General features: G+C 31.4%; 11 protein-coding genes across 13 annotated transcripts; 7 read left to right on the top strand and 4 right to left on the bottom strand.

Moving 5' to 3' along the window:
- Positions 1–32,404: 32,404 nt before the first annotated feature.
- Positions 32,405–37,534, top strand: LOC137823256 (vacuolar protein sorting-associated protein 24 homolog 1). Its single transcript, XM_068628387.1, has 6 exons — positions 32,405–32,768; positions 32,856–32,932; positions 34,410–34,512; positions 36,785–36,906; positions 37,022–37,213; positions 37,305–37,534. Exons 1-6 carry the CDS (start codon positions 32,657–32,659, stop codon positions 37,383–37,385), a joined length of 687 nt encoding a protein of 228 aa, XP_068484488.1. The 5' UTR covers positions 32,405–32,656; the 3' UTR covers positions 37,386–37,534.
- A 3,838-nt stretch (positions 37,535–41,372) lies between these two features.
- On the top strand, positions 41,373–43,796 carry LOC137824133 (serine carboxypeptidase-like). The gene is made up of 9 exons (XM_068629598.1): positions 41,373–41,694; positions 41,797–41,965; positions 42,069–42,188; positions 42,278–42,421; positions 42,546–42,696; positions 42,792–42,880; positions 42,967–43,228; positions 43,310–43,443; positions 43,534–43,796. Exons 1-9 carry the CDS (start codon positions 41,381–41,383, stop codon positions 43,639–43,641), a joined length of 1,491 nt encoding a protein of 496 aa, XP_068485699.1. The 5' UTR covers positions 41,373–41,380; the 3' UTR covers positions 43,642–43,796.
- Positions 43,797–51,905: 8,109 nt separating this feature from the next.
- On the top strand, positions 51,906–54,835 carry LOC137821112 (serine carboxypeptidase-like). Its single transcript, XM_068625548.1, has 9 exons — positions 51,906–52,271; positions 52,890–53,058; positions 53,155–53,274; positions 53,387–53,530; positions 53,640–53,790; positions 53,873–53,961; positions 54,034–54,295; positions 54,395–54,528; positions 54,611–54,835. The coding sequence occupies exons 1-9, from the start codon at positions 52,009–52,011 to the stop codon at positions 54,743–54,745; spliced, it is 1,467 nt and encodes a 488-aa protein (XP_068481649.1). The 5' UTR covers positions 51,906–52,008; the 3' UTR covers positions 54,746–54,835.
- A 1,244-nt stretch (positions 54,836–56,079) lies between these two features.
- On the bottom strand, positions 56,080–59,555 carry LOC137810613 (uncharacterized). The gene is made up of 6 exons (XM_068611986.1): positions 59,288–59,555; positions 57,509–57,884; positions 57,302–57,428; positions 56,951–57,229; positions 56,767–56,871; positions 56,080–56,696 (listed from the first exon to the last, which is right to left on the bottom strand). The coding sequence occupies exons 4-6, from the start codon at positions 57,146–57,148 to the stop codon at positions 56,214–56,216; spliced, it is 786 nt and encodes a 261-aa protein (XP_068468087.1). The 5' UTR covers positions 57,149–57,229; positions 57,302–57,428; positions 57,509–57,884; positions 59,288–59,555; the 3' UTR covers positions 56,080–56,213.
- A 6,197-nt stretch (positions 59,556–65,752) lies between these two features.
- Positions 65,753–68,603, top strand: LOC137823588 (serine carboxypeptidase-like). Its single transcript, XM_068628793.1, has 9 exons — positions 65,753–66,072; positions 66,609–66,777; positions 66,883–67,002; positions 67,115–67,258; positions 67,367–67,517; positions 67,600–67,688; positions 67,762–68,023; positions 68,122–68,255; positions 68,409–68,603. The coding sequence occupies exons 1-9, from the start codon at positions 65,753–65,755 to the stop codon at positions 68,601–68,603; spliced, it is 1,584 nt and encodes a 527-aa protein (XP_068484894.1).
- A 3,731-nt stretch (positions 68,604–72,334) lies between these two features.
- On the top strand, positions 72,335–76,644 carry LOC137820511 (uncharacterized). Its single transcript, XM_068624639.1, has 10 exons — positions 72,335–72,620; positions 72,866–72,965; positions 73,708–73,774; positions 74,326–74,391; positions 74,899–74,992; positions 75,139–75,249; positions 75,422–75,522; positions 75,842–75,916; positions 76,005–76,097; positions 76,229–76,644. Exons 2-10 carry the CDS (start codon positions 72,952–72,954, stop codon positions 76,520–76,522), a joined length of 915 nt encoding a protein of 304 aa, XP_068480740.1. The 5' UTR covers positions 72,335–72,620; positions 72,866–72,951; the 3' UTR covers positions 76,523–76,644.
- A 15,781-nt stretch (positions 76,645–92,425) lies between these two features.
- Positions 92,426–94,739, top strand: LOC137830954 (transcription factor RAX2-like). The gene is made up of 3 exons (XM_068638389.1): positions 92,426–92,975; positions 93,102–93,231; positions 93,787–94,739. The coding sequence occupies exons 1-3, from the start codon at positions 92,840–92,842 to the stop codon at positions 94,454–94,456; spliced, it is 936 nt and encodes a 311-aa protein (XP_068494490.1). The 5' UTR covers positions 92,426–92,839; the 3' UTR covers positions 94,457–94,739.
- An 11,875-nt stretch (positions 94,740–106,614) lies between these two features.
- Positions 106,615–112,521, bottom strand: LOC137820096 (lactoylglutathione lyase). Of its 3 annotated transcripts, none has more exons than XM_068623915.1 (9): positions 112,385–112,521; positions 112,021–112,140; positions 111,861–111,922; positions 110,997–111,057; positions 110,700–110,779; positions 110,560–110,630; positions 108,688–108,777; positions 107,046–107,166; positions 106,615–106,841 (listed from the first exon to the last, which is right to left on the bottom strand). In XM_068623915.1, the coding sequence occupies exons 2-8, from the start codon at positions 112,111–112,113 to the stop codon at positions 107,066–107,068; spliced, it is 558 nt and encodes a 185-aa protein (XP_068480016.1). In that variant the 5' UTR covers positions 112,114–112,140; positions 112,385–112,521; the 3' UTR covers positions 106,615–106,841; positions 107,046–107,065. The 3 variants fall into 3 exon arrangements, with proteins under 3 accessions (XP_068480016.1, XP_068480026.1, XP_068480008.1); XM_068623925.1 differs by having other exon boundaries at positions 112,391–112,511; XM_068623907.1 differs by having other exon boundaries at positions 112,217–112,451.
- A 3,143-nt stretch (positions 112,522–115,664) lies between these two features.
- LOC137819554 (4-coumarate--CoA ligase-like 7) lies at positions 115,665–119,235 on the top strand. Its single transcript, XM_068623444.1, has 6 exons — positions 115,665–116,469; positions 116,750–117,472; positions 117,831–117,976; positions 118,226–118,293; positions 118,377–118,479; positions 118,835–119,235. Exons 1-6 carry the CDS (start codon positions 115,977–115,979, stop codon positions 118,946–118,948), a joined length of 1,647 nt encoding a protein of 548 aa, XP_068479545.1. The 5' UTR covers positions 115,665–115,976; the 3' UTR covers positions 118,949–119,235.
- Positions 119,236–129,996: 10,761 nt separating this feature from the next.
- LOC137823542 (uncharacterized) lies at positions 129,997–130,794 on the bottom strand. Its single transcript, XM_068628733.1, has one exon. It carries the CDS (start codon positions 130,792–130,794, stop codon positions 129,997–129,999), a length of 798 nt encoding a protein of 265 aa, XP_068484834.1.
- Positions 130,795–130,929: 135 nt separating this feature from the next.
- LOC137823524 (uncharacterized) lies at positions 130,930–131,727 on the bottom strand. Its single transcript, XM_068628714.1, has one exon. It carries the CDS (start codon positions 131,725–131,727, stop codon positions 130,930–130,932), a length of 798 nt encoding a protein of 265 aa, XP_068484815.1.
- Positions 131,728–144,179: the final 12,452 nt, after the last annotated feature.

Genomic DNA, 144,179 nt, shown 5'->3' with positions numbered 1-144,179 from the left:
CACCAGTCGAGAGGAGAAGCCAAGAGTTCCCATCAAGGAGAGAAATCAAGTACCCAGCCCAAGATAGTATCCAGCCCAAGATAGTATTCAACCCAAGATTGAAGGATTAGTCTTGTTACCCTATTTTGAGTGTTCTTGGTCCCTTCTGTAAGAACATTTTGGCGCCCACCGTGGGGCTGAGGGTCAATTGAGAAGGGTTAAAGACAAGATGAGTCAAGGAGGAGAACAAGGTGGAGATCGGGAAGACAATGTTAACATGCCAATGGCAATGTTGGTCCAATTACAAAAAGAATTCGAGATGTTAAAAAAGAATAATGAAGAAGAATTGAGTATGTTGAGAGCCGAAAACGCACACATGAGGAGAAAGTTACAAGAGGAAACGGTTTTGAATTCATCTTTCGAAACTGTTCAACCTGGGATACAAGTGAATGAAAGGCTATATCACAACGAAAGTTCCCAAACCAGAAGAAGATGGCTTGAAAACTCTAGGGTTTGTGCAGGGACATCTTCTAGAAAACATCCGTTTTATGATGTTATAATCGATACTCCGTTGCCTGACAATTGGAAGAACTTGACCATTGACAAATATGATGGGAGTACGAACCCTGATGAGCATATTGCAATATATACTACTCAAATCAGCTTGTATACATGGAATGATGCTGTTATGTGCAGAGTATTTCCTACAACTCTGAAAGGGGCAGCATTGAGCTGGTTTACACGCCTCCCACCTTTGAGTATAGATTGTTTTGACATGTTGATAGAAAAGTTCGGCGCTCAATTTGCAACTGGTCGTCCTCATCATTTAACGTCAATCGCCTTAGTGAACATAAGACAAAAGAAAGGAGAGTCCTTAAGAATGTTCATGGAACGTTTTGGAAAGGTTGCTTTGGGAATCTGAAATCTTAGCCCAGAGGTTACCATGCATCATATGATAACGGCATTAAAACCGGGACCGTTTGTCGATAGTCTTTGCAAGAAACCTGCGATCAATTTGGATGAACTAAGGCAACGAGCATCAAAATTTATGCAAATGGAAGAATTAAGGGAGTTTAGAAACCAAGTAAGGGTTGATGGAGGTGAGAAGAGGGTGATAGAAAGAGAACACCCACCTGTTGCAAGAAGAGCCCGAGAAGAGTTCAGAAGTTGAAAGTTCCAGCAATACACGCCTCTAAATACAAACAGAGCAAGAATTTTACAGGAAGCCATGGCAGCTGAAATAATGCCATCACCAAGAAAAGCAAGAACACCAGAAAGGGCAGACCGCACCAAACATTGTGAATATCATAAAAATCATGGTCATCATACAGAAGAATGTATTGGGTTGAAAGACAGAATAAAAGAGTTGATTCATGCCGGGCAGTTAAAACGTTTTGTTCAAAGGGGAAACACAAGAGCATGGTTGAGTTCTGAGAGAGATGTGAGAGGGCGAGAGCTGGGTGAAAGAAGGGTTGAAAGGTTTGAAAGAAGAGAAAATAAACGAGTGGAAAAAAGAGATGAAAGAAGGGTTGGAAGGCCAGACGAAAGAGGAGATAGAATCTATCAAAACACCCAGTCAGTAAGACGAAGCAGAGAGCGAAGTTTGGGAAGGCCGGTTAGGGGGTTTATAAATACGATCTCAGGAGGTTTTTCTGGGAAGGAATCCTCATTTGCACGAAAGCAACATTGGAGAAATATCAGGGCTGTTAATCATGTTTTTAAAAGAAGAACTTTACCACCAATGCTTTTCACAGACGAAGACTTTCAAGAAATTGATCCAGATCATGATGATCCTATGGTGATCACGGTTGAAATAGCCGAATATGCTGTCATGAAGACCCTGGTTGATCAAGGGAGTTCGGTTGATATCTTGTTCTGGGATACGTTTAAAAGGTTGCATTTGAGAGAAGAAGACATAGTGCCTTTCCGAGAGCAAATCATTGGCTTTTCAGGCGAAAGAGTTAACACAAAGGGATATGTTGATTTGGTAACAACATTTGGAAGAGGTAGCAAAATTAGAAAAATTAAAATCCGATATCTGGTGGTGGATGCATCCACTTCATACAATGTGTTGCTAGGACGATCTTCCTTAAATAAGTTAAGAGCAATCGTGTCAACACCGCATTTGGCCATGAAATTCCCAACAGAAAAAGGAGAGATAGCGACAGTTTATGTCAACCAAAGAGATACTCGAGAGTGTTATGCAGCAGGTCTAAAAATGAATTTGAAGATGGATAGAGATGCTGAAAAGATAGTAGCCATGGTGGACTTGGATCCCAGATTGAATGAGGAAAGGCTGGAGCCGAAAGAAGAAACAACAGCAGTAGTGTTAGGCCAAGACGACAGACAGTGCACTTATATAAGTGGAAGTATGCCTGATGAATTGCTTAGCAAACTTATCACACTGTTGCGTAGCAATAAGGATTTATTTGCCTGACAGCCGTCTGATATTCCTGGAATTGATCCAGAGGTAATGTGTCACAAATTATCTGTTTGCTGGGAAGCAAAGCTAGTATCTCAAAAACGAAGAAAGTTAGGAGAAGAACGACGATAGGCAGCAATTGAAGAAACTAAAAAATTAATACAAGCTGGTTTTATCCGAGAAGCTAAGTATACTACGTGGTTGTCTAATGTGGTACTCGTCAAAAAACCAAATGGATAATGGAGAATGTGTACAGATTACACCGATTTGAACAAAGCTGAACAAAAGACACATATCCATTGCCTAACATAGACCGACTAGTTGATGGGGCATCTGGCCAAGAGATGATGAGTTTCCTTGATGCTTATTCGGGGTATAATCAAATACAGATGTATGCACCTGATATCCCGAAAACAGCTTTCACCACTAATGTTGCAAATTATTGTTATAAAGTCATGCCTTTCGGCTTGAAGAATGCTGGAGCAACATACCAAAGATTGATGGACAAAGTGTTTAAAGAACAGATTGGAAAAAACCTAGAAGTGTACGTTGATGACATGGTCGTTAAATCAAGTGAGATACAGAAACACCTGGAAGATCTTGAAGAAGTGTTTGCTCAAATAAGAAAATACAATATTCGTCTTAATCCAGAAAAATGCGTTTTCGGCGTCAGAGGAGGAAAATTTTTGGGATTCATGTTGACAAACAGAGGAATCGAAGCCAATCCTGATAAATGTGAGGCAATCATGCAGATGGGAAGACCGAAAAACCTAAAAGAAGTGCAAAGGCTAGTAGGAAAGCTGAATTCATTATCAAGATTTCTGCCAATATTGGCTGAGAAAACCAAACCGATTATAAACTTGTTGAAAAAATCTGAAAACTTTGTGTGGAGTGAACAATGTGAGCAAGCTTATCTCAAATAAAGAGCATGGTGGCTGAACCTCCAATCTTAGTAAAACCTGTACCCAATCAACCCATCATAGTCTACTTAGCCACTTCAAATGAAGCAATAGGAGCCGCTTTAATCCAAGAAAACCCAGAGCAGAAACCGATATATTTTGTGAGTAGAACCCTACAAAATGCCGAAACCAGATATCCCAAAGTTGAGAGAATTGCCCTAACATTAGTGTATGCTGCAAGACGCCTTCGACCATACTTTCAGAATCATCAGATAATAGTGAGGACAGATTTTCCAATATCTAAAATTTTAAAAAAACCAGAACTTGCAGGTCGAATGGTGACATGGTCAATGGAGCTTTCGGAATATGGAATCAAATACGAACCAAGAGGATCTATCAAAGCCCAATCTCTTGCAGATTTTATCATTCAGATGCCAACATCAGCACAACAGGACCAGTGGACTTTGTATGTAGATGGCGCGTCAAGCAAAAGAGGAAGCAGAGCAGGAATAGTACTTGAAGGACCAGATAATTTCCAAGTAGAGATGGCGCTAAGATTCGAGTTCAAAACATCCAACAACCAGGCCGAATATGAAGCTCTTGTTGTAGGATTGTTATTAGCCAGAGACATGGGAGTGGAAAATGTCATTTGCAAAACTGATTCACAACTATCGGTGGGACAAGTGCACGGGGAGTATCAGGTAAAAGACCCTTTGTTAATGAAATATTATCATAAAGTCTTAAATATTATGCAATGTTTTAACAAGGCCGAGATGAAATATATTCCAAGAGAATTGAATATGAAAGCAGATTCATTGTCTAAGTTAGCAAGCCAACAAAGGCAAGTGCAACACAATTCCGTCATACAACAAACCCTCAGTCATTCGACAATTAGTCTGGACGAATGCTTCAATATTATAACATCCAAAGATGACTGGATAAAAACATACATCGAAATCATAAAGACCCAGGAGAAAGGTGTTGAGCCGGATGCCAAAACAACAAAGAAAGTCGCTAGTTTCATTCTAATCGGTGATGAGCTATATAAAAGGGGATATTCCATGCCCCTGTTAAAATGTTTGACCAAAGAACAAGCAGAATATGTGGTCAAAGAACTTCATGAAGGAATTTGTGGACTGCATTGCGGAGCTCGAACAATGGCAACAAAGGTTTGCAGAGCTGGTTATTATTGGCCAACAATCCGAGAGGATTGTGAAGTTTATGTCAAAACATGTAGAAAATGCCAAGAGTTTGGGAGCTTAAATCATATCCCAGCGCAGGAGTTGCAAGAAATTATATCTCCATGGCCATTTTCAAAATGGGGAATTGATATACTTGGCCCATTCCCACTTGGACGAGGGCAAAGAAAATTCATGATAGTAGCTGTAGACTACTTTACAAAATGGATAGAAGCAGAGGCATTGACAAAGATAACGGCACAACAAGTCCAAACGTTTGTATGGAAAAATATAATATGTCGATTCGAAATCCCACATACTATTGTAAGTGACAATGGCCGACAATTCATTGACAAAAAACTTATGGAATTTTATGCAGATTTGGGAATCAAGCCCACAACCACTTCGGTTGAACATCCGCAAACGAATGGACAAGCCGAAGCCGCAAACAAGGTTATTCTTGGACAATTAAAAAAGAGGTTGGGGACTGCTAAAGGATTATGGGCAAAGAAACTACCGGAGATCTTATGGGCATATCGTTGCACACCGCAAACATCAACTGGAGAAACACCGTTCAATCTCACTTACGGAACAGATGCAATGTTACCAGTAGAAGTTAATGAACCCACATTAAGAAGACAAATGGAAGACTGGAATATCAACAATGAGTGTTTGAGAACCGATCTTGATCTTATTGAAGAACTTAGAGAAAAAGCAAAAATAAAGGAGACTGCAGTCAAACAAAGAGCAATGAAGAGATTTAATGTAAAAGTAAAATTTAGGGCTTTTAAAGAAGGTGATCTGGTATGGAGAATGCGAACTGATGCTCGAAAGGATCCACGACATGGAAAATTGGCATCCAATTGGGAAGGTCCTTTTAGGGTGCTAGAAAACTTACAAAATGGAGCTTATAGATTAGAAACTTTGGAAGAGAAAGTGATACCGAGAACCTGGAATGTAAGTCATCTAAAATTTTATTTTAGTTAAAATAGATGTAAATTACTTATCATATAATGAAGAGGAATTCTCAAGAAACAATCTGTTTTGTTATCTTCCATTATGTACATATTCATTCTTCGTTTCTCGGCCTTGAATGCTTTCACTTCAGGTGAAATCCCACCCGAGAATAGATTTACATAACTTCTTTGGGCTTGGATGCTTTCATTTCAGGTGAAATCCCACCCGAAAATAGATTTACACAATTTCTTTGGGTTTGGATGCTTTCATTTCAGGTGAAATCCCACCCGAGAGTCGATTTACATAACTTTTTTGGGCTTGGATGCTTTCACTTCAGGTGAAATCCCTCCCGAACAAACATAAATATACTTCTCACTTTTGAAAGCCTTCAAATCAGATGAAAACCGAAAGATCAGAGTTAGCTTTCGTTTTTTGAAATCCCTGCCATCAGAATCTTCCTTTAAAACTGTCAATCTTAAAACGTTTTATCGCAAACGAAAACCGAAAGATCAGAGCTAAAAGGTACATGATCTTTACACCTTCAAAAAAAAAAAAAAACGCCAGGTCTAAAGCAGTAACTTTACAATTCGAAAAACCGAAAGCTACTCATCCAAAATACATTGCTAAACCGACAATTGCATATTCTAATCAATCATGTATCAATTATGAATCAACCTTAATAAATTAAAGGTTTCTGATTAATAACTTTATACTTCACAATTTAAAAGATAAAAAAAATGCTTGAGCGGTAAAACCGAAAGCAAATAATCCAAATGCAATAATCACGGAGTAATATACTTTTTTAAATCCCAATCGAAAGAACCCGGTAACAATTTTATTAACAAATGACTTGTTTTAAATTTCAAATAAATAACCCAAGGGGTCAATATTGGGTTAAACACTGAAAGGCCTTTAATGTTAAATGATTATAATGCGAAATATCACGCTTAAAAAACCGAAAGGTCCAAGTTACAACATAGTCAATATCTTCATGCTCTAATAGAATGTCATGTTTAAACTAATGATCATTAAAACCGAAAGGTGAGTTCAAACAATTCTAACATTTTTAACGCTTTCAACATAAAGAAAACCGAAAACTAACAAGTCTCACAACGATTATAACTGAGAGAAAATTTTAACCAGACAACATAATATAAAGGATAAAATTACGATGATAACCACAAAAGCTTAAGCATTTATATTAACAAAGTTCCCAAAAAGGAATTACATCACGAATGCAAATATCCAACAAACCCAGCATTCCAAAACAATTGTACTTCTCAGCAAGTAACCGAGAGGTAACCGACAAACTATAAAACTTAAAACCCTATACCTAATTTTCGATATTAATATCTTTAGCATCATTATCCGGAATCTCATTAGCAGGAACTAGCTCACCATTATAAAAGTCCTTCTTAACATCAAAATTACCTTCATCAATAGGAATCTTATAAAAGTATTTTGCTTGTTGAAGAGCCTTCTCAAAGCCAAGTTTGTGTTGTTCAAATATAAAACTTTCGGCTTCAAAAACATTGGTCCTGAGCTGATTAATCTCCTCATCCATAAGTTTGATGGTGTTCTTGTCGGATTCATTCGCAGAAGATAGCGTCGATACCTTCTCGGTCAAAAGTTGATTCTCCTTGAACAATTGAGCATTCTCTGCGCTAGATTTCAGGTTTTCGTTCTTCAAATCAGAAATTTCTTTTCCAAGACCTTCATTCTCGATTTCTTGTTCCTTTTTCTGTTTTGTCATCTTCTCTAACTCTAAAGATAAAGAGTTCATCCTTTCTTTATACTCAGCAAGATCATTCTTCAACTTTTCAAATCCAGATAACGACACGCAGTTCCCATTCTTCTCTTTCATCATTTTTCCAATCAAAAGATTTCTACTTGATAATTCAATAACAGAATCCGCTAATGAAGCAGCATCCATATTCTTCAGCATATTGTAAGATGATTCACTAAAAGATGTTTGAACAAACTTTCCATACTTATTCGTCGCACTAAAAATCATCTCAGGAAGAGGTTCACATGAAACATTTTCACTATGGCGATGGCGCCGAGAAGACGAATGTGACCTCTGGCTACTCCTATCTCGTTTCTTTGATTTCTTCGAAGGACCAGCAACATCGACATTACTTGTCGGTTCCACCACGTCAACATTAGCAACAGGTTCCACGGTTTCTACTTCCACAACAGGATTTACCACATTCTCACGTCGGGGAGTTACATCACCCACTTTGTTCAGCAATTTCGAAAAGTAAGATCGAGCTTTCGGATTAGTGCTTGCCATCAGAGCTGAAAATCAATAAAAAATTTAGCAAAGTTAAAAAACTCATCCTAAAAAGCAAGAAAATGCGGAACAACTGTTGGGTCTATTATTGTCTAAGTTCAAGAGGGGAGGGGTGAATTGAGCTTATAAAATTTTCGCAAGAACACACAATTTTTCAGTATTCCAGAGGCAAAAAGAACAGATTGTTTTTACATGAAACAAATTGATTCTTCAGAGCAGTCTTGGCACAATTTGAATTTTGTTCAATGTAAAATTGTGTTCAACAAAGAATTATAACAGAACCAGATCAGCTTAATATTGTGAGGATGAAAGATACAACTATGCTTAGAAATCAATCAAAAGTTACACAACACAAGATTTCAAGAAGTATGATCCTTTCTCAGGTTTTAATGAATGATCAGTTTGTTCACAATTCACTTAAACCATTATATGCAGCAACCTTGTTTATGATCAGAAAACTTCAACAAATCAGGAAGAACAGTTTTCACTTAACCCAGAATTAACAGATTCAATTTAAAAAGAACAGATTTAGTTCTTGACAGAATTAAGCAAAAACCAGAAAAGAGTGCAGGGATGAGAATACAAGATACACACGTTTTTATACTGGTTCACTCATACAGAGCTACATCCAGTCACACCTTACCCCAAGGTGGAATTCACTAAAAACAGTACCAATCACTTACAAAACCAGCAGTTCTTGAACACTACAAGAACAACACACACAATGCTGAAAAACCCTATTTCAGCACACCTTGCACTCCAAGAAACCCTATCAAGGAGTGACTAACACTTACACCTTTACAAAACAGAATAAAGGAAAGATTACACCTGAAAAGAAGATGCAAGAACTCAAAACCAGTAGTTTAATTTGCTGCAGAACTGCACCAGCACCTTCACCAAGATTCAAGGTTTCCTAGAACAAGCACACTTGAAAATCTCTTTGGAAAACCTTTCAAAAACTCTTTCAATCCTTCTTCTCACATGGAAATTGTTTGATCTTTGTCAAAAGCGTAATTCCTCAGCACTTATTCATGTGAGAAAGACTTTTCTTTATATAGAAAACAGTTTCTAACCTCTTTTCAAAAAACAGTTGAAAAGCAGTTAAGAAAACAACAGATTCATTTTTGAACTTAACAGATTTATTTTGTGAAAACTGCCAACTCAGCTTAACAGAAATAACTGTCTGAGTGGTACCTTTGGTGCCCTAACTAACTTGTAAAAAACCTTTCAGCAGACCAAAGAATAAACCTGTTCTTTCACAGTAAAACAGATTAAAGTATCACACACAGGCCAGCTCAGCTTAACTGAAATAACGAACTGAGCTTTCCCTTGGTGCCTTAACAGAAATTTTAGAAAAGCCTTTTAACAGAGAAGAAATAAACAGATTCTTTCTCCATAAAACAGATTTATTTGTGTACTGTTTTAAAACTGTTAAAAACATTTTAAAAAGCTTTTCAAAAAACCATTTAACCACATCATGTGCTTGATCTAGACTTAGTTAGGCATCTAGGATAGGTTACACAGCAAAAGGCAATCATACACATTTACAAGCCTAAATACAAATGAATCTAAAAACCTATTACAATCTTCAAAGCACTCAAGCCATTTTCTTCATCAAACACACATCAAGTCTTGGTAGGGAAGAAGCTTCCTCCAGCTTCAACAACAACCACGTACCAGTAAGATCTTCTCGAGGATGTGATGAAGTATACAACTGTAGCAAAGCACGAGTGGGAACTTGGTACGAGAAACGACTAAAAACTTCAATAACATGACGATCGGCCACACCCATCGAATGAAAGGATATTGAGTTAAACTTCACAGGATCTTTCGTCCAATACAGAGGAAATTTTGGAGAATTTCCATTAAAGAAGTATTCTCTTCCTATTGGCTCTATTAGAATTTTGAAAAAACTTCCTTTAAAATCCTTATATGACGACGTAAAAGGCTTAAGAAAACACACATTGGATTTGCTAATAAGGGATAGCCACCCCGGCCGTTTACCAGGCCGAGAACTATAATAGTATAGAAACACAGAGGGACTAGGAGAAAGTGACAACAATTTACAAAAAATACTGAATGCTTGCATCGCAGCCCAACCATTAGGATGAAGCTGAGTAGGAGCAACATTAAGAAAATTAAGAACGCCCATTTGAAAATTGTTCAAAGGCAATCGAATATGAAGATCTCTGAAAAAGCAAGCATAAAAATAAAAAAATTCATAGCTATCACCTTCTCGGCCATGACACACATTATCAACATCACCAACACGCCGAAATGAAATGATATCATTTTCAATATCAGAATAATAAATTTGAGAACGGGAAAGAAAACTCCGAAGTTCGTTAGCAGAACGATACTTCGAGAAATACTCTCGGACTTTAGGATTAACCCATTGATAACCAGGACGAAGGTTTTTCTGGGGCACGATAAATTCAAATTCTTGAAGAATATCAACAGCAGGAGCTCCACTTGAATCATTCATACAAGATAGAGTGGCAGATGAAGATTTTGACTCAGGAGGAACTTCTTCTCGAACCACTCGGCCATTTGATTCACCACCCGCGCTTGAAAATTCATCAGTAGCAGAAGAACTTGAAAGAGACATTACCTTCGCAAGAATTGAACGAAGATTGACAATATGCTTCCTTCTCAACAGCAGCAAAGCACACACAATCATAAAAAACCCAATGGCAAACCTATTTATAGCCCAGAGAAAACCCTAGAATTTCAAACGTTATAAACAATGTGGCACCATTCAAAAATATGTCATCTAACGGTCAAAATGGCAAGTTCCTGTCAAGTCATGTAAACTGAGCAAAATAAAGCGCAGAAATCAAAGCGTTCCATATGAAATCAAATCAAATGTCAAAATTATTATATTATATTAAGACACAAATATTTGTTTAAACTTAAAATAAAATATTTCTGTCTCGGGGGCTAGTGTACTGGTAGGCTAAAACCGAGAGGTTTAGGCCGAGAACAACATTAAGTAAACAAGGGGATAAGGTTAAAACCGAGAGGTTTAAACCGAGAGTGAAAAAGATGTACATTAAAGAATAAAATAAAATATAAGTACTACTATAAAAATGAAACCCAATTAAGTTTAAAACCTACAGGAGGGGTGTGTAAATAATAAAAAGGTGTAAAGAGAAAGTCCAACAGAAAAGGAGAAAAGCCCATTAAGGAAACCCTATAAATAGAAGTCCAGAGTAAGAAAAAGGTAAGAGTGATTTTATCTGATGAATATTAAACCTTTTCTGACTTTGGCATCAGAGCGACTTGCAGGTACCCCTCACCTGTTGTGAGGAGAAGCCGAGAGGACCAGCCGAGAGGAGAAGCCGAGAGCACCAGCCGATAGGAGAAGCCGAAAGCACCAGCCGAGAGGAGAAGCCAAGAGTTCCCATCAAGGAGAGAAATCAAGTACCCAGCCCAAGATAGTATCCAGCCCAAGATAGTATTCAGCCCAAGATTGAAGGATTAGTCTTGTTACCCTATTTCGAGTGTTCTTGGTCCCTGCTGTAAGAACAATACTAATTTTTACTTGTTAGAAACACAAGTATTGAAATAGATAGGTGAAACTAATCCGAAAATCTTGTAGAATATGTTAAGTGACACGCATATAAATCGGCCCAAATTAAACTGTGCAATTATTTTCATCAAAATAATAAATATTAAAAATAGAAGGATTTTTTTTATAAAAAATATAAAGTCTAAATTATGTGCAAATTACAAATTTTTTTTATTATCAAATCTAGAATTTCTTATCAAATCTACTTTTTTCCCTAATGTTTTTGTGAGAAAAGAAATAAGCCCTTCATTGTGATTAACTAATGATATGGCTTTTATGGTTTACTATCTAATACTATTATAAGTTAGAAAATGAAATAAATAATTTTAAAGATAAAAAATAATTAGTTATTATATTAATTAAATTAAATATTATTTTATAAATTAAAAAATTATTAATATCTAAATTAACTTTTAAATTAATATTTAATTAGTTACCAAAGTTTTAATTATTAACTATATTTGATAGTTAAAATTTTAGTAACTAATTAAATACCAATTTTAAAACTAATCTATAAATTTTATTAATAAACAAATTTTAATAATTTTTTTAATTTTTAAAATAATATTTAATTTATTTAATTCAAATTACTTTTGATATCATTATATTCTATTTAATAATTTGATTAGTAGATGAAAAAAACACATATTAGGCAAGGGTAAAACTTTTCCTTTTAACTCAAACTAACCCATCAAGATTATGATTCACATTGAAGTCTTGTGGGCTAGGAATATTTAGTCGTATAATTATCACATAATGTGAATATCTTCATCAATAATAACATGAGTATTAAGGTTTCTAATGCAATATAATTATAACTCTGCTGAAGTTGAGGTGTTATGAGCCAAAAAAGAATAACAATTATTGCATAAATGAATTAAATAGTTGTAGGGCCTTTTGATTATCATAATGTCATGGTCCCATGCTATATTATTCATATTTTAAACCATGGAGATCATCTACAAACTATTATTGCTAATAAAATACAACACAACTTGAATATATGATCATTGTGGAATTTTGGACTTTTCATAATTTGGATTCTTAAATTATCACACCTAATCTTTTTTTTAGATTTGTGAGGACAATTATAGAATGCATGAAGCCTAATGGAACATTGATTAGTTAATATAGTAATAAACAGTGCATTGCTAATTGCTAATTGCTAATATATAGCATTCATTAAAAGCTTAGCCATATTTTCAACTAAGAGTGATCAAATTCCAAACGTTTTGTGTCATGTAGAAATTCGTGTCGTTTGTTATAGACAATTGATAACACCCCTTTGTCTCATACACATTGCCGACAGATTGATTGTGCCATTGCACCCAATGCATTGGCTTATATGACCTTTTTTTTTATCCCTCTCTTATCCAAATCTCAACTTTAAGTTTCAAGAGTTTTCTCTTGTTTCCATTAGCTACTCTTATAATAAATCAGTGGAGTTCTTTATAGTGCTAGTCCAACTTTGTCCAATTTTTTTTATAAAAGTAGTGGCATGCAAGAAGAATCTATCAAGCTTAAGAGTTTGACATGTATATATATCAAAGAAAGGACAAGAATGTACAATCCATGGAATCAATGATTAATTTATATCCTTCACTTTGGAAATGCTCATACTATTTTTAAATTATTATTTGTCGAAGATCTCACATTAATTAAAGATAAAAATATGTTATAGTATATAGCAAGGTGGAAACCTTATTTTATAAGTTGATCGATTTTGTAAAGTTGAATTAGACTTTAAGTCTAATTCCTAATATGAAATAAAGTCACTTAGGATTTATCCTAACGAGAATTTGATAATCTTATCATGTTATCCGCTATCACACCCTCCATAAATATATAGTCACATCTCATATCAACTAGAGATAAAAATATTTCATAATATTTAAGTGGTGAAAACTTATAAACATGTTTTTATAAAATAAAAGTCCACGTAATATTATCAATTAATTTAAGTAATTTTGGTATACATCTGATTCATCATAGTAATATATGATCAATGTAAATTACCACTGTTTAATGTCAAAAGATAGTTCATTATATAGGAAAGAAGAAAAAATAAAACAAAGGATGAAACTAGTTTCATATGATGGTGAATTTTAGATTGTAAAAATACATTACAAGAAAATCATTAAATAGAAACTAATTTTAGAGACAAAAAATAATTAGTTATTATATTGACTAAATTAGAGACTATTTTAAAGACTAAAAAAAAATTGGTTTCTAAATTAGTTTCTATTATTGTTAAATAATTTATAAATTAGTATCTAATTAGCTACCAGAGTTTTTGCTACCAAATTTAAAATCTATATAATTAGTGGTTAAAATCTTTGTAGCTAATTAGATACCAATAGAAATTAATTTAGAAACCAAAAGTTATTTTAGTCTTTAAAATAATCTCTAATTTATTATTTTTTTTATAAAATTGATTTTTATTGAATGATTTTTATTTTTATTTTTTATAGTTGCAGATGAAGAAAAGTATGAGAAATCCTCTTATTTAGGGTGAATATTAGATATATGTTTAGAATGATTAGAAACTACTATTTGCTTTAAGCTTTTAAAAATGACTTTTATTTTACTTTTTAGTTTTGGAATAACTCAATGTTAAACATTTTCTTATCATATTAAGGTTATTTAAGTATACGTTTTTTCTGGTAATGATTGTAACAATGATAATGATTATGTTTGTAATAATAATTCTGATAACAATAGCAATAATAGTGGTATATATGATATTGAAAAAACTATAATATAATGATAATATACTTTTTAAGTCTAGAGATTAAAATTGCAATTTTTTATTTTGATAATAAATATAAAAGTATTTTAAAGATGAATTATAATTTATTTCAACTTAAGTTTAGTCAAATACCACGTGTTTAAAAAATTATTTAAAAAAAAAAACTTAAAATTCTCACCCACTCATGTTTTATTTCTCCTTCATTACTTTGGACCAAGTACCTTGATATATAATGCAAGTTGAAATTTGAGAATTGAGTGTCAGTGTAATTAATTAGTCTTATCACGTTGACCAAAATTTATTTCATTTTCAAAATTATTTAAACCTTTTGTTTTGTTTAAATAATTTTCACATCAAGGTGGCATGTGAGCAATAAATAAGAGTTAAAAGGTGAAAAATATTTATGTTGACTTTCCTTTTTCTACAAGCAAGTAAGTAGTATGATTATTAGGGCTACCTTTCCTTTCAGGGCAAATTCTTCTTACCAATTGTGATATCCATGATTTTTTTTTTAAAATTATTTTTCATTCTGGATTTTAAAATCCATATTCAAAAATACATTTTCGAAAAGTAAATTTGAAATAGATTATTATGTTCTCAAAATAAAATTCTGGAATAACATTTAAAAACCAAAATTTTAATTGGAAAATCAAATTTGGAATGCAAAAAATATTTTCACCAAAAAAGTCCTAGAAAAACAAATCTTAAAATGCATTTCTGAAAAGAATTTTCAGAATTCAGAATATGTTTTTGAAATCCAAATAAAAAATTGTTCCAAAAATATTTTTAATATATACCCCCTTTTATTTAATTTAAGAGTATTTTTACCCAATTTTAGGAAAAAAAAATGAAAATGTCCTTAAAAAATAAGTACATATAAAAATACATTTCAGATTCTCTATTTTATTAGAAAAGAAATTTTGATTTTTTTTCTGAATTTTTATTTTCATAACACAATAATCTCTTCTTGATCTATTTTTTCAGAATGTATTATTTTTAATTCTAAATTTTCATATCCAGAATAAAAGACATTTTCAGAATTTGTAAATTTTATTGAGTACAGGTTAAAAAATGTTGGGTGTAGAAAGTCTTTGCCTTGAAATAGATGTACAGGCCATGCACATCCCAGGCCCAAACAAAAGGTTCAAGCAAGGGCAATTTCTCCCTCCACCATATCAATTTCAGCATGCACCCAATCAGCTTTAGAAAATGACAAAAATACTCCTCTTAAATGACGAAAATAACCTTACACAAAAATGGAAAAATTATTTTTGAAATTTTTATCTAAAATATTTTGGATTTCAATTTTCGGAACATATATTTTTGAATTCTGAAATTTTTTATCCAGAATGTATTTTTAGTTTTGTGTTCAGAATTTTTTTTCCAGCATGTATTTTTTTATTTCTCAATTATAATTATTATTTTGGATTTTTCAATTTGGAATAAGGGTAGTTTTGGAAATTTAAAAAATTGATATGGTGGAGGTTAAAATTGATATGGTGCAGGAAGAATTTGCCTCAAGCAAGATAGCTTGACAGACCCAAATAAAAAGTTAAAGCAAGACAGTCTAATAAGCCCAAAAGAAATAATCCAATAAAGCCCCAACATATTATATTTAAGTTAAGTTTCTAATGAGGCTAATTCTTCGACCTTAAATAAAAGGAAAATGCGGATAAAAAACTTAAATAAAAGAATGAGAATGTGGATTAAAAAAAAATCCTAAACCCTTTTTCCAGAATATATTTCAGGATATGTATTTCTGGAACACATTTTTTAATTTTAATTTTTTTTAAAATGTAATTTCAAATTTTATATTTCAGATATTTTTTCAAAATGTATTTTTTTGTATTTCAATTTTTTTTTCTTCCAATATTGTATTTTTTGAATTTTAGATTTTCAAATCCGAAATAAAAGATAATTTTGAAAGATAATATGATGTAAATTCATTAAAATTGTGTAAATCCAAATTGATAGGGTGGAAGAAAAATTGGATTCTGCACCCCCATAAAAGGTACACCTCATACGGGTGGTGAAAAGAGAAAAACATCCCGTTTCACGTTTATAAAATGTATTATAATTATTTTCTTATATTTTAGAATACAAAATTTATATTTTAAATTATGTAATTAAAATATATTTTTTATTTTTTATTCTATATTATATAATCGGTATGGAAACTGAGTGTACAATCCTGAATTATTTTTAGATTACACAATCCAAACTGAATATAAATCTCCTAAACAAAAAAATTAAATTTGTAAATTTTAAAACTTATGGAGATGGATGTTGAAACTATAGAGTGTAGAATGCGTTATGTACTTAATATGTAGACGATAATTATAATTTAATAATATTATCTATATGTTAATTACTATACCATTTATGTAATTGCGAAATAATAAAAAAAAACAAGTTAGAAGGCTTCATTTACTTGTAGCTGTAACTAGGAGTTTGTTAAAAATAATTAAAAATTGATTAAAAGTGATTTTTTTAATTTTTAAATTTAGAATATAGGTAAAAAAATAAAACAAAACTGTTTATTATATTTTATATATATATATATATATATATATATATATATATTATTTTGGAAAGTTCTTAAAAAGCTTTTCAGTAAGTTAAGGGGAATAATATATAAAAATTACTTTTAACTTTTACTTTTAAATAATGAGATTTTAAGTGTATTAGAACAATATTTGTCAAAGTATTAAAAATATATATTATAGTTTTTAATTGTGAAATTATGCACTTTATTTATAAATAAATTAAAAATAGAATAGAAATATAACAACAATTATATAAAATAAATTTACTACATATATCTCTATTTAACAACTTTAATTATATGATGTTTAATAATTTTTACATCTAATATTTTTCTAGTAAAAATAATATACAAACCAAATCTTAAAATATTATTTTGATTCAAATTTAATTTAAACTAAATTAAATTACATTTAATTTCATATTTGATTCTTATCACTTTGTCTTAAAAAGCTAATTCACAGTTGATAAGTTTTAGTTCAATATGAGGCGTACAGATTTATTATATATTATTGTGCTGAGTTTTTTTTGTTCTATTTACTCTTAGTTTATGTTATTGGATAACATTAGTTAATGTTGAATAAGTTTAATTTATTTAATTGAGTTAACTCAAGTTCACTTTTAGACATTGTTTGCTTATAGGATAACTTCCTAAGGAGGATTGGGGAGTAAGAGGAAGTGATGATATTATTTATGTTGAGTAGCGAACAAATGCTATTTTTTAGTCTTTTATCTTAGGAAGAGACTATAGATGATGTTCTATTCAGATACTTTAAATAATTATCTTTAAAACAAGATACTCTCAGTGTATGCCTGTATGCATGAGGGATTGGAGACACTAAGGCTCTGTTTGGATTGAAGAGGAGATTTGTGAGGATGGAGGGAGTGGATTTGTGAGGATTGGAGAGGATGTGTGAGGATATGTGAGGTTGTTTGGATTGAGGGATGATAGAGTGGATTTGTGAGGATGGTTTATTGTAAGTTTACAAAATTATCCTTCTTATTAAAAAATATTTAAATAATGAATTATGATTTTTTGTGTGTAGGTTTGAATTAATTAAATATTTTTAATATATAATATTCATAATTATTTATATTTTTAATAAAAATTTAAAAAATATAATATAAAATATTTTGGTGTTAAATTGAAATAAATTAAATACATTAAAATTTATGAAAATAATATTCATTTGTTATTTTATATAACTATATATATATTGTTGATATTATAATTTTATTTTATTATTTATAATTATATGTTGTTATTAATAGTATAATTAAATATTTTTAAAATTATAAATAATAAATAAATTTATGTAATATTTAATTTTATATATTAAAATAAAATACATGTACAAGGGTATTTTGGTAAAATGCAACAATCCTATTAAATCCTCACACATCTCTTCATTTTGTGAAGAATGAAAAAATCCCTCCACCCTCTCCCCCATCCTCTCTCCCACTCTCAAAACCATGGAAACAAACACAAAAAACATCTCCTCCCTCCTCCCCCCTCCCTCCTCTCACTTGGAAGCAAACCCACCCTAAGGGTGTGTTTGGATTAGAGGGTCTGAGGGAGTGGAAAGTTGAGGGTGAGTGGGAGTGGAAGTGTGAAAAAAGTTGAGGTTGTTTGGATTGGGGTATGTTAGAGTGAATGTGTGAGGAAAGTTTATTGAAAATTGTGAGTAATGTGATAGTTGTAAGAATATTATAAATTATTTTGAATAGTAAAGTTTGTGAGATTACAATTTTACTCTTGTATATAAAAAAGAATAAATAATGATTAATCCTATTTCATATTTTAGTTAATTATAATTTAAAATTAAAATATAATTATATTATTTAACATTTTATTAATTAAGAATTATTTTTATTTAAGTTAATTTATTTACATAATTTTAATATTATAAATGATTTTATAAATTATGTTATGTTATATATATACAAATATATATAAAATTAATTTTAATAATAATTTTCATTATTATGAATAGCAAAATGAATATATTTTAAAAAGAAAATAGAAATTTCGAATATAACATGAATATTAAGTAGGTGTCAAAATATATAATATAAAGTCATTACATGAAGAACATAATAATGTTAATTAGAAAAAGAAAAGACATTCCCAGTAATAACATTTGAATCCTTCTTGTGGAGACCTTCAAACGGTTTTCTAGAAGACATATCTTATTCCGTTGTATGATAATAATTTCATCTTTTTCATCGGCAACGTCTTCAATGCACCATTTGAAAAAATTACAGCCTAGAACCATGCCACTTCTAATCTGTTTTGAAGAAAACAATAAAATTGAACAATGAATAAGTTTAAAATAACATTCTTAAGTTTGTTTGAAACCTAATTGAATAAATTTTACCTTGTAGTTGGGACAACCCCAAAATTTTTTCCCAGCATTTTTTTGTGTTGTCGCTATTTTCAAAACAACAAATTGTTCACAATGACAAATAGGATCAACAAAGGCACTTGTGGTCCCAGTAGCATGGGTAAAAGTACCACGTTTTTGCACACTACAACCAGTACAACTAGATGACGACGTGTTGTGATACGCAGACATTAATGACACTTAACCAATGCTGTCGAAGTAATAAGATGGTAAAAAAGTTGCATTAAAAACAATATGATTATGTAAATAAGTAGCATGAAAAGTAGCATAAAACCTTAACAATAACAATGTCAACGTCAAAAATAACAAACACAATTCATCAATGTTCAACATGAAACTTAGAAATAAAAATAACAATGACAATAACATAATAATAACACACTCAATGGCCTTGATGACGTCGAATGTCAGCCAGAGTAACCTCCATTCTGTCCAATCGGGTATTCATCCTTTCCATGCCGGACAAAATCTGATTTAACAATTCCCTTTGAGTGGGGTTTTCCTCCTCAGGTTGACCACCTTCATCATCTTGTGGTGGCAATTCATCCTCTTCATCATCTTCTTCGTTTGCATGTTGTGGTCTACCAAGTTGCCATATGCCATTGACCTGGAATATATTTAATTTTGTCATACTTTTTTTGCCAAAGTAATGATTCCAGCCTAGTATTGTTGCTTGTTCATTGGACAAGTCAAAGCCATACACCTGCAAGATCCTCGTTATCAAATTTGCATATGGGAGAGACATCTTGTTATCCCGGCATTTGATGATCTGTTGCATTATGTAATGAGGCCAATTAATGCGTACATTATTCTTGATTAACCACATCATGAAAATATCTTCATTCAGCAGTTGTGCATAATTGTTTCCTCGAGGGCACAAGATATGCACCCATGTGTAATGCAACAGTCGGTCATTCATGTTCAGACTACCGACATTTTTCAGATTTTGACCTTCAACATCTTCACGAATCATGGTGGATAGTGCTAGTGCTCGATCAAAATTCACTTCCTCAGGGGTCGTCCCGGGGGTTAACTTAAGACCGTCATACTGTAGATGAGCAATGGTCATCCAATCCACTTCTTTGATGTGTATCATTTTGCCGCAAATCTCAACGGCAAGGTGACCAGCAGGTGTGAATTTTGCATTTGTATAAAAAACCCTTACCAAATCCTCATAATACGGAAGATTAATTCCGAGGAAAGGTTGTAAACCTTGCCAATTCAGAAGATTTTGGAATTCAAATCCTGGACCAGCAAAAAATGGAGTATGCATCACTTTTGGTGGTAATACTGCTCTTGCGTGAAAGTTCTTTTCAAAAACCACCATTTGACGCCTGGTACTGAAGTATCTTGAATAATCAAGAATTTCTGGAATCCTCGTTGGTGGAGGAGGAACGTCAACATCTTTTGCTGGAGATTTACCCTTACGGGTTCTGTTACGTTTGTGGGATGATGATGTCATCTATAATGCAATTACTACAATAAATAACTAAACAAAAGTTAACATAATATCATAAAGCAATAATATAACAATGACAAAAACCAAAATATTACATTGCAAATGAAAGTAGGAGTTCACAAAACAAAATATTAGATGTCCAATAACTAACACAGACAGTCAAATATTACATGCCCAATAACTAAGAAAGAGAGTCAAATATTACATGTCCAGCTACTAACAAAGACAGTCAAATATTAGATTAATAATAATTAAAGGTAACCCCACGCAGAGATATGAAATCAATGCCTAGTCATAAAGCCAAACAATTTTGTCATTCGACGCTCATATGGCATCCCAAATAGTTGCTTAACTCTTCCGGGATGGTCACATAAAAACTCATAGCATTGATCCATGAGTTGTTCATCTTGAATGTTTAGCTCCACGAGCATTGCCCAAATATCAGACTCTGAGTACTGGTATGAGGCATGGCGTCGATGGTGGTGTACATGCTCAGCATATAGGTCGTTTCTTCGTCTAATTTCGGCAGCTATATCTTGAGCTGCCGTTGCCTGTGCACGAGCAATATTAACCAACTGAGAGGCATTTTCTTTTCCATCCTTCATTGATGACACGCATTGTTGAAGATTAGTATTCAACATTGCAAATTGTTCATCAATGTCGTACATAGTGGGGCCTTTTCTCTTTGATCCTCGGGATGAGGATGTGCCCGCAGAGCCAGCAGACGGCATAGAAGGAGTGTTTGATGGTGTGTCTGAAGGAGTGTCACCAGATTGGAATTCAGCAGTTGGTGATCGTGGGACGTAGTCATCTGCCTCCTCAAAGTTCGGTGGTTTGGGGATATAATCCATATTATTCTCCCCAAGGTTGACATTGAAATTGGTCATGTCAGGAGGTGAATTCATGTCACGGGCTGTCCTCACCCGACTTCCCGTGGCTCTATCATTAGACCACAACTCCTCCATGAGGTCATAATGGCGAATGGGAGTGAAACGCCATTTTGCCGCAGATGGTTTGGCCTACATACATCTCACATATTAGTATATCATTTGACATGTGAAGTTAAATGTTCATCTTACGTAAAAAAGTACTTATCATTGTACCTTAATCAGCTCACTCCAAACTTCGTCCTCGCTTCAAAAAGTTTAGTGGTCTGGTTCCATGCGAAACCACTCAATCCACCAAACAAATCATGGATTTCCCTCCACCTGTCCTTCAGGCTTTTCTGCCGGTTCTTCACATTATTTTTCTTAAGACCCGATAAACCAGCCTCATTTAAAGCCATAACTATGTTAGTGTATCCTTGAGTGGTCCAGCTACCATCAATTCTACACCCTTTTCGTACCTCGTCAATCACTGCATTGAGCAAAATTAGGTCCATCTCCGCTGTCCACTTGGTGAACTCTCGATAAGAACCTGATGAATTTGAAGCCACATTTTTTCCGCGATCCATCTAATTAACTTAAATAAAGTTAGGATGACAAACATTGAAAAATGGTAGAAAATAAATTATTTCATTAAATTAATTGTTTACATAATCTTGCCACATTTCGTTTGCTATAGCATCCCTAATATCACACCCTATCCTGTAATCATGTTCACGAGCATGGGTGGTGCTTGGTTGGACATTTTGTTCTAACAATTCATTATCTACTTCTTCAAGCAGAGACTGATCATTGTCGATCCCGCGTCGAAAGTTATGTAGAATACAACAAGCTAAAACAATTTTTGTCATAGTATCCACATCATAATGTGGCTCAGTCCCACTGGCTATAATTGGAAAACGTTTTTTAAGCACCCCAAAGGTTCTCTCAATTACGTTCCTAAGTGATGAATGTCGATGATTAAACAACTCTTTTGCATTTTGTGGCCCTCTTCGCGAATATTCTTTCAAATGGTATCTCACCCCGCGATAAGGTGTTATTATATTTCGTTTTAACATAAAACCTGCATCACCAAGATAGTATTTTCCTACAAAGATTGTGGAAAACTAGGTTAGTATATATTACTACAACCTTTTAATTTTTCTGCACACTCAATCCCCTATAACTAACCTTCTGGAATAACCAAAGGATCGCCTCGTACCAAAGCATCTTTCAATATCCTTGAATCGGAGGCAGTTCCTTCCCAACCGGCTAAGACATATGTGAACTTCATGTCAAAGTCACAGGCTGCAAATATGTTTTGGGTTGGCCAATCTTTTCTCCCTCGAAAACGAGGCGCATCAGCACGTGCAACCTTAGCACGTACATGACTCCCATCTATGGCCCCTAAACAATCCTAATGTAAACAAAAATTCATAACTTTAATTAACCACAAACTAAAGAAGACATTACACATAATTTGAAGTAATGTTTTTATCAACAAACCTTAAAGTAGGGGAAAAATCGACTGTTGTTAAGGATGTGTGGTTCTACAACCGTTCCATTTGGTTGAATTAAAAATTCCCCCTCCAACCTTAAAATGGCACTCAAAACATTATGAAAGTGACGGGAAACTGTTTCTCCAGACCGATGGAAAAAGAATGACACACTTCGATTCTTCACATTATGCCCAATAATGTGCAGAAATTTCGCTACTTGTTCTTCCACGGTTGATCGATATGCATCTTTAACAAGTCCAGTTCCCCGTATTCGTTCACATAATTTAATGAAAGCTTCCGGTCCCATGCGAATAATGTGACGAGATTGTTCAGTGTGAACCAAGTACTCCATCAATTCTTGTCTGCGACGCTCTTTTTGTGGTTGGGACTCACTGATACAGTTGCTTGTAGTAGGCATTGTGCGTAACAATTTCAATCCAAAAGCAATCATACAAAGAATCATGACTGATGCACCTTCATTATTTTTTTTTATTTGTTCTTCGATTTGTGAAATTAAGTTCATGTTCGCCGCAACAAGATCATCATAAATTGCAACTGTTTCCTCAAAGTGTACCATCTCTGCCTCGTCATAATTTCTTTCCGAATTCATACCGAACGCGGTTACCGTATCGGTGTAAAAGTACACCAATACAGTTACCCTAAAACGTACTTTTAATTAATTTTAATAAAAAAATTAATCAAAATTACTATATCATTCAATAACATAATTTAATCAAACAACAAATAAATATAAACAAATAAAATAAAATAAAAACCTAAAATTTCTATTTCTACTTCTAAAAATATTCATTTTAAATACATAAATTTGTATCTTTGTAATAATTTATGTACAATCTAAAATAATATTAACTACATATTATTAATTTTTATTTGGATTCTGTAAACTGATTTTTCTTTGTAATAATTTATTATCAATCTAAAATAAACTTTTTCTGACTTTTTAAATTAGTATAACATTTTTTTTAACATTTAATTCTAACATCAATAATTTATGTGAAATACAAATTAAAAAAAATTAACTCAAAATGAAACTTTAAACTTTTACTGTTTTTTTAATTAATACAACATTTTTATAATGTTTTCTATTATAACATTAATAAATTATGTTTAATCTACAAAAATAAAAACCCTATCAAAATATTTTTAAAATTTTAATTCCATTCTGTCAAAAAAATAATAATTTAAATCTGTTTCATAAACAATTCATTTTAAAATAAATAATTATTTTCTACATTTATAATTAAAATATCAATTAAAAATAGCACTTCTAAAATATCAATTACTTTTTAAAAAACCTACAAATTAAAAATTTCTATTTCCACTTGTAAAAATATTCATTTTAAATACATTTATTTTTATCTTTCTAATAATTTATGTACAATCTAAAATAATATTAACTACATATTATTAATTTTTATTTGGATTCTGCAAATTTATTTTTCTTTGTAATAATTTATTATCAATCTAAAATAAACTTTTTCTGACTTTTTAAATTAGTATAACATTTTTTTTTAACATTTAATTCTAACACCAATAATTTATGTGAAATACAAATTAAAAAAAAAAACTCAAAAAAATATATTTCTACTTTAAAATTTTACTGTTATTTTTAATTAATACAACATTTTTATAATGTTTTTTATTATAACATTAATAAATTATGTTTAATCTACAAAACTGAAAACCCTATCAAAATATTTTTAAAATTTTGAATTCCATTCTGTCAAAATAAATTTTTTTAAATCTGTTTCATAAACATTTCATTTTAAAATAAATAATTACTTTCTACATTTATAATTAAAATATCAATTAAAAATAGCACTTCTAAAATATCAATTACTTTTTAAGAAACCTACAAATTACACATTTCACATTATTCCACTTGTAAAAATATTCATTTTAAATACATTTATTTTTTTCTTATAACAATTAAATCTTATAACAAAAATTACAAAAACATTTTTTTTAATCTTTTCAACTAATAACATTAATAATTTATGTCCAATTAAAAAAAAATTAACCATACAGAATACAAATATTCATTTAAAAAAATTATCTATTCTCTTATAAACAATTAAATTAAATGTTAAAAAAAATTAACTTTGTATATTTATTATTATACAATATTTCAGTTTTCTTATACAATATTTATTAACTTTGTATATTTATTATTATACAATATCTATTCTCTTAGAAACAATTAAATTAAATGTTAAAAAAAATTAACATTGTATATTTATTATTATACAATATTTCAGTTTTCTTATACAATATTTATTAACTTTGTATATTTATTATTATACAATATCTATTCTCTTATAAACAATATTTATCTAAATTTTTCACTTTTCTTTAATCACAACAACATTTTTTTATTTGATTTAATTATAACATTAATAATTTATGTTTAATATAATAAAAAACATAAAATTTACAAATTTCTGTTTCCATTCTCTAAATAATTCATTTCATAGAAATAAAAAAATTTCTTAAATGTTAAAAAATTAATAACTATCTACGAAAATTAAAACAATAAATCAACTGAAACAATTAATTTAATTAACTAAACTCCTTAACATATTTAATTAACTATCTAGTAACTACTTAACATAATTAACTAAACTAAACTTTAAAAAAATTATATTACAACAACAGCTTTAACATAATAAACTAAAATAAATTCTAAACAAATTATATTACAAAACCATAATCATAAATATAAAACACAAATTAAATAAAATAATTTTACATAAAAAAAAATTAAAACCTGAAGATAAGCACTCAACAACAGCAACAACAACAATAGGATGCCTTATAGGAAGATCAACACACCTGAAAATAACAGAAAACAAATAAATTAACAAACATTTCTATTTCAAAAATTCAAGAACATAATCGATTATGGCATCACTTACACAGAGAGGATAATCGATTATCAACGCACAATCGATTATGTTAGTAGGCAAAAAACAAGCATAATCGATTATCACCCCTTTCACACACTTCAGATAATCGATTATGCTGCTAGGCTAAAAACAAGCATAATCGATTATCCCAACACATAATCGATTATGAGCCATTTTACACACTATACATAATCGATTATGCCTGGAAAATTTTGCAGATTACACTATAATCGATTATTTTGCCTGTGATATTTAAGCCATAATCGATTAACCATTGAATGAAACATATAAACTCACCTCAGATGAACCCAGAGATGAACCAAATGAAGGCACAGATGAACCCATAGATGAACACACCACTTTCAGATGAATAACCTCTACGTTAATGAAGCCCCTAACACACACTATGACTTACGAATCTCTCCAACTACACACTCTATGCTTCGCTCTCTTTGCTTAGGCTTCGCTTATCTGTGAATTGTGAATGGAGGAAGCAACGTTTATAAAGAAACCAGGAATCTCACACACCTACCTCTCACCCACTTCATTGATGAGGTTTCAAACTTTCACATGGTCAATAGATTCCTGAACCAAGTCAGGAATCTCATGCTTTTCATTTGGCATGCATGCAGAGGCACTGTGCTTCTTGAATCCAGCAAAAAAGTAAGGGCAAGATTGGAAATTCGTGGTGATGATTTGGCACTTGCACTGCACAGTGAAACTTTCTCTTCATCTTTCAGAAGAAACACCATTCACTCAACTTTCTCTTTCGCTGCACCCTCACCCGCAACAAACCATGGAACCAAACGGGGTGGTGTTGTGACTTCCGTCGTCGACAACAGTACCACCCCTGGATCCAAACGTAGCCTAAGCGTCTGTTTGGATTAGAGGGTGTGAGGGAGTGGAAAGTTGATGGTGAGTGGGAGTGGAAATATGAAGAAAGTGTGAAGAAAGTTGAGGTTATTTGGATTGGGGTATGTTAGAGAGGATGTGTGAGGAAAGTTTATTGAAAATTGTGAGTGATGTGATAGTTGTAAGAATATTATAAATTATTTTGATAGTAAAGTTTGTGAGATTACAATTTTACCCTTGTATATAAAAAAAAGAATAAATAATGATTAATCATATTTCATATTTTAGTTAATTATAATTTAAAATTAAAGTATAATTATATTATTTAACATTTTATTAATTAAGAATTATTTTTTATTTAAGTTAATTTATCTACATAATTTTAATATTATAAATGATTTTATAAATTATGTTATGTTATATATATATACAAATATATATAAAATTAATTTTAATAATAATTTTCATTATTATGAATAGCAAAATGAATATATTTTAAAAATAAAATATAAATTTAGAATATAACATGAATATTAAGTAGGTGTCAAAATATATAATATAAAGTCTACATGAAGAACATAATAATGTTAATTAGAAGAAAAAAAAAGCATTCCCAGTAATAACATTTGAATCCTTCTTGTGGAGACCTTCAACCGGTTTTCTAGAAAACCTATCTTATTCCGTTGTATGATAATGATTTCATCTTTTTCATCGGCAACGTCTTCAATGCACCATTTGAAAAAATTACAGCCTAGAACCATGCCACTTCTAATCTGTTTTGAAGAAAACAATAAAATTGAACAATGAATAAGTTTAAAATAACATTCTTAAGTTTGTTTGAAACCTAATTGAATAAATTTTACCTTGTAGTTGGGACAACCCCAAAAAAATTTCCAGCATTTTTTTGTGTTGTCGCTATTCTCAAAACAGCAAATTGTCCACAATCACAAATAGGATCAATGAAGGCATTTGTGCTCCCAGTAGCATGGGTAAAAGTACTACGTTTTTGCACCCTACAACCAGTACAACTAGATGACGACGTGTTATGATATGCAGACATTAATGACACTTAACCAATGCTGTCGAAGTAATAAGATGGTAAAAAAGTTGCATTAAAAACAATATGATTATGTAAATGAGTAGCATGAAAAGTAGCATAAAACCTGCATCACCAAGATAGTATTTTCCTACAAAGATTGTGGAAAGTTGGGTTAGTATATACTACTACAACCTTTTAATTCTTCTGCACACCCAATCCCCTATAACTAACCTTCTGGAATAACCAAAGGATCGCCTCGTCCCAAAGCATCTTTCAATATCCTTGAATCGGAGGCAGTTCCTTCCCAACCGGCTAACACATATGTGAACTTCATGTCAAAGTCACAGGCTGCAAATATGTTTTGGGTTGGCCAATCTTTTCTCCCTCGAAAACGAGGCGCATCAGCACGTGCAACCTTAGCACGCACATGACTCTCATCTATGGCCCCTAAACAATCCTAATGTAAACAAAAATTCATAACTTTAATTAAACACAAACTAAAGAAGACATTACACATAATTTCAAGTAATGTTATTATCAACAAACCTTAAAGTAGGGGAAAAATCGAATGTTGTTAAGGATGTATGGTTCTACAACCGTTCCATTTGGTTGAATTAAGAATTCCCCCTCCAACCTTAAAATTGCACTCAAAACATTATGAAAGTGACGGGAAACTGTTTCTCCAGACCGATGGAAAAAGAATGACACACTTCGATTTTTCACATTATGCCCAATAATGTGCAGAAATTTCGCTATTTGTTCTTCCACGGTTGATCGATATGCATCTTTAACAAGTTCAGTTCCCCGTATTCGTTCACATAATTTAATGAAAGCTTTCGATCCCATGCAAATAATGTGACGAGATTGTTCAGTGTGGACCAAGTACTCCATCAATTCTTGTTTGCGACACTCTTTTTGTGGTTGAGACTCACTGATACAGTTGCTTGTAGTAGGCACCGTGCGTAACAATTTCAATCCAAAAGCAATCATACAAAGAATCATGACTGATGCACCTTCATTATTTTTTTTTATTTGTTCTTCGATTTGTGAAATTAAATTCATGTTCGCCGCAACAAGATCGTCATAAATTGCAATTGTTTCCTCAAAGTGTACCATCTCTGCCTCGTCATAATTTCTTTCCGAATTCATACCGAATGCGGTTACCGTATCGGTGTAAAAGTACACCAATACAGTTACCCTGTACTTTTAATTAATTTTAATAAAAAAATTCATAAAAAGTACTATATCATTCAATAACATAATTTAATCAAACAACAAATACATATAAACAAACCAAATAATTTATGTACAATCTCAAAAAATATTAACTAAACATCAACAAATTTTAATTGTATTCTGTAAAAATATTATTTACAAATAAAATATTATTTCTTATAAACAATTTAATTTTGAAACACTAATAACTATCTAAAATTATTATTAAAAAATCATATTTCTTATGTAAAGTTTTTCTGACTTTTTAAATTACTATAACATTTTTTTATAACATTTAATTCTAACACCAATAATTAATGTGAAATACAAATTAAAAATAATAAAGTCAAAATCATATTTCTACTCAAAACTTAGACTATTTTTTTTTAATTACTACAACATTTTTATAATGTTTTTAATTATAACATTAATAAATTATGTTAAAAACCCTATAAACATATTTTTAAAATTTTGAATTCCATTCTGTCTAAATTAAATTTTGTAAATCTTTTTTATAAACAATTCATTTTTAAATAAATAATTACTTTGTACATTTATTATTAAAATATCAATTAAAAATACAACTTCTAAGCAAGAACAACACAATAGGATGACTGATAGGATGAAGAACACCAGTGCCTGAAAACCACATAAAACAAAATAAGAAACACAGAATTTCAAAAAATTTAGAACATAATCGATTATCCGTTCAGTTATATACATAGGATAATCGATTATCCATGGATAATCGATTAAGTTAGTAGGCAAAAATCAAGCATAATCGATTATGGCAATAAATAATCGATTATGACCCTTTTTCCACACTTCAGATAATCGATTATGGCTTGAAATTTTTACAGATAATCGATTACTAACTTTGCTTAATCGATTATCTTCACCATAATCAATTATCTGACCAGTTCTAATTCAGCCATAATCGATTATGCACCATTCGAAGACACGCTCTCACCTCAGACGAACCCACAGATGAACCCAGATGAATCACAGAGATGAACCCAGGACGTGAGATGAACAAGCTATACGTAACTCAACCCCTAACACAAACTATGATGGCTTACGAATCTCTCTAACCACACTACACTACACTCTCTGATGGCTCGCTTTCTTTGCTTTTCTGTGAATGGAGGAACCACCTTCATGCTTCGTGTTATATAGCCAGCTTCATTCCACACCCACCTACCTCATCCACTGCATTCACTGACCTTTCACAGTTTCACACACGGTCAAACGATTCCTGAGCCAAGTCAGGAATCTCATGGTTTCATGTGGCATGCATGCAGGACCACTGTTCTTCTTGATTCCAGCACTAAAGCAAGGGCAACATTGTAAGTTCGTGTGGATGACTTGGCACTCCCACTCTACAGTGCAACTTTCTCTTCATCTTTGAGGAGAAGCAGAATTCACTCAACTTTCACTTTCCTTCCACCCTCACTCGCAACAATGCATGGATCCAAACGGGGTGGTGTTGTGACTTCCGTTGTCGACAACAGTACCACCCCTGGATCCAAACGGGGCCTAAGAAAAAGGAAGAGGAGAATCGATTCTCACTCATATATCTTTTAGGGCTTGTTTGCTTTTGGGGGTGGCACTGTAGGCGCAGACGGATGTTGGGTGCCACCCCCGTTTGGATCTGTAGATGGGTGAGGGTGAGGGTGAGTGGAAAGGATAGTGGTTTTTGGTTCATCTGTGATATGAGGAGATAGGAGGGTGAGAAGGGTGGAAAGCCACGTAGGATTCCTTCATTTACCATGCTACCCCTTATTCATGTTACACACAGTAACTCTTTCTGCCACGATGAACCATTATATAAGTGCCTTCGAAGACCACCATATCTACACCACTTCGAAGACCACCATATCTACACCACTTCAAAGACCACCATATCTACACCACATATACATCTGGCTAGCCTTGACAGAGAAAGAGTTGCATTGATATAGTGCTTGGAGAGGGTCTTCAGTGAGAATAGAGGTAAGAGAGTGAGTTTGGTGGTTCATGTGTGCCCTGGGTTACGTTTTTTTTTTATTTCAGTTTGAACCTAATCGATTATTTCAGCTTCATGTTTTCTCACATAATCGGTTATTTGGAAATTTTTGGCAACCATAATCAATTATGGGTCATGTGTTATTTTGACCATAATCGATTATGAAACTAACATAATCGATTATGTTAGTTTTTGCACTATAAGCATAATCGATTATGTCTGTGGATAATCGATTATGTGGCTTTTTGAAGGGAACTGATAATCGATTATGTTCATAGTTTTCATATTTATGTTTAAATTTTCTTTGGAATTGAATTTGTTTAAATTATTTGAAAGTAATTATTGATGTTAATTACTTTGTAATTTAAATCTGAATATTTAGGAGAAATTTATTAATTATATTAGTAAATTAATTATTGTGATAAATTGTTTGTGTAATTCTGTATTGGAAGGAAAAATTATATTGAAATATGAATATTTATTTTATTACAGATGAATTGAAATTATAGATATGAATACGTATTTTAAAAATAGTAATAATAATAATGTTTAGTGTTTCTTTTGTTAGGTTATACATAATTTATAATCTTATAATTAAAAAATTATAAAAAAGGTTGTAGTAATTAAAAACATAGTCAAAGTTTATAGAAGAAAATGATAAAATTATACTTATATTTAAAATTATATTTAATTATTTCTTTGAATTTTACATTTTTTTATTTTATTTATAAATAAAACTTTAAATTATTTTAATAATTATTGTAGATAGTTATTAGTGTTTAAAAATTAAATTGTTTATAAGAAATAGTTTTTTATTTGTAAATAATATTTTTAGGGTTTAGGGTTAGTTAATATTTTTTTAGATTGGACATAAATTCATATTTCATTTCTATATTCTATTTTTTAATTCATTTTAATTTTATATTATTTTTTAAGTTATAATTAAAACTTACAATTATTTTAATTATAAAAATTATGTACAAAAGTAATAATATTTTTTTTTTTAACACATGGAAAAAAAATATACTTTATTATTATATATAATGTAATAGAAATTAAATAATATAATACTAATTATTTTAATTAACTTAAATATCTTTTAAACTAATTAATATTTCATTTTTCTATTTATTTATATACAAGGATAAATTTGTAATATTACAATTTAAACTATTCAAAATATATTAAAATACTCTCACAACTATCACATCATTCACACTTTTGAATAAATTTTCTTCACACATTCACTCTAACCTCTTCCAATCCAAACACTATCAACTTTCTTCACACTTTCTTCACACTTTCACTCACTCACATCCTCAACTTTCCCCTCACCTACAACCTCTAATCCAAACACACCCTTAAGAAAAAATCAATTCTTTATAAAGAGATAAATATTTTTTTTTAAGAAAATGATGTTTTGATAATTATGAGAATGGCATATAATTTTTGATGTGATGTATTTAAATATAAATATATAATAAATTTACAATTAAATAATGTAAAAAAATATTAAAATATTAATATTAGAATTTGTAAAGTGATTGTATAAAAATTCTGGTTTTTAATATATCATTAACTTCTAAAATTGTTAGAACAACAGATTTTGTGGAAGAGGTGTGAGTGTGGAAAAAGGTAGAATAATCTTCACAGAATAATCAAAGAACCGATTGCTTCAATAGGATCGAATCTTCACAGAATTTTTCAAAAGAAGAGATCTTGAAGTAATTGTCTTTGTGAGCAAACTCTAATTCCTTCCGGTCCTTGAAAAATCAATTTTCGATTTTGGGATCAGTGGGAATGGAGAAGGTGATGAACATTCTAAAGCCGAAGCCAAATCCGCAGCAACTATTGAGGGATTGGCAGCGTAGGCTTCGTCAGGAATGTCGCAACATTGAGCGCCAAATTCGCGGTATTCCTTTCTCTATTTCAAACCCTAACCAATTCCTTTTTATAATTTTTTGGTTTTCTTGATTTTGTGTTTATGGGTTTCTATTAGATATACAGAGAGAAGAAAAAAATGTGCAGAAGGCGATCAGAGAAGCCGCAAAGAGGAATGACATGGGCTCTGCAAAGGTTTGTTCTTTCGTGTTCTTTTGTTTCATTTTGTTTCTGTGATTTACTATTGTCAGTGCCAGTGAGCTTTTTTATTTTTTTGGGTTGTCTCATGCAATAATTTGCCTAAGTTTGAGGGATTGAGGAATGTATGTATCACCTCTTAAATTTGTTTGTTTAGTACGAAAGCTGTGAGCAGAGTTGGTTCTAAATGGAAGGAAGAATATTTGATGTTGTCTTCCCGAGTAGTGCATGAAATACATTTTGGTCCCCTTTGTTGAATGTGGGTGTGGAAGATATTAATTTATTTTTTACTACATTTTTAGGGCAAGTCCCTAATGCTTAACGTGATGATAAGGGGGATAGTGATTACGCCTAGAAGTATGTATGTGGCCAACCATGCTTTATTAAATTTTTTGCAATTTAGAAACAAGGCAATCTCAACAACTAGATTTAGCAAAAGTTGTGGTTGTGGTCGTTACTTCAAAGAAAACCTACCTCAAAGTGGTTATAAAAAATATAGGGGTTATGTGAATACATAATTGATGATGACCAGTGTAGTGTAGTGTATAGCTGAAGTGCGTTGACAAACTATCATATAAAGTCATTTTTAATCTTAGTCTGTATAGATTGTTAACAAAGATCAATAATAGCAGATGATGAGATGACTGCACAATTGGGTCTCTGAAGTCTTTTAGCTTTTAGGACTTTAGAGTGTAACATCCAAGTTCCTAGATTGGGTATTAACCTATAGCAAAGAGTTTATTGACGCACATATGGCATAGTTACTTTTATTTTGAAGAAAATAAAAGAAACAAATCAGCTAGGCAAGTTCTTGTCCACATTATCATCTACAAGTAAATGCGTCTGCCATGTATTTCGCTGCAATGTTTCCATGATTTGAGGTGAAGGAGCAAAATGATTTTCAATCCTTCCCCTGCATGGAAACGTATTCCAGTTATGATATGACTTGTCTCTCTAATATGAACATGCTATATCTAATTTTAAATAAAGCTAATTTTATTGTTCAACTAACTCAGATATTGATTTTTTTATTACATAATTCAGATTGTAATTTGTAGGCAATGAGTTGCAGAAATATATTTTTGAAATGAACCATTTTCTTGTGTGCCGTTGGATGCGTGTAGAAAGGAGGCAGGAAACTGGATGGGAGAAAAACTTGGGATGGACTGTTAATGCATTGCATATTTGTGTTGAATTGAATCTAATCAATTGTTGGTTGGCCAATTGGATTATGCTAGCATTGGAGGAAGAACTAACAGTTATGTAGCTTTTTGTATGGATTGTGTCCGTTGGTGGGCTCGTTAGGATCCTTCACAATATTCAATAAACTAATAATCAAGTATTTTTGGTTTGCATTTGTTTACGGCCTTCTATGCATTAATATGTTTTGTCTGTTGTGATTTCAAGGTTCAAAGGATATGGTCAGTATTTTGAGAAAAAAATCTCCTTATTGTGATATTTGTGTAATTTGCAGGCACTTGCCAAGGAACTTGTGAGATCTAGGAAAACTGTTAACCGTCTTTATGAAAATAAAGCACAAATGAATTCTATATCGATGCACCTTGGAGAGAGTGTTGGTAGGTTTCTCCGTGTTTTATTAGCCTTAACTGACAAGGACTGTCTAAGTTAGTTACTTATGTTTGATACCAGATTTTTGATAAATGATCCTTAACTGAAGAACTTAAATTTTCTTTAATCTCTTGTAATTGAATGGTGTTGATAAATTTGTCAACATAGTTGATTTTGTTGATGATTGTTTTTTTAGTTGAGGAAATGATCCCTGACTATTTGTTGCTTGTCTTTAGTTTTTTGGGGTAGAGAGGAGAGAGGTACCAGGTTGTTAATCCGGCGTGCAACATGCAGATGGTTTTAGCTGCATGGCTGGCATAATCACAATTTTGATCGTGGGAGAAATTCCTACTCATTAATTGTATGATTCTACAGTTTAGTTTCTGGCCTAAACGATCCCAATCCAACTCCAATGATTTTACATGATTTGTGATTTGCTTTTGTAATCTTACCAAGTTTGCAGAAACTGACCTGTTTTCATTACTTTATAAGTTTGGCTAGCCTCTTATCTTTTTTTCTGCTCTTCTGTGCATTACACATTCTGGGTCTTCTCCTTCTTGATTAAACTTCTTGGGGCCTGTTCACTTCTCTGTTGGTCATGACCCAACTTCAGTTTGGTACCTTGGGTTGACTTATTTATTTTTTGGTGAACGCGTCTTCAGACATTTATACCTTAATATAACTTTTCATTTTAGGTAGGATCTTATGATCTGTGTTATGTTTCCATGATATATGATTTTTCACCCCCTTGTTCCCTTAGGTTGGATCTCAACTTTTTACTGTCCTTTGGTGGCATTACATGATGTCCCCTGCAATTGCCATCCACATGAAAAATATGTTTTTGTATGACAAGTCAGCAACAATGCCCAATCTTGGGCATAGAATTGTTGGAATCAGACTATCCTACCATGCGTGCTCAGAAAAGCCTATTTTCTGTTGAAAAAGAAAAAGACCCATTTCGACTTGTATGACTGTTTGTGACTACTTGTTCTGTTATTCTACCCCTGCTCTCTATTTTGAGTCTTTTGACCTGTCTGTCTTTTTTGCTTTCCAGTGCTGCAGTTGTTACCAAGTTTGCCTGTTATATTATTAATTCCAACTTTTCCGTTGTCTAATTGGTTTGTAGTTAGATTTCAGCTGAGGATATTTTTGGTAGAATACAAATGACATGGAAATTGAGAGGGAGGTAAAGCAGATAGAGTGTGTTTTTAAAATTGAGGTTGTCTGGTACAGATGAAATAGGAAGGAAAGAAATTAAACGCATGCAAGCCCCACATTACAAAATTGCGCTCAGAAAAGAAGAAATGTATAAAATTGTGAGAAAAAACATCTGTGCTATAAATTGATCCTTAATATCATGACTCCTTGACCATGATAATCAATTTGATGTGTGGTTCCCCACGAAGTTGACCCTTGAAAGTTGAACACGAGTCTGGATTCTTTCTCAGTTAGCACTTATGGTATGTTTGGTAGAGAGAGAAGAGATAGAGGGAGAGGAAATAGTTGGAAAAGAAAAGAAGAGAAGAGAAATAAGTGAGAAATAAAGTGGAAATAAAGGCTGTTTGTTTGAAGGGAAATGGAGAGAAAATAGAGTAGCAATTAAATTTTTTAAAACTGTTTAGTTTAAAAAATAGTTTTATTATTTATTTTCAATGTCTTATTATATTATAATTTATTTTATTATTGATTTATTATTTATTATATTTACACTTGTGAGGGGGAGGTTAAACATAAAACTATACGTGTGAGGGGTGAAGGTTTTAATTAAAAAACTGCGGGAGAAGATTTTCAGTGTGGGATATTCGATTATCATCTTTGGATGATTGATTATGACGCATGTGTGTATATATTATTAACACAAAATGTGTTATATAATTGATTATGTTCCACTACAAAGTGTATTTCCATACATTTTTTTCTACAAAGTGTATTTCCACATATTTCTCTGCGCACAACCGGGAGGACATTTATTTTGTTTGGTCTGTCTGGTTTATTTTCAAATATCTATTCTGTCAAACCGCCGCCATTCTCTCATTTTCACTCTCTTCTTTCTTCTCTCCCTCCATTTCATCATCTTTAAAAAACAAACACTTCCATTTCTTATCTTTCTCTTCCCTGTTTCTCTTAATCCAAACACTTCTATTTTTATTCTGTTTCTTGCCTATTTTCGTTTACTGTATTTCTCTTCTCTATATTTCCATCAACTCTAGTCATCATGACGGGTTTGTGTTATTAGAATTTTGTTCTTTGGAAATTCATGATTTTTGGTTGCTTATGCAGCAATTGCTCGTACCGTGGGACATCTATCAAAAAGTGCTGAGGTTATGAAGCTTGTCAATAATCTCATGAAAGCTCCAGAAATGGCTGTGACAATGCAAGAGTTCAGCAAAGAAATGACAAAGGTATACCTGCAAAATCCTTTTAGTGGTGTGGAAGAATATCATTTTCAATCATGTCTTCCCTCCCTTGTTAGAGAAGATATGCATTGGTATTTATGAGTAATGTTGTCTATTTCAGGCAGGAGTTATCGAGGAGATGGTAAATGATGCTGTGGACTCAGCACTAGATTCCGAGGATATAGAAGATGAGATAGAAGAAGAAGTGGATAAAGTGTTGACTGCAATAGCTGGCGAGACAGCTGCACAACTTCCTGAAGCTGTGAGGAGAGAAAGGGTGAAACAACCTGGTCAAAGTGTTGGAGCCTCAGAGGTATGTTCACTTATAGTTATTTTTCATTATAAACATGGCTCTTTCTTGCCTCACACATAACACCAATTATGGAATTCATTATTATTTGCAGGAAGAGGCTATAGCAGAGGGTGTTGATGATGAGGAAGAAATGGAAGAAATAAGGGCCCGACTTGCTAAAGTTAGATCATAAACAAGTATTCTAATATCGTACCCTCTACCTTGTACTCTGGTGTGATGTAAGCGAGATTGAGATGTTGACAGGTTAATATCTTAATTGCTGAAAAGACATTTGATAATATCAATGGGAAATATAGTATTGTGAAAGAGGTTCATATGTAATTACACGAAGTTCTCAAAAGTGTCTCAAGCTATGGTGTTTTTTTTTCTTTGACAAGATAATATCAACTTCATGCATGGTTTAGGATTTATTGCATTAACATATTTTGAGAAAGTAAGACATTAATGTGGCAAGTGAACTTGTTAGAAAGTGACAATGTTGTGAATGAATGTTAGATGGAGAAGAATGTGGTGTCTACTTGTTAATTTAAACCCTATTCTTGGTATTTTCAATTTTCCCACTTACTCCCTTTTGTTGGCATATTGATTGTGAATTTGATAAGTTTGGGAGATTCTTGATCCCAAAGTTTCACTCTTAAAAGAAATACACACATTACTACTATCAGCAAATTGAAAGAGCAGAAGATGAAAATCACCTTGCACTCCTTCAAGTTGATATTCTCTTGATTTAACTTTGTTTCCTATTCTTTTGATCTTCTTCTTCTGTCTAATCTTCAAGTCTATTGAATTTGCCATGATCACACAAGATATATCAATGAAAATAAAAGACTGAAAAAAGATATCCACGAGATTCCAATAATGAGACTGAATTAAACAACAAACAACAAATAGGCATATATAACAGAAAGAAATTACACGATGGACAAAATACAAAAAAAGAGAGTATGTTTTACCAAATAAAATAATAGTAGTTAAATTATAATTTGGATTGCTTTCAATCTCGATATGATATTTCGTTCTTTTATTTTTATCTCATATTTTTGAAAATTTACAATTTTGATTTTGACCCTTAATTTTATATAAGTTTTATTGTTGTTCAAGAGTTTTCGGGACCTTAAACAAATTTACGAATGCGGCAATTTTGACTAAAAAAACAATTTATTAAAATCATTACAATTTTATTTAAAATTTAATCTTTTAGCTTTTGTTTATGCAAAATTATCTATAACATGGTTGTAATTAATTTTATTCAATACTTCCTTTTCAATAGACGATAAGTTCAATCCCTTTAGTCTTCATTGGAATATTGTGATCTTAAAAGTAAGTTTTACTAATTTTAATTTTCAGAAATCTTTTTAAAAGCTTATTCTTTTATATAATTCTGAAGGTTAACTATGAAGATATTTATAATTATGAAAATAAATTAAATCTATCAATATTCAATAAATTATTATGTTTTAAATATTTTCCAAATTAAGTATTTTTCTTTTAAATTATACTATTTATTGAATTTAATTTTTTAACCCTAAAAAACATCAAAAATATCTTAATATGTTTTAAATTGTTCAAATCTACTCTGGAGTGGTAATTGCTTTATTATCGAACATATATAAAAAGTATCAATTTTAAACAATTTTTGTGGAGGTTTTACAACTTTATTCTGAACATTTTCACCAATTTTTTTTCCTATAATTAACATATTTTTTCACGGAATTTAGGCTTTATATCCATTTCTTTGAAAAAAAATTATTATATTTTCAATTAGACTATTTTAATTAAACCTATTTCCTAAATATAATTTTGTTAATTTTTTTTAAGTATACTAGTACGAAAATAATTTAGTTAATCAAAATATAAAAAAATAAACAGACTTTATTTTTAAGATTGGATCAAAATTAAGATTTTATAAATCATAAAACTCCAAAAACAATATGGAGACTAAAATCATAGATAAAAACAAATTAAAGAAAGGTCAAAATTATAATTTGGCCTAAAATTGAAAAGGTATATATATAAAAAATTGTTAGTCACTCAAAATAAGATTTTAGTCCTTTAAATTTATTTTTTAAGGATTAAAAATACTTTTGAAAGAATGTTTTAGAGTCTAAAAAATTGTGTTTAGGGATTAAAAAATATCTTTTTAAAAATTTGAGAAACTAAAATATAATAAAGTCAATATATAAATAAATAAATAAGAAGGAAGCACACATGTTATAATAAAACAATTATGTATATTAATAGGTGAGTACTATAACATTTATCCATTACAAATAATGTTTGCGGGTATCCTTAGAATAATATGAGAAGAATTGTAATCCTTGTATAAAAATAATAATTAAACATCATTGCAATATAGCAATTTTAATAACTTTTTTATTTCAACTAATTAAACAACATATACACAAACATTTGTCAAGTTCAATAATATGATATATATACAGCAATTTAATTATTATTATTATTATTGAAAACTAAGAGAAAACAATATATGCATATAATTTTAAATTATCATATAAAATAATACTAATACTACCACTAATAATAATAATAATAATAATAATAATAATAATAATAATAATACAAAAAAACATTGATAGCTAGATATAAGATGGAGTCATTGAGAAATATTGGACACGGAGATAAAATGAATTTACTTGCCATTCTTTTTTCATTTGGGCTAAATTATATTTTTTAGTTCCATGTATTATTTTTTTAATTTTATTTCTTATATTTTAAAAAGTTATAATTTTGCATTTTTTATTTATTGATTTTTAATGGTAAAATATGTGAATATAGCTAGCGCAAAAAGACACCATAATATGAGTTAAATTGTATATTTTGAAAAAAAGAAGTATACTTAAAAACTTACAAATAGTTTAAAAGATTAATTCTTTTACAAATAGTGGAACGAGAGAGAGGTAAAATATTTTTCGGGTTGTTTTCAACCACCACTGTTAAGATTTTAGAAACTTCTAAATTTCATGAAAAGGTTAAATCTTACGAACAACCATTTTTTATGATTATTTTTTCCAAACATCTAAATATTATTTTTACTTATTTTTTTAAGTATTTTCTACACAATACTGTATATATTTCAGGGTTTGTAAAGTAAAACGAAAATTGTAAACAGATAGACAAACCAAAGTTAACTTTAAAAGCTGAAATTTCTTAACTAAAAAACTCAAAAAAAGGTAATACATTTTTTAGCAGATAACTATCTATATCATTTTAAGTTGCATGATAAAAATGTCAAAAAGATATGTAAAAAAATGAAATATGATTCAAAAATACCAATTACATGTTTATTTTATAACTGACACTTAAATGATGAATATAATTTTAAGTAAAATATTACTTTCACAACAGAGCGAAAAAAACAATTATATGATGTGACAATTTTAAAATTATTTATTTTTTTTATAAATATTATATTTAAATAATTATTTTGTCAGTTGTAATTTAATACATTCTAAACATATCAACACCCTTAATTTTAAGTTGTATCATAATTTTTTTTTAAAAAGTCAATCTAAATAAAATTTTGGTATTTATATGTCTATATGTAAACAAAGTTAATATTTGTTCGAATAATGGTTATATTATATGTACTCCTCAAGGGATTAATGATAAAATTATGCCCAAAAAGCTTTAAAACATGAATTTTGTTAAAAATTTAAAACATTATATTAGGAAATATATTTATTAATTAAATACTTAGTAAAAATTAAATAATATATATTTAGAAATTTAATTGAATAATTAATTAATTGAATAATTATCATTTAATTATTAATATTTGTTAACTATTAAAGTATTTATTAACTAAATAATTACAAGTTGGTATTTACAACCTTTAAATTACCTATTTAATCATTATAGTTTAAAAAATTATCTGTAGCCAGCTTATGAATATAGGGGCAAGTGGATGGAATATTGTTTTTTTTATAAAAGAAAAAAAAATCTCCAAAAGAAGTAAATAATAAAGTTTGTTGCATGATTTTTTTATGAGTAATAATAATACATTGTCACTCTCATTTTTCACTTAAATATTTTATTATAGAAAACCATTTTCAAATAAAAAGTCTCAATTTTTTTTCCCTTTTTTGCATAGGTGAGTGCTATAAATTCACAGCCATTGGCACGCATTTTCCAGAAACGTTAAACAACATGGCATCATCACTATCCTTCTCCAAACTTTCTCTGTTGCTTTTGTTCGCATCATTTTCTTTCTCCTATGCAACTTCTCGCTTCTCTCATCACCCTGCATACCCAACACAAACATCAAAAGCAGAAAAACTCATAAGAAGCCTCAACCTATTCCCAAAGGAACCCTTCAACAGCATTGAAGGTGACCATGAAGGTTTTGTCCCTGGTAAGATCGTGGAGAAGAAGTTCTCGTTTCTTGGTGATTCTGGGCCATCTGTTGAAGACCTTGGTCACCATGCAGGCTACTATTCACTTCCTCATTCCAAAGCTGCAAGGTAAATACAAAATGTATATGCTTGTGGATATATAATTTTCGTTAGATGCAATATCTAACTTATCATTAACTGCAAAATGTTTTTTTTTTGTGTGGCATGCAGGATGTTCTACTTTTTATTTGAATCACGAAGCAGTAAGGATGATCCTGTTGTCGTATGGTTGACTGGAGGACCAGGGTGTGGAAGTGAATTAGCTTTGTTTTATGAAAATGGTCCTTTTCATATTACCAATAACTTGTCTCTTACATGGAATCAATACGGCTGGGATCAGGTCACTTTATTCAACTTTCATGTTTCGTTTATTGAAAGTGTTATGAAGTTACACCATTTTTTTTTCTGGTTTTATCAACAAGTTGTGTTTTCTGATTTTGCAGGCATCAAATATTATATTTGTTGACCAACCTACAGGTACAGGTTTTAGTTACTCTTCTGATATCAATGACCTTCGCTCAGATGAAACCGGTGTTAGCATTGATTTATATGACTTCTTGCAGGTAACAATGATAAAGTCCCTTCTTTCATTCCATTAATCCGAATATACATAATAGCTGTGTATACTGAATTAATTTTACTATAATGTCAGGAGTTTTTCAAGTCTCATCCTGAGTTGGTTAAGAATGACTTTTATATCACTGGAGAATCATACGCTGGACACTATATTCCTGCAATTGCATCACGGATCAACCAACAAAATAAAATGAAACATGGAATCCATATAAACCTCAAGGTCTTACACTATTTCTAGTTTAATAATTTATATTACATATGATGTATATGATTGAGCAAGGATAATAAATAATTATTACTTTGTCTTGGTTTTGCTTCTATTGATTTGTTTGATATAATGACAGGGTATTGCTATTGGTAATGGGTATACATATCCTGCAATTCAATACCTAGCATACCCACAATTTGCGTTAGAAAACGGACTAATTACCAAGAAAGAGGCAGATGATATCAGCAAGTTAATCCCACACTGTGAAGAAGCTGCTAAAATCTGCGGTAGCGAGTTCTTTTCCATTCATCACTCACTGAACATCTTTTCTACTGATGTATATTGTTTCACTGTGTGATGTTGTTTGCGTTTTTATTTTCAGAATCTCATGGTGGAGTAACTTGTGAGAATGCATATGATAGTTGTGAAGAAATCTTCGATAGAATATTGACCATTGATGCTGATATTAATGTAAGTTATATATCCTGAAAGAACAGTAGCTGTTTGAGAAAAATGATGTAGTTTGCTTAATGCATTCGGCTGTGTGGGAATTGCAGTACTATGACATTAGAAAGAAATGCGTGGGAGCTTTGTGTTATGACTTCAGCAACGTGGAGAAGTTGTTAAACCAGGAGAACGTGAAGAGTGCTTTAGGTGTGGGGAAGGGCTTGAAGTTTGTTTCATGCAGTACAGCAGTGTATGATGTTTTGCGGCAAGACGCCATAAAAAATCTGGCAGTGGGGATTCCTGGTCTTCTCGAGGATGGGATCAAAGTGCTTGTGTATGCTGGGGAAAAGGATCTCATATGCAATTGGATTGGTGAGCCTACTTGATTCATTTGAAGCAAAATTGCTTTTACTTCTATAGAGTTCTTGATGTGATGTGGTTCTCATTTGGCAGGGAATTTAATGTGGGTTCATGCCATGAATTGGCCAGGCCAAAAGGCTTTTGCGGCATCTCCAACAGTGAAATTTGTAGTTGATGGAGCAGAAGCAGGGTCTCTAAACAGCTTCGGACCTCTCTCTTTCCTCAAGGTTTGTGTGTGTTGTTGAGGGTTGTGTTCTTGAGTGTGACATGATATTTTCATTTTGGTTACAACTTTATTTATGTGATGCTACGAATAGGTACATGACGCTGGGCACCTGGTACCTATGGATCAACCAAAAGTTGCACTACAGATGTTGAAAAGTTGGATGGGAGGGAAACTGATAAACGCACCAGCAGATGATTAGTGTCCCTCAGAATTCATATAACCAAAACCCAGCATCCTTATACATGGATAGTCATCAAAATTATTTGTATTTAGATGACTTGGTGAATAAATTGGAGGGTGAAATTCTGGATATTCTACTGTTTATGCAATGATCACTCTTTTGGAATTTTGGTACTTTGAATATTCTTTTTAATATTTCAGAAGATGTTTAGTGTAATATTATTATTATGCAATTTAAGTTATAATTTGGATTCCGGGTACTATCCTTACATGTTTGTCTTTGGTCTTCATATGTAAGTTTAATTTCCCTATCGTTCTCCCTTAATTCACGGGTTTATATTTTCTCCCCATTATACACCTCCCTCGTCTTCCAAACGTACGAGAAGATATTTCTTATATAAGAAGAGTTTTTCCATTTAAAACAAAGTGATGATGGCCAATCAACTTCCTTTTCTTTTCTGATTAAAACAAACTTTAATCAATACACTAACATCCCAAAAAATATACTTATTAAGTTTTAAGTTCTATAAGTTTTTATATAAAGTTTTATAAGTTTTTATATAAAGTTTTATAAGTTTTTATATAAACTCAGAGTTCTCAAAACATTCCTAATGCATGATTAATACTTGTAGAAATATAAATATTTACAATTCATAGCTTAAAATAAAACTCTAAAACCTTCTAGGCTCTCTGCACCTGTATGATCATTTGCTCGTGTACATAGTATAATCATCACAGTACAAACACAATAAGAAAAGTAAGGGTAAGCTAGGGAAAATATAATTTTATAATATACATAATTCAATTAAAAGAGCAAACCAAATTACATGGAACAATTTCTCAATCATAATCGTTGGATTTCATTTCAATCCATAATACTTTTCATTTCAATTACACTGACTACACATGATTCCACCGTCTCCCGGAAGACTCATTGAGTATGCCCCTACCAGAGACTAACATCTAATCCATACATCAAAGAACATGATAAGTTCAAAGATCCAATACCGAGTGTCTACATCGGGACCTAGTGTGTATGAACTCCCTCATCAGCTTCTCACCACCTGATATCTTAGTCTATATGACTTAGATCATCAGTGAACCTAGATGATCTCTGTTAAACATAGACTTTTCATACTTAATGTACCATCAAATAATAACTCGTACATATCCCAAATGTATGACATCAATTTCATACAATTTTCATCATTCATATATAATACATATCATTCAATCACCTAACATTTAAAAATTCATAATATTCAAGAACCTTTCCAACATCAAAAACAATATTTAACTTCCAAACTATCAAGATCTATTTTTTATACTTGTCCACACAACATAAAATAATTTTTTTTTACCAAATAGCATCACTGCAAGAGAAATTGAAATTTGAGACCACGTCCCCTCCACATTCAGATCTTCTAGTACCTCAAACAGGGAAACCACTCCAAAATTTAGGAACCTAGAGCAAGTTATCCAAACATTACTAAATTTTAGTATGAACTTAATTAAGTTGAGAGAAACACTTTTCTCAACTGGCTTATAAGATTGATGACTAAATCATAGAGAAAACACAGAGGATAAGAGATCTTTAGAGTAAATATGAACTTACTCTGTTTGAAATCTGATCGGGTATAAATGTACCATGACTCCTCAGCTACAACATGATGTGATCATATTTTGGAGTAGATGAGGTATGGGAAAATGAAGAGAGAAGGGAGAGAAGAGAAGTTGGGAGAGAGAAAGAGATAAGCACCGTATGTCTGGCGGTTCGGTGTTACAATTATTATTATTACTAATATTTGTAATATTATAATAATAATAATACTGAATTTACTTACGGATATAGATTCGTAGGTAAAATTTGTGAATGTAAAATTTATCTATGGATAGAGATTCGTGAGTAATAATTTATTGATAATGCTGAATTTGCTTACGAATTCAGATTTGAGAATAATAATCGTAGGTAATGTTGAATTTACCTACGAATTTAGGTCCATGGATAATAATCTGTTGGTGATTATATTTTTTGTAGTGTTACTTTTTAAGATCTAGATATACCAACGATGAAAAAACGACATATGTGATGATATCAAACTTTTTCTATTACATATGAAACTATTATAACATAGCATGTACTCTTAACATTTAAACACCTTTCCCCTTTTTCCAACCACATAAAGGGAAGATCTCTTATATACACAAACTCCCATTTAAAAATTCCAACCTCTTCATACGAAACACAAAAGCTGAAAAAACGAAAGATACAATAAAACATCTTGATGAAGGACTATCCAGACATATCCCACCACCAAAGTTCAGGCTAAGAGAAGAGACACAATAGAAGATATTATTTTTCTTTAGGCTTGTAACAATTGTATTTAATAGTTTTTCATTTTAGCCTTTATATTTTAGTTTAAAGAAGAAATATATTTTTTGGGTCTTGTGTTATGGAATAATTAGTCTAGGAGTTTGGATCTTAAATTTTACAACTTAAGGGTAAGTTAAATGTCCACATGGCCTCTTCTCAAGCCTCCACATGACGCCATTTTAAGTGCTCCAAGTAGGCGCCCTTCTTTTTTTCAAGATGTCTCTTCAAGTTTTGTTGTGTCACTTGTCTTCTCCTCATAGGTGTCTCCTACATGACTTTTCAAAGTTCCTTGTGTCATTTGTCATCTTCCGATTGAAGAGTTTCTTGAAGCAAAGATTGTCACATGTCACTCAAAGAATTGAGATGATTTTAATAAGCTAATGTCACATGTCACTTTATATGAATGGAGAGAATTTAAGAGTCTAATAGTCATATTTAAAATGTTAAAGCACTATAAACAAATGTGTTTGCTTTCTAATAAATCAACTTGATTTATGAGTAAAAAAACTCTGCATAAATTAGAATTTTTTATTTTATGGTATATAATTTCAAAATTGTCTTTTAATTAGGTTTTAAATTGTCATTTTAATTAAAATGTTAATTACTTTGACTATTAAAATCATGGTTTTAAGATTGATATATATATATATATATATATTCATAATGGAATATATATTCTTTAAAAAAATACAGTAAACAATGTGTTCTTATTTTAATTTTTTATTTATTTTAAAAATTCATAAATAACCCCATACCTTTAGTCTGGAGGATTTTTTGAGATACAATCAACCCCAAATTTAATGGGAAGGTAAATCCAGATGAAGCGTACCAGTGGGTGATAGACATAGAAAGAATCTTTGAAGCTACTCAATGCCCTGAAGAGAGAAAGTTATCCTATGTCATTTATGTACTAATTGAAGAAGCTAAATTCCGGTGGATAAACATGAAGCAAATGATTGAAGACAGAGGAGAAGATGCCACTTGGGAGAACTTCAAAGTAAGATTCCTAGAGGAGTATTTTTCTAATGGTGTCAGATATGCAAAAGAAATTGAATTCATGCAGCTGGAACAAAGAAATCTTTCAGTCACCGAATATGCTACTAGGTTCAAACACCTAGCAAGATTCTACACCCAGACCATGACTGAGACTTAGAGATGTAGAAAATTTGAGTTTGGATTGAAGTAAGAGCTTAAAGAAGTGATGATTCCTATGTCCATTAGAGATTTCCTTGCTCTAGTGGAGAAAGCAAAAGTAGTGGAGAGTTTGAAAAGTACTAGCAGACTTCCTAAGCCTCAAGTGAGAGGACCTTCTAAAAGCATGCCTAAATATGAAGATAGAAAGAAACCTTATTTGAGACCTCAATCTTATAGTAGTGGAAGACCTAGTTCTCAATCACCACCTAGTTTCAAATGTTATGATGTGGTGGGCCACATGTTGTTAGATTTTGCCCTCATCTAGTGTCAAATGTGACATGTGATAAATGTCACAGGTATGGTCATGCAACAAAAGACTGTCGTGTCCAATTGGGAGCTCCAAATTTTGGTGGAGTGCAGCAAGTACAACAAAATAATAATAAAAAATCCAAAGCTGCTGGCAGAGTTTTTGCATTAGTGGAAGTGAAGCTTCGCAGTCTAATAACCTTGTTAGAGGTATTTGTTCTATCTTTGGAACACAATTATTTGTATTGTTTGATTTTCGAACAACCCATTATTTTATATCTTTTGATTGTGATAAGAAACTTAAGTTGAAAGTCTAAGAATTAAAATTTGAGTTGGTGGTATATATCTACACCAACAAAAGATATTATAGAAAATTAGTTAAAAATAATCATATTTTTAAAAAAATTAAATCTTAATAAATATTTTTTTAATTTTCAATATAGATATACCTCATCTCATTTGACAATAAAATCAGAAAACTAACTCAGTTAAAAAATATAAAAATATTAACTAAAATAAAATTTCTTAAAGAGAAAGTAAACTAAAATTACATATATTTAACTAATAACATAAACTGTATGTGGGGTGCAGTGAATGTAATATAATAAAGGTTTGAATTAGCATGTTCAGCCAAATTCATAAACACCATAATTAGTAGAGATTAACAAAAACCAAAAGTAGAAGTGCAATAATTAGTATAAAAAACTTTCCAAAATACTTTTGTAATATTGTTTTTATTGTTGATTAATATTTAATGAAAATATAACTTTTTCAAGGACTTTATACTACTCATTTAATGTGATGTATGTTATTGATTAATATTTAATAAAAATATACTTCTAATTTAATAAGCTCTATTGATTACTTCCTCCGTTATTTTTTAAGTTCTTTTTTTATATAGAAATAAATATAAAATGATAAATTTTCTTAACTCTAATAAATATATATAAGTTTTATTATTTTTATTTTTACATTAATAATATATATATATATATATATATATATATGTAGAAAGAGAGAGATAATGAAATGAATTACTCTCAGTTTCAACTTTCTATCCTATTTTACATTAATAACTCAGATTAAATCTTAAATGTACATTAATAAAAAAAATTCATGTTGTGATACTTAATTATATTTTTAAATTACAATAATTGAAATATTATAATTATCTTATGTATACTTAATTGTACAACTGTTTGACTTTTATTTCCCTTATTTTTAATATATTAATAAAAAGATGAGATAATTGCAATAATTATGAATACATTTCACAAAAGAGAAGCTATTATTTCTATAGTATGTGTAACACCCGAGAAAATACATCTAAATATTACAATACAAGTTATACCGATTTCTATATATATTTAGAGTTTTTTAAAATATTTTTATTACAAGATTATGATTTATAGAAATATAAATATTAACAATATAAAGTTCAAAACAACATCTTAAAATCCTCCAGAAGCTACCAACATCATGAACATTTGTCCGTGTACACAGAACAATAATCGCAGTTCACAATATAACAAGAAAAACAAGGGTAAGCTAGTGAAAGTAAAGTTTTATAATATACGCAATTAAATCAAAAGAGAAAACCAAATTACATGGATCAATTTCTCAATTATTCAATTTTCTTCAAATCCCAACATAAAAAATTACATAAATCTCACATGGATCTACACATCCAGGATATTAAAAAAAAAAAAACCAACTGATGCCTTCCGGAAGAATTATATTAAGTAAGTCCTACCAGAGATTAACATCTGATCCAAATATTACTAACAAATTCAAGAGAAAAGATTAGGGTAAGTTCAATACAACCCAAGCCGTGCATCTCATATGTCATGGTGTGCATGAACTCCCCCATCAGCTTCTCACCACTTGATATCTTAGTCTATGTTGCTTAGATCATTAGTGTAACTTAGAGATCTCTATTACCATATAAACATCAATACTTAATACACAAACAAACATATGTCCATACATCCATACATTATCCAAAATATATGAATTCAATTCCATACAATTTTCATCATACAATATCATTCAAAATGTAATCTGCAACATTCCAAAACCTATTTAACATTAAAAAACAACACTTAAATACTAAAGTGCCAAAATCTAATATTTTTAAAGTTTAAACAATGTATATTAACAAACAACACCATATATAAACAAACAACATCCATGCAAGAGAAATTGAATATTAGGACCACGTCCCCTCCACATCTAGATCTTTTAGCCTAAGATACTATTAAAAATTAAAGTTAGTTGAAATTCCTTATTCTGAAGGAAATTTTACCTCAATCAGGAGAACCACTCCAACATTTAGGAACTAGATAAAGTTATTCCAACATTACCAAATTTTAGTATGAGCTTAATCAAGTTGAAATAAACACTTTTCTCACTTTTCTCAACTGGCCTCGTTAAGATTGATGACTAAATCATAAAGAAAAACATAAAATAAAGATTTTTAGAGTAAAAACAAACTTACTCTGTTTGAAAATCTGATCGGGTAGAAATGTACCTGACTCCTCATCTACAGCATGACATGATCAAATTTTGGGATAGATGAGATATGAGAGAGAAAATGAAAAGAGAAGGAAGAAAAAAGAAGTTGCGAGAGAAAAAAAAAAGAAGAAATAAGAAAGAAAAAAATGTTGGTTTAGAAAGATAATTAATATGCACTTATAACTTATTTATATGACTTATTAATTAATATTGTTTTATATAAATACAAACAAAATATTTTCAAAATGTGATACTTAAAAATGACATGGTGTAATATTTAATGAAATTACGTAAAAATATTTCTACTTTCATGATTTTTTATTATTTTTCAATTAATTGTCTTATTTAAGATTAAATTGATAGAGTTAAATTTAAGAAAACACTATAAAATATGATTAAATTATAAATTAATTAAGCCAATTAAAACTCAAAATTTTATTCATTCATTTAATTTTAATATAATCAAACTCAAATTTATTTTCATAATTATAAATGTATATTAAAAAAATAAATTGGTCTAACCTAAAGTTCAAGAGATAATTTCATTAGGGTCAATCACAAGATATTGCTCATTTTGAAGGTCGGTGTTCTATCATGCTTTGGAGAAGGAAAAAATATATAAATTTTCATTGACCTTGACTCCTAAGTGATGTGGAACTATATTGACGGTATCGAAACAAGCCCTCTAAACAGACAATACCTCAAATACAATGATTGACCCAACGATACTATCTTTCGGACATAAGATCAGAACAAAAATACATTATAAGAAGAATATGTTAATAATACTTCTTCGAATATATAATAATTAAAAAACAATTACAATCAATAATAATAAATGGGAATTCATGAAAAAAAAATAATACACGGAAAATAAGAGTAGAAGTTAACAAAGAATTGAATTAATACATAACACTAATTAATATGGAGAAAACTTCCATATAGCAGTTAATGATACTATTATCAATACAAAAAAAATATATTATCTATTAGGACTGTTAAAATGAACTTGTAAAATGAAGTACTTAAATTTTAATTATTTTTTATCATAACCAAAACTGTTTGATTTTATAAATTAAATACTAAAACTATCTCAGTTAAGAAATATAAAAATATTAACTAGAATAAAATTTCTTAAAAAGAAAGTCAACTAAAATGACCATATATTTAACTAATAGAACGTAAACATAAACTGTATGTGGGGTGTGCAGTGAATGTAATATAATAAAGGTTTTTTCATCAAAGTAATGTTTTTTTTTAATTACATTTTTGAGTAAGTTTTTTTTTTTTTTGTAAAAATGGATAAATTGTAGTTTATGAATACGATTTTAGAGTCCAAGTCATCCCAAAATCGTATCCATAAAATACACTTTAAAACTATGAGGCTCAGACACTTCTCTTAAATGGCGTATCCGTGTTGGACACACGTATGATGTCGACACTCGTAGGACACTTATCAGTGAAGTGTTCAATTCAAAAAATATTTATTAGATTTTTGAAAGTTCTAGCACGGTTTTAACACAATTTTAAAAGGTATAAATACAATAATTTTCTAAAAACTCAAATTTATTGTATAATTTTTTTATTATGATTATAAAAATAAGGAACAAATTCTTTTGAACCGTCATGAAAAATATCTTCATCATCCCAAAAGAATCTCAAACATACTTTTGCACATAAATATTTATTTTCAATTTATATAATTCAAAATTATACAATATATAGATTCGTGTTCCGTGTCCTACAGTTTAAAAATTATACGTATCTCTATGTCCGTATTCATGTCATGTCAATGTCCGGATCCATATTTTTGTTACATAGCTCTGAAATTATGAGATATTACTTATTATTAATTTTTTTTAAATTGTTTTACTCAAAATCATAATTTCCAAAAAAAAAGCACTTCTTTGTGCAAAAACCTAAAATAAAGGTTCTGAAACGGCTATGAAATTATTGCATTCGGAAACATCAAACGCTGAAAAGCGGGGGAACCGCTTTGCACTGACTCTGCTATAAATTCATAACCATGGTCACGCTTTTTCAATAATCGCAAACAACATGGCATCAGCACCAACACTTTCCAAAGTTTCTCTCTCTTTTGTGTTGCTTTTCCTTTCACTTTATGCATCTTCTGCAATTTCTCATCGCCTCATCCTTGACCCAAAGGAACCAGTTAACACCATAAAAGGTGACTATGCAGGTTTTGTCCCTGGTAAGATCGTGGAGAAGAAGTTCTCGTTTTTTGGTGATTCTGGGCCTCCTGTTGAAGACCTTGGTCACCATGCAGGCTACTATTCACTTCCTCATTCCAAAGCTGCAAGGTAACTCTACATTTCATTCATTTCTTCTTTCCCTCATGTTATAACACTATCACTTCTTCAATCCATTGCAATTTACTTTGGAGAATGCCAAAATGCTATGAAATTCAATACTAAATATCATAGGTTTTTAAATTGGAATGCACACACCGATTGGATTCATCCAATCCAGAGCTAACCACTCATTTAATTCTAAAAGTAAGGTAATTTCACAATTGGTCTATAATCTGGTTAGAACTAAAATACATGAAACCAGTTTACATTGGTATGTTTAAATTTTAAATAATTTAAGATAAACAAAACACACATTTAATAAGGATTGTAAATAAATACAACTTATTGTTGTTTTTTTTATCACTGCATTTTATTAAAATTAAAATTGGTATCAATTATCAGCATACATTCAAATTCTAGGTTCTCTTCCCTGCCTTGACTATGACAGCAGAGTGTTTCAATTTATAAAATTTTATTTATTTTAATAACTACATTATCCTTATAGACAGAAGATTGTTAAAATAATTTATAATTATTTTAATTGATTAATTTCAATTTATCCTTTTAATCGGTGGCTAACAGATTATTCTGATTAGAACTGCCATTTTATGTGCCTACCACTTGCAGAATGTTCTACTTTTTCTTTGAATCACGGAAGAGCAGGAATGATCCTGTTGTCATATGGTTGTCTGGAGGACCAGGGTGTGGAAGTGAATTAGCTCTGTTTTATGAAAATGGTCCTTTTCATATTACCAATAACTTGTCTCTTACATGGAATCAATACGGCTGGGATCAGGTTATGTTATTTAATTTCCATGTTTCCTTTATGGAGAGTGTTATAAACTTACACCAAACTTTTTTTCTTATTTGTTTGTTTTTTCTCATTTTGCAGGAATCAAATATTATATTTGTTGACCAACCCACTGGGACAGGTTTTAGTTACTCTTCTGATGACAGTGACGTTCGCAACGATGAAACCGGCGTTAGTATTGATTTATATGATTTCTTGCAGGTGAGAATTAAGTATATAAAAGTCCCTTGTTTCATCATGTATCCCAATACAAGATAAGAATATCCTGTTCTGTATGAATAATATCTGCTAATTAATTTTACTGTAATTGCAGGAGTTTTTCAAGATGCATCCTGATTTCGTTAAGAATGACTTCTACATCTTTGGTGAATCATATGCTGGACACTATGTTCCTGCACTTGCATCCCGGGTTAACCAAGGAAATAAACAAAATCAAGGACTTCATATAAACCTCAAGGTCTTAACACAATTTCTTATATATATGACTGTGAAAGGTTAATGAATGAAATCACAGTATTAATTATGTTGTTGCTTTTGCTTTCATTGATTCATTCGACACAACAAAGGGTTTTGCAATCGGTAATGGGTTAACCAATCCTGCAATTCAATACCAAGCATACCCAGATTTTGCATTAGACAACAGAATAATTACAAAGGCTCAGTACGACAACGTCAACGTCTTAATGCCAGACTGTGAACAAGCCACTAAAACTTGTGGTACAACTTTCCCATTTGTCACTCGCATCCCTTTCTACCATGGTGTTTCCCGTTGTGATGTTGTTTGTGTATGATTTTTCAGAAACTCAAGGTGGAAATAGTTGCTTCAGAGCGTTACGTATTTGTGAAGACATTTTCGACCGTATAGTGGACTTTACCGACAACATTAATGTAAGTAATAATGAAAGAACAGTGCCTACTTAACTGTTTAGTTATCTAATTCTGCTGATACACAAACTGCAGTACTATGACATCAGAAAGAAATGTGAGGGGAATTTGTGCTACAACTTCACAAACGTGGAGACGTTGCTAAACATGCAGAAAGTGAAGAGTGCTTTAGGTGTCAGTGATGACTTGAAGTATGAGTTATGCAGTGATGCTGTTCATGATGCTATGATGCAAGACTGGATGAGAAACCTGGAAGTGGGGATTCCTGCTCTTCTTGAGGATGGAATCAAGTTGCTCCTTTATGTTGGGGAGGAAGATCTCATATGCAATTGGCTTGGTGAGCCTACTTGGTTCATTTGAAAGTTGTTCTTGTGTTGAAATTAAGGGTGCGTATATATGTGAGATTGAGTTCTTGATGTGGTTCTCATTTTGACAGGGAATTCAAGGTGGGTTCATGCCATGGAGTGGTCAGGCCAAAAGGCCTTTGGAAAATCTCCTACTGTGAAATTCGTGGTTCATGGTGCAGAAGCAGGTTCTCTTAATAGCTATGGACCCCTCTCTTTCCTCAAGGTTTGTGTTCAGGGTTGCATTATTGAGTGACACCGTTAATTCCAGTTTTGGTTATAACTTTATTTGTATGATACTTCAACAGGTACATAAGGCTGGGCACTTGGTCCCTATGGATCAACCAAAAGTTTCACTTGAGATGTTCAAACGTTGGATGGGAGGGAAAATGACCAGACATAAACATGAGAAGATAATTAAACATAAACCAAACACCATGTAATAACAATCACAATTATTTGTGTACAATTTGAGGGTGAAGATTATACATTTTTTTCTGAACCTTTTTTATAAGATTATAGGATTCACCCAACACACCCTCTACTTTTGCATTTACTTTATACTAAAAAATGTCATTATAGAATAAACAATTAAACATTCTCAACATTATCCCAAGTGAATAGTGTGGGATTTTATCTTTTATGATGTTGTAAATTACGAGTAAAACATCACCAAAACTAGTGCGAACAATATTAAGCCGTTAAACTATTATACCTAAAGTGAAGCCGTATGTCGCACATAAATGGAATGAAAAGTTATGTTTAGATGCATGAGACACAACCAGTGTCAATTATCACGATGCAAGACTTGCAAAAATTTACAAGTTAATATCAATTAAACTTATATAAAATAAAATAAATATTTAATATTTAAACTATAACGTATGTTTAACCGATATAAGATAAAAAAAATATTAAAAATAATAAATTTAACATCGATTTATGAAATAAATATAAAATTAAATAATTAAATTTAGTATGCGAATGAAATAATAAAATAATAAATAAAATCGAAAGTATCCGATGCTGATCATTGTAATTCTTTCGTGCGTTCTCTTTCTTGGAATCATTCTGTCCATTCCAAATATAAATATGGCCACAGAGAGGCTCTATCTGCTAAAGCCACACATTGATAAAAACTGAGAAAATGTTAAATGTTAAAATAATTTTTAAAATAATTAAAATATTGATATCTATTGGGTTGTAAAAAAAAAAACATTTTTGTTGATAAAATATGGAATGAGGGTCAAATGGTATATGAAACCCACACGTGACAAAGTGTAGCCAAATCATCAACTCTCAATATATTGGTGCTTTTTTTTTCCTTCCATGAAATCACCAGTATTCATAATCTTTTTCCTTTAAATACTTATTATAGTTCTATTTTTTTTTAAATATATTGAACTGTAGTTAAACACTACAAGAAAAACTCAAATTACATACAGTCAAAATCTGTATATAATACACAAAATTCGTATATAAAACATCGTTACATACGAATAAATCCGTATGTAATTACATAGGGATAAATTTGTATGTAATATTCGTATGTAATTACATAGGGACAAAACCGTATGTAATATCCGTATGTAATTACATAGGGATAAATCCATATATAATATCCGTATGTATTGAATAAATCTGTATGTAATTAACGGATAAACTTACATACGGATAAATTCGTATGTAACATTCTACACAACAGCATCAGTTTTTGTATTTGGAAGCACCCTATATTTTTTGTATTTAGAAGCACCCCATATTCTACACCTGCATATATTCATCAACATTTCAGTACATTCCAGTTTTCAGAAGACAAATATTCATCACATTCAATGTTGTCCATACATACAATACTTACTATTTCCAAATATCTAAAATGTATTTCATTAAAACAAAGTTCCAGAGAAGCTAATAATTATTATAATCTTCACCGGGTGAATTTTGTTGTTCATCATGATTACTATGATGTTGCACTTCATTTGACTGCTGATTCGGTTGAGTTGGTGGTGGGGTATTTAGCTGCTGAAAAAACTGTTGTGTTGCAGCTGCTGCCTCAGGTGGTAGATATTGCATCATAAAGTTTTGAAAGTTTTGCAAGTTTTGAAACTTTGCATCCATGCGTTCAATATGTTGCTTAAGTTCAACAATTTCTTCTGAATCAGCCTTCTTATTACTAAAAGATGGTTGTGTTTCTTGTAGGTAACGACTAACACAGTCGTCCTGACAATCAACACGTTCAACCCCATATACTCGTCCCTTGTACCTTCCTCCTACACTTTCTGACCAACAACGGTTTCTCAATTTTTCCTCCTCAACAGGATCTAATAGAGTAGATATTGAGGTAGATTGTGACTCAGATAATGCTTGAGACAATCTACTTTCAAAATCTTCCTATTAAAATGAAAAATATTTATTATCATACTAATTAATGTATATGAAAAAAAAGTTTAAAATAACTAACATGGGTCTGCCTTGATCTATCATCAACAAAATCTCCAGTGCTCTTTCGTATATGTGTTTGTTGAAACACTTCATCAACATGGACCGAGCGGCCAAGCTCCTCTGTCTATAAAGAAAACATTTTATAAATTAAGAAGATAATAATTAATCATAAATTAATATAAAAAATTATATGGAAATCATACCATACGAATAGCGTGTTCATGAACACTAATAGATCCTCCAGTGTGCAGACATCCACCTTTTTCAGACAAACGATTCTTTTTAGCTGTATCACATTTGGATCGATACACATGCATGTTCCATTGTTCAAGGAGGTTGTTCCAAACATTATTGTCAATCCATTCTGGTCGTTTACCTTCTTGGCGAGCATCTTTAAACATTTGTGAAAGGGTGTGAGAAGCTTTTGTATGGAAATTTTTCTTAACTTTTTCCTCGTCCTGAACCCTCCATGTGACCTTCCTCTACAAAACAACAAGAATCATCAATCCAAATTGTAAAATATAAAATTTTTAAAGGGAATAAAAAACAAGTACCTTAAAACGTTGAAAAAATATATCCCGTTCACCCTTTGGGATTGCCCCCCATGTTGGCCATGGCTCACCAAATTGTTGTTTGATGCTGGCAGTGATGGCCTTTGATGCTATTTTTGATGGATAAAACCTAAATACCAAAACAAAGTTAGTCAAAATTATAAGACAATAATAATAAATTATATAAATTGAATTTTGTTATATTCTTACCCTCCCCCAATAGGCTGAATCAGAGGGCGATCACCAGCTGAGAGGACCTCGTCCTCTAAGTTATTCGCTGCAGAAGCTGAATGTGTCCCTCCAAGATTTGTATATGGGGATGGTGTAATATCCGGTGGGGTTGATGCATTAGAACCAACACGTGGAGATAGTGTTGATGCAATAGCATCTTGTACTGGTGGGGTGGATTGGGTAGCATCTGCTACTGGTGGTATAGATCCATGAACTGAAGAAGAAAAAGGTGTATTGGGTTGACTGGATGATGGATTTTGGTTGTTAAATTGTGATAACAATTTTATCACATAATTTTTTTCCCCTTTTTTTGGTTGTTACTTGGTGATGGTTGATTAGAACCTCCTGATGACATCTATATATATTGCATGAAATGATAATGAAGGTTATATAAGTTTATCAATGAAGAAGAATATGCTGAATATAGTTTAATAAAAATATTGAAATAAACATGTACAAATTTCATCAGCAAACATTAAACTCAAATTAATTGGAGTAATAAACAGTATATTAACAACAACAATACAATAGTAGTTCCTACAATAAATATTATTTGTTAACATTGGCTTCCTAAGTCTATTCAAAGCTAGAGATGTCAAAGTCATCTCCATATTCATCTTCACTTTCTCCCTCTTCATTGTCTTCTTCCCATTCATTTGTTTCTTTATCTATCTGATCTTGAAATGATGATACATTGTTTATGTCAACTTCTTCAAGCTCAGCCTCTAAATCTTGTAATCCTGAAACCCTTTCAACTTCAATGATTTCATTAACATGTGACATTTCATCCACCTGATATGGCACTTCAACTTCTACATCATAGAATCTATACTACCTCTGGGCTTCGTTTTGATTGCAACACACCAACCACGTTTGTCTCTGCGTGATGTTGGATATGGTACATAATAAACTTGTCGAACATTATGTGCAATGATAAAAGGATCAAATGGCACATATCTTCTATCCATTCGAATATCCACAATATCATATTTGAAATCTACTCGCGTACCTCTTGTTGATGGATCAAACCAATTACAGTAAAATAATACAACTTTCTTATCTGAGGTCGAAGAATTGTACTCCACCTCATACATGTGTTGAATCACACCGTAGAAATCATCCTCACCTCCTTCTATAAGACCCTTTACATGGACCCCACTATTTATTTTTTCTTTCCCTCGCTCCATGCGTGAGTGTGGAATTTGTACCCATTCACAAAGAATGTGTGCCATTCTTTTACACACCTCAAAGGACCAAATGATAAATCTCTTAGGTGTTGGTTATTGACATTTAAAGGGTCTTTATGAACCTATAAATATATCAATGTCATTAATTTTTTATGAAATGATTAAAGAAGTCAACAAAAAGTAAATTATAGAATTTCTAGATACATACTTGTGTCCTAAACCACAAAGGGACATTTGCATGTATATGAGCCGAAGTCATATAAAATGGAACACAAACTCAATCTCCAAGTCAACACAAGCAAGAACCAACTTAAGCAGAACGAAATGTGAAAAAAAAAATCACTAAAGAACAAATAATGAACTACATAGGCACATAACCAATACCACCTCTTTAATATGCAATACTGTAAATCTCCTTTCTTCCATTCCTTGACCACATAGGTACATAACCAATACCACCTCAAAAAAAAATTAAGCAAAAAGATTCCATAGCCAGTGGTGAAACACAAAAGCAAACACAAATCAAAGCCCAACAAATTTCCAGCTTAATAACAAAAAACAAACCATCAACCTGAATGACTGTGGCGGTGGTGGCAACTGACCGGAGAAGGTCACGCGGTGGTGACCATTGACGACGGTGGAGATGACTGCGTTCGTGCTTCTTCTCCGAACCAGGACAACGGTGGTCGCAGTTGCTACGGTGATGGTGGTTGTTGCGGCGCTGACGGTTGTTGCGGTGGTACTGGTTGCGGTGGAGATGGTTGCTCGGTGGTGGCCGCTAGCAGCTGGAATGTGGCCTTGTTGGTGCTGCTGTCGTGTGTTTGCAATTTAGGGTTCACTGCACCACTGAACTGCAGCTTTTTTATTTCACTTTTTCATATAAGTTACATACGGATAATCCGTATGTAACATTTCTTTTTTATTTAATTTTTATTTAATTTTTAATTATATTTTTATAACATTTATTTTCTTTATTTGTTTATATATGATATCATAAGTAAATAGTTATTTTAGAAGTAAATAAATATCTCATGTAAATAAATAATATTTAGTAAATAATTATTTTAATCTAATTATATATTCATATTTTTATAAATTAAATTTATTGTAATATCTTGTTTGTAATAACTAATTAATGTAAGAGGTATATTTTTTAACTATATTTCTGATTTAGTCACCTTCTAAACTTTATTTTTTTAAACATAATAATAAAAGAGTAATTAAAATAAAATTAGATTAAGAAATAAATAATATATTAATTATAATTATTAAATATATATTGAAATGATTTTAATAAATTGGTCGGATTGATTATGTAATATATGAAATGATATATTAAATTTAGTTATGGAGTGCTTGTTAATAAATTCGCAAGTTTCATTTTTCACAATTTTAATTTTTTAAAAGAAAATAATATATTTCATAGAAGTCAATAAATATCATATGTTAATAAATAATATTTATTATTAGAAGTAAATAATTATTTTAATTTAATTATATATTCATATTTTTATAAACTAAATTTATTATAATATCTTGTTTGTAATATCACTAGTGGAAAAAAGACTTTTTATGACGGTTCTACAAGACTTTTTATGACGGTTCTGATAGTGACATAGATTCAGGCGACATAAAAACTCTGTAGTTTCTATGTCGGTTGAAAACCTGTCATAGTAAATTGACTTACTATTGTTGTATATAAATTGTCATAAAATGTGCAAAATGGCTGTCATAGTATGTGTCAAATGAAACTTTTTATGACTGATATTTTTAGAACAGTCATAGAAAACATGACTTACTATGATAGTCAACATTACAACCGTCATAGTAAGTCACTTTCTATGACAAATATTTTAGAACCATCATAGAAAATATGAGTTACTATGATAGGTAGAATCACAACCGTCATAAAAAGTTCATTTTTTTAAAACAAATTAATTAGTTTTATCCGCTTTCCCCCATTCATTAATTATATCAACAACCTGCATATAATAATATATAATTTTCAAATAAACCAATTCTTGATTATTAATCGTATTATCCAATGTACAAAAAATATAAATATAACATTCATATATTTAAATAAACTAAATAATTTTGCAACCTTAAAAAAACAAAAATTTGTTGTACACTAAGATCTTCTATATTTTTATCTCTATTGAAAATAGAGATGAATAGTTAAATAACTAAAAAATTAACTTTTAATACTCTTGTAGCAAACAATCCAAATTTCTCTTAACATCATTCGTGCTTAGTCCCCTGCGAATGAATGGAAAAAAAAAAGTATTAACTTTAGGAACAACCAATATTAGTAATTTAGATCAAACAAGACTCTAAACTTTATAGATCCAATTAAAAACATGAAAGACATATTTCTACATATATTTAGTAATTGTTTCCGATAATTTAAATTTAAAACAAATTTTAAAAAATCTCTATTAAAATTCAATAAAATAAGAAGTTAACTAAAATGTTTTTTTATACCATCATAGATTTTGATATAATAAAACTATATAGTTTATAATAATTATTTTGATAAGTTATATCTAAAATGTTTATATATCCTATCATAGATTTTGATATAATAAAACTATAGTTTATAATAATTATTTTGATACGTTATATCTAAAATTATTTATAATTGATTGATACCAACAAAATACTTTTGTTAATAATATATGAACTTAAACTCTTAAAATGAAATACTTTCAAAATTGGGAAAAGGAAGCAAGAAATTCAGCTTCATGAAGAAAATCAGTATATGAGAAAATTACCATGAAGAACCGGAGCTTGTTTTCCTTGCTTCGGTATTCATTAGCAAGGAGGGTTAATCCCATGCGGCAAACCTGTGTGCAAGCATATTTATTGAAAAAGCATAACCAATGGAAGTTGGTAGTGGCACCAAAACTAAAAAATCGAAAAATAGTATGTCAGGAGGAGGCATAAATGTTGTGCCTTTAGGAGCATTGAATTTTCAATAAGTATTTCTAAGCATGACTTCTAATCTAACAAAAGTCATTAGTTAGTCACAAATAATGCTCCAGTAGAATATAGACACGAAAAGAAAATATAAACATAGTTGAAAAACAGTCTTCAAACTTGAATAACTGCTTTTCAACCTACAAAATCTTCAAATTTTTTTCAATCCTTGTCAAATCTGAATAATCCACAACAAGGCAATGGCTACATTGTAGAGACTTCACTTGTTTTAAAGTAATTGTAAAGTTAAAAAGATTGGAAATAGAGCACAAACACATTGAATGCAGTTTCAACCAAAATTACAGCTTAAACTGAAGATGAGTACATTTTATTTCTACCCTTTCCTAATTCTTCTATACCATACAATCCAAGCATCAAGTTAATCTTCAAGTTTTCAACTTTGAAACTTCCCATCTAATACTCTTAATTGCACAGTTTTTCTGGTTGGCCATCCTCTATCTATTCATTCCTTTATCTTATAAGATTTCTTCAACCTACAGGTCGAAACATTTGTTCTCAATCACTCTTTGAAGAATTTAGATTAACTATAGCAAATTAATCCAATGCAAAAGCTCAATAACCAACATCCAATAACTAGGTCACAAAAGGCACACACATATATATAAATTTTAGTTATTTGACCATTTGTTAGATGAAGAAATAAAGCAGAAAAGAAATATATGCTTCCTTATTTGACCACTTGCACTATTCTCTTGCAGAAAACAAGAGGCTTCTCACTTGTTGCTAGTTGAGAGATCCATGACTAAAATTGAATTGAAATTTAGAAAATTTCATGGAAACATTGAAAAGGTAAAGGAATTAAAAAATAAACATATATAAAAAGTTTGACCAGTGTGGGTTCTACAAGATACATGAGTATCTTATCTTCTACAAAAAAACTAAGACTGTTCTACAAAATTCTTATTATCTAAATCATGCAGGATATAACCAACAAGTTGTCCACTCCAGGCAAAAGTAAAGCCCTATCATCCCTATATGGATTCATGCCATATCATTATTTTATTTTTTTGAAGAAAATGGATTCGTATAATGTCTTAACTGTACAACTAACATTTGGAGTTATCAACTTTACAGCTGCTGTGTTTCAATTTGGGTACTCATAGGCCTATGTTGTAGGCTCTATAGTAACTCTAAGATTAATGTATCCTATGGATTATTTTACCTCATATTTTTCTCTTCTCTTCCTTTTTTTATTCAACAAAAAGTTATACTAACATATATGTTTGTACAATTTCAAAGAGTATGGCATCACATCCTTTATCATATTTCCTTTTAATATATTATCTACTATAGGTTAAATTTATTATAAAAGGTATAACTCAGATAGTTATATAGTTTGCAACAAATTTAAATAATGATACACTAAAAAATGTAATGTTAACTAAATGGGGACCATATAATGACAGGACTAACATGAAGTCTCTGTTCTTATTATAGTATATATGATCAAAATTTGTATAAAATGGTTTGCATTATGCATCTAATATAACAGTTAATGATTAGGAGAAATGAATATTTGGTTTGCAGGTCAACTGTACACTTACTTCCACAAGGATGAAGCAACACCTGGTGTAACCATAACTTGAATTTTCAAGTGCTTTCCAAGTTCTTTAAACACTTGTGAAGTCTGCAAAGCCAATTCTCAGGTTGGAACATATATAGCAACTCTAGGACATAAAATACATAGAAAAATTTATGAACATATAAAGTCAATCATTATGCTTATTCAAATAGTCAACAACCATGAAATAGATTAAGATAATAAAAAATTAAATATGATTCAATAATGCCACAAACATGTATCACAACTATAGCAATAAAATCAAACAGTGTCCTTCGTATAAAATAACTTTTCAGGGGAATCAATTCGGCAAAACAAGGCATCTATTAGTTTAGATGAAATTTCAAAACCAACACTAAGATAATGTTGCGAAATCATCGTCACCATGAACTTTGTCGTCCTCAATCTTTTTGCGAACTCTATTGCGAAATCCTCTACCACGATGACGCTAGAGGCGGCGCTAGCAACCGCAGTGGAGATAACAAGCTGCTTCTCCTTCAATTAATTTCACGTTCCAGTCATGTGGTTTGGGCTCGAAGATGACACTCTGCTACGCCAGAGCGGCGTCCAGCTGGAGCGGCGACTCAACCACCATCCTCAACCAAATGAAAAACCCAAAAATAGTACTCACTTTTGACCTATGTCGAAAAATTGCTTACCTGTGTTGATCGAGACATAGTCGTGAAGCAGATTACGGATTAGGGTTTAACTTTCAACAATAATTGCTCTTAGGATAGAACACGGAGAATGCTTGTTGTTAGCCATGAAAGAGAAGTGTACCGAAAAGATAAGGTAATCGTTGTTGAGAGCGGAAATACAGAAAAGAGTGTTGATAACCAAAACGTTAGAACACAAAGGGAAAATAACATAAAAGAGAATATTAGACTTATTATATCATATCTATTATAACTGACATAGAAACTATTTTTATGTCCCTTAAAATAGTAACTGATATAATAAATATTTATTATATCAGATTTAATAACAATTGATATAGTATATTTTAATTTATTTACTATATTGCCACCTCAATACTTATTATGATGGGTGGATTAGACCCATCATAATAGCTTGTCATTGATTGTCATTTTTATATTATCTAAATAATGTAAGAGGTATATTTTTTAACTATATTTCTGATCTTGTAAACTTTATTTTATTCAAACATAATAATAAAAGAGTACTTAAAAAAAATTAGATTGAAAAATAAATAATATATTAATTATAATTATTAAATATATATTACAATAATTTTAATAAATTGATCAGATTAATTATGTAATATATAAAATAATATATTAAATTTAGTTATGCACTGCTTCCCAATAAATTCGCATGTTACATTTTTCACAATTTTAATTTTTAAAAAAAATAATATATTTCCAAAATAATATAAGTTTATAAATTATTTTTTTAATATATTACGGTTTTTATCATTTTTAAATATGTTACATGCGAAATTTATAGAAAAAATAATACATAACTTACATATGGACATCATCCTTATGTAACAATTAAAAAAAAATTATATATGGAAAAAATCCGTATGTAATAATTTAATAAAAAATTAATAACTTATATACGAAAATATCCGTGTAATAATTTTTATTACTTTTTATTTAATTTTAAAATCAGTTATATACAAAAAAATTCCGTATGTAACAGTTTTGTTTTTAATTAAAATTATAAATAACTGACATACGGATTGAATTCATATGTAATGTTTCTCGTTTTTTAGCGTCAAAATTACATACGGATTTTATCCGTATGTAACGACTTTTTTCTTACATACGAATCTATATATAACGTTTATTTACATACGACATTTTATCCGTATATAAATATCCGTATGTAATGTCCACTTTACATATGGATTTTTATTCGTATGTAATAATCTGTATGTAATTTGAGTTTTTCTTTTATGAAATATGAATAAATCATGCAAAATTTCACCACAACAAGGATTAACTTATAAAAATTGCTCTATCTCACACTTTCTTTATGTAAAAATTTGTAATTTTAATTATACAAAACAAAAAAAAATAACGAAAAAATTATAAATTTAAATGAACATACAGTGACTATATATATATATAGTTGACTTATGGGGTGAAGGTGGAAAAAACTATGTTGACCAGACATGGCATAAGTGTTGAAAGTTCAGGTTTTACGTTGTTGTTTATGATAATAAAAATCAAATTACAGATAGGATAAAGTTTGTTTTAGCTTCCTGTTTTCTAGTATGAGCAGTTAGTTGTTTTTGCCTATCAATGTGCAAGTCTCTTTTGGTTAATCCGTTTACGATGTTATATCATTGAATAAAACAAATCTTTTCTTGTTTCAATTTCCTCTAGGTATATATATCCAATCAATTATAGCTTTTAGTGTATACACTAATTAATCAACATCTTCAGCATTGGGAGAGTGCTATAAAATCGAAGTCATTGCCTCACCTTTTTCAAAAATGCAAACAACATGGCATTGTCATCATCACCATCCCTCTCCAAACTCTCTCTTCTGCTGTTCTTCTTCCTGTCACTTTCTTCTTCTTATGCTACTTTTGACCCCTCTCATCACCCTGCCTACCTGCCACAATCACATGCAGAAAGGCTCATAAGAAGCCTTAACGTATTTCCAAAGGACTCAGTTAACATTACAAAAGGTGACCATGGTGGTTTTGTCCCTGGTATGATCGTGGAGAAGAAGTTCTCGTTTCTTGGTGATTCTGGGCCATCTGTTGAAGACCTTGGTCACCATGCAGGCTATTATTCACTGCCTCATTCCAAAGCTGCCAGGTAAAAATATACCAGTTCTCTGGAATGACAAAGTGTTAAGACCATGAGATTTAAAGTAACTGAGTACATGCCATTTGATGAGTCAAAGGGCTTTAGAAAAAACTCTTTTTCTTCACAATGATTCATTAAGATCGAGCTTCCTTTTTTGTTCCCGATAAATTTAAAGTCAAACGATTGTGACCAGAAAAAATCTACACAAGATTGACATATTTCTAGAGTAGTTGACCACCTTTAAGGAATATCATGTAGTAAGTACAATATTTATACACTATCAGTTTGTCATCCAACCAGTGGTGTATGATTTTTATGATATTTATTGTAAAAATTACCAAACTATATAATATTATGTAAAAGCTTTTATCATATGTTAGTTAATACAAAAGCTGTTGAATTTATCAGTGAATTTGGAAAATAATTCTAAATTTAATAACCAATGTGCTTCCATTCTTGGCTTTGAGTTGGGTTAATTAATTAATTCACTTAAATTTTGTCTTTCTAATATGAATTGCTATGCATCAACTTTGTATGACATGCAGGATGTTCTACTTTTTCTTTGAATCACGGAACAGTAAGGATGATCCTGTTGTCATATGGTTGACTGGTGGACCAGGGTGTGGAAGTGAATTAGCTTTGTTTTACGAAAATGGTCCTTTTCATATTACCAATAACTTGTCTCTTACATGGAATCATTATGGCTGGGATCAGGTCACTTTATTCAATTTTCATGTTTCCTTTATGGAAAGTGTTATAAACTTACACCAAACTTTTTTTCTTATTTGTATCAACAAGTTGTTTTTTCTCATTTTGCAGGCATCAAATATTATATTTGTTGACCAACCCACTGGGACAGGTTTTAGTTACTCTTCTGATGACAGTGACATTCGCCACGATGAAACCGGTGTTAGCATTGATTTATATGATTTCTTGCAGGTGAGAATTAAGTATATAAAAGTCCCTTGTTTCATCATGTATCCTAATACAAGATAACAATATCCTGTTCTGTATGAATAATATCTGCTAATTAATTTTACTGTAATTGCAGGAGTTTTTCAAGACGCATCTTGATTTCGTTAAGAATGACTTCTACATCTTTGGTGAATCATATGCTGGACACTATGTTCCTGCACTTGCATCCCGGGTTAACCAAGGAAATAAACAAAATCAAGGACTTCATATAAACCTTAAGGTCTTACACAATTTCTTATATATATGACTGGGAAAGGTTAATGAATGAAATCACACTATTAATTATGTTGTTGCTTTTGCTTTCATTGATTCATTCGACACAACAAAGGGTTTTGCAATCGGTAATGGGTTAACCAATCCTGCAATTCAATTCCAAGCATACCCAGATTTTGCATTAGACAACAGAATAATTACAAAGGCTCAGTACGACAATGTCACCATGTTAATCCCACACTGTGAACAAGCCATTAAAACTTGCGGTACAAGTTTCCCATTTGTCACTTGCATCCCTTTCTACCATGGTGTTTCCCGTTGTGATGTTGTCTGTGTATGATTTTTCAGAAGCTCAAGGTGGAAATAGTTGCATCAGAGCAGTAGATATTTGTGAAAACATTTTCGACCGTATCCTGGACTTTATCGACAACATTAATGTAAGTAATAATGAAAGAACAATACCTAGTTAACTGTTTTACTTATCTCATTCTGCTGATACACAAACTGCAGTACTATGACATCAGAAAGAAATGTGAGGGGGATTTGTGCTACAACTTCACACAAGTGGAGACGTTGTTAAACATGCAGAAGGTGAAGAGTGCTTTGGGTGTGATGGATGACTTGAAGTATGAGTTATGCAGTTTAGAAGTTCGTGTGGCTATGATGCAAGACTGGATGAGAAACCTGGAAGTGGTTATTCCTTCTCTTCTTGAGGATGGAATCAAGTTGCTTGTGTATGTTGGTGAAGAAGATCTCATATGCAATTGGCTTGGTGATTCTTCTTGACATATTTGGGAGCAAATTGTTTTCTTGTTGAAGAAGATATATGTTTACGTTAGTTTGAGTTCTTGATGTGTTCTTGTATGGCAGGGAATTCAAGGTGGGTACAAGCCATGGAGTGGTCAGGCCAAAAGGCCTTTGGGATATCTCCTACAGGGAAATTTGTGGTTGATGGTGCCGAAGCAGGTTCTCTTAATAGCTATGGACCTCTAACTTTTCTCAAGGTACAGGGTTACATTTTGTAGGACTATTCTTTTCTTTTTTTCATTTCAGAGATTGATATGAGAATATCTTAACATTAGTTTTTTGTTTTCATCTCTTTTAATTGTGAACTATAGTTTCATGCATCCATCATTTAGCCTTGTTATGTGTAACAGGTGCATGGGGCAGGGCACATGGTCCCTATGGATCAACCAAAAGCTGCACTTCAGATGTTGACAAGCTGGACGGGAGGGAAACTGAATGCATCCTCTTCTCCAAGTTTTTCTCACCAGCTAAGATCAAGACCATTGATCATCTTCTTTATTCTCTTTCTTTATTGTACAATCACCAGTCAAATGCTCAGATCTTGACCATACTACCTGCAAGAAAATTTTGCTATAAAGGATCCTACCAAAGCTGATAACAGTGTCTGAAATAATTAATACACTCACTTCAAAACCAAAAAGAACATTGTTAAAGTTTACCATATTGTATGGATAGAAACAAAAAAGAGAAGAGAGAAATTAATGGATGTAATAAAATAAATGGTATGAGAAGAAATATATAGTGAAATAAAAAAGAGAAGAAATGAAATGAGAAGCTGTTTACAGAATAATAAATAACCCAAGCCAAAACCAAACATCCTCTGACATGTTCTGTGTTCACAATTACTTCGTATACCACTATTCATGGATAATATTTGGAGATTGAAATTGTTTTTCTCTGAACCTTTCTCAAGTCCCTGATCTTCATACTCTGTGTTACTATTTGAACAATGTTCGCCATTTTGTATTTACTTTATACAAGAAAATGTCAATTCTAGAAGAAACAATTAAAAACATTCAGCATTTTTCCAGCTGATGTGGGATTCAATCCTTTGTGACGTTGTAAATTAGCAAGAGGGTATGTTAACACCACACACAACAATATATACACTTTACATACCAATAAATTAATATTTTAATCTTATTTTATTTATTTTTTAATTTAAAATATTATTATATTATTATAATGGTTTCTCAAGTGTATGTTATTTACTTTTTGAATGTTAAAGAAATATTTTTCCTTAGAAAAATGATCGAAAACTAAAACAGAACAATGTTATATTTGAATAAAAAATTTAGGTATTTGTAATAAATATAAGTAAAATGGATTAAGTTATTTTATAACTTAAAATAATATATATGGATATATTATGTTTTAAAGGATTTAAATGAGATTTTGACGTGGTTAAAGTTTAGTATAAAGTTTTTTTTTTTTCTTCTGAATAACGTGTTTGTTAAAGTAACAAATCATATAACATAAGATTAAGGATGACAAAATAGTCACATCATTATTTAGGTGAGATGAGTTAATTTTTTGAACTCGTTATCTTGTATTGGTTCGATTCGTCTAACTCGTCAACTCAACAGGCCACTGGCGGGATGGGGCGGGCTGATGCTTTTTTATTTTTAGCACTTTCAAAGAGAAATCTCATGTTTTTGAAATAAATATTGGTGGTGATCAATGTTTTATATAGAACTTTATTTACATTAATTTATTTATACATTATTTGATTCATTAAAGTATTGTTGATATTTATTTTATTTTATTATATATTAAACATCCTTTCATTATAATTAAAATTGAATTTAATTGTTTTTTCTTATATTTTTATTTTCCAAAAATTAATATCAATGATTAAATAGATATAAAAAGAATTATAAAAAATTAAATTAAATTAAAAAGTAACATACCAATCCGTAAATTCGCTAACCCTTCTTAGGACATGACAAGTTACTATTTTGAGACTGCATAGCGTATCAACCTGCCTTATCCCACTTTTGATAGACCAATAGAATCACCCCAACAAATGGCTTCCTGCATCCCATCATTCTCAGAAAAGAACATTTTACACCTTTTAAAAATACTTATGGATTACTCTTTATGGAATATTTCCAGAACATACTTTCCGTAATACATTTTATGAATTCCAAATTTATTATTATAGAAATTAAAAAAATATGTTTTGGAAAGAATATTCTAGAATTATTTTTTGCCTTCCAGAAACACACTTTACTTATTGAACTCCTATTTTAAAATCACGTTTTCTTACGAACCTTTATTTTAGAATCATCCAAAATTACCAAGAATAATTCTGATATTTCAAAAAAATTACCCGTGCAGGAAGAAAAATGTAGGAATCAGACTAAAATAAACTAGAGTAGCCCGTTTTGCCAGTCCTACACCTTTTCAGACGAACTGGACCAGTAAATGCACCATGGGTTTTTTGTTTTATGGCTGCTTCTTCCTGCACCTCCATACCTTCTTGTGTCACCCCCATAAATTTTTCTTATTCCAAAAATACCCTTTTCAATATTCCGGATTACATAATCTGGAAGTCTTTTTCTAGATTCAGAATTAGCTTCCGGATTATGTAATCTGGAAGTCTTTTGTGATTAGATTCTGGATTACACAATCCGGAAGTCTTTTCTATACATAAGATTAGCTTCCGGATTATGTAATCCAGAAGTTTTTTTTCAAATGTGTTATTAGCTTCTGGATTACATAATCCGGAAGTCTTTTCTAAATATGAAATTGACTTCCGGATTATGTAATCCGGATAAATTCCGGATTACATAATCCATAGGCTTATTATTTCAAATTCAAGGGGGTGAAAGAAAAAGGATAAAATGGTATTTTCATATTTAGTATGGGGTGGCACAAGAAGGTATGGAGGTGTAGGAAGAAAGAGTCTTGTTTTATTTATCAGCAATGCCATGGACTTTTTGTGCGTCATCATTCTACCTAGGCTTCTTCTTCCTGCACCCCTAGGTTTTTCTTCCTGCACCCCACAATTTTCTAGATGCTGAAACTGGCCTTGATCTTTTATTTGAAAAAGGACATTGTGATATCTGGAAATCGGGATTTGGGAGTGTGCTATGGATTCATCAATTCGGAATCGAATCATTTTTTTTTTCGGATGAGGGAGTGTTTCAGAAACAAATTTTGATAAATTATTGATTTTTGGATTGCTGAATCCAGAAGCCTAATTCTGTTACGGATTGGTAGATCTGGAATGCTTTTATTTATTTATTTATGGATTTCTGAATCCAGAATGCATATTTCTATTACGGATTGGTGGATCTGGAATGCTTTTTTTGAATGATGGATTTTTGAATGTGAAATGCATATTTTGAATTACAGATTGGTGGATCCGAAGTTTTACTGGAAGTGTGAATCCAAATTTTTTCTAGATTCCATAATCCATAATGAAAAAAAATAAATACAGTTCAAGTGCATTTTAGGATTTTTAAAAAATAATAGGGACAGTTTGGTCTTTGCATAACATTGTGGGGGTGGTCAAATAACGGCTCGATGGCGGTTGATCTAATAAACCCAACAAATACTCGTTAGGATAGGCTCTGATACCATGTTAAGAAGTGGACTTTAAGCCTAACTCAACCTCATAAAACTGGCTCAATGAGGTGAGGTTTGCACCCACTTATATACTATGAAATGCTCTAATATCTAGTCGACGTGAGATTTCCAACCATTTAAATTTCAAAATATCCATATGGTAAAGAAATTAATATGTAAAATAAATTTCTCAATAATAATACAAGTTTACAAACAAAATTTGAACAACATAATTCTATAAACAATTTGTTCATAGTACGATGAAATTGAGCTTTATTAATTACGCCCCCAAATAATTTTGAGTACCTTCCTTATTCCTATTTTAAGATGTTTTTATAATGGAATGATGCATTAATTACTTTTTTTCGAAAATACAGTAATTAATTGACCTGTTTTTACTATGAAACATTCATAAATATTTAAATTAATAGCATAAAGTTTCTCTGAAAATGTAATATTCACCGATATCAAAGCGTCATTCAACCTTTTTAACTTTAAATATAATAAAGTAATTTTAGAAGAACAATAGGTATTACTTAACAATTTATTGTTTTCTGTTGTTTTTTCAAAGATATGAATAAAGTTGAAATGATTTTATAAATAGGGATAGAGGCACAAATTTTTGTCCCGAAAATAATGAAAAAAAAAATTACTGAATTAAAAAATTTGAAATGATTTAAGAGGTGGAAAAGATTAGAAGGAAAGTGGAAAAGAAAAAGATGAGAAGAAGTAGCAAAAGAAAATAATTGAAGAGAAATTATAATATATAAAATATACTTATCTTACCAAATTGGTTTTTATAAAGTGAAATTAACCTTAAATTTTCATAATAGATATGAATGAAACCTCATGAGTTTGAAGAGTGGCGCAAACATCAAACCTTGGCTGATCCGAAGGTGAAGTTCTACTCCTCTTGGGTGTCTCTGTCTGCTACCATATAGTTCCAATTCAAAGACTCTGACTTCAGCTTTCAGCTTTCACGTTTCGCGGTTCTCTCTCTCATCTCAATCTCCTTTTTTGTTATTCTTTTCCCCTCACTTTACTTCATAGTTTCTTTTTAAACATGATAAATATTTTGAATTGGATAAAAACCACTTAAAATAGTGGAATTAATTTCTTCAATGATTTCAACAAACTAGGGTTTTGATTAGGGAAAAATCCTGTAAAAATCTGTTCGGAGTTAAATTTTTGTCACTACCATACTGTGACCTTTTTCCTCTCTTTACCTTGCCAGTGATTTAGGCGCATGACCTTAGGTGGAGATAGGTCTTCTAGATTCGTTTTTCGTATTAAGGATTTTTCTTTGAAGACTGTGATCTTATGGAGCCTGACAGGTATACATTCCTTCTTAATTAGTTATCTATCTGTTGAAAACAAAATTAAAATTGTGTATTTCCTCGCGAATACTAATATAATGTATCTCTGAACCTTGACAGTAAAATTAGTATATGTAATGTGTGCGTCGGCTGTTTTTGTTGTTGTTGGTATTGCCAATTCTATTTTGTGTGCAGTAATGGATCATTAGTTATGATATCTTGACCTGCTTGTTTTTCTTCAACTTGTCATTTAAAACTAAATTATAATGATCATGGAACTATGGATGTCTTTTCTAATTAAATGCTTTGTGAGATGTGTGATAGCGATTATTGATTGAAAGATTAACATAGTTGGCCTTTTCTGAATACTTAGTTGTTTCTGTTCTGCTTCTTTCATTTGAATGGATTGTGAAGATTTGACTTCCTCTTGTTATGCTGGCTTGTAAGTTTGCAATGAATTGGTAGAATTTGTATCGATTGACCACATTAGATTAGCTTCCTTACCTTTAGTCTCGCACCCCCATCTTGTTATTAAGTCGATAATTCAATACATCATACAGTTGTCAGCACAATTAAGACATCACTTTTTTCTGTTTAGGGAAAAACATATACTGTGATATCTAGCTTTACAATGTTGTACAGTAACTTTTACATGCAGAACATATAATGGTTGTTGGTAAAGACAATTGAATGATTCTTCTTTAGGATTTGTTGCATATTATAAATACTTGTTTCATAATGTTCAATATCGCTTTACCAGGTTAAATTCCCCAACAACTTTTGAGATGCCATTGGAGGTTTTGGGCCACGAGTTGCAGTTTTCTCAGGTATTATACTGTTTTTAAAGCACGTGTTTGGAGGGTGCTTCAAGGAGGGTGTTCTTTTCTGCAATGGGCCCATTGAACTTTAGTTTTGTTAGCTTACTGTACCTTTCTCCTTTTAGAAAATTCTAGGCTCTGTTAGTGTTAAGCAGTGAAAGATATGGCTCACAATGAGCAAGTAATTTGGCTAAGATGAGGTCAGTGCATCAAGGCCACTCAATATGCACTAGAGACTTTAACACTGTTTTATTTGTAAGTATTCCCGAAGTATTTGGGAAGAAAAAACCTCCAGTTAGATTTAGGGCATAAGCAGTAGAGATGAGATCTGCATTATAAATTTTTGAATTGATGACTGACTATTGTGCCATGTGCCTACAAATTATTATATGTTGTTGACTGAGATCTTCTCTTACTGTTCAGCTTATAGAGTGTAGACATTAACTTGACAATGACTTGTTGAAATTGATAATTTTTTATACTTGTAATGTTTTCTGATTTTTGTTCCTTTTACGTATGTTTCTATGAAATCTCTGACAATTCAATCATTTCTTTTATAGGATCCCAATTCCAAGCACTTGGGGACTACAGTTTGGGATGCATCACTTGTGTTTGCTAAGTTTCTTGTAAGTTATGTGTGCATCTCACATTTCTGGAATGCCCTTTTAACCTTTTCATAATGAAAAAAACTGTTACATCCTAACTGTATTTTTATGTAACTTTTGAAATTAGCCAATTCATTCGATATTCTTTAGATTCTCAATTATTAAAGCATAGATGATGCGTGCCTTGTAATTTGCTATGTACATGAAAAATTAGCTGTCCAGACCTGACAGATAAGCCTTGGACTTGAACTTATTCTTGAAACTGTGCATGAATAAAATTTCCGTGAATGCATATAAATAACCTTTATTGCCATAGCTCTTTCCTTTAAAAATGTAAGAAGTTGGAAGAGGAAATTAAATGACATGAATGGAAATGAGTCACATTTTCTCTTTGTTTGGGACATGATCTTAAGTTTACATGAGATCCTTTAACCATGAACTAGGTTATGAAGCTCTTTAAATATTTATTTTAGTTTCGATTACCTTGTAATAGAGTAATATTACTAAATTACCTTTATATTGTTTCAGGAACGGAATTGCAGACGAGGGAGATTTTCCCCAGCTAAACTTAAAGGAAAACGTGTAATTGAACTAGGAGCTGGCTGTGGTGTTTCTGGTTTTGGTGAGTTTTAAAATTGTTGTTTAAAATCAGTTCATTGAATCAATGTACTTACTTATATATTCTTGAAATTGGTCTATAAAGTTTACCCTACTTTCAGTACTTAGGTTGGGGGTTGATGCCTAGTCTGATATGCAGTTCCATTGCAGGCATGGCTTTGCTGGGGTGTGATGTTATAGTGACAGACCAAAAGGAGGTTTTGCCATTGTTGGAGAGAAATGTTGAGCGTAATATTTCAAGGGTCATGCAAAAGAATCCTGGTTTGATCTGATACTTTTGAACCATCCTCATTGCCATTTGCTTTATGTATTTATTTATTTGTTTTAAATTATTTATATTTATCTTTGAATTGTCTGGTTGTACCTATCTCTGGTTATTCTGTATGTGGATTTAAAAATAGCATTATTTGACTTGGAAATCAATTGCTTTTAGAGTCATTTGGTTCAATCAAGGTTGCTGAACTTCAGTGGGGAGACGAGAGTCACATTAAGGCTGTGGGTCCTCCATTTGACTACATTATTGGCACTGATGTTGTAAGTGTAGAACAGGCATTTCTGCAAGAAATGTGGAAGTGAATATCCCTTAACAGTTAACTCATTAACAATATATCAAATTAATTCCTAAAAATTACAAAAATGTGATTTTAATCCCTGAAATTTGTCAACATTGGTCATTCTAACCGTTAGTCAATTTAATCCGAGAAGTTTTAAAAATATAATTTTAAGTAATAAGTTGTTATTAGTTGTAATTTCAAAGATTAAATTGACTAATGCACTGGGAACTGTTTTTGGTATATTACTCACAAATTGATTGTCACTCTGTTTCTGTTTGTTTTGGTGTATTTCTTTTAAGGTTTATGTAGAGCATCTATTGGAACCTCTATTACAGACAATACTTGCTTTATCTGGACCTAGGACTACAATTATGGTACGTTATTCAACTCTTCTACTAAATTATGCACATATTTCTTATGATAAACTTGGATAATTATTTTGTTTCGGATTTGTTCATGAAGTTGGGCTCTGAGATCCGCTCTACAAGTGTCCATGAGAAGATGCTTCTGATGTGGAAAAGAAACTTCGAGGTGAAGACTGTCTCGAAGTCCAAGGTAAGCTATATGTTCTTATGAATTATGTTTTATCGCTACATGTATGTCTTAAATTAGCTATATTATTTTCAGTTGAAGTTAACAAATAGGTGAGTTTGGTTAACTACTTCTGAAGGCTTCACTTTGTGCAGATGGATGAGACATTTCAACATCCAAGTATTCAACTCTTCATTATGGGATTCAAACATTCAGCAGAGTGCACAGAGAACTCAGGTGAGGCAACTGTTGAAAAAGTTGATGCGGAAACTGCTGTGGAGGGTAAAAACAGTGAGGGAAATGTTGTAGAAGAAGGATCTGGTCTCGTTGAAGAAAATGTTGAGGATCACAATAAGCCAATCTCGCAAAATGCAAAGCTTAGTGACTGGGAAGCCAGAAGGTATGGAGCTATGGCTGCAAGGATTTTGCGAGATGTAAAAATATCCTGATTTTGAGAGTTGCTCTGAGAAATTTAGTCATAGTAAAAATATATGATAGTCATTGCATATGCTTGAAGTTTATGTTTGGTTCATTTTTTTTAAAAATTTGATCCCTCTATTTTAATTGTTAACTTTGGTTCATTTGTTTACTTGACGTTCAATGTTTAATGAAAATACTGACATCACACTGTAATAGAATTCATATGAAGTACTACATAGAATATAACACAAACTAGCATTTCAAAGTCCTAGTTTTTTTTGTCATATATTCAACAAGCCCAGTTTGTGGCACTTTTTGTATAAGTCCAAATCTTGATGGATATTAACCAAAATCTTTCCTATTTAATTTCTCAAGAGAAAAATAAACTTAAGAATAAGTTCATTGTGTTAGCTTTAACGTGAGAGAATCTTTGGGTAGATCCATACAAATTTGCTTTAACTATGATCTAATCAACATGAAAGTTCTTTTAATTAACTTTCTCAATGACACCTCATAGGAGACACTTTATGGTGGAGACGGTGTCCCCACCTAAACAGCTTTATGATGCAACGTAAGAGAGATATTTATCAGAGCTCTGTGATTTAATTGTTCTTTTGAACAAAATATGGTAATCAGAAAACATTTGTCTGGTAAGCTTTTGCTTTTGCAAAACTTCTGCTGACTGATTCCGTGGGTTTCGTATGGTAAGTGCTAGTATCCTTGCTTTTCTCCACAGCATCCAAAAGATAAAACATTAATTAATTAGTGTGCTAATAGGAGTACTTCAGATTATTTGGTAGTAAACTTTTGTATTATAAAGAGAGAGAAAAGGAACGAGGACAAAATACTGAGTGTTAAGTATAAATTTATTATGGTGTTATGACATCATTACAGGAAAATGATGTTTTGATAACCATAAAACCATTTATGGTTTTAAAAATACTGTGTTCATCAGAAAAAAGAAAGAAAAAGAAAACTTTATATCATCCTCCATATTTATGTGTGAAATGATTACAATCATTTTGAGAACCTGCTTTTAAAATATTGTAGTCATTAAAGAAAAAAAGTTAAAAGAGTACAGAACAGTATATGTTAAAACTGTGATTGTATAAATTTAGGAAAATGATACTGTTAGAATAATTAAATAATATAAAAAATATTAAAATAATAATATTAAAAGTTATAATATAGTTGAAAATGTATCATTATTCTTAAATTTATTAATTTTATTAGAGTGTGAAGATAACAATGCATTCAACTCTGTACTAGATTATGAAAACTAAGGCACAGTGACAGGCACAGTGACAGTGAATTTTATTTTTCAACGAACAATTAAAATAAAATAATTAACCAAGTATTAAACTAATGGCCCGTTATTACACGTTGATCAATTTGATATCAAATTAAGAATACATTATATTTATAAAGACTAAGTGAAGAATATATAAAAATAAGTGAACATGGACAAAAATCAAATCGGTAAAACTTCTATGTACGAGTCCAATAAATTATTCTAATTAATTTTTGTATAATTTTAGGGTTTGCTGAAGTGAGTGTAGTTTTGAAAAGAGGTGGTTTGAATAAACTGTGGAAAGAATAAGTAGTGAGAGAAGGGCAATTTGAATGAAGGAAACTGATTCTTGTGGCAGAAAACAAGTCATAAAAAGACAGATAGGTGATCATGAACTGCAGTGGTGAAGGAGGGTCATGTCATGAGATTAACGTGATAGACCACACAACAGATATATAACTGCTAACTTATCAATCAAGGCAAAGGAAGAAGAAGAAGAAGAAGGAGAAGGACCATGAAATTGCATGCTGTCAAGAGTGTCAACACCACCAAATCATTATCCCTTCCTTTGACTCCTTCTGTTTCTTAGCTATTGCTAGTCCTTTTTCTACCACTCCATTGGCCACCTGGTTCCAAAATTTCAAAGTAGGGAACCAATCTTCACCAACCTCATCAAACAAATGGAAATTTATGATCCATTGGTATAACTATAGTTTCATTGTTTAATCTGACACAAATTATGCAGCTAGCTAGTGAGAGAGAAAACAAAAGAAAGGTCAACGTTTTTATAATAATGGACTTGGAAACTAAAACCTAGCAGTTTTCAATTTGTTATCTGCATGAAGTGATTGATTAAGGACTCGTTACTGTTAAAGGAGCGTGCACGCACGTGCGGCTGAGTCTCTGCCACTGCCACCCTTGTCACGGGACTCAGAAAACAAAACTTCTACTAATCTTATTATTAACAATAAAAAAATGAAATGATTGATACTAATAATACAAAATTAGTTAAGATGTTGCATAATCTTGTCCTCACTCAATCGACCAGGATATTCTTGTCCATCGTATCTCAGTGTAGTTAGGACCTCTTTGACTTTTTCTCTCCTTCAACTTTCACAAACCCTCATTTTCATTTTCTTTTTCAGGGCACTTCACCCTTTCAATTTAAGATGTTGCTTTGTTTGAATGCAAGTTAACCTAATAATAATGCGAAGAGGGTTCCAGACACTACCAGAAGACACAAAATAAAAATAATATTCCTTTGTCACATCATACATCATAATCATATACCAACCAAACTTGGTGAACTAAAACCCTAGCCTACCTCGTGACTCCTATTACTTGTTTACTTCATTCTTCCAACTTCAACCCAAAATCATCAGGATTCAGAGGCAATACATCGTACGTCTTTGTTTGTTGCTTTTACTATGATTTCTCCTAAGAAATATGTGTATTTATGATAGTTGTAGAATGTATGTTTAACACATGTTAAATCATAATTCAGTGGTATACAAGACAAGATAAATAGAGAAAGTTTTAGTTTATACTATTCTATCGATCAGCACCAGTGTAGGAGGAGTTTTAAAATTAGGGCACGGGTACAATCAGTGCAAACAAAAGGTACAAAATTAATAAAAATGGATATCGTTGTCACACTTATGCCAGACGATTACAACCTACACAACGTTGAAAAAGGGGTAGCTTCATTTGCTGTTTTAGAGTCAATTTAGTACCATTTAAATTTTAATTTATGTGTACAAACTTTTAACATATATAATTTAATCTTACATAACTTTAAAATCCATTGACTTCAATGTATATGGATAAACTTCTCTCATATAATTGAGACCACAGTAACAAAATGATTGATATCGTGTTAAAATTTTCATATTTATATATTAGTGTTAAATCACGCTGTCTAAAAGACACAACATTCAACCTTTTATATATATATATATATATATATATATATATATATATATATATATATATATATATATATATATATATATATATATATATATATATATATATATATAACTTATAATAAGACCCTTTTTATCATATCAAAAGAAATAAGAAATTTATCTAGTAATTATAAATATATCAATATTTTACAAAAAAAAAATTCCCATTACTATCTTAATAACATAGAGTGGGCGTTAAGACAATAATAGTTTATTAATATGGATCTTTGAATCTAAAGTCTTATTAACTACCATTGTCAACACAGGTTGATCAACCTCCAAAATGTGAAAATGGATCGAATTTGACTAACTCGTTTTTGAAAGTAATTAATTTGGACGAAATGAAAAAAAAATAAAATAATTTTTCAAGAGAACTTCTCATAAAAATAACCACCGTAATATATAAGTTACACCAAATAATTGAAGCAAAAAACATGACACCTTTCACGTGGTGAATGATTAATTACTATTTGTATAAACAATTCATATGTTTGCCCATATAGTTTGTCGTGAGATGATGACCCATTAATATTCAAAAATTTCACTTGGAAAGAAGTAGACAAAGGAAGTCATTTTCTTTGGACGTCAAATTATAGTCCTCACTAATTAAACTTTTGTTAACGTGGAAAAGAAGAAAAAATGACCTAGGGTCTATATTGTAGCTAGCATGTGCGTGTAAACATGAATGAGTGTGTATACTACAACATTCTTTTGATTGGGCAACAACAACAAAAGTTCTCAAAGATGTAAAAAATTTCATGAACTTAATGTCTTTGTGGTTGATGAACAAATCTCTTATGTTTTGAGGTTGAAAAGCTAGAAGAAAATTGAGTATACGTAAAAGAAATGGATGGAATTGGGTGGGTGAAAATAAGATGGATTGACTTTATGATAAGGGTATGAACATATTTGGAAGGTAAAAAGTTTGATTTGTTGATATGAAGGCAATGATTGTGTGATAATTGATAGATAGAAGTCAACTAAAATTGGTACTGTAAGAAGCACTATGAAAAAGTAGTATGAATGAATGACTAAAATTAAGAACAAAATGCAGGCATTATATGCAGATAATAAGGTAATTACTAAAAGAGATAGGGAACTTCAGAGGCAGCATATATATCTTCCTAAATAATCCCTGTCTGCCAACGGAGATTATGATATTGCTTTATTAATTCATTTAATAATTCTACTTTATGGCACCCACTAGGACACTTTTCCTCGTCTACATTCAATGATTCAAGTAAAATCAATTCACAAAACACACACATATGCAACCTATATATAATATAGAAGTAGTATATATCCAATCTTCTATTAAAAATTCGAAGAAGTTTATTTTTGAATTTTTTTTATCAATAAAAAATAAATAAATGTGAAGTATGTTACAATCCTATTACATGAAAATATTATAATTTCTTTATAATTTAAAAAAAAAAATAGAACCAAAATCATACATCTTTCTAAATGACATAATTCTCATGTAAAGCATCACACATGTACCTTTCGTAGCCAAAAAAACACACAAAAGAATAAAGACAAAAGGTTAATCTGAATTTTTAGCCTACTTACTTAACTAACCCTAGTATAATAAAGAGATATATCAATCTTTACAAGAATTAAAACCACATGTGAAAACTCATGAAATTGATTAGCTTTTTATTGTTTTACATGTTAAATTGTATAAGGAAATTGATTTACCAAAAGTTTGAGACTTCCAGTTAAAGCATACAATATGTGTTAGCTTTTAGAAATCCCAAAGATCTATTTACAAACTTAAATAGTTAAGTTTCATTTCTTTTTAAGGATAAAGGCTTTACATGGAACTTCGCTTTCAAATTAGCTCTGTGAGAGTCATATCCCACTAAAAAATGCATTTCTTTATTAGTTATGATTTGTGAATTTTTAAATACTATGCTTTCATTAGACTATGTGGCAAACCTGTGCTATTTTGATGTTCTGTGGGAGCTCATATACATAAAAGGGTAGTGTTGTTCATCATGTTTTGGGTTTGGTTTATGAATTTAGGTTAAGAGCAGGTATACCTCTTAGCCTATGAAGACCTCTTAGCCTATGAAGATTAGTATTGTTAATGTAGTTATTCGTGAGATTTGAAAAGATAAGAATAAACACATTTTTAAAGGTGAAATGATTGATCATTCTGAAATTTTTCATTGATTTAATTAAAGGTATGGTCTTAAGTTACTTATAAGTTTACCTCTGCATACTTTTCTTATTCTGATTGGTGTCTTTATCCTTTGGTTTGTACGTATTAGATCAAGAGAGTTTGAAACTCTAGGCCTTTTGCTTTTTAGAAGGTTGAGATAAGATGTTAGGTTGTTTCTGAGGTGTCTTTATTTCAGAGTTTCTTGGCTTGTTTTTTATTTGCTCAAATAGGACATTTGTGGTAAGCTTTTGGAGGGAGATGTTGTATGTTTTTCTTTAATTTTGTAAAAGGGTTGAACCACCCATTAAGTGGTCCGTATTTATTTTTTTTTCTTACTGATAAAAAAATGAAAGTTTGTACTATCTCTTAGTAGTTTTTTTAATCATGTTACTCACATATGTGATTAATTTTAGAGGTTTGTGATTTTTTATAAAGGTTGAACACCTTTAAAATGTTTTTTTTTTATCGACAATGAATGAATTAAATTATTTGAAGTATTTGAATGATACTTTACACTTTTACAAGAAAAAACAATCATATTTTCTAAAAAAATATATTCTTCCTCTCAAACAAGGAATATATGTTTTATATAACTAAATCATAAACAACAGAATTACAAACATTAATCAAAACACCTGCACACTTCAAAAACATACTTAAGTGTTCCTTTAATTTTATTTATTTTTTTATAATAAAAAAAGGATAAGATTATCTCTTTACCCAAAATATTTCATTTCATGAAGAAGTATGATGGTACACAAATTAGATCTACAAAATACTTACTAATATTAATAACGTTAAAAAATCTCATAATTTTGGACAAAATAAGATTATTAATTATGTTTGTAATACTTTTACTGATAAACATTTCAAGTTTTAAAATATATACTGTAATGAGAGGTTCTTCCAAACACACAAATTCCTTTATATGAATTAAGCTAAGCAAAATGTATAATTAAATGATTAAAAATAATTAAACTGAAACCTAAATCAAAGTGTTTTATAGGCAAAAACTTGGACCAGGCAAGGATATACGTCAAGGAGGTCTAAATTAAAGTTAAAGGGTGAAAATATTAGTTTTACATAGCAAAGGAGTAACACAATATTTTTTTTATCAATAATAAATAAATTAAATTGGAAGGCAATATCTACATTGTAATAGACATATATTCATGACTTTTTTTTGTTGTCGATTATGTTTATTACCATTCAAGGGTGTGCTTATATTAATTTTGGAAAGAAATGTTTTTATTTTTTTATATATATGTAAAGTTGTATATAGGTAGAGACAACTAAATACTATGATATTTATATATTTATTAAATAGTAAACTATAAAATAATTAGAATTCATCGTTTAAGATGTATAAACTGATTTTTTATATTTCAAGACGGATTAAAACTTAATGTCGCTAGTTAAACAATAAATAATATTTATTTAATATGGTTTAAGTCCCAAATCATCGTTGAATTAAAAAATAAGTCACCTAAAAAAAATTAATATAAATTTTAGTCTTCATTATTACATGAAAGTATTTTTTTTAATAATTATTCTTTTATTCCTTCAATAATTGAATATTGAATCTTAATTTGAGCTCCAGAGGATTTTTTTCAGGTATTCCCACTCTGATCAAGGCTGAAGAAGACCTAGGAGAGAACGCAGACTAAATACATATAGGAGATGCACATTAGAAAATATTCGCACTATAGTGACGAGACCTTCCCGACCCGTACAAGAATAATTGGTGCCCATTGTGAGGTCAAGGAGGATTGAGAATACTTTATGGTAACTATAAGGAACACAACTAGCGGACAAAGAGCGACAATGGAAAACGACCATGTAGCCCTAGTTAGCCCTTCAGAACGAGATGGCCGAGATGAGGAGAACAAATGAGGAAGAGATCCAAGCCCTTAGGTGAGAGAATGAGGATATGAGAAAAAATTTAGCCAAGGAGTCCCAGGCCCACCACGAGAATGAATATGATCACGATATTCCATCCAAAGTGACCCTGATAACCTTCCCATCTACCATCACCTGACCCCTTGAGGCTACCAGCCAAAAAGTCGAGTATAGGTTGAACACTTCATGAATAGTGGGAGGATTCTGCCAACATCTATTCATTGACGAGATAATGGAAGCACAATTGCCTTCAAGTTGGAAAGGATTAAGTATAGACGATACAACAAAATGAGCGATCTTGACAAACACATCGATGTTTACATGACACAGATGAGCTTGTACACCACGAACGACGTCCTCATGTGCCAAGTTTTCACCACTTCCCTAGTTCAATCCATTTACTATTTTGACACACTGATAGCCAAGTTCGGAACAAAGTAAATTGGACAAACTGCATCACATATTGTCCCCATGGCCTTTCACTATGTTGGCAATGAATTTGATAGGACCTTTCCCACCCGAGAAAGGACTATGCAAGTTTTTATTGGTTGCAGTAGATTATTTCATGAAGTAGATTGAGGTTGAGTCCCTAACCACCATTTCAGCTAACAAAGTTAAGAATTTTGTAAGGAAAAACGTTATATGTCGATATAACATCTCCAACATCATCGTCACAAATCACAAATAACAGCCACCAGTTCACTGACCGAGGATTGATAAGTTTCTACGAAGGACTTGTCATTATGCATGTAACGAGTTTAGTTAGCACCCTAAACAAACGAACATGTGAAGTTTGCAAATAAGGTCATCCTTAATGAGCTTAAGAAGCAACTGGGCTTAGCAAGAGGAAGGTGGACTAAGGAGTTGTTGGAAGTTTTTGTGGGCATACCGGTGTACACCCCTGTCAGAGACCCAAGAAACATCGTACAACCTCAAATACAAAACGAACACCATGATCACAATGGAGGTCATAAAATCTTCATTAAGAAGACAACTCTTTGACTTGAGGTTGAATAGTGAAAGCTTAACAACCAATTTGGACTTATTCATTGAATTTTGAGACAATGCCTCAAAACATGTATGGTTAGGACAAGAAGATACAATTTCAAGGTTTGATCGAGAAATTTCCATCATGAAGACCTAGTGTGGAAGCTACTAGGAGGGGGCCTTTTGGATAAAAATTGAAGGGAAAATGGAGCTTATAGGCTGGAGGACCTATCCGGTAGACTAATACCGAGGACTTGGAATGCCACTCACCTAAAATTTTATTTGAGCTAGTATTGTCTTTATATTGCATGCTTCGAAGGTGCACTCTTTCCTCACTCAACCTTTTTTCTCTAAAGAGGATTTTAGCCGAGAAAGTTTTAACGACACACTTAATAAAATTTGTTTTCTAGGTATTATATCTAAGATGTTGTCAACATAAACTCATACAGAAATATTAAAATACATGTAAACAGGCCTAAGTACGGGAGTAATGAAAAAATAACATCATGATATAGACTCTCTCATTTTTATTTTTATTTTTTCAACAAAAAATGAATAAAATTAAAAGGAGCACTTTAGGATTGTTTCAACCCTTATACAAAACATAAAAGATAGATTATTAAAGTCAACAACTAATCCAGAGAATTGTATAAAAACTATCCTATTGTATTATTAAAACTTTCCAGCTTGGATTCTATAACATCCTTTCCTTTACAACCATTCAACTACGGTTGTGTAGAGTACCTTATCCTTGGTCCAACAAAAGTTCAATTCTACACCTGCCAGTTTTCAGACCAGATACCAGTAGCATAATATAGTGAGGTTTTGTCCCTTATGAGCCTTAGTCATAGGTTATGTTGCACCACACAACTGCTCTGCATCCAAAGGGATTGCTACCCTCACTTCACGTTTCTTGCCTGCAAACTAAGCATCCCCAGCAACAACATAATTTTATTCACCCACTTCAGTAAGAGCATTCATATGATCTTTTCTAAGGAATGTTATTCCATTTGGTTATATTTTTGCACCTTCCATGATTGCATAAATGTTGCCACTTACCTACATCAACAAAGACCTTCCCCAACAGATTACACTAGAACAAGAACGTGATGCACAACTAAAACATATATAATGTATTAATAAGCCATAAAATTGTAACTATAAACTCAGAAGAAAACCAGAATACTTATCTTAAGATAACTCATAAAGAAAAATACAACGAATAGAGATGGAATACCAATCAGATGAGTTAAGAATACATATTTAAGCATGGAATATATAGCTCTCATTTTGCCTATGTCCTGCCGCTCTCAAGCTATTAAGGATCCCTTATTCTGTTTGCAAAGCCAATCTCCTCGAAATATCAAAATATCAAACATTTTGCTCTGTTAGATCCTATCAAATGCTATATCACTCTTCAAAATAACAAAGACCTTCAATCCTTGTTTAGTCCTTTAAAACAACAAAGATATGCAAAGATATACCAGGCAAATTCTTCTTTTAACTAAATGAAAGGAGAACATAATTTGACATTGTAGAGCAATACTGATATCTCTAGGACTTGATATTGAAGAATTAGGCTATAACAAATTTATGATGAGCAGAAATATACTTAAACTTTCAATTAACTTGTTTGGTAGCCATATTGATCTATAAGATATGACATTGGATCCAATCAAAGTAAGAGAAATTGATACTTTTTACCTTATCTTTCATCCATGTCCACGATTGGACCTGTGCAAGGGTTAATATTTCCTCTGCATCAACCTTTGCTTGATTGAAAACTAACTTGTTTATGTGTTTCCAAATAAACCAAATGCTGGAAACCCACATAATTTTCCATAGAATATTACCCTCTTTGTTGAAGCTAAGATAGTGGAAATGATCAAAATGATTTAGAAAAGTGTTATGATTCACTAAACTTACCCCTATGCATTTATTACATGTGTTTTGGGATGTATTTGATATATTACAGGATATAAGTATGTGTGATGACTCTCCTCCTCTCTTCCATAGAGAACACAAAAAGAATCGCTCAATTGGACCCCCTATCAAGCATATTTTGCTTTATAGTTTATTCAATAATTCCCTCCAAACAAAAAATTGTGTCGAAGGCATGACCTATAAATTCAAAATTAAAACAAACATATCTATATTATTCCTTGTTTCACTATTAGCTAGTTTTGTGTGCATATTTCACATAAAAACAATTGTTATGTGTGTCTCTCTAGATCCATTTGTCCTCCCTTTCAAAGTTCAGTTGATATTGGGACAAATATTTCATGAATTCTGCAACCATAGATTTTTCCCACTCAAACCAATCCCTTCTCTATTTAAAAACCCATTTTCATCCCTCCCTAGTCCAACTCCCAAATTTGACAAGTAATTCATCTTTAAGCGTAGAGTTGTTATTAATTCTAGGGAACCTTACTTTCAGTTGATTATAGCCTGCCCACACATCTTCCCACATAATAATAATGGACCCAAACCCCGCTTGCCAACTAACATTTGAGTTAAACCAATTATTTCTTTGCTTTATGCCATAGATTTTACATAGGTTAGACGACCATCTAGAATAATGTTTAGTTTGGCTTGATGAAGCAACAATTAGATTCCTCCACAAACCGTACTTTGATTTGAGGACGTCCTTCCATATACCTGATTCTGAGGAACCCAACCTCCATTTCCATTTTTCCAAAAGGACCTAGTTAAATATATCTACTTGTCGATATCCTAAGCCACCTTCCTGTTTGGGTTTACAGATGTTCTCCTAACTGATCCATGCTATTTTCCTTCCTTCAACACCCTAACCCCACAAAAAAATTCTTTATAACTTCATAATATCTTTGCATACTCCAATTGGAACCTTGAAGAAAGACAAATAGTATAATGGGATGGCGTTGAAAACATATTTAACGAGACACACTCTTCACGCAAAGGATAAACTTTTAACTTTTAAAGTTTTACCCTTAGATGAGAATCGCTTAACATCTTGATGGATTTCCTCCTACAGGTAACCTTAGATAGATAAACATAAATGTTCATTAGGCTACAAGGAAGAATAACTGAGTATAGTTCAACTATGTTTCTCTCAACCCCTACAACGCCAATCTTGTTTTTGTGAAAATTAACTCTTAAACTCGAAGCTAATTCAAAACATATAAGAATGGATTTGATAGTCAAAATGTTTTGTAAGCTAGATTCACACATGAAGAGTGTGACATTAGCGAAGTGGAGAAGTTTCACATGTACCTCATTGGACCCGACTTTCAAACCTGAAAATAGATTCTTCCTAGCTACCTGATCAACTAATCCTAACAAGCCTTGAGCTACAATTAGGAACAAAAAAGGTGCAATCGGGTCTCCTTATCTAAGGTCTCTAGATGGATTGAATTCTTTTTGTTGGGCTACCATTTACCAAAACCGAAATAGATGAGGATTCTATGCATACTCTAATCCATTCAATCCACTTACGACAAAAACCAAGTTTATCCATCATATAGAAGAGGAAATCCCAACTTATGGAATCGTAGGCTTTCTCATAATCTAACTTTATAATCATCCCACTCCCTTTCTTTCTTTTTAGCTCATCCACCACTTCGTTCGCTACAAGAACGATATCTAAGATTCCTCTTTGTGATAGGAAAGTAGATTGTAATACGTCAATCCCTTTATCAATAACTTTCTTAACTCTAATGGATAGAACTTTAGACAAAGTCTTATAGATACAACCTACTAAGGGAATGGGTCTATATTTATCTAAAACTTGAGGGTTATCAGATTTTGGTATCAATGTGATGAAAGAAGCATTGTAACCCCTTGGAATTGAATCCTCATTATGAAAGGATTGTATTGCAGCAATAACATCCTTTTTAAGGTTCTTCCAATGTTTCTTAATAGAGCTAAAAGATAATCTATGAGGGGCAGGACTTTTTCCACTCCCACATTCCCAAATGGCATTCTTAATCTCTATCTCCTCAAAAACAGAAGTTAAGAATGTATTATCAGAGTCCAATAAGCTTTTAAAAACAACATTATCTAACCTGACATTGGGATCCTCCAAAACAGACATCTTCTTCAAAAAGAAATTTGTAATCGATTCCCTAACCAACTTCAATTATTCCACCCAAGAACCAAGACTATTTACCCCTTTGATCTCATTTTTCAATTTATTTGAGGCACGAAAATATTTAATGTTTGAATTGCCTTGTTTGAACCATAAGGATCTTAACTTTTGTTGTAATAGGGATTCATTTCTATGATTTATAACTTGTAATTGGCTCAGGAGATCTCTACGTTCCATAATTTTATCGTCCTCGAGAGAGCTCTCATCATCCAATTGATCTAGAGACTGCAATCTATTTATGAGATCAAACTTAAGTATATCCATATAACCAAACACCTCTTTATTCCAAACCTTCAAATCATTTTTTAACATCTTAAGTTTATCTTTTAGAACTTGTATTCTATTACCCTACACCAAATAATTTTCCCACTTGTTTTTATCAAAGTCAGCATAAGTCTTATCTTCATGCCATATTTCCAAAAAATTACACGATTTTGGTCCCAATCCACCTAATTTGATTTTAACACTAAGGCACAACCAAGCCAAAGTTACAGCCATTAGAAAGATATTAGAATTCTATCAATCCTACTTTTAATCTTGGCATTAGGTCTATAACATGTGAATTTTCTACCGCTACAAGAGATATCTACCGATTCAACACTTTCTATGAAATTATTGAACCCCTACATTTCTTTCTTATAACTTCCAGTGATATTAATACCCCTCCTTTCACCTTCCTTTCTAATGGCGTTAAAATCACTTAATATACACCAAGATTTACAATTTTCCGCTACTATCAAAGAAGCGAAAGAAACCTATTCTTTCACGGTAGTCAATGCTTCTTTCAAGGTGGTGGTTGATAGTAACTTTAAAATGAGAGACTACCACATCAGTTACACCTGATTCATACCTAAACCTTGTTAATGATAATTAATAATAATAGTAATAAGACATAGTCTCTCATTTTAATAAGAAATTAAATCTTAGTTATATAGTATAATTTCACTGGATATTTTTTTATTACATGTTTAAAAAACAAAACTATTTATTTGGTTGAAGAAGTCCCATATTAGAGTATCCATAGTTATGTGTGTTGGTGTAGGACGTAGGATGATGAATAATATGAAGCATCTGATGATGTAGGTAATGAATGTAGGGTAGAGTAGGGTGTTTAGGTCTCTATTCCTATAATGTGTCGCCAAGCAACGCGAGGTTCCCCAGTAGGAATGATACAATGTGGCAGCAAATATCTCAGACAATGGTTTTGCCTAATTTTTCACAATAATATTGCTCCTCACTACAATGAGTAGCTATGTATATGTATGAACATGATGTTTCGTCACTCAAAAAAAAAATGGTGTACTAGCTACCTAGCTATCATTGAGTTGATTAGTCAATCCCAAACACCTCATCAAATCATCAAATGAATCTAATGCCAAAGAATCTGATTCATTTGGTTGGCCCCATGCAACTCTGAAACGTTATGATCATCTTCATCTGTACCATTTATTAACATGGATCATGCAATAGTACACCATCTTAACACTGTTTGCTTTGCTTCTCTAACACCATTTCATTAATGTCAAACTATGAAGCCAAAACAACAATTAGTGTCCAAGTATTCAGTTTTATTTTCTTCAAACTGCATTGTGAGAAATTCTTGTATACACACAATGCTCCGGTTATACTTGGCACAACAAGCCAATAATATAAATTCCTCTGTCACGTATGAATATTTCGTTTAACACGAAGTGATTTACATTCAATGCACAAAAGTTCAAAATGAAATTATGTTTAAAACATATTTCACTGTTTAGTAATTGTTATATCATATTGAAGATGTGACATCGACTATATATAAAAATATTTCATTGTATATAAGTGGGTACAAACCTCATGAGTCGATTTTATTAGGTTGAGTTAGGTTTAAAGTCCACATCGTAATATAATATCATATCTATTTAAAGTTTATATGTAATATAGTATCATATCTATTTAAAGTTTATATGTAATATAGTATCATATCTATTTAAAGTTTATATGTTCATTCTCAGTGTAAAGAAATGTGCCCCATAAACCAGTTTTATAGAATTGAGTTAGACTTAAAGTCAATATATCATGTTTTAATAATGTTACAGAAAATGAATTAGTTAAGATTTTTTCTATTGTTTAGAAAGTTTATTTGTACTGTGCGTTCTTATAATATTTTATCATCTAGAATACTTTATTTATTTTATTTTTACTGTGATTTTATATTATAGAGTGTTAATGTACATCACCCGAACACCTTCGGGGAAAAGTACCCTCATGCAATTTTCGGTTACATTATATTAATGTGAATTATTAACAGTAATTCCTAGTCGTTTTTAGTTAAAGTAAGCATTCAATAATATTAACTATTTCGAATATTAGAAAAGTAATTTGAATATTGAAGAACTTTTAGTTAAAATAAGCATTTAAAAATATTAACTATTTCGAATATTGAAAACTAATTTAAATATTGAAGAACTTCTTACGTATATACAATTCAATATATTTAACATATCAAGACCAAGAAACAAGACATTGAGATAAAAATCAAAGATTTGTCATGTCAAGACTTTTTCTATCCCTACAAGAACAAATATAAAGTTTTATTAATAATTATTTATAATTTTATTATTTTTTGAATTATAAATTATTTGTAATTGTCTTTTTAAGTTATTTGAACCTGCTGTTTTTACTCAAACTAGAGTATCAAAAGTTCTAGGTAGAGGAATACCTAAAGAAGTTGTGTCCTAGTTATGTCTACCTTAGAAATATTTTAAGGTTTAATGTGTCGCAACGATACATTTTCTTTTCTACAAGAAGTGTAGGAATTTGAGGGTAAGATGCCATAAACAAAAACATTACTCTTTTTCAAAATTTAAAATTTAAAAAGGTTTGAATTGAGACGGTGGTATATTTTTTTATGCAGATCTTTTTACTGTATCCTTCCATGGCTTTGAGTCATGTCCACCACCACCCTTTTTCTTCATTCGTCTCTATTTATTTACTTTTTTATTTTATTTATTTTAATTTCAATCCCACACTTTTCTTTTCTTTTTTTCTCTCTCTTTAATTTATTGGCTGCTGCAGAAGTGTGGAAGCCAGAGAGAATCCAGTCTGATCCATCCATGCACTCAATAGTCTGTCGCTAATTTTCCTAATGCAGTTAATTGACTGAGAAATCTCTTCTGGTTTTTAATTTTGGTACACAAAAAAATCAAATTCAACGCAGAGTGTTTTTTTAAGTGTCCAAATTCCTTTTATTCAATAACTCATATTGATTTAATTAATCGATTCCAAATTCTTTGCATCCTTTAGCTAAATGCCTAAATACACTTGCCTTTTACCTTTTTGAAAAGTGTCAATGCAAATTAGTATAAAATAACAGTAATAAATATTAAATAATTAAATGATGAAAGCAGAAGAAAACGAGGACAATCTTGATATTGGTCCTAGTGTTTGGAAAGTGTCACAATTCTGGTAGCTGTACCCATCAACTCATTAGTCCTGTTGTGTGTTGTCTTTCTTTCTGTATTACAAACATTGGATGCTTTCTCTTTAGAGAAGACGAAGAAGAGAATGTGTGAGGCTTCTTATGGCTGCCAGGTCTTCAACGTTGAAGATTTGAAACCTCTCTCTGACTCTTAGTACCCTTCTTAAATATTAATTATTAACACTGCATGGAAATTTAAACTAAACTAATTCTGATATATTTTAATTTTAATCTGCTCTCCATGCTTTCATTTGACTTGTGTATCTCTCTCTCTCTCTCTCAGTCTCTCGAATGATAAAATAATATATTTTTTGAACTGTACAAAACCAGGGTCTCTTATTTATAAGGCACAAGCACTACCCACCAAATCTTCATTCAGATCAGAAAGTGAGAGTTTGGATCCTCAGAGACAGATAGAGGTTTTTCAGAGAATACTCAAAAGAGAGAGAGATATGGGAAGAGCTCCATGTTGTGACAAGGCAAGTGTTAAGAAAGGGCCATGGTCACCAGAAGAAGACACAAAACTGAAGGAGTACATAGAGAAGCATGGAACTGGAGGGAATTGGATTGCTCTTCCTCAGAAAGCTGGTAAGTGAACAAATGTTATGATTTTATGGAAAAAAAATGCTTAAATGTGTTTCAGTGAGATCTCACATATATTTGTACACCCTCTTTCTAATGAGCAGTTTGATTCCAAAATATGTATATGAGCAGGTCTTAGAAGATGTGGGAAGAGTTGCAGATTGAGATGGCTCAACTATCTCAGGCCCAACATTAAGCATGGAGATTTCTCAGACGAGGAAGACAGAATAATTTGCAGCCTCTATGTTAATATTGGAAGCAGGTATAGTAGTTACTAACATTTAATGCAACCACACTATCAATAATGCTGAAAACAGTTATTTTTACCATTTCCTGACCAATCTAATCTGCAATCAATGACCTATATGTCCAGAATATTTTTATGTAACATCTTTTTCCTCTCTTCTTTTCACTTTAATCGCATCCACCACTGAGAAACACTGATTAAGTCTCTACCAGTCTAGCTAAAAGAGGTAAAATAAAAAGAAATGAGAGAAAAAGGGCAACACAAACTGGTCCCTTTTTTTAATCTTTTTTTCAGAAAACCGTGATTGTTGTTCATAATCTGCCTATAGTAAGACTTGGATAGCACTTCCTCATGCATGCCAAGTTTTGATCCGATACCACCATCCACTATGTCTAATTAAGATATTGAGTAAATATTTTTCCTTGGTGGAAACTTGATAACATAACCCACTAGAGTTGGTCTACTGTGAGATATTTGATCTGAGTCATTTGTACCAAATTTAAACTTTTAATATTGTGAAAAAGGAAAGAACAAAAAAATCTGAACTAGTTTTCATGTATTTATAAACAGGTGGTCAATTATAGCTGCTCAGTTACCAGGAAGGACCGACAATGATATCAAGAACTACTGGAACACCAAGTTGAAGAAAAAGCTCATGGGGTTGCTTCCTCTTTCCCATCACAGAAAACAACTTTCATTTCCATCCTCTACCCTTCAAAACCCTCCACCCTCTCCTTCGTCCCACCAACTGTACGGAGAGTACGGCACCTACATCCCAGTAACAACATCTTTCACAGGCATGGAACATCTTTCCCTTCCTTCAGCTAACTATGAAAGCACAACAACCTCGGTTTCTCAAACCTTTTACCAAAGCCAAGACTCCATGGCTAGCGTCAGTCCCATGCAATGCTATTACCCTATGAGTGACAGCATGCTCATGTTTGGAAGCGAAGGAAGTTGCAGTTCCTCCGATGGAAGCTGCACTCAGGGAAGAGAAATCAAGCTAGAAGAAATCGGGTACCACAGCTACAACCATAACTTGATGCTTAGTTACAACAATAACAACACTAACGATGGAGACAAGTCATGTGTCGGAGGGTGCTTCAGCCAAACGCAAACAGCGTTGGATTACGATCTTGAGGATATTAAGCAATTGATTAGTAGCAGCAGCAGCAGCTTCAATAATAATGTTGATGAAAACAAGACAGAAGAGAAGGCGATGTACTGCTGCTACTACTAGTGACTGCAACTGATGATGACTGACTACTGGTAAAAGATATGATGATGGGGAAGAAGGGGTATGTTGGTGTGGAAAAGATTCAGAATATTGATGACATTTCTGGGGCTCTGCGTTCTTTGATTAAATGAAACATTTCTTGTTTTGACAGTACATGGTAAAAGTTTCTTTATATTTTGTGCATATCTTCTCGGAAGTGGTGATCATGATTACGAAGACGATGATGTTAGATTTTTGTTGAGTACATATTTATAAATATCTTCTCTATATGCCAAAATTATTAAGTGATTCGATCTCTTTCTCTACTTACAAATCAGACATACTAGAAAATATTTAACATAGTTTAGTGTGTTAAGTAGTACTTGTTATAAATATTGATCATTATCTTCTCGGTTAATGTATTATGTATATGAGAAGTTGTGGTTTGTTATGTCAGAAACTGCATTATTGAGCTGAGCACTCCGTTGAAGAATCTTTTGCATAGTAGTAGCAAAGTCTTATTGAAGATGGCTACGTTAACAACGAAAACCTCAAATTTCTTAGCATTAATAATAATATGAAAGCGATCAAATATGGGCAAGAAGAGAAAAGAAAGACTATGAGGGTAGGAAAATTTTGTTGTCTTGTGTGGAAGTGCTGGAATTGTAACACTAACTTCAAATTATCCAATAAATTATTAGCCGTTTTGAAAAAGTTTCTTTTATTCACAGCGACGACAAGAAAGGCAGCAAAAACCATGAAACTTATTTCCTACATGGTTCCTGCGAAACAGAAGCCATTGTTGACAAAATTTAATGTATTAGAAACATGCTCATTCTTTTCTTTCTTGAGATTTTATAAAAATAGTTGCAGAACACGTGTACATACTATATTGTTATAAAGACTTTTTATACTGTTGGTTCATTATAAATTGCTATATACCATAAGTTTCTTTTGACTTTTATAACAATTCATTTCATAGTTATATTATATCCAGTATTATACGGACAAAGAATATAAATAATCTCTTAGTTATGCTTATTTTGAATACTTTAACCTGTATTTTTAAATTCTATCAAAACTGTGTGTAAATAATATAGATATAGTTTTCTCTTAATTTAAAAAAAAATGTACTTTCATTTCATTATTCAATTATTGCACTTTTAATCTCTATCATTTGTATCAGTTTTAATTTAGTTCTTACAAAAGGATTACTAATTAGTTTTCTTATATATGCTTATTTTAAAAAGTTTCAATACCATCTATTATTATATATATCATATAATTTTCTGCATAAATTTTAAAACATTAAAACATATGGACCAAATCTAATAAAGATTATAAACAATATATTTTTCGTCCGTGATGGTTTTTTGTTCATTTTTACGTTAACTTTATGTTTATTTTATGATACTATAATGGCAATAGATGACAGGTGCCAAATTAAAAACGATATAAGGAACCTGATTGGAAATACTTTTATAAAGACTTTATATTATTAGAATGAAATATTCATTAACTTTATATTAATAAGTCTAGTTAACCATGTTTCCCAATATATCTCTTTTCTTAATCACGTTTTTTTCCTTTATAAAGCTTAAATTTCATATATTAATTACAAGACGTTGCACTCAACCCAACCTTAATAATACCTTTCGGTAAAAGATTTTAAAATAAAAGTAAATTGCAACTTACATAAGGATTTTTTTTTTTCATTTTATTTTGCCAATGAGATTTATCTGAGTGATTGGTTTTATTATTTTGTAATATAATTAAAATAATATCAACAATCAACGGTCAAACTAAAGAAAAATTGAGATAATATATAGTGGAACAAAAATAACGTATTAAATTGAAATGGACCCCATGCACATGAACCCTCCCCTAGCTGTTGCTATTCCTTTTGATTTTAATTTAGAAAAAAAAGGAAGATTAATAAAATAACAAAATCACTCTCCACAAAAGTACTTATATATTTATATCATATTATCATCTTTATAGGTTATCTATCGCTCTCAGCGTATAGTATAATATACCATAAATGATATTTGTAAAAGCACTTTGAAGAAAAAAAGATAATGTTTTTCTAAGAGAGCCCTACGTATACGCCAGTTCTAGCGAAGGGTTTGTGTTTAGAAACAAGACAACTCCAAGAGATTAAGGATCAGTTAGAATTTTTTTTAATTAATTAACATATTTTTCTATTCACAACACATACTAATGTGCAATCATTCTTAAGTTAATGAATAGAGTTTTTAACAACTTGTTATTAGAAGTTTGTTTAAAGTTAAAAGAATAAGTTGTTCGTGTATAAAATAACTTAGTGAATTTTTTAGAAGTTTTAAAAGAAAATAGAACTTGACTTAATTATGGTTGTAATTCTGATAAGATGTTTTATTGTTTCAGCTTCTTATATTTTGAAAAGCTTGTGACAAATAAAAACCAAAATAAGGTTTTCTTAGAATGCTGATAAAAAAAGGTTTTCTTAAAATGATTATGATTATTTGACAAAAGAAAAAAAAACTACCTCTAAGTTTTTTTTTTAAATAAAAGTTTTCATGTTATACATTACTATCTAACTTGATTTCTCAGTTATGTTGACATATCAAATTATTAAAATATTACTAAAAAAAAATATAAAAATATGTGGACTAGACTAAAACTCATATGTTTTTTTATCAGTAATAATAAATAAATAAATAAATAGAATCATTTCAGAGATGATTCAACCCGTATACGTAACAAGACACTGTAACATATTTCACCATCGCACCCACTCCCAAATGAGGAAAATAGCCACCAACAAGTATAGACAAACCAAAAACCACCAAAACCACAAAATGGATAAACAGGATAACCCAACAAACAAACAAACAATATAAAAGCTTCCTACAGAAAATCCAACCCACACACAAACAATTAACACTCAGACAACCTACCAAATGATACATATATCAATTTAATGAAATATTATTTTATAAACTAATTTTTTTATATCTAAAATAATTTATATTATTAAAAAAATTATAAAATAACTTTTAAATTGATATTTTAATATTAGTTACTAAAAATTTTAACTATTAACTATTTTAATTCTAAATTAATTAATAATTTATAATTAAAAGTTAATTTAAAATTTAAAAGAGTTAGTAGCTAAACACTAAAATTAAATATCAATTTAAAAACTATTTTACTATTAATAATAAAATTTATTTTAAATAATAATATTATTTTAATTTATAAAATAATATATAAATGGATTAATTAATTATTATTTTTTCTTTAAATTAACTATTATTTAATGATTTTTTATGTATAATTACATTTTCATATAGTTTATTTATTTTTTGAGTTATCCCAACAACTAAAAGGCTATATTGATTTTGTTCTTATTTTTGTATAATCTAAAAAGAACATATTCTATATTTCAGTTCACTCTATTTTTTGTATCTCTTTGTACAGAAATGACAATGACAGGAATATGTTGGGTTGTTCCAAAGGCATTGGGGATTGCAGAGAAGAGGAACAGGAACAGGAACAGCATAAGATGGTGTAAGCGACAAAAGAAGTTGATGCAAGACATAAGACATTTAACATTAACAGTAACAGGTTGTGTGGTGGAATCACCATTGGGAAGCCAATCGAAAAGGTTCCAAAAAAACATGATCTCCAAGATTTGTGTCAGACTTTTCACTTCCTCTATTTTCAAATCAGATACACAGTACTCACACTAATGCACTTTACAATCCATTCTCTTCTCACCTTTTTTTATTACCCATCACACTATTATTCTCTCTAATTTCTAAATCTTTAAACATAAACTACACACTTCAACTAAGTAACATATTTATGCGAGGAGTTCGGGAGAGTGGTTTGAATTTCAGTGATAAGAGTTGTGAAAGTATAGGAACAATGTAATCTTGAATACTGGTGTGGTTGACGTTTCAGAAATTTTTATCTTAATTTAATTAAAAGTTTGGTTGTGGGTCTGTCAAGTCTCATGCTACATTTTTCTTATTTTCTGACTGATGTATTGATCCTCTAGTCTAGTCTGTATGAGGATGATTTTGTTTATGTCTTTTTCAGGGATTTGTTCATTTAGGTTGGATTTCAAAATTCAGTTAGGTGAGTTGGCTTGAGTTTTTTTTTATACAGGTTTAACCAATCTTAAAGTGGTTCACATTTATTGATTTTTTATTACCAATTAAAAAACATATTTAACAAAATAAACAAAAATTGATAAATCAAATTAAATTTAAAGATATTTAACTCAAAAAAAATTATAAAAGACTAAGTGAAATAATATTTTTTCATATAATATTTTTATTTATCCAAATACCCCATTTCCCATTTTATTTATCAAAATATACTAATTACTGAACCAATTTCTCGCCATTTTAAGTTAAATTTACTTTTGTCGAGAGAATTGTTGACTCAGAGACCGATTTCTCAATTGATTTTTTAATTTTCTTTCATTTGTTTTTAAATTATTTTAGATTTAGTTAAAACTTAATTAATTTCTATATTTTCAAATATTAATTAAAACCAAAATGATTTTGAAAAAAATAGAACAGAATTAAAAGAAAATCAATTGATGGATCGAATAAACAATTTCTCACTTGCAAAGTTAAAAAATTTAACATAAGACGGTGAGAAATTGAGGGTAACCAATTTTTCACCCTACATAGTAATTAATATATTTTAGTAAATAAAGTGAGAGATGGATTATTTGTATAAATAAAAAATAAAACAATAAATTTTACTATTTTTAAAATTATTTTATTTTTCTTCTCTACATACGATTAATTTCTTTCACCATTTTCAATCACTTTTAATCATCTTAAAAGATGATTTTACATACCTATACTCCATTTAAATTTTTATTATTATTTTATACTAATTATATGAGAAAGATATATTTTGTGCTTCTATTTTTTTTTACAAAATTAAAAAAGAATGATGGTGTTACATTATGTTGTGTTATTGAAAATAATTAGTATCTTAAAGTAGGGAAAGCACAGGTTATTACATCTATCTCTTTTTTTTATGCTATCTTATTTTAATGATCAGTTAAAATTTAATATATTAATATATATATATATATATAAATGTTAATTTTATGTATTTATTTAAATGAAAATATATGGACTATTATTTTATATATTTAACGTGTAGTCTATATTTAAATGAAAACCATATTGAAGAATTAATATAAATTATATATTTATATTAAAGAGAAAAATAAATTAATGTAACTTATATTATTAAGTAGAAATGTAATAGGGCTTTTTTTCTTTTGTTATACATAATAATAATAATAATTTTAGTGGAATAGTAGTTTTTCTTTACTATTTTTCATTTTTATTGTTACATAAATAATAAAATGATAGTTTTGTGATTTGAAATGTTAATTTTTTTAAAAAAATATATAATTAATAATAAAATAGGAATATAAGCAATGTATATCAACTGAGGAAATTCCTATAGTATATTGTTGTAGATAATATAATTTTGAGGTTGAATATTGTAACATTTTATTTGAGTTTTACATCCATAATAAACTATACGCACATAAACCACTAATAAATCATGATAATATGTGTAAATATTTAATTTCTCTCACATTTTCACTATAAAACTTAGTAAATGATGTTTACATTTACGTTGTTAGCTTCTTTTTTTCTTAGAATAAGAATTTAACTTTTATTTTATTCTTCCATTAAAGAGAAATGAATTACCATCCACTTATATAATTAATTTTTAAAAAACTTCGGAAAACTTGTTTTTAACGTAAAAGCAACGGACAAAAGAAAGAAAAAATTTAATTGAAAATATAATACATTATATGACTCTTTAAAATGAACTAAAAACTCAAATTAAATTTTAGTATTTAGAAAAAAAAAAATCTTCTATTTCTGTATCTAAAAAAATATGTTAAAAATTAAGGATAGATCCTAGCATTATAAAATCCTTTTAAATCGCATCTACCATAATTCATTTTTTATTGGAAAATAAATAATATTTAAAGTGAAAATAAATCATAATAAACAGGATACTCGTAACTTTTTTTATTAACAATTATTCTAATTATATCTTTAACTAACTTTTAGTACTTTCCTAAAGAAAGTAACTTTTAATACTATTTAACTCTATTTAAAGCATATTTTTACTTATTATAACATTTTAAATAGTAATGGTCATATTCCTATTTATCTTTTTTTTATTAACATTATAAACAAAAACATAGTTGATGTAAGATAAACTACATAATTACATTCCTATGAGTTATGTTCATAACTTATTATGCTATTCAATATTTTTATTAGATAATAGATAATTTTATTTTAAGATCAAACCTTTACCTTAAAAGCCCATTCGTAGAGAATAATTTATAATGATGTGCCGACATACATTAAAATCAATTATATATATAAATTATTATTTTTTATATATCTAATCCAAGGAAATATTTTCTTCAAAATTTATATATTTTTCCTTAAAATATAAAGTCAAAATGTACGACCAATCAATAATGTGATATAGTAGCTAATTGTGTAGGGTACTCCTCTAAAGAATCTGAAGGAATGACCGTACGAACACGCCACTCCCTCCATAGATGGGTCCAGTAAATACAAAATAAAATGGCTTAGAGATGTTATATTTATTGCTCATATAATTAAATTAAAATATTATTAAATAAAATTGAATGAGATTTATTTCAAATAAATAATTTATAATTTATTTTAACAAAGTTATTAGACTTTCCCCTATTAAATTATTATCAAACCTCATAAACATTCACATGAATTATTAGTTAATAAGTGATATCACTAAGTTAGAATATAACATTTTTTTTCTAAACAATAATTCATTTATCTAACCTACTATCATTGTATAAAATTGCGGATTCAAATATGTGTTAGAAGTTTTTGCTTCGGTGCAAGTAAGAGATTGATCTTGAATTTTTGCAAAGTCTCACTTAGCTTATTTTTCCTATCCTAGTTGGGTTTTGGATCATTTAACTTGTATGTGGCTGACTCTTTAAGTTAGTTAGCGTTTGGTTTGACTGGTTCTTAGTCCAGTTGTTATGAGTGTCTAGTTAGAAGAATGATTTTGTGTATTCCTGTAAAAAGATTGGATCACCTTAAAATAGTTCTTATTTACTTTTTATTGTTGATAAAAAATATTGACAGAGTGTAATTTTGCAATTTCATTAAAACATTAAAGATCAATCATCATATTAGATATTATCTACTTTGAAAATTAATATTCTTAAAAATATTAAAAAGTATATAAATTATTCTTATCACTAAAACAATATGAAAATCACATTTTGTTAAATCAAATTTAGAGAATAATAAAAATAAAGTATCATTCACGTACTACTTTTCTTAACTTCCCATACACTTCCTATATCAGAACATAACATAATAGGCATTCCATTTTCCAATTTTTTTTATTTTTAAGATAATTTTTTTTTTACAATAGTATTAAATAGCTACTGTAAATTAGAGAGGCTTAATTACCATTGTTTTGATTTTTTTTTTTTTGTGGGAACATGAGACTCATAACACTAAAACTGAAATTCAACGTGTGAAGCGTAGATTCAACGAGGATATACTAAAGTAATTAACATATTCCATGGAATGTATTAAATGAATTATTAAGAAGTTTTGAGTTGTGAAGCAAAGGAAAAGGATTTGCCTAACGTTGGAGGTGGTGGACTCTGATTGACTGATGTGAATTATTTAGTTTTGTTTTGGTGATTGGAGATGTTTGAAGGTGTTGATGGAATATTTTCCACAAAGAAGACATTGAATAACGACCTAAGTGGAAAATGATGAAAAGCCAGACTGTGTAATGAAAACGAAGACATTCAAATGTAATTACGTATGTTCATACGCATTGGTTAAAAAGCAAACCAAACATATTTTGACTAACTAATCGTTTCATATTTCTGTCATCATCACTTCCAACAAGTCTACCATATTAATGCCTTCTCTTATTCAATATTGGATTATAGGACACACACTATTTCGCCTCCATTCTTTCCTTCACTGCAATTCCCCTATATATTAAATATTGCATCTATTGTTTGAGGCTAAACTCAAATCGTAGCCCAATAACACCTCCTACTTCTTAAAATATTAAAAATATCCTTTATTCTATTAATGTTTTTTATTTTGAAATGAATAATTTTAAAAAAAATATAATAAAATTCGAAAGGTATTTTAGATTCTATAATCTAAAATGAGTTTCTTTAAAAATAATATATTGTGGATTATGTTATTTATGGATTCTAGAAGGTATTTATAGAATTCAGTAATCTAAAGGATATTTTTTCAAAAAAAAAAAAATATTTTGAATTACAGAATTTAGAAGATATTTTTGAATTTGAAAATATCTTTCGTATTCTATAATCCCGAGAGATATAAATAGAAAAAATACATTTTCAAATTGTAAAATCTGGAATATGTTTTTTTAAGAATAAAATGATTTTTTTGTTCAGATAAGGAGGTGCAGGAAGAAACAACAACAAAAAGTCAGGTAGATATGATCGTTATAGAGAATTTATTTTCAAACTCACTTAAGATGAAGTTTAAATTACTCCAATATAATTTTAAGAATGTTAAAAATAAGTTACTCAAAAGTTGCAGCCAACAATTGAGAGCACAGTAGTTGTGCAACCATAGTATTCTCAATTGTCTTTAATGATCAACATCACATGACAGCAGCCACCAGCTTCCATGCAGAAGCATGGATTTGTTCTTTGAGTGTTGTGGTTTCAATTTTATATAGCATTATGATTATGTTACATTAATTAATTAGACAACCTACCAGAATTACTACGTGTCTATGACCAAACCCCATCTCTTGCTCTTCATAGTCAAACATAACAAGATGAGAAAGGTTATTCAACAAATTAGAAGCATTATTTGGATAACATCATGTATAAGAATTTGATCTCCTTTTTATCCAATAAGACAAACAACACTTTAAATATATCTAGTGAATAGTCGTGGAAGCAAATAAGTACTTACATCCATGTTAATGACATGAAAACTAGCATGAACAGTAAATAGTGTAAACAAAAGTAATTACATACATATCAATGACATGAAAACTGTCACCAGAATGACAAGAAAAAACTCAACATGTTCAGTTCATCTGCATTCTCTGTGTATTGCACAGAAATTGAAAAGGAATGCAAACTCACTTATAGTTAGTGACGAGCATCCCCTCATGTGAAGTATAACAGCTTAAAGAGCTAAAGGTAGAAGGTACAAGGTAGAAGTGTTTTAATTCTTTTTCTAAAAGAAATGGTTAAACATGTGTATAACTGAGGAGAAGAAATAAATCTGAGTTGGTTATGACTTATGATTCATGACATGATTGATTATATATATCACTTTATAATTTTTCTCATTGACTCTAAATCTTAGTCTCAAAAACCATTTGTAGCTAGACATGTAATATTTGTGAATATATAAAACCAGACCAATGCAATGTGTTACTACTAGACACAAGTTCGAGTCTAGATAGTGTCTCATTCTGATTGAATTCTGTTCGTTTTGGTGAATGTCAATTCTATTTTCAAGCACCAACGAATAAATAAATAACCAACACACAAAAATTGTTGCATCTTAAAGGACAACTTACGACATGCCCAAGATACGAGAATAAAAATCAAGGCTCACTTTGGGGTCCTTAATTCGATACATCTACAGGTTAAACAACAGTTAAAAAGACAAAATGAAACACCAGAAACAAAGAGCAACAGTAATATGATAATAATAATAAATTAAAAATAATAGCTAACAGTTTGCTTCATGAAGTAACCTTAGTAGCATGGTGAGGAGTTGCATGGAGACTGGGGTTGTTGGAAGGTGATTCCTTGGGTTCCACAGCTATTGATAACATTCTGAATTTATTCAGTTTGTGTCGCACAAGTCTTGTTCTGAGTGTAATTGATATTTATGTGAATGGTTGAGAGAGAAAGAACGTATCCTTACCTTGTGATCTTGAAGTAGGTAAGATGAGACTTGGGGACAGATGACATGTTACCTTACCTATGGATGCACAGACAAGATGATGAATGTTATGTGCATAATTAACTACATTAGAACAATCTTACAAACTACATTGGATGAAACTATTATCAACCTTATTATTACCATAAAAACTCCCTAATTAATGTGGTAATGTGAAATTAGTTATATGAAAAATGTTTCAGAATAAATTAATTAGAATAAAATAATTTTGGAGATGAAAAGTTAGTTGTTATATTATAACTAAATTAAATACCAATTTAAAAATTATTTATCAATAATAAAAATTTATTTAAATATTAATAATTTTTTTAATCCTTAAAATAATATTTAATTTAATCAATATAATAACTAATTATTAAGGTTAAGTTTCCACTCACTTATAAAAAACTATTTGTATATTCTAAATTAACTTAATTTCTAATTGATGTTACATGTTTAATACACACCTTATTAAAAACTATTTGTATATTTTAAATTAACTTAATTTCTAATCGATGTTACATGTTTAATACACACCTCGCATCAATGCATGTTGATCTCATATTCATCTTATATATAAAACTAAATATTTGTGAATAGAGATTACACAATAAAGCAAACTTAATTAAGATAAACTATGATATGATATTAAAAATAATTCAAACTTGAATCATCCTTAATTAAGATAAACTATGATATCATATTAAAAATAATTCAAACTTGAATCATCCTTATCTTTGTAAAATGGGTTTGTAAAATATCATTTATATATTATATACTGAAATAATATTTAATATTATGGATTCCAACAATTATATAATTAGGTTATATATTCCGGTTAGAATGTATTTATTTCATATGAAATCATATAAAATTACCCAAATCAATTATAGTGGGTTTTTTTCTAAACTGGATTGAGTGCAAGTCATTTAAACTCCTATTGGAAAAATATTGCAGTGGCACTTGCACATTCAAGGAGTTGTAATGTCAACCGTGGCAGCTTCTTTCCCCTTTTTGTTCGATTTGGCAAATGTACATATTTTTTTTTCAATTAAGACTAGAAATCCATGTGGCGTGTCCAAGTGACAGTGGTCTTTGTGAGTTCTTAATTTATAAAGGTAATTTTTCATGCAAATGTCTTAGGTTGAAAGATCAATACTTTTATAATTAAGGTTGAAAAATATGTATTCATTCCTAAGACAGATTTTCATGTCAAAATTGAGAGAATGGAGAGGTGTGGTGTGAAGTTATGAGAGAATTAGGGTATTTAATTTTTTTATAAAGGGCAGAACTGACTTTGCACATTTCATATGAAGGAGTAGGGAGACGAATGGAGGTGCAGAGCCTAAATGAAGGTGCATTTTTCACACTGTAGAATAACTGATAGCATTGTGTCTGTAAGCGTCAAAATTGAGGCGACCCAACAGATTGAACCAGTAGCTCAACTGAACCGAGTTAGGCTTAGTAAAGTTTGCAACTCTCCATGGACTGTTTCTTCCTGCACCTCCATACTTTCTTCTCTCACCTCCATAAATTTTCGAATTTCCAAAAAATACTCCTATAAAATATTTCAGATTATGTAATCGAAAGTCATTTTTCAAATTTGTAATTAGTTTCCAGATTACATAATCCAGAAGCCTTTTTTCATATGCATGATTACTTTCTGGGTTACATAAGCCTTTTTTCATATGCATGATTACTTTCTGGGTTACATAATCCGGAAGTCTTATTTAGACTTTGGATTATGTAATCCAGAAGTCTTTTTTCAAATGAGTTCCCGGATTACATAATCCGGAAGGTGCAGGAAGAAACAGTCCTCTCCATGACTGCAGAAAAGACACCAATCCTCATATGACCCACGCCACAAAGTTGCCCTTCTAATCAATACTAAGCTCAAACTTACTTCCTCTTACTCATATAGCAGTGTCAGTCTTAGGATGTTTACATACCAAACTTTTATTTTTGAAGGGTGCACTAAGCAATTGTCAATTTGTGGTTACCAAATTGAACACAGATGAGTTGCCCAAATCTTAGCACAACACTTGAAAGGACCCAATTGCAGAATATATACAAAACCAATGAGAGGCCTATGTAGGTTGCGCAGTAACGAGTCCCCGCATTTATGGTCTAGTAAGAGGACGTCATGCATAATTACAGGAAGGCACCATTCTCGCACATTATTACTTTTCTAAAAAGTATACCCGTATCACACATCCATTGCAATAGTAGAATCAAGTGACCAACAATCCTTATTTATTCTGGTCTCACAACATTATTCATTCTTGAAGGGTAGCTTAAAAAATACTACATACTCTTTAGGAGCAAAGACCCAGTTAAATTCGGTGGAGATATGAAAATGTATCACAGAAGAGCCGGGCCTGCAACAACAATCACAAGATTTCATATAAAAAACATGGGACAACCCTTTGCACTAAACAAAGAGAGAAGACATAACAAATCGTATTCCGTAAAGAAACCCTCGGACGATGCCAGCATTCAGCTCCAACCAACCTTACCAAAGAGTTGCAAACAAGGCTTGCACGGAAAATAAAGGCAAGGAAATAGAAAAACAGAGTATCTACCTGAAGGAGTTATCTTAAGCCTAAGAAGCAGTTTGTGTTACACTTCCTATTGTTTTTTGATCGAAGATTTCAATCCAATATCCATCAGGATCCTTGATAAATGCTATACCTTTCATTTTCCCTGCAGAAATTAATTAAAAAAAATAAAGAAAACTTGACAGTGATATTTGAAGCAGCAGTAATGCTAGGAAAAATCTCTGACGTGATCAGCAAAATTCGGACATCTATACCAACATTCAACATCTATGCATCACGAAGCTATTAAAAAATTGCAGCCAATAATTGTCAGCCCAACTGCTAGATGGCTGTGCAAGTAAAGTATGATCAATTTTCTTTAATCATTATACTACCACAAGCATCAGATGACAGTAGCACCAGCATCCATACAGAAGCCAAGTTTTGGTGTATGGTGGTGGTTTCAACTGTTACAAGTATTGCAATTATGTTATATATAGATTAATTAGACAACCTACCAGAATTACTACATGCCTATGACCGTACCCCATCTCTTGCACCTAGATGAAAAAAACCTAAACTGAACATGTTTCGTCCTAAACAAAATCTTTCTTCTCTCTATGGGAAAAGAAGAGGAAGGTATATATACTAGGAGAAAATTAATATAATAAAGAGCAGTTAGGGAAATTAGGGCGATTATATAAGTTTTGGAATTCTGAACCTGTGGACAACAATCAGATTTTATTCTTATTGATCAACTGAATCACTCAGTTGTGAGGAGATAGTCTCTTTGGACAGCCTAGCCACACAATAATTCTTATTCCCTGCGGTTTATCTTTTGTGATGCTGTACAATTGTCCTTTCTGTTCACCAATAAGGTGACCCATAATGCATCCAGCAGCTCCAAGGTGGCTTCAAAACACGGGATGTATTGGGGTGATGACAATGAGACTCTGACACAGGGCAGAACAGTGTGTTGGTGCACGAACAGTAGCACTTAAAGAGGACAGATTATCATGGATACAAAGCTGGTGGGAGGGTTCCCAGCCATGGTCAGATCAAATAGGGTGGATGCAAAGGGAGACAAGTTTTAGTATTTTTAAGGAGCAGCAGCAGAATAGCTCGACCTCGCCTTCACCAGCATGATGAAGTCACAGTGCATTCATTTCACTTGCTGTGCCGAAAGACCGAAGATTTTTCCTGGTCCTACCACTTTAACAGGCTGAAGGAGTTTTTCAACCAAGGCAAGGAAAGTTATTCAACAAATCAAACGCATTTTTGGGATGATAATTACTTTCAATTCCAAGTAACTCCAAACCTGAATGACAAGTTGACAATTACAAAGTCCTGTACTGTACCTAGCCTATTCAATTGAAACCCAAGCTTTTAAGATTAAATTTTACCTCCAATATTCTAACCATTTTAATATTTCACAGTCGAGTTATCCATTCACATCTTTAGAATTAAACATAGATGTCATCAAGCACATGAATAACACAGACCTCAAAAAAATATATTAATCAATTTTTCTGTATGGAACAAAAGCAATTCATGTTGTCCTGTATGTACAACAGACATAAAACACAAACAATTCATAGCTGATAAAAATGACAATGATATATTCGAAAATGTACATGGGAACCACCAGAAAGCTAGAATGAATTGAAAACTAAAGAAAAACTGTTACCATCATCTGGTTTCTTAACAAACTCAACTCCCAGATTCTGAAATCTTTCACATGCCTTTACTGTGTCATCAACAGTTATGCCAATGTGTCCTGTAATCAGAAAGACAACTTACTATTCCAATTCAATACCCTATTTATCCAATAAAACAAAAAGTACTTTAAATAAATATAGTAAATGGCCATGCAAATAAATAATCGCTTACAGCCATGTTAATGACATGAAAACTAGCATAAATATAGCCAGTAAGTAGCAGCTAAAAATAATACTTACAGACATGTCAATGACATGAAAACTAGGTCACCAAAGTGACCCGGAAAGTTTAACTTTTTCAGTCCATCTGAATTTTTTTGGGGTACTGCACAGGAACTAAAAAGGAATGCAAACTTACATCTAATCGCAATGATGAACATCCCCTCAAACAATAACAGCTTAAACAGCTAGTAGGTACTAGGAAGGCATGTTGAAATTAAAAATAAAAAATAAAAGTAACACATGTAACGTGTAACTTAGGATAAAAAATAAATCTGACTCAGGTAACTCAAGACTCGTGACATGTGATTTTGTTTTATGAGCCTTTTGGTTAAATAGTGTTCTCCACTTATTATAGTTTAAAATTGTGATATTGAACACTGTACATCACTAGTATATTAGATGAGATTTTTCATTGTGCCTCTGAATCTTATGGTTCAATGCAATTAATAGTTAACTAAAAATTAGCTTGACAATTCCCTATTTGAATGATTATTTGATAACCTATAATTTAAAAAGAATGCAAATCATATTACTCAAAACAAATTCCGGACATAGAACCTAAATATTACATGATTGCTATTGACTTGGGTTCTAGTCAAGAAGAATGTCTCTCAACTAGAGCATTTAGTTTAGCCAGAAACGGTGATTCCCAATCCAATTGTTGTTTTGTCTTGATCAGGCATCTTCTTTCTCTTATATACACTAGTGTTCCTCCCCCCTCTTCCTTTTTTTTTTTTTTTTTATCAGCCCCCTCTTCCTTGTACATGGTCTTAATCTGAGCTATATTTCCAAATTAATTATAATCCCGCATATCCAGTCAATATCCATAATTAACGCTCTCCCCTCTTTATAAGAAGTAAATGAAATTATTTTCATTAACTCCAAATATCGGCATTAAGACCGTTTTGCCACATGATTTGGCTCGGTCCATGATCTCATGGTCCTCTCTCCTCTCGCATGTAAGCCAATGAGGCTAATAAGTCCATAATCATTAACTACAAAGATCGCCATTGAGACCATTTCACCACATGAATGGGATCGGCCCATGACCTCACAACTTGATATGATGTGACGTATTACAATGTGATAATAAGACCATAAAACCAAGAGAACTAACCCTTCTTTATACTAATCATAATCCCAATTAAAAAGGAAAACAAAATCATGAGATATGGTAATATAGTCTCCAATCCTAATAGATAGTGAGGAAATGCAAACACTAACAACCTATGATATTCAAAGGTATGCTAAAGATAACATTGAATATTTTCACATGATCTAACATTTCAAAAAATGAAGACCAACGAAATTCATCATTTGATGAAATCAAAGTCTCTGTTGACATTTTTAAAAGAACCAACAACTCTGCTAAAGTGTACACGAGAATTATTTTAACAAAAGGTATTCACAACTCTTTATGCATGAAACATGTTATCTCTAAGCATCATATAAGAACCTAAATTTTGCAACTTTACAAGGGGCAAGAATAATAGTCAGCAATTCAGCTTTTTTTTAGATAACAAACTGTAACCAGCAAATCAAGAAAATAACAAGGCTTTATAGTCACAATCTGCACCAAGGAAATTACCAAATTAAATTAAATGAAATATCACTCATACCAAAGCCACGAGGTTCAGAATTGCCATTATGGTACCCTTTGAACTCTGGATCACTTTCAGTACCCCAATTACTGTACATTATGTGATTGTTAGATAAGGGACGCTGGGATAAAGAAATATAACAAGTGTATATTCCTTACTGTGTCAGTTCAATTGTAGCCTTCTGAGAAAAGGTCCAAACCGTTTTATCAACTGGATTACTTGGAGCTTTTGACGTATCCTAAACAACAACAAATGTAAGAAAAATATCAAGGGCTTATCCACAAAAATTAGAAAAAACTGTGTATATGTGTATATGAGCTTAGAGAAAGTTGACATTATGAACTATTTCGAGAAGATGTAATACTGCCATCACAGTACATACATGATCCACATCTAGTAATCCAATTCAGGACTAAATTTTCACCCACAAATAGGCACAAAAATATATGTAATACCTCGTAGCCCAAAAAGTACAGGCTGAACTTCATCTCCGGAAAATCCAGCCTCTTAAGCAAACTACACCAACCAACAAACTGTCATCAGCATTCATAGCATTGACAACCGAAGAAAAATTTGAAAATAAAAAGAATCCGGACATAAACACATAATATTTGTGAATATAAAAACAGACCAAGGCAATTCGTTACACAACACACAATATATTAGTTCAAATTTAATTTTAATAAAGTGTCAGTACAAAGACCTTTGTGGTGCCAATTAATAAAAAAGATAGATATGACTTTTAAAATAGTTATTATAAAAGGTAAAAATCAACATTATTTTCACTTCGAATTCACTCTTATTTTCTATGATTTCTATTTCTATTCTCTATCTATTTTTATTTCCTCCATCATTCAATGGGAAGGCTAATGTCACTCTTAGACTTGATGATAGTTTCTCATTCTAATAAAACCCTATTAGATTTGCGAGTAAATATCCAAATTGGTCCATGAGAGTGATCTGGTAAATAGGTCTCTTATTAAAATTTTCATATAAAAAGATCCTTGAAAAATTGTTTGCATACAAGTCCTTCCATATCAAATATAAAGAAAATTTGGTATTTGTATAACAAGTACCCTTAAAGGACTTATATGCAATAAAATGGATTTTTTCAATTACCCATCTACATGTAAATTTTAATCAGAGACCTATCAAATTATAGAACAATTTGGGTATTTCCTCTTAGTTTGGTGGAAGGTCATGTTCATTTTCAAGCACTAACAAAGAATAAATAAATAACCAGTTCATTTTCAAACACTAACAAAGAATAAATAAATAACCAACATAAGAAAAGGTTGTATCTAAAAGAGAAAACTTACGACATGCCCAAGACGCGAGAATAGAAATCAAGGCTCACTTTGGGGTCCTTGATTCGAAACATCTGCAATTGAAATCACAGTTAAGAAGTCAAAATGGAACCCATGAAACAAAATAATAATAATAATAATAATGATGCATAACGATAAAAAAACGGCTCACAGTTTGTTGCATGATGTAACCCTTGGTAGCTTCGTCGGGAGTTGCATGCAGACCAGGGTTGTTGGCAGGCGATTCCTTGGGTTCCGCAGCCATTGAGAAGAATCGTAATCGATTCGGTTTCTGCAAAAAAAAAGAGTGTGAGCCATATAAGCATAGGACAGAAGTGAGGCATTGATTGAAAGTAGGGATTTGGAACCTTGGTTTTGGGGGTAAGAGAGAAGTAGGATGGGATTGAAAAATGTGATAGGAGGGGTTGGGAATTGGCGATGAATCGGAGACGAGAAAGGCGATGTATAGAAGCTGAGGTTGCCATTTGTTGATTTGGTATTTATATGAATAATTGAGATAGAGAGAAAGAACTCACCTTTACCTTGAGAAGTTGAAGTAGATGAAGATGAAACTGATACAGAGACACAGGATTACGAACACCCTTCTTCTTGTGGTTATGTTATTAAGCTTAATTGTAAATTATCTTACCATCAAATGAATTTCACCACCAATTTTTTGTTTACCCTATTTTATTTTATTTTATCCTCTTGATTTTTCAATTTTTCAATAATATCAAACTTTTAAATTTTATATTTTTTAATTGTGTTAGTAAGTGAAGTAACCATGTTAAAAATAAAGTTATTTAATTAAGTTTTTATAAATTTAATTATTTAACTGAATTTTTATTAAAAAATCATTTTACTAAGTATTTAAAATTTTTATATTTTCAGATATTACTTCAGCATAAGACATTAAAAATAAACATTTGAAATTTAATAAAAGTATTTTAATATACATGGCTAGCACACGTTGTCGTGGTTCACGTGACTATAGATAAGATATAAAATTAAGAAAATAAAATGTATTAAAAACATAAATTACAATAACTCTAATGATGGGATAAGATCTTTTAGGTGTTGTCTCCTTCAAGGGTTATCCAGGTTTTGAAAATTGATTGTGCATATTTAAGGGGAAAGTGATCATTTACACAGAAAAAAAAAAAAAGTGAGTTTACATAACAAATTTGGAAGAGATCACGGGAAGAGAGATAATGTATTTTCTCTCTTTGAAATATATTTTTATTTATGATGATGTAAAACGCATGTAAGGATTTATAAAAATTTTAATACTATCCAAAAAGATAAAAAATATATACTAATAATAATTAATATGATTGAAATTTATGGTATGTATTAATATAGTTTTGATTCATATTATTATTTATTTCAAACTCTTGGAAATATTTGTTATTATAAAATAAATATTTAAATAACATGAAATTTATTTATTTTTTAAATATTATTATTACATTTGTTCTCAAACGGGTTAGAATCAAGAAAATGATTGTCTTCCTTCTTGGCCAGTTGGTCTGTCGGTCTAACTCTCCACCTACTTCTCGAAATAGCTTCCCAACTTTTCATTCACCCATCTGCTTCTCGTCCTTGTAAACTCTAAGTTCGGATGGTACCTGCAAAAGGCACTCCGACGTTTAAGTAGGATCTTGGTGCTCGATCTGATTAATACGATATGATGACATACTTTATTCTCAAAATCTGTTATTATTTATATGATTATCATGGGCCTTTGTTATTGAGCCGAATTAAAGTTTTGGATTATGATTAAGAGTGTATTACCTAATGCTTGATTACTATTTAGTCTTGTTAATCTTCTTTGTTAGAATAAACTATTAAGAAGTGAATTTTAAGCCTAATTCAATCTTATAAAACTAGTTCATGAGGTGAAGTTTACACACACTTATATATAAACGAATTGTCATCATCTTTAATAGATGTGCGATCTCCAACATAACAGATAGAGAGGGCAAAAGAAAAAAGAAAATACAAAAAGAAATAGTTTAATACATGAAGATGTCTTATGTTGGAATTAAGAAAGAAAATAAGAGTGAAGATAATTTCGTTAAAGGAAATAAAATAAAAGATAAAAAAAAATTATTATTTATTAATTACTAGAAAAAGTAAAATTATATGAAAGAGAAGAAAAAACACTATAACTAATTGTCTTGTAGTCAAAATTGATAAGGTTGTTTTGGCAAAAAATTGATTATGTTATAACTAATTGTCTTGTAGCCAAAATTGATAAGGTTGTTTTGGCAAAAAAATTGATTATGTTGTGATTATAATTGAGTATGCATTTGAAAATGAATGTAAAACATGTATAATATGTTGGAAATGAAGGTAAAACGTGAAAGAAAATGTTAAGTTTTTTTTTTTCGCAAATTGTCCTATTATATTTTTAAAGGGGACCACAATAAGGTTTTAAAAAAAAATCAAATAAGATTTTCTAAAATATTTGATGAACACCTAAAAATATATCACGCAAGTAAAGACAACGAATATTTTAATTTTCATATTAATTCACCATGTAAGTAATAGAGAAAGACAATGAACATTTTAGTTTTTATATTAGTCAGGGCTAAAATGGTTTATGTTCAATTTTCTAACGCAAAACTGCAAACTATTTCTTATTATATTGTCTTGTACTTCTTTAAGAATTCTAAACTTAGATTTGTTTGTTCCACCAGAACTTTTAATGAATAAGAGATTGCATATTAAATCATTATTGTTAAAATGTGTATAAAATGAATCATTAAGTTTTTTTTGCTTTTCGAGACGATGGAAGTTGAGGATGATGAATGAGTGTCATCCTTGTTTGCTTTTATTTATGAGAGGGAGAGACTGAGGGTGAAAATAAATGAAAAGTTGAGGATATTTAGGATCTTTTCATAATTGAAGAGAAAGGAGAGTGGAATGAGATGAAAAAATCATGATGCCCTTACTTTCTCATACAAAAATATTAATAATGGAAATTAATAATAATAATAATTATATATAATATAATTTAAAGAATCATAAATAATATTAAAACTATCTAAATAAATTAACTTAACTAACAAAATTAATTTAAATTAATAAAATGAAAAATAATAAAATTATACTTTCATTTAAAATTATATTTAATTATTTCTTTGAATTTTTCATTTTTTTCTTTTATTTATAAATGAGACTTTAATTAACTAAAATATGTACAAAATTAATAATTCTTTATTCTTTTTTATATATAAGGGTAAATTTATAGTCTTACAATTTACACTATTCAAAATAATTTAAAATACTCTTACAACCATTATATCACTCACGTATCTCAATAATTTTTTTTACACATCCATTCTAACATACTCTAATCCAAACAAACTTACAATTTTTCACACTCTCCTTCTCCCACATCCTCAACTTTCAATTTCTCAATCCAAACAAAGTCAAAAAATAAATTAATTTAACATTAAATGTGTTCACATTCTAAATGACCAATTCATTCCGACATTAAGTCACGACAATCTCTCGCCACACTCTATATAGTAGGCTTTCATACCAATTAACAATGTAAATAAATTTTATCAATAAAATTTATTAAATTGGTAAAATGCACTAAATAATATTTATTGACAATGACTTTCTATTTTTACCAAACTAAATGAATACAAAAACTTGCATAAAATATCTCCTATCCTCCTTATCCGTAGGCTTTACCAAGTCCATATTCCAGGATCCTATTTGTCAAAGGAGAGAACTGAGAAATGCTTTTGAAGCAAGAAGGAAAAATATTATTTGACAACCACTTTGAATAAATGAAAAATCAAAATTCTAATAGCTTAAAACTGCATGCAATCTGTGTGAGTAGACAAAGTTACATTGCACGACCTCTGACTTTGTCTGGTTTAGGAAAAAAAACTTCATTCTACATCAGTATATCACTGTCATCTACTCTCAAGGATCTACTAAAACAGTAGCAAAACAACAATTAATGTCTCGTTATCATCTCCCACCTAATCCACGAATTCCGTGGAAGGAACTACTTGCTGTTCTTCTTCTTCTTCTTCCCTTGTTCATCTGTGTAAAAATCTGCTCTATAAAATCCCCTTCAATTCCTTCCCTCATCACATTAGAATTATGAATTCTGCAATCCATAGATCCGGGTACTGTAGCGATGGAACATACCGGTCTCAAAGGCCTTCCTTGGTTCTCCCAGACAACCCCAACCTCTCACTCGTTTCGTTTCTCTTCCAAAGTGTTTCTTCTTTTCCATCCAAAACCGCTCTCGTAGACGCCGACTCTTCCCAAACCCTCACCTTCGCGCAGCTAAAAGCCCGAGTCGCAACCCTCGCCCATGGTTTCCTCAAACTAGGCATAAAGAAAAACGACGTCGTCCTCCTCCTCGCTCCCAACACCATCCACTTCCCCGTCTGCTTCCTCGCCGCCACTGCCATCGGAGCCATCGTCTCCACCGCCAACCCCATTTACACCGTCCACGAACTCTCCAACCAAGTCAAAGATTCCAACCCCAAGCTCGTCATCACTGTCCCTGAACTATGCGACAAAGCAAAGAACCTCAACCTCCCCGCCGTCATTCTCAGCACCAACAACCTTCAAAACCCAACTAAAAGTAAGACTTCCAAGACACCATTGTTTATTTATTATTATTATTAGCAAAAATAAATAAAATCTTCTCTGTTGGTTCAATTTTTTTAAAATATGTACTTTTTTAAATTTTTTATTGAATTAATGATTAAATTAACTTTTTTAAGTATCTAAATCTGGAAATATGACAGTATGCAATTTCATTTCAATATATTTTGCTCTGTTTTTTGAAGGAAAAGAAATAGATATCAAAGTTGTATAAGAATTTGTTTCTGAATTCACACACTATTGAATCCACCATGCAGACGTGTCAGGGAAAATCACGAGTCTGGAAGCGGTGATGGAGATGGCGGGGCCGGTGACGGAGCTTCCGGAGAGCGGCGTTAAGCAGGGGGACACGGCGGCGCTGCTGTACTCCTCGGGGACCACGGGGCTGAGCAAAGGCGTGGTCCTGACGCATGGGAACTTCATCGCGGCGTCGGTGATGATCAGCATGGACGACGACCTGGCCGGGGAGGTAAACGACGTGTTCCTCTGTGTTTTGCCGATGTTCCACGTGTTCGGGCTGGCGGTTGTGACGTACACGGCGCTGCGGCGAGGGAGCGCGGTGGTGTCGATGGGGAAGTTCGAGCTGGAGGCGTTTCTAAAAGCGATTGAGAAGCATAGAGTGACGAAGTTGTGGTTGGTGCCTCCGATCCTGCTTGCTATGGCGAAACAGAGTGTGGTCCAGAGCTATGATCTGTCTTCGTTGAAGCGGATAGGTTCCGGTGCCGCTCCTTTAGGGAAAGAGTTGATGCAAGAATGTGGCAGGCGTTTTCCTCATGTAGCCATTTGTCAGGGCTATGGAATGACAGAGACTTGCGGCATTGTTTCTGTGGAGAATCCAAGAGCGGGGATTCGTCATACTGGGTCGACGGGGATGCTGGCTTCGGGAGTAGAAGCTCAAATAGTGACTGTGGATACACAAAAGCCTCTCCCTCCTACACAGTCCGGGGAAATATGGGTGCGAGGTCCTAACATGATGAAAGGTAATGAAATTTCATGTACCATTCATGCTTATCCATCAAATTCTTAATCTCTAATATCTAGTTTAAATAATTTTTCATAGTGTTTCTCCTTCATGCTTTTAAATAATTTTGTAATCATATCTCATGACTAGTTTGTAAAGGGCAATATAAACTGTGGTAGCTTGGGTTTTATTCTGGTATTGAACCTTTTACTCTGGCTTTCTAATTGAAGACTCAGATTCCTCTTTCTGTCAATGTTTTCTGCTGGGATAGATGTGGAGGATTAACATTTTTTTTACTTTATATGGAGTTTTGACATTAATATGTTGTGTAGTCTTTTCCTATATAAAACTTAGTGCAACCATTAAAAAACTTTCAGGTTATCACAACAATCCACAGGCCACGAGATTGACAATAGATGAAAAGGGGTGGGTGCATACAGGAGATATTGGATATTTTGATGAAGATGGACAACTTTATGTGGTAGACCGTATCAAAGAACTAATCAAGTACAAAGGTTTTCAGGTATGTTATGTAGTGCAAAGAAAGTGAATTTTTCTGGTATGAAGTGAATTGCATGATTATTTATCTGAAATCTTAACCAAATCCTTGTGGGTCTAGTGGGGTGTTGAAGTACATTAAACAGATGTTCCATGTCCAAAGTGGTTAATGTGTGAATTGTAGTAATTTCTGTTTGGGTAATTATTTGTCCATATCATGACCCTTCTGCTCATTGGAGACAATATCTTACTGAACTATGAGCTGTTTAACAAGGTTGCACCAGCTGAACTTGAAGGCCTTCTCATTTCTCACCCTGAAATACTAGACGCTGTTGTTGTTCCGTAAGTGTCATATAAGTTTGATTTTAGTCATCATATGTTATCGATTATTAGGAATTCACACTTGAGTAACTTTCTTTCAATAGATATCCCGATGATGAGGCTGGTGAGGTTCCAATTGCCTATGTTGTTCGCTCACCCAATAGTTCGCTGACTGAAGAAGAAATTAAGAAGTTTATTGCTAATCAGGTAAGAGAAAGATACAAAAACTAGTTTGATTTTTTACTGTCACTCATAACTTAAATAGATTGTCTTGCCAAAGTCAAAATACAGTGAATTTTTGTCAAGAAAAAGTAAAAGGAAGTGCATGCTTTCAAGAAAATTGCTTCTTTCATCCTTTAGTTCTGTGTTTGAACTTTGTCTTGTAATAAAATTTGCAATAATTATAGTATGAATCCAACTTATCTCTAGTGGATGATTCTGAATCAAAGTTTAACCCATAAATGAAGCACTTGCCATTGTTTTCACAGATTGGTCAACTAATCACATCTGAATGTTTGCTCTCTGCATATTTTGTAGTTACTCATTTTTATACTATTTACAGGTTGCACCGTTCAAAAAATTGAGAAGGGTGACATTCATAAGTAGTGTTCCAAGGACATCTTCAGGAAAAATTCTTAGAAGAGAGATCACTGCGAAAGCACGATCCAAAATATAATATATTACAATTCTTTTGGAGGGTCAATTCAATTTCTGAGAAAGAGTGAAAATTCTCAGTGCATCTTGAAGCATTAGTAGATGTGCCCAATCAAGTTTAAAATTAAAACCACACAACAGTTCCTACATAGTAGCATTTCTTCTTCGCACATAAATCTTGTGAATTTTATTACAGTAAATATTTACTCCATTTAACCCAAGGAAAGCAAGAAAGTGAATTTGGTGTTTGTGTACTAAATTTAACTCTTCAAGAGTTAGAAAAATTAATGAGTACATACTTTCTAAGTATTCTAAGAGTCTACAAATTTAATATCTTTATCGATTTGTAATTATATATCACAATTTATAAACTCTTTGGACAGAAATGTGTTCATGAATTATTTTTCTCAAAAATTATTCATCACTGATTTGACTTTAAGTTGTTTATAAGCTTAATTCACTAGTTTTTGTTAACAAAATTAATAACTCATAAATTGCGTATCATTTTTGTTCTAAATTGTCTTAATCAAACTTTAGTAAGACTTAGTAGACTCACTCATTTGATCATAAGTGAATAATCTAATCTAATAAATACAACACACTCAACAACATATAAACAAATTGATTATTTATACTTTGACTGATTTTTAAATTGAACACAATTAAGTATCATTAAAAATATTATAAGTATTATTATTCCAACATTTAAAAGTTAAATTTCACTTCAAAATTTGAATTTTAATCTAAAATAATAATAGTAATTATATAGTTGCTACACAATTTATACATTTAATATAATAATCATTACATTAAATAAAGTACCACAAAGTTAACTTTATAATAATTTAAAATTTTATTTAAATGTTTCAATTGAAAAAATATATGTTCAAAATATAACGCACACAATGTATTTTTTAAATTTGAATCACCCTATTTCTAATAAGATAAATGATATGTTTATAACACTCTAAACTAATTATATACATTTAAATACTAAAAGGATACTTACATAATTTTTTTAGACATGCTTAATTTTTTCAATATACTGAACATTTTATTTACTAAACTCATTAATTTCTCCGGTTCTTAAAATTGAATTACATTACACTTTTAATTTTAAGAATCCTAATATTTAAATATCTCGATCAAATACGTATACATCTTTTTTTATTTATTTAAACTTTGTTATTATTTTTATTTTAATAATAGGAGGTTAATATTGTAATTACAAAAAACTTATAAAATAATTTGTTAAAATCAAACATACATATAATGTACAGGGCATTTTCTCAATAGAAATAAAATTGCAGTATTATATTAAAAATAATTGCATTTAAATACTAATATGAAATAATATTATATTAATACAGAATCAAATTATAAGTAATATAAAGTTACAAAAAATTAGAAAAACACTAAAAATAACATAGTATTATATACGAAAATGTTCACATTTGAGTACTAATAATTTTTAATGAGATTAGTAGTTTTATTCTAAAAAAAAACAATTATAGTTAATTTAACTTAACGATAAAATAATATTAATTTGTATTTTTAAATTTTTTTATTCCTTACTCATAATATAATATATATATATATATAATTATTTATAAAAAATTTCTAAAATTTATTTCATTTTGAATATACAATCTTATAAATTAGTTAAAATATAAATTTTCTATATATAACTATATAAAAGAATTAATTAATAAATAACTCGTTCATCATGCTAGTCATAGATGTTACATAAGTGGTCAACCAGATGTCAACACATATTAGAACTATGTGATCGAGAAGGCATCGACTTATAAGATCAAATATTCGAAGACCGAACACGAATCGATCACCTAAAGATAAATTCTGTTTTAAGAGAATCAATTAAGCATAACACACATGTAAGTAACCTCCCCTTAATCATAAGATTAACTCGGTAAGTTGTGTCAAACACTGGTCCACTTGCACATGTACCTCGTTATCCCTATAAACACACATCTAAAAATGAGACAAATGTACGCATTTAATATCAATTAATACTCCGACCATCGTATATTGAATCCTAACTTGAACATCAAACTGTTTTTTTGCATGTACACCTTCGACTAAGATCGAGGATCACACCCAAAGATCGAAATCATCAACAATTAACAAGAACAAAGAGAGGAGACTACACCCCTTCCCGATCCGTGTAAGAATAATTTGACACTCACTGTAAAAATACATGTAAAAGATATTATGATGCGTCCCTTTGACTACTTAGATAACAATGGAGGTAAACTAACACCTAATAGCTTGGAAAAAGGTTCACACCACACTACAATAAAATAAAGATTTTAAAATCTTTTTTAATTTTATAAAGTCTATACATCGATTTAATTGATGTAGGTTTTAGACAAAAAAAAATTAAAATATGTTCTTACTAGGAAGATGAGACCTAGAGAACTATTGAAGTCTTCTTCTCCTTCCTTCGGTCGGTCAGGTTACTGGGTGATGAGTTGGGATCCTTCTCGTCCTCCTGCTTCTCCTTCGGCACTCGGTCTCGGGTGAACACCGGATGGTGGGGGTACTTGCGAAGACACTCTGACGCTCAAGTCAGTAAAGCAGGTGCTCAACTCTCAGGTAGGTGAACAATAATAAATGACGTACCTTACTCCTTTGGATGCGTGTTATTTATATTATTCTAATGGACCTACCTTGTTGGGCCCGTTTATCGAAGTGGATATCGCTTAGGGTTGTATTACCTAATTCTTAATGATGGATTAACTTCACTGATCTTGGTTTGAGCGTTAACGGTAATAGGGGTCGGCTGTCGGCCAAGTTCCCTGGTATGGGTCGGCCATCGGCCAAATTCCCATGGTCTCGGTCGTCTCGGCCAAGTCTTCTAAGGTCTCGGTTAAGTGGATCATTGTTTAAAATCATTGTTTTAAATTTTATTTCAAATAAATTGTACATATCCAAAAACATTTAATATATTTATAATAAAAATAAGAATATTAAATATATTTCTAATAAAATAAAAATGCCTATTTATATTAATAAAATAGTATTAAAATAATTAATTAAATTATAAAATTTATATATATAATCGATTATATATATAAATTCTATAGCATAATAGATTATATATACTATATATGTGTTAACGTAATCAATTATGTATATAATTTTATAATATAATAATAAAATAAATAATAATAATAATACATTTATATATTTATAATAATAAAGATTATTATTAATACTAATAATAAAAATATTAAAATAATAATATATAAAAATATTTATAAAATAATAATATTAACTAAAATAAAATTTTAAAATAATTATAATAAATGTAAATTAAATAATTTTAATAAATAATAATAAAAATATTATTATTAATTATTTTTATTTTATTTGTATAAATATTAATAATAATAAAAATAATTATTTATATAAAATAAATTTATATAATAATATATAATATTAATTATATTAATTATATAAATTAATTAAGTAATGTTTTTATATATTAAATGAATTTATGATTTTTTTTCTAATCGCACTCATCTTATAAATTTATAATTTTTTTTATGAAAAAAAAAATATTTTATATTTTATTATTTAAATATTCTAAAGATAAGGGTAAATTTGCAAACTTACATTTTACATATTTAAAAAAAATTAAAATTTTCTCACAACCATCACATGACTCACAAATTTCAATAAACTTTTTTCACACATCCACTCTAACAAACCACATCGTGTGCAACATAACCGCAACCACAGACAAGATCAATCACTTGGTGTGCGTGGCAACATGCAAAACCATCTCCCTTGTTTTCTCCTTTCTCTTAAGAAACTCACCTACTAAAAGTCATTCTAATGGCGATGACCACGTCGAAGTTGTAGTGAGGTTGGAGATCGACACTGAAGCAACAACATCGCCGTATAGATCCAATGGTGTCTCACGAACAACGAAATTGAAGGTGAATTTGTGGCCATTGATGGACAACGAATCATTGAAAACCTTCTTAACAGTGGGATCTCCTTCGTCCTTGTCGGGATAGAGCGACCTCATCCTCATAATAACCTGCGACAAAGGCAAGAACAGAGAAATTGGAGTTAGATAGAAGGCATTAGAAACTGATAAGTCGAAAACCCTAATAGGAGAAACCAACCTTGACGTCGGAACTGGAGGACGCGAGGAGTGAATTGTCAATTAGGGCATCAACAGCGGTGGCAAGCTTGCGCTTCAGAGTGTTGGAAGAGAGTGGTCTCGGGGGCAAAGAGCTCTTGAACTTAGCGGGCGAAGGGACGACGAGATTGGGATCTGAGGGAGGGTCATTCTCTTTAGAGGGTTTGTGCTTGCAAGAAGGGTGAGGTTTAGTGGAGCTAAGAGAGGGGGTTGGAAAATTTTGGAGGATGGAACGAGAGAATAGGATTTTGGAAAATCAAAATTTTGAGTAAGTGCGGGAAATGAAATTTTATGGGAGGGAAATTTTTCTTACAACAGGGACCGAGAACACTCGAAGCAGGTTGACAAGATTGCAAGTCTTTTAATCTTGGGCTGGACTTCGTTTCTTCGTGGGCCGGATACTCTGGACCTCTCCTCACATTAGGTTCTCTAGGCTTCTCTTTTCACTAAGTACTTCTCGGCTTCTCACTCAGTTGGATGCTTCTCGGCTTCTCACTCTGCTAGGTTCTTCTCGGCTTCTCACTCTGCTAGGTTATTCTCGGCTTCTCCTTTTCACAGGTGGGGGGGTGTACCTGCAAGTCGCTCCGATGCCAAAGTCAGAAACGATATAATACTTATCAGATAAAATTCACTCTTACCTTTTTCTTTACTCTGAACTCCTATTTATAGGGTTTCTCTAATGGGCTTTCTTCTTTACCTTTGGACTTTCTTTCTACACCTTTTTATTATTTACACACCCCTCATGCAGGTTTTTATCTTATTTGGGTTTCATTTTTATAATAACATTTATATTTTGTTTTATTCTTTTATGTATATCTTTTATGCTCTCGGCCGAAACCTCTCGGTTTTAGTCTTATCACCTTTTGGTTATTTAACATGCTATTTTCGGCCTAAACCTCTCGGTTTTAGCCTACCAGTACACTAGCCCCCCGAGAAAAATATTTTATTTAAGTTTAAACAAGAATATTTGTGTCCTAATATAATATAATAGTTTTGACATTTGATTTGATTTGATATGAAGTGCTTTGGTTTGCGCGCTTTATTTTGCTGAATTTAAATGACTTGACGTGAACTTGCTATTTTGACTGTTAGATGATATATTTTTGAACGGTTTCATAAGTTTTGCAACGTTTCAAATTCTAGGGTTTGCTTTGGGTTATAAATAGGTTTGTCATTCATTGTTTTTTGATTTTGTGTGAGCTTTGTTGTTGTCGAGAAGGAAGTTTATTGTCGATCTTCATTCAGTACTTGCAAAGGTAATGTCTCTTTCGAGTTCTTCTGCTACTGATGAATACTCAAGCGCGGGTGGTGAATCAACTGGCCGAGTGGTTCGAGAAGAAGTTCATGCTGATTCGAAGTCGTCATCTGCTACTCCATCTTGTAGGAATGATTTGAATGGAGCTCCTACTGTTGATGCTCCTCAAGAATTTGAAATTATTATGCCTCAGAGAAATCTTCGTCCAGGTTATCAGTGGGTTAATCCTAATGTCCGAGAGTTTTTCTCGAAGTATCGTTCTTTTAACGAACTCCGTAGCTTTCTTTCCCATTCTCAAATTTATTATTCTGATATTGATAATGATATCATTTCGTTTAGGCGTGTTGGGGATGTTGATAATGTTTACCATGGTCGAGAAGGTGATAGCTATGAATTTTTTTATTTTTATGCTTGCTTTTTTAGAGATCTTCATATTCGATTGCCTTTGAACAACTTTCAAATAGGCGTTCTTAATTTCCTTAATGTTGCTCCTACTCAGCTTCATCCTAATGGTTGGGCTGCGATGCAAGCGTTTAGTATTTTGTGTAAACTATTATCACTGTCTCCTAGTCCCTCTTCTTTTATGTACTATTATAGTTCTCGGCCGGGTAAACGGCCAGGATGGCTATCCCTTATTAGTAAATCCAACGTGTGTTTTCTTAAGCCCTTTACGTCATCATATAAGGATTTTAAGGGAAGTTTTTTCAAAATTCTGATAGAGCCAATAGGAAGAGGGTACTTTTTTAATGGAGATTCTCCAAAGTTTCCTCTGTACTGGACGAGAGATCCCGTGAAGTTTAACTCCATATCCTTTCATTCAATGGGTGTGGCTGATCGTCATGTGATCGAAGTGTTTAGTCGCCTCTCGTACCAAATTCCCACTCGCGCCTTGTTGCAGTTGTATACTTCATCAAGTCCTCGAGAAGATCTTATTGGTACGTGGTTGTTCTACATATTTTTGCTTTATAGGATGAGTTTTTTAACTTTGCTAAATTTTTTATTGATTTTCAGCTTTGATGGCAAGCACTAATCCGAAAGCTCGATCTTACTTTTCGAAATTGCTGAACAAGGTGGGTGATGCAACTCCCCGTCGTGAGAATGTGGTGAATCCTGTGGTGGAAGAAGTTGTGGAACCTGTCGTGAATGTGGAAGTGGTTGAACCGACAAGTAATGTTGATGCTGCCGGTCCTTCGAAGAAATCGAAAAAACGTGATAGAAGTAGCAAGAAGTCGCATTCGTCTTCTCGGCGCCATCGCCATGGTGAAAATGTTTCTTCCGAACCTCTTTCAGAAACGATATTTAGTGCTACAACTAAATATGCAAAGTTTGTTCAAACGTCTTTTGGTGAATCGTCTTACAACATGTTGAAGATTATGGATGCTGCTTCATTGGCAGATTCTGTTATTGAATTGTCAAGTAGAAATCTTTTGATTGGAAAGATGATGAAGGAGAAGAATGGGAACTGTGTGGCTTTATCTGAGTTTGACAAATTGAAGAATGATCTTGCTGAGTACAAAGAAAAAATGAGCTCTTTGTCTTTGGAGTTAGAAAAGATGAAAAAGCAGAAAAATGAACAAGAATTTGAAATAGAAGGTCTTGGAAAGGAAATTTCTGATTTGAAGAATGAGAACTTAAAATCTAGTGAAGAGAATGCTCAACTGTGTAAAGAAAATCAAGTCTTGAACGAAAAGGTATTGGCGTTATCTTCTGCGAATGATTCTGACAAAAACACCATCAAACTTATGGATGAGGAGATAAATCAGCTGAGGACTAATGTTTTTGAAGCCGAAAGCTTTATCTTTGAACAACATAAGCTTGGTTTTGAGAAGGCTCTTCAACAAGCAAAATATTTTTACAAGATTCCTATTGATGAAGGGAATTTTGATGTTAAGAAGGATTTTTATAATGGTGAATTAGTTCCTGCTAATGAGATTCCGGATAATGATGCTGAAGATATCAATATCGAAAGTTAATGGGATATAGATGTTAATGTTTTGTTTATAGTTTCTCGGTTTACATGACGAGAATGATTTGGTTTTGAAATGTTGATCTTATATATGAAAGTTTGCGTCCTTTTTGTAATCTCCTTTTTGGAATCTTATCAGAAATTAAAGATTATTGCTTCCCTTTTTTAGTTTGAGTTATTTTGTTTGTTATTTATTAGATATGACGTTATGGCTCTTTCGGCATTTCACTGAGTGTTATCAAAACCTCTCGGTTGTATAATAAACCTTTCGGTCGCACGCTATTGGGACTGTGCTTTCGGTTATTCTAGTTAAATGCTTTAAATGCTAAATTACAAATGCAATAAGATTATTAGTCGGTTTTTATTACCTTCAAGCAATAAGTCTATCTTTCGGTTTTTATTGCCTTGAAATAATGACTACCTTTCGGTTTGTATCATCTTAAAGTAACAAGATTACCTTTCGGTTTTTATTGCCTTGAAAATAATTACTACCTTTCGGTTTTGGTTTTGGTTTTCGATTAATCAAAATATAATGACCAGCTTAGGGCTTGACTTTTAATTTACTTTGGATAAATCTAACTTTTTCCTTTAGTTGCCGATGTTTGAATTAGATGTTGTAATCTTATCGGTTTTGTATCCATTGCTTGAAGATGTCTTGTGAGCGAGTTGAGATATTGAGGTAAGAATCGAAAAGAATTATGTAAACAGTTTTTTCGGGAGGGATTTCACCTGAAGTGAAAGCATCCAGGACCGAAAAGAATTGTCAATTTTTTCGGGAGGGATTTCACCTGAAGTGAAAAGCATCCAAGACCGAAAAGAAGTAAATATTGTTTCGGGAGGGATTTCACCTGTGGTGAAAACATCCAAGGCCGAAAAGGAAAGAACGAAAGTCTAATAAGATGATACTTGATAATTCTTCTTGATTAGATGATAAGTATGCATACAAAAGTTTTTTGCTTACATCTTCTGTCTCAACTAAAATAGAACTTTAAATGACTCGCATTCCATGTATTTGGTATCACTTTTTCTTCTAGAGTTTCTAATCTATAGGCTCCATTGTGTAAGTTTTCCATTATCCTGAATGGTCCTTCCCAATTAGATGCCAACTTTCCATGTCGTGGATCTTTTCGGGCATCAGTGCGCATTCTCCAGACCAAATCCCCTTCCTTAAAAGCTCTTAACTTTACTTTTGCATTAAACCTCTTCATTGCTCTTCTTTTTACTGCTGCTTCCTTTATTTTTGCTCGTTCTCTGAGTTCTTCAATAAGATCAAGGTCAGTTCTTAAGCATTCATTGTTGATATTCCAATCTTCCATTTGCCTTCGTAGTGTTGGTTCAGTAACTTCTATTGGTAACATTGCATCTGTTCCATACGTGAGATTGAATGGTGTTTCTCCAATTGATGTTTGTGGTGTGCACCTGTATGCCCATAATATTTCTGGTAACTTCTCAGCCCATAGACCTTTAGCACTTCCTAACCTCTTCTTTAACTGTCCGAGAATAACCTTGTTTGCGGCCTCAGCTTGTCCATTTGTTTGCGGATGTTCAACCGACGTGTTTGTTGACTTGATTCCCAAATCTGCATAAAATTCCATAAGTTTTTTGTCAATGAATTGTCGGCCATTGTCAGTTATAATGGTGTGTGGGATTCCGAATCGACATATTATATTTTTCCATACAAACGATTGGACCTGCTGAACTGTTATCTTAGTTAATGCTTCTGCCTCTATCCACTTTGTAAAGTAGTCGACAGCTACTATCATGTATTTGGTTTGTCCTCGTCCAAGTGGGAATGGTCCAAGTATATCAATTCCCCATTTTGCAAATGGCCAGGGGGAAACAATTTCTTGCAACTCCTGTGCTGGTATATGATTTAAACTCCCAAATTCTTGACATTTTTTGCATGCTTTAACATAAAATTCACAATCTTCTCGGATTGTTGGCCAATAGTAACCAGCTCTACAAACCTTTGTTGCCATTGTTCGAGCTCCGCAATGTAGTCCACAAATTCCTTCATGGAGTTCTTTAATTACGTATTCGGCTTGTTCTTTTGAAAGACATTTTAACAAAGGCATAGAATACCCCCTTTTGTATAGTTCATCACCAATCAACACAAAACTAACTACTTTCTTTGCCATTTTTCCATCAGGTTCAATTCCTTGTTCTTGGCCCTTTATTACTTCTATGTACGTCTTTATCCATTCATCTTTTGAGGTTGCAATATTGAAACATTCTTCTAAACTCACTGTTGGCTGACTGAGAGTTTGTTGTATGATGGAATTATGTTGCCCCTGTTGTTGTTGGCTTGCTAACTTGGATAATGAGTCTGCTTTCATGTTTAGTTCTCTTGGAATATATTTCATTTCGGCCTTATTAAAACATTGCATAATATTTAATACTTTATGACAATATTTCATCAATAATGGATCTTTTACCTGATACTGTCCTTGCACCTGTCCCACCGAGAGTTGAGAGTCACTTTTGCAAATGACATTTTCGACTCCCATGTCTCTGGCTAATAGTAACCCTGCAACAAGAGCTTCATATTCAGCTTGGTTGTTGGACGTTCTGAACTCAAACCTTAGCGCCATCTCCACCTGGAAGTTTTCTGGTCCTTCAAGTACTATTCCTGCTCCGCTTCCTCTTTTGCTTGATGCACCATCTACATATAATGTCCACTGCTCCTGCTGTGTTGTTGTCGGCATTTGAATAATGAAATCCGCAAGGGATTGGGCTTTGATCGGTCCTCTTCGTTCATACTTGATTCCATATTCTGATAGCTCCATGGACCACGTCACCATTCTACCTGCAAGTTCTGGTTTTCTCAAAATTTTAGATATTGGATAATCTGTTCTCACAATTATGTGATGATTCTGAAAATATGGTCGAAGACGTCTCGCATCATACATCAGTGTTAAGACAACTTTTTCAATCTTGGGATATCTGGTTTCGGCATTCTGTAGCGATCTACTCACAAAATATATCGGTTTCTGTTCTGGGGTTTCCTGTATCAAGGCTGCTCCTATGGCTTTAGTTGAGGTTGCTAGGTAGACTATAACAGGTTGAGTTAACACTGGTTTAACCAAGATTGGTGGTTCGGCCACTATAGTTTTGATTTGAGAAAAGGCTTGCTCACATCTCTCATTCCACTCAAAGGTTTCGGATTCTTTTAGCAAGTTTACTATTGGTTTGGTTTTTTCGGCCAGAATTGGTAGAAATCTTGATAATGAGTTCAATTTACCCACTAATCTTTGCACCTCCTTCAAATTCTTTGGACTTCCCATCTTCATTATTGCTTCGCATTTATCAGGATTTGCTTCAATACCTCTGTTTGTCAACATGAAGCCCAAAAATTTTCCACCTCTCACCCCAAAAACGCATTTTTCCGGATTAAGCCGAATTTGGTATTTTCTTATTTGTGCAAACACCTCCTCAAGGTCTTCCAAGTGTTTCTCTATCTCCCCTGATTTCACAACCATATCATCAACATATACTTCCATATTCTTTCCGATCTGATCTTTGAACACCTTGTCCATCAACCTTTGATATGTTGCTCCCGCATTCTTCAAACTGAAAGGCATGACTTTATAACAATAATTCGCGGTATCTGTGGTGAAAGCTGTTTTTGGAACATCCGGTTCATACATTTGTATTTGATTATACCCCGAATAGGCATCAAGAAAACTCATCATCTCTTGTCCAGACGCCCCATCCACTAATCTTGTCTATGTTGGGTAATGGATATGTATCTTTCGGGCAAGCTTTGTTTAAGTCTGTATAGTCTGTACACATTCTCCACTTTCCATTCGGTTTTTTGACAAGTACTACATTGGATAACCATGTTGTGTATTGAGCCTCTTTTATGAAACCAGCTTGCATTAACTTCTCAGTTTCTTCAATTGCTGCTTTTCGTCTTTCTTCTCCCAACTTTCTTTTTTTTTGAGATACCGGTCTTGCTTCTCGACATACAGACAATTTATGACAGACTACGTTCGGATCAATCCCAGGTATATCGGATGGTTTCCAAGCAAATAAATCTTTGTTGTTACGTAACATTGTGATGAATTTACTCAACAATTCTTTGGGCAAGCTTCCACTTACATAAGTGCATTGCTTCTCGTCTTGACCCAATACCACAGTTGTGGTCTCTTCTTTTGGTTCTATCCTTTCATCATTTATTCTTGGGTCCAAATCGGTCATCGCCACCATTCTTTCAGTATCATGGTTTGCTTTCAAATTCATCTTTAAACCTGCTGCATAACATTCCCGAGCATCTTTCTGATTGACATAGACCGTTGCTATCTCCCCTTTTTCTGTTGGGAACTTCATAGCCAAATGTGGTGTTGAAACTATTGCCCCCAACTTATTCAAAGAGGATCGTCCTAGTAACACATTATATGATGTAGCAGCATCCACCACCAAATATCTGATTTTGATCTTTTTAGTTTTATTACCTCTTCCAAATGTGGTCATCAAATCAATGTACCCCTTAGTACTAACTCTTTCCCCCGAGAAGCCAATGATCTGTTCCCGGAAAGGTACAATATCTTCTTCTCTTAGATGCAACCTTTTGAAAGTATCCCAAAACAGAATATCAACTGAACTCCCCTAATCAACTAAGGTTTTCATGACGGCATATTCGGCTATTTCTACCGTTATTACCATGGGGTCGTCGTGATCGGGATCAATCTCTTGAAAATCTTCATCTGTAAAAAGCATTGGTGGCAAGGTTTTTCTTTTGAAAATATGATTAATGGTTCTGATACTTCTCCAATGTTGTTTTCTTGTTGATGAGGATTCCTTTCCTGAAAAACCTCCTGAAATTGTGTTTATAAATCCTCTGACCAGCCTACCCAGACTTCGTTCCCTACTCCACCTTACTGATTGGGTGTTTTGATAAACCCTATCACTTATTCTTTCTGGCCTTCCATCTCTTCTATCATCTCTTTTTTCAACTCTCTTTTCATCTCTTCTTTCAAATCTTTCCACTCTTCTCTGTCCCATCTCTCCCCCTCTCGATCCTCTCTCAGGACTTAACCTTATTCTTGCATTTCCTCCTCGGACGAAGCGTTTCAACTGTCCTGCTTGAATCAATTCTTCTATTCTATCTTTCAACCCAATGCATTCTTCTGTATGATGACCATGATTTTTATGATACTCGCAATGTTTGGTATGATCCGCTCTTTCTGGTGTTCTTGCTTTTCTTGGTGGTGGTATTATTTCTGCTGCCATAGCTTCTTGTAAAACTCTTGCTCTGTTTGCGTTCAAAGGTGTGTATTGTTGGAATTTTCGGCTTCTGAATTCTTCTCGGGCTCTTCTGACCATAGGTCCGCTTTCTCTTTCTATCATCTTCTTCTCACTTCCATCAATCCTTACCTGGTTTCGGAACTCTCTAAGTTCTTCCATTTGCATAAATTTTGATGCTCGCTACCTTAATTCATCCAGATTAGTTGCAGGTTTTTTACAAAGGCTGTCGGCAAATGGTCCCGACTTTAAGGCTGTTATCATATGATGCATGGTAACCTCTAGGCTGAGATTTCGAATACCCAAGGCGACCTTTCCAAAGCGTTCCATGAACATTCTTAATGATTCCCCCTTCTCCTGCCTTATGTTCACTAAAGCAATTGATGTCAAATGATGAGGGCGACTAGTTGCAAATTGAGCACCGAACTTTTCCACCAATGTATCGAAACAATCAACACTCAAAGGTGGTAGGCGCGTGAACCAACTTAATGTTGCGCCTTTTAGCGTCGTAGGGAACACCCTGCACATAACAGCATCATTCCATGTATACAAGCTGATCTGTGTGGTATATATTGCAATGTGTTCATCAGGGTCTGTACTTCCATCGTATTTGTCAATCGTCAAATTCTTCCAATTGTCGGGTAATGGGGTGTCAACTATAACATCATAAAACGGATGCTTTCTGGAAGATGCTCCTGTAAAAACCCCAGAGTTTTCAAGCAATCTCCTCTTGGTTTGGGAACTTTCGTTATGATGAAGTCTTTCATTCATTTGTGCTCTAGGTTGCACGGTTTCAAAAGATGAGTTCAAAATTGTTTCCTCTTGTAACTTTCTTCTCATATGTGCATTTTCGGCTTTCAACATACTTATTTCTTCTTCATTATTTTTTTTTAACATCTCGAATTCTTTTTGTAGTTGGACCAACATTGCCATTGGCATGTTAACATTGTCTTCCCGATCTCCACCTTGCTCTCCTCCTTGACTCATCTTGTCTTTTGACCCTTCTCAACTAACACTCGGCCCCACGGTGGGCGCCAAAATGTTCTTACAACAGGGACCGAGAACACTCGAAGCAGGTTGACAAGATTGCAAGTCTTTTAATCTTGGGCTGGACTTCGTTTCTTCGTGGGCCGGATACTCTGGACCTCTCCTCACATTAGGTTCTCTAGGCTTATCTTTTCACTAAGTACTTCTCGGCTTCTCACTCGGCTGGATGCTTCTCGGCTTCTCACTCTGCTAGGTTCTTCTCGGCTTCTCACTCTGCTAGGTTCTTCTCGGCTTCTCCTTTCCACAGGTGGGGGGGTGTACCTGCAAGTCGCTCCGATGCCAAAGTCAGAAACGATATAATGCTTATCAGATAAAATTCACTCTTACCTTTTTCTTTACTCTGAACTCCTATTTATAGGGTTTCTCTAATGGGCTTTCTTCTTTACCTTTGGACTTTCTTTCTACACCTTTTTATTATTTACACACCCCTCATGCAAGTTTTTATCTTATTTGGGTTTCATTTTTATAATAACATTTATATTTTGTTTTATTCTTTTATGTATATCTTTTATGCTCTCGGCCGAAACCTCTCGGTTTTAGTCTTATCACCTCTTGGTTATTTAGCATGTTATTTTCGGCCTAAACCTCTCGGTTTTAGCCTACCAGTACAGAAATAGAGTATATATGATGGAGGGAATAAAAGGAAATTTGTGACGTTTCTAAATGACAAATTTTGAAGAAGAATTGTGACAGTTATTAACATGTCGTATTATACGAATAATTGTGGCGGTTTTTAATAACCACCACTGTTTACAAGCTTTTTTGTAGTGTCACTTGAATTATGTTATGTTTGAATATGAAATTAATTTTGAATTTTATTTTATTATTGGGTTATATTGGATGATTTTTGCTGGTTGTAATCAATATTATAGGTGCAATGCATATTATTGGTGCAATAGATTATATTTGACATTAATTTGGATTGTATACGTTGAATTTGAATTATGATTGAATGTTGTATTACATTGCACAAGTGCAAAGGAATAAAAGAAATAATATCATGCCTACAAGATTTATCCACAAATTTACCCACAAAATTTGGTTTAGAAGTATATATGATGTACCCACAGATTTGTATGTGTGGGTAATATTACCCATGGATACATAAGTGAGAAATTGTGTGAATTCTAAAATTCATGGATTTATGATAGTAGAAAATTTATCTAAGATGTTAAGTTGTCCTTATTTGGTCACAAATTATGTGTAAATATTACTTATGAATGGGAGGCGATTGGGAAAATTCCCACATATGTTAGGTTGTGTAAAATTACCTAGAGATTGTATTGTAGTCTGTATGTAATGTCTCAAAACATATCATCCATCCAAAAAATTACCTATGTCCAAATTATCCATGAAATATTTATTGTTAATAATTCATAAATAATTTTAATTTATTTTCATATTAGTACTGTTAGAATGTATGGCTTTAAACTAGAGGGGGTGTGAATGGTTTAAAGAGGGATTTCGAAAATTTTTAAGCCTTGAATGAAATTTCTTTAAGAATATCTTGATTAAGAAATCAGTTTTTCAAAACACAAAGCAAAAAGCACAGCACCAGAAAAACAATCGGTTGTTTATACCAGTTTACAAATATCAAAATTGAATTTAAAGAGTTAAGGAATAGAGAAAATGCACACAAAGATTTATACTGGTTCACTCTAAACCTAGAGCTACATCCAGTCTTCTCAGAAACAACCGAGGAACACCACTAAGCAATCAAACCTAGATCACTTACAACACAACCAAGAAAGTGACATTGATCCCCTCAAGACACACACTTCCCTTGGCCAACACACCAACACTAAGAATGTTGATCTTGATCCCCTCAAGAACACACATCACTTCTCAGCAAACACACAAAAAATTCTTGTTCAACAGATACAAGGATTACACTTGTTACAAAAGCAATTTTAAAATCAATACAAGCTGAAATCCTATCTCACACTCTTTGATCAATCTCAATCTAAGCAATCTCAACTCTTTGAAAAACTCAAACTCAAATATATTTTTCTTAATATATTCAAAGATGTTGTTTGTTATTAAATCTTAACAAACTATTCATTGCATTTAAAGATTGTTCAAAGCATTAAAGACTGGAGCGTAAACAGTTAGAAAAACATTTAGAGCTCAGTCAAAGCGCATACCATTTTTTTTGTTATGGTACCAAAACAAACAATCGGTTGTTTTGGTTTTAACAGCTCAACTATTTGAAAAACAGTTTTCAACCTTTTCTAAAAACTTCTAAGTATAAAACAATCGGTTGTTTCGACAAAACAATCGGTTGTTTCGACAAAACAATCGGTTGTTTCGACAAAACAATCGGTTGTTTCGACAAAACAATCGGTTGTTTCTCACTTAGTTTGAAAAACACTTTTCTTTTAAAAAGATTGAGAATGCATATGCTTTGGATTCAATCAAGAGTGGATTACATAAACAATCTACCCCAGATCTTATCTAAGACAGCTCAGCAACAACAAGCACAACCAAGCCTTCAACATCCTTTAAAGGGTTTGGATTCTTCAAAGCTTGAACATCACTTGGTTCAACAATTACTATTTCCTACGGATTTCTAGGGTGGGTAAATTTGATTTTTTTTAGTGAAAGAAAATTCCAATGTTCTTTATTCAATAAAATGTTTTGTATTTGTTTTAACATTCAATAAAAAATTCCAAGTCAATAAAAAAACATAGGTATAATGTTTTAAAATAAGCCCTACTTGGTTCTTTTAATTTTTTTTTTTTTTAAGTTGTAATGTTTAAATTGTTAAGTTTTATCAAATTGTCAACTTTGTATCTTCAAACTTCCTTTATGTTGTTTTTCAGTTAGGTGATAACTTGTGTGTAGGATCGATGTTATTAGTTTTGATGGCATAAATTTTAGTTTGTTGTACTTTATGTTTTCTTTTTTTCTTTTTATGTTTTTAATTTATTTTTCTATTTCCAAATGCTAAAAATAATATTTCTTACAATAAACACAAAATAGCACATTCTTACAAGTAATTAGAATAAATACCTAAATATTGTCATTTGTATTTTTTTTTATAATAGATTATCTAAAACATGATGTCACCAGATATAACAAATCTTTATGGACAGTGTTTACGACAATATAAGTGACAAACTTCTATAATTTTAAACCTAGCATATTTGAAATTGTTAAAATTATAAAGTACATGCATTTCCACAATCTTGTTCACAATTAAAAAAATGGTTAGTGAAAAAATTCAAAATCTCACTGCTAATTTAATTAAATGTATATATTTGTCAATAACTCGTTTGTAAGTTTTGAGATTTGCAATTTTAAATATTTTTATACATAAATCGAAGTATCTCATATAGTTTTATATTTGTTTATTTATTTAGTATTTTTATATTTATAATTTTAAATATTTTTATATATGAGTTCGAGTATTACATATACTTTCATATTTATTTATTTCAATATAAATATCATATCAAACTCAACTAACCCAAACTCATGCATTTGAGCCCATATCTTAGCTTCTTTAAAATTTATAAAGAAATTTTCATATACGGAAACCTGAAAGTGAAAGTAAGTACGTAACAAGAAAACACGAACTTTTTTAATTTCTCTAAAAAATATAACATAGACGGTTAAAAGTGAACAAAAGAAATACAAAAATATAATACATGATATGATGTATAAAAAAATTATTTATAAAATATTATATATTTGTATGGATAGATGTCTATATCATAACTCTTTCTCTGTAATCTTCACTCTTGTTTTCCACAACATTAGATATTGGTAATGTAGAAATAAAAATGTATTAGTAATTTATTATATTGTTTCTAAATAAACAGGGAAATTGTTTTGATTCTACTTTCAAAATCAGAACATGTGTCAAAGATTAAAGTCATGATTTAGTCTGATAGTAACTTATCATTGCCAGTGAATAATATATATTCAATGAATTACAGAATTTTATTATCATGAATTCTCAGAAATCATAAAAAATAATAAAAAAGGTATTTAATATGTCCAAAATCAACTAAAAATAATTAGTATTTATTCATAATACCTTAATGTTCCTTTGACTTCCGTGCTTCAAGCTCCATGTTTGAAAACACTTATCTGTGTTTAAATCGAAGCATCTCACTCAGTCACTGTATTTAGGTTTGAAATTTTTTTCATTTCTACTGACAAATTACAGATAGAAAAGAGAGAGAGAGGAGAATAAAAGGAATTTTTCTTTTTATATTTTCCAATATGTCTTATTTCTTTTACATCTTTAGTTTTCACACCTAGACATTTATTTCTTATTATATTATTATTTATCATTTTTCTCCTTTTTCCATCTCGAGATGTGCACTTTAACAATGAGTATTTTATTTTCCTATATGCACAAAAGTCACTGCAAAAAACTGTGTTTGTGTGAGATCCATTCTGCAGATTAACAAATGAAAAACAAAATGAAGTCATCTCACGATATCATCATCAGTAATATTAATTTGGATCACTGGCTATCTAGGGCACAGTTATCATACTCACTAGTTCATAAATATATATATATATATATATATCACAAATATATGAGCCAGAAGAACTATTTGTTCAAGCTCATAAACCAGTGGTTCATTGCAAAAACTCTTGGCTAAGAAACACAAAACAAAGAAAAGTATCTCAGGCGTATCCTGCATCTCTTTCTCAGGATGAATACTCTACGAATCATCTAGAATTTGGAAGTCAAGTGACGTTTTAGCATCAACATTTTCATCATGAAAAGGCTAAAATCCATAAAACTATGTCGATGGTTATATACCCTAAGAAAAAGTAACCATATTTCGAAGGCATATACCATTTCTGGTCCGATTTGCAAAATAAACTCTTTAAAACTATCCAGTGTTTCAAAAGGGTTGCTAGAATTAATGGGTAAAATTTAACCATTTTTAACAAAACTTTAACATATATGAATACAGATCTGGATCTGCATAATGATCGGTGAGTAAATAACTATATACATCATGCTATGGAATGTAGAGGAGAAAGAGAATCTAAAAGGACCAAAATCTAGCTTGAGAAGTCTTACCCTTCTTTTCATATTCTTCCTGTGAACCTGTACGGAAATCTTTCTAATAGAGAATCAGAGACTAATTATCTAGAAACTGTAAGATCTATTCAAGAAACTAATATCTTCGAACAAATAATCTCCTTTATATACAGAAAATGAAAAAACGAATTCTAATTTGCATGTTAAGGAAGGTAGTTATTGGTCAACCACATCGTACCATGTTAATCTTTCTTACCCTTCTTTTCCAAGCACAAGTACAATGGACTCTAGAAAAGTTGCTGAAGTTGATATTAACCAATATGTCATTCACCTGCAGATGCAGCTGCACCTTGTGCTTGGTTTCTCATCCATACCCACACACATACACCACGTAATCTTCTCTTTTTTCCTTTAACATGTGTATTGTGTGGACTAAGGTATATGGTTGAAGAGAGAAAACCAAGTAAAGTGCAGGTGCAAATGCAGGCAAAGGCAGCATATTGGAACGAGAGAGAAACACCCTTGTGTTATTAGGATGAGATTGGCACCAGTTATATATGAGGTGTGATGAGATATCTTTCCGTGTAAAGCTGTAAAACTAACATTTCTTAATCGGGATTAAGATGTGACAAGACGTAATGCAGCATGATGATGGTAATGAAGGGTTTAGAGGAAGTAAAAGGGAATGCAAAGAGTGATTATGAGTGGATAAGGATTTGATGATGATCTCCATTATGAGGTTTTGTTGTGATGTCGAAAGTGAGAAAGAGCCGTGCACCCGCATGTCTGCCACACAACAAGCTGGTCTTACATCACGTGAAGCAAACCATCACACCCACGTGGGATTTCATTCCTCACCATTCCCACTCTGCCACGCAAGAACACCCCATTTAGTACTATCACTATGCCTACTTTCTTCACCCTCCCTATAATACACATTCATATATTCTATTATTATCTTCCTTCAAATTATACTTATTATTACATATCTTACTTATATTCTGATACACATTCTGATTTTTCTGTTTTCTTCTGTAGTTTCATTACATAAAAAAGAGTTGTAAATAATGACAGTTATTCTCTTTAAATCTCATTCTTATTCTTTACTAAAGTATATGCTATGCTTATTCCAAATTGTATAATATCTTATAAAGTTGTTTATCCAAGAAAACAAACACATATTGCTCAACATTTATACACGTGAGTTGGGTTTGCATTGAGTTAAGTCAACTCACATATTCATTTTCTCTCAGTCTTGCCCTTCTCTTTGCCCCTTTTCCTGGCCAAATAGTGTTGGATGCACTTTTCTCCATTAAATTTTGCTAAGTCTGTCCTTCAAACTACTGACTATCTTGGGTGATCTCGAGGGCATGATAATGTGGTAAGAGGGATGATCACCAAGGTTGTCGTCATAATGAAATGTGAGAAGAGATTCATTATAAAGACTTTTTATTATCAAAATAAAATATTTAAAAATTAACTTTTAATGTTTACAAATATGATGAAGGTGTATAATTAGAATATTAGTTTTTTTATGGGAGGTTTGTTTTTGGGTATGATAAGAGAGAAGAGGATGGGGGGAACGGATTCAGTGTGTTTGAGGGTGTTGGTGCGGATGAGAGAGCAAGGTGAAACGTTTTTTTACTCCTCACAAAAATGAGAAGATTTGCGCTTATAACATTTGGGAATTCAAAATATATAGGAAACTATGTCAAGCATGAGATTGGTTGGACATCAACACACATCTGGACCGAATCGAAGATACACTTCATTAGCTTCAAGACAATGAAAAACATTGATTATATTTTTATTGTGTTATTATTATTATTTATGTTGAACTTATTTTGACTGTTAGTTAAATTTAATGTATTATTTGACATTATTATGTTTGTAATTTTTTAAATTTCCACAACACAACATCATTTAGGATTCTAATGTAATGACTTCATCTATTATTGTAATCACCGACTATTTTGTGTTCATCCAATGTTTATTAATGATAATACAAATTGAAATAAAAAGTTATACATCAAAAATAAAATATAATTATTTTTCATGTTGTTAGTCAATATTTTATAATATTTATAAAAATATGTAAATTTTATAGTGCTACTATGTTTAAATTGTACATTATTTTTAAAATATAAATTATTTTATTACTATTATAATTATTAAAATATAATAATTTCTAAATTATCTTCTAACTATTACATCATTTACAAATTTTAATAAACAATCCTCACAAATTTACTTTATCATCTTTAATCTAAACAACTTTACAAACTCTCACACATCCATTTCTTTTCCTCGCCACAAATTCTTACCCGAATTCAAACACAACATTAAATAAACATGTTCAATCAAATGTAATTGACAAAAGAATTAGTCTATGGATTTCCGTATCTAGAATTGGGGATGAGGCAGGTTATGGGTTTGTTGTAATGTAAGCGTAGTGTGGCATATGTAGGTATGAATATTTTGCGAAACTTTTATATTTAATATATTTTTTGTTGTTAATAAAATAATAATAATAATAATATTGAAAGTAACACAAAAAGAGTTCTTTTAAATAATTATGTCGATTTTGACATGTGCCTACCGAGAGTATTGCCTTAATTTCACTTCTAAAGCCCTTTATAGGTGTAATTTTAGTTCTTATAAAAATTTAATAATATATTTAATTTTCATTATTTTAAGATTAAGTAATTTTAGTCTAAATTAATGATAAGTTCGTTTAAAAGATAATTATTTATTAAATAAATATTTTAGAAAAAAAAACATTTACTAAGACATATAAGATTTTCCTATAAGAAAAAAAAACAGAAAATTACTTCTTTTTAAAACAATAAAATTAGACAAACACACAAAAAAATAGAAATATGTTTATTCTTTTAGAAAAAAATACTTTTTATAAAACAGATGGTTTAATTAATAAAGCCTAATATATTATAAGCCCAGTATATCATGTGATTGTTAAAAAAATATGTTCCAGTTTATTGTTAACGATTGTTATCGGTGTATTAAGTGAATAATTAATTAAGATTTTCATTGTTGACAGAAAAATTAATACTTACGAGAACATATATTCTACATTAATTAACCAGTGAATCTAAACTAAAAAATTATGAAAACATATCCATTCTTTAAAATGAATCTCAATACTTCAACATAATATTATTTCTTATTTTATTAAAAGATATTTGATTTTAAAAAGGTAAAGTTGATAGATAGTTAAATTCTTTAAATATCTTCCACTTAGCTTTTAGCTATCCGCTATCGAATATGGAATATCCATGTTGAAAGAAAAAAAAAATGTGAAAAATAAAAATAGTTTTTCATATAAAAAATGTCACTGTGTTGTTTTTTATATTTAGGATCTATTTTTTGAACACGTGATTTAAAAATATAAATAATTAAATATACATTACTTTTCTTAAAAATGTTCATTAAAATTATACAGTGGTTTATACGAAGAAATGAAAAAGGAGCAGATGATAAACGAAATGAAGTAAAAAAGTAACCTTATTATTGGATATTCTTAATTTGAAGTAGACAAATTGTTTTCTTATTTATTTTTAATATAAAAATAATTTATAGAGGAAATGCAACAATGACAGCATTCAATTTTAATGTGTTAAAAAGTGCATGGAAAAGGAGGAAGTGGAGGGGCCTGCTACTAATACGGAATAACATTTATGTAATTTTAATTACTAAACTTAATTAAATTATACAATTTTTATAAATCTAGTTTCAATCACATTATAAACTTCGACATTAAAAAATAAGTTTCGGGATCTAGTTATCTATACCAAACTTTTTTTTCTCTTATATATATAATTTTATTTTTGTTGTTTTAATATTTAATTTATAAAATAAAACAATATTATTTTTTATTAAAATAATTACAGTTTTAGAATTTTATTTTTCTTATAGTCTAAACTTGGTGTTGTGTGTGAAAATGCAAAACTAAACAATCATGCAGTAGTAGTGACAAAATGGTCCATTTTGACCTAAATGATCGGTTAAAAGTGGGACAAATTTACCTTGTAAGGTTATACATACTAAAATTTGATAAATGATTTTATCATTGATGGGTTAGTTGACTGTAACTTTTCAATTTTTATTTTTTCTTTAATTTTTTATTTTAGATATATTTATTTGATTGTAATTATTAATATAATTTATTTAGATAATAAAAATGTAAGAAACAACAGTAAAATTGAATAAAACTTTAACATTCTAAAGTTTAATGTTTAACAAAATAAAGTAAATATTAATAATATTTTAATGAATCAGATTATGTATAAAGAAATTAATGTAAAAAATTATGTATAAAATATTGATCACCACTAACTTTAATTTTAAATGTACGAGATTTCTTTTAAAAAATGTCAAAAATAAATAAGAGTATCTAACTCATCCCATCTACGACTCTCTAAGTTGGCGAGTTAGACAAACTGGATCGCTACAGATTAACGGACTATCCTAGCGAGTGTTTGTTGAGCCTATCGTGTCACCTGCTATCGGACCGTTATCGGACCACCCATAATATGTTGTCACTCTCGACGTGAGGGGTGTGTTGGAGATCCCACATCAACTAGAGATTAAGACATTTTATTGTATATAAGTGAGTGTAAACCTCACTTCATGAACTAGTTTTGTAGAGTTGAGTTAAGCTTAAAGTGCACTTTGATAATAAACAGACTAAAAAAAAGTTTATTTATCCCGTTAAATGATGAAAGACTAATCTGCGGAACCTGACGCACTATATCATCCTACAATCACGTCATTTTTAGTTAGAATTTTTGTAACATAATAATATATTTAAGTTTTGTTTGAGAAGATTGAATGTATGAATGAAAGATGAGGAAACGAGGTAGGGATATTTTGATTTGATCCAGCTGTAGTTGAGCTGTCTTAAGTATAAGTGTAGGGTGAAGGGGTGGTATTTTCTTCCCCAAAATGGCATAAAGTGAAAGAGCTAAGGTACTACGTACGTTCCATGCGACACCCAAGAAAAGCACGAAACCTGCCACCGCACTATACCTCAAGCGTGCTAATAAAAAAAACTCGAATTGAAAAACTCATTAAACCTAAGAAACTTCATACTTTTATAAAATAGTCCTTTTTTAGGTTATAATACCATTTCAAAAATAATCATATCTCACGCTAATATAGATCTGCAAAAGGATATGATATATATTCGTTTTACATATTAATAAATTACAATTTTCTTATATTAATATGTAACATAAGTGATATGTGTTATATATTGTAGTACATTATTTGTGTACAGATATGGGTGAGGCTGAGACCTAGTCAACATGACCGAGGCCTGGTCAACCTGATCGAGACTAAGAGAGACCTAGTTAAACTTGACCGAACGACGAGGTCGACGACCCACTTAGTCGAGACCTCAGAAGGCTCGATCGAAACCTCAGAAGACTTGGTCGAGACGACCGAGACCATGGGAATCTGGCCGATGGCCGACCCATACCAGGGGAACCTGGCTAATGGCCGACCCCTATCACCGTTAACGCTTAAACCAAGGTCAGCGAAGTTAATCCATAATTAAGAATTAGGTAATGCAACCCTAAGCGATATCCACCTCGATAAACGGGCCCAACAAGGTAGGTCCATTAGAATAATATAAATAACACACATCCCAAGAAATAAGGTATGTCATTTATTACTGTTCACCTACCTGAGAGCTGACCACCCGCTTTACTGACTTGAGCGTCGGAGTGCTTTCGCAGGTACCCCCACCATCCGGTGTTCACCCGAGACCGAGTGCCGAAGGAAAAGCAGGAGAACGAGGGGAATCCCAGCTCGTCATCCAGTGACCTGACTGACCGAATGAAGGAGAAGAAGACTTCAATAGTTCTCTAGGTCCCATCTCCCTAGCAGGAACAATTGGCGCCCACCGTGGGGTCGAGGAAAACTAGCTGAAGGAAAAAAGTAGATGGTCTCAACCAGAAGCATGGAGAGAATGACCGAAGCCGACCAGACGATGCTGCTACTGTCTCTCCAAAGAGAGATGACCGAGATGAGAAGGAAAGCCGAGGAGGCTGCTCAGAAAAACGAGCAAGAGCTGCAAGTTCTCCGTAGGGAGAACGAAGAAATGAAGAAGAAGTTGGGGGAGGGAGGACCCTCTGTCATACCGACGAACGTTGTCGGCAAGTCCTACACCTCTCCCCCCAACCCAGATGTGGCCGAGGGGACGAGAGGCTGACCCCCTCCCTGAGAAACCGAGATGGGCGACGAGTCATGCCTAATCAGGTCCACCCGGACGACCCTGACGGCCGACCCGAACCGCCGACATCCCTTTACCAACACCATCATTGAAGTCCCTTTGCCTGAGAAGTGGAAGGGTTTCAACCGAGACCGATATGATGGGTCGACCGACCCGAAAGAGCATATGGACGCCTACACCTCCCATATGAGTCTCTACACTTCGAACGACGCCGTGATGTGCCGAGTGTTTCCTACATCCTTGAAGGGAGCAACCCTTAGTTGGTTCACTAAGCTCTCACCCAACTTGATATGATTCCAATAA

The sequence above is a fragment of the Phaseolus vulgaris genome, chromosome 11, assembly GCF_000499845.2.
Source record: "Phaseolus vulgaris cultivar G19833 chromosome 11, P. vulgaris v2.0, whole genome shotgun sequence".
Taxonomy (NCBI): Eukaryota; Viridiplantae; Streptophyta; class Magnoliopsida; order Fabales; family Fabaceae; genus Phaseolus; species Phaseolus vulgaris.
This window is presented reverse-complemented; position numbering and strand designations above follow the sequence as displayed.

Coding starts and splice junctions, on each gene's coding strand:
- LOC137820096 (XM_068623907.1), bottom strand. CDS start 112,333: ATGGCAACCTCAGCTTCTATACATCGCCTTTCTCGTCTCCGATTCATC. Junction 111,058..111,860: donor TCTCGCGTCTTGGGCATGTC/GTAAGTTTTCTC, acceptor TGGTTGGTGTAG/TTTGCTTAAGAGGCTGGATT. Junction 108,778..110,559: donor TTCTGAACCTCGTGGCTTTG/GTATGAGTGATA, acceptor TTCTGATTACAG/GACACATTGGCATAACTGTT.
- LOC137820511 (XM_068624639.1), top strand. Junction 73,775..74,325: donor ACGAGTTGCAGTTTTCTCAG/GTATTATACTGT, acceptor TTTCTTTTATAG/GATCCCAATTCCAAGCACTT. Junction 75,917..76,004: donor GACCTAGGACTACAATTATG/GTACGTTATTCA, acceptor TTGTTCATGAAG/TTGGGCTCTGAGATCCGCTC.
- LOC137824133 (XM_068629598.1), top strand. CDS start 41,381: ATGGCATCATCACTATCCTTCTCCAAACTTTCTCTGTTGCTTTTGTTC. Junction 42,189..42,277: donor ATTTATATGACTTCTTGCAG/GTAACAATGATA, acceptor CTATAATGTCAG/GAGTTTTTCAAGTCTCATCC. Junction 43,444..43,533: donor GACCTCTCTCTTTCCTCAAG/GTTTGTGTGTGT, acceptor TGCTACGAATAG/GTACATGACGCTGGGCACCT.
- LOC137810613 (XM_068611986.1), bottom strand. CDS start 57,148: ATGTTTAAAGATGCTCGCCAAGAAGGTAAACGACCAGAATGGATTGAC. Junction 56,872..56,950: donor ATGAACACGCTATTCGTATG/GTATGATTTCCA, acceptor TTTTCTTTATAG/ACAGAGGAGCTTGGCCGCTC. Junction 56,697..56,766: donor ATAGATCAAGGCAGACCCAT/GTTAGTTATTTT, acceptor TCATTTTAATAG/GAAGATTTTGAAAGTAGATT.
- LOC137830954 (XM_068638389.1), top strand. CDS start 92,840: ATGGGAAGAGCTCCATGTTGTGACAAGGCAAGTGTTAAGAAAGGGCCA. Junction 92,976..93,101: donor TGCTCTTCCTCAGAAAGCTG/GTAAGTGAACAA, acceptor GTATATGAGCAG/GTCTTAGAAGATGTGGGAAG. Junction 93,232..93,786: donor TATGTTAATATTGGAAGCAG/GTATAGTAGTTA, acceptor ATTTATAAACAG/GTGGTCAATTATAGCTGCTC.
- LOC137823256 (XM_068628387.1), top strand. CDS start 32,657: ATGGAGAAGGTGATGAACATTCTAAAGCCGAAGCCAAATCCGCAGCAA. Junction 34,513..36,784: donor GCACCTTGGAGAGAGTGTTG/GTAGGTTTCTCC, acceptor TTGCTTATGCAG/CAATTGCTCGTACCGTGGGA. Junction 37,214..37,304: donor AAAGTGTTGGAGCCTCAGAG/GTATGTTCACTT, acceptor TATTATTTGCAG/GAAGAGGCTATAGCAGAGGG.
- LOC137823588 (XM_068628793.1), top strand. CDS start 65,753: ATGGCATTGTCATCATCACCATCCCTCTCCAAACTCTCTCTTCTGCTG. Junction 67,518..67,599: donor ACAAGCCATTAAAACTTGCG/GTACAAGTTTCC, acceptor ATGATTTTTCAG/AAGCTCAAGGTGGAAATAGT. Junction 68,024..68,121: donor TCTCATATGCAATTGGCTTG/GTGATTCTTCTT, acceptor CTTGTATGGCAG/GGAATTCAAGGTGGGTACAA.
- LOC137823542 (XM_068628733.1), bottom strand. CDS start 130,794: ATGACCACATTTGGAAGAGGTAATAAAACTAAAAAGATCAAAATCAGA.
- LOC137823524 (XM_068628714.1), bottom strand. CDS start 131,727: ATGGAAGAACTTAGAGAGTTCCGAAACCAGGTAAGGATTGATGGAAGT.
- LOC137821112 (XM_068625548.1), top strand. CDS start 52,009: ATGGCATCAGCACCAACACTTTCCAAAGTTTCTCTCTCTTTTGTGTTG. Junction 53,962..54,033: donor ACTTTACCGACAACATTAAT/GTAAGTAATAAT, acceptor CACAAACTGCAG/TACTATGACATCAGAAAGAA. Junction 54,296..54,394: donor TCTCATATGCAATTGGCTTG/GTGAGCCTACTT, acceptor TCATTTTGACAG/GGAATTCAAGGTGGGTTCAT.
- LOC137819554 (XM_068623444.1), top strand. CDS start 115,977: ATGAATTCTGCAATCCATAGATCCGGGTACTGTAGCGATGGAACATAC. Junction 117,977..118,225: donor TCAAGTACAAAGGTTTTCAG/GTATGTTATGTA, acceptor CTGTTTAACAAG/GTTGCACCAGCTGAACTTGA. Junction 118,480..118,834: donor AGAAGTTTATTGCTAATCAG/GTAAGAGAAAGA, acceptor TACTATTTACAG/GTTGCACCGTTCAAAAAATT.